General features: G+C 47.9%; 1 protein-coding gene and 1 long non-coding RNA gene across 2 annotated transcripts; both read left to right on the top strand.

Moving 5' to 3' along the window:
- Window positions 1–6,886: 6,886 nt before the first annotated feature.
- Window positions 6,887–49,500, top strand: TMEM71 (transmembrane protein 71). Its single transcript, XM_069732366.1, has 5 exons — window positions 6,887–7,204; window positions 25,085–25,154; window positions 43,839–43,899; window positions 47,450–47,659; window positions 49,341–49,500. Exons 2-5 carry the CDS (start codon window positions 25,088–25,090, stop codon window positions 49,498–49,500), a joined length of 498 nt encoding a protein of 165 aa, XP_069588467.1. The 5' UTR covers window positions 6,887–7,204; window positions 25,085–25,087.
- A 2,159-nt stretch (window positions 49,501–51,659) lies between these two features.
- On the top strand, window positions 51,660–79,952 carry LOC138641519 (uncharacterized). The gene is made up of 4 exons (XR_011313896.1): window positions 51,660–52,235; window positions 75,202–75,312; window positions 76,535–76,616; window positions 79,381–79,952. It is a non-coding gene; the product is annotated as an uncharacterized lncRNA (long non-coding RNA).
- Window positions 79,953–102,082: the final 22,130 nt, after the last annotated feature.

Below are 102,082 nucleotides of genomic sequence, written 5' to 3'. Positions count from 1 at the left end.
GCTGCTGTCCTGTTGAGTGCTCCTGGCTGTGGTTTTATAAAGAGTTTTGGATTCTCCTGTTACAGAGGCATATCCCCCTTATATAGTTCACAACTGTTGCTCTTGAAACAATCATCCAGAGTTCAAGGGGAAGGTGTGATGAGATTAACTCACATGGTTTGAGTAATTAATCTGCATAGTTCGTCCTTATCTGTTTTGCAGGTCAACAAGCTACAAGACCCACACAATGGTCAATCAACGTATTTAGCAAACATCCATTGTTCAGTTACCCTGTGTTAAAGGTTCATATGAACAATAATCTGTGTTTCTGGACCAACCAAAGAACAAACACATAAATTCAGAAGTCAACATAAACATCTGGATAATTAAGATTAAATGCTGTGTTGTCACAGTCACCTCTGAGGCGACTATGCAGAGTGCTGCACAGTCCAAAATTCTGCCACTGCAGCACCTCTTTTTGCTACTCATCACCTCCTTTGTATGTTGGACCATATTTGAAGGGCTATTTGTTTATTGGGGTCGTTGTATATAGGTAACATCTGGGCACTGCTCTTGTAAGCGCGGGAGAGAAACGGCTCAACAGGGAAAGTATGGACATCATTTTCCCTGTCTTTGACCGCCTGTCTCCGTGCTGAGGATCCTGTTTGGGGCCACCGGACACTTATTGGGTGAGATCGTGATTTTCTATGAGCTCTGGCACTCAAAGCACTTTATGATCATTGTTGTTGATGTTGAAGCTTATGAGCTATTTTTTAAGTGTCTCCATTAAAAGCTAGCTTTTATGCTCTTTGCTGCATATATCTAATCCTCAAGGAGTACAATCATACTGTCCAGATTGGATGGAGATTTGGCTCTTTAAATATCGCAAAAACGATCGAATGATTGTAGGTTCAAGTCCTCTATGGACAATTAAAAATAAAGTAATAGGTAAAAAAAAAAATTAAATTACGCCCTTTTTCCAGTGTAAAAATAAAAAGGCAAAAACAATTTTTAAAGAAGAAATATGTTTAGTACTAAAATGTTTATAAGAGTCAAATCTATCAAAATATTTAACCATAAATTAAACACACTCGCTCGCTTTTTGGCAGATCTCAGTAGTTAGAATGATCCTCCATCCAAAATAACTGTATCTCTTTTAAACCGTTTCCATATCTAAAGTTTTGAGACATTCGATATTCACACAAGCGTCTATTTCACGTTTCATGCGGGAAAACAAACGATACCTTAATTTAGTGCATGAATGGTGGATGTCTATTCTAAGGGTCTGCGAAGATCCATGAGTTTATAGGAGGGAATAAAACGGGGATTTTTACCATGACGGCTGCCTTTTCTACAAGTACATTGTTTAAATACTATCTTAAAGGGTGCGTTCATTACTGGATAATACCTTTTCAATACCTATAATGTGCCTAGTAATATTAAAAAAGTATGATCAACTACTGGACCGGCACCGTGTCTCCCAGCACTCTCGTCACATTGTTTATCTCACATAAGCGCTGCAGACCATCAATGGTGGCTGATCGGCTGCAGCCTTCATAGTTCCATTAAATGAAATAGTCTGGCGGAAAAAAAAGGACCAAAAAGGGTTGGACTGTTGTCATGGCCGCTGGACCTGGGTCCTATGACTCTTTTTGATTAACCCTAGTTGTTTTCTTTTACTTGTGCCTGGCTCCTCTATCTGGGGTATTATTCCTGAGGTTTCCATCACTTGATTGGAAGAATAACACAGCACACATCAAGCTTGAGCTACTTGGGTCACCAAAACTTTATAGACCACGCTGGCAACACTTACAATTGTGATAGCAGCATGTAAGAGGTTGGAAATGAAGCGCTGATGGCATTGAGTGAGTGTCCTACTGAAAACGTCTGCCATGTTTGAAGTGCAGTCATGGGCTGGTGGTGTGTAGTCATGGGCTGGTGTGGTGTGCATTTATGGGCTGGTGGACTGCTGTAATGGGCTGGTGGTATGCAATCTTGGGCTGGTGGTGTGCATTTATTGGCTCGTGGTGTGCCGTCATGGGCTGGTGGTGTGCCGTCATGGGCTGGTGGTGTGCACTCATGGGCTGGTGGTGTGCTGTCATGGGCTGGTGGTGTGCCACCATGGGCTGGTGGTATGCAGTTATGGGCTGGTGGTGTGCCGCCATTGGCTGGTAGTGTGCCGTCACTAGCTGGTGGTGTGCCATCATGGGCTGGTGGTGTGCAGTGATGGGCTGGTGGTGTGCAGTCATGAGCTGGTGGTGTGCAGTTATGGGCTGGTGGTGTGCCGTCATGGTCTGGTGGTGTTAAGTCATGAGCTGGTGGTGTGCAATCATGGGCTGGTGGTGTGCAGTCATGGGCTGGTGGTGTGCAGTCATGGGCTGGTGGTGTGCAGTCATGGGCTGGTGGTGTGCAGTCATGGGCTGGTGGTGTGCAGTCATGGGCTGGTGGTGTGCCGTCATGGGCTGGTGGTGTGCAATCATGGGCTGGTGGTGTGCAGTTATGGGCTGGTGGTGTGCCGTCATGGGCTGGTGGTGTGCAGTCATGGGCTGATGGTGTGCAGTCATGGGCTGGTGGTGTGCCGTCATGGGCTAGTGGTGTGCAATCATGGGCTGGTGGTGTGCAGTTATGGGCTGGTGGTGTGCCGTCATGGTCTGGTGGTGTTAAGTCATGAGCTGGTGGTGTGCAATCATGGGCTGGTGGTGTGCAGTCATGGGCTGGTGGTGTGCAGTCATGGGCTGGTGGTGTGCCGTCATGGGCTGGTGGTGTGCAGTCATGGGCTGGTGGTGTGCAATCATGGGCTGGTGGTGTGCAGTCATGGGCTGGTGGTGTGCAGTCATGGGCTGGGGGTGTGCAATCATGGGCTGGTGGTGTGCAGTCATGGGCTGGTGGTGTGCAGTCATGGGCTGGTGGTGTGCAATCATGGGCTGGTGGTGTGCAGTCATGGGCTGGTGGTGTGCCGTCATGGGCTGGTGGTGTGCAGTCATGGGCTGGTGGTGTGCAATCATAGTAACATAGTAACATAGTAACATAGTTAGTAAGGCCGAAAAAAGACATTTGTCCATCCAGTTCAGCCTATATTCCATCATAATAAATCCCCAGATCTACGTCCTTCTACAGAACCTAATAATTGTATGATACAATATTGTTCTGCTCCAGGAAGACATCCAGGCCTCTCTTGAACCCCTCGACTTGAGTTCGCCATCACCACCTCCTCAGGCAAGCAATTCCAGATTCTCACTGCCCTAACAGTAAAGAATCCTCTTCTATGTTGGTGGAAAAACCTTCTCTCCTCCAGACGCAAAGAATGCCCCCTTGTGCCCGTCACCTTCCTTGGTATAAACAGATCCTCAGCGAGATATTTGTATTGTCCCCTTATATACTTATACATGGTTATTAGATCGCCCCTCAGTCGTCTTTTTTCTAGACTAAATAATCCTAATTTCGCTAATCTATCTGGGTATTGTAGTTCTCCCATCCCCTTTATTAATTTTGTTGCCCTCCTTTGTACTCTCTCTAGTTCCATTATATCCTTCCTGAGCACCGGTGCCCAAAACTGGACACAGTACTCCATGTGCGGTCTAACTAGGGATTTGTACAGAGGCAGTATAATGCTCTCATCATGTGTATCCAGACCTCTTTTAATGCACCCCATGATCCTGTTTGCCTTGGCAGCTGCTGCCTGACACTGGCTGCTCCAGGTAAGTTTATCATTAACTAGGATCCCCATGGGCTGGTGGTGTGCCGTCATGGGCTGGTGGTGTGCAGTCATGGGCTGGTGGTGTGCAATCATGGGCTGGTGGTGTGCAGTCATGGGCTGGTGGTGTGCAGTCATGGGCTGGTGGTGTGCAGTCATGAAATCATAAAAAAGATACTTGGTATCGCCATGTGTTTAACTGTAATAAAATGTCATAAAATTATATCAAAATATACATTATTATAAAATATATTTATTGCAGGCGGTGGACATCAAGATGAAAAAAAATCTAAAAATCGCTGTATGTTGGTCATATTGCCTCTAAAAATAAAAAGAGATCAGAAAGTTATACGGACCCTGCAATAATAATAAGGAAAACTACAGCTTGTATTGCAAAATACGAGACCTGATTCAATTCTATCATCTGAAAAATAAAAGAAGAGGAAAAAACGGAAAAAAAAAGAAAAGATATGACACTATAGCTGAAGAGTCACATAAACCTGAAGCTGGAACTGATCACAGAACAACACACGGCTTCTGTGAGACTGTGGCAGAGTGGATATTAGTCCCGGTCGTAGTCATGACTCCTGTGTGTATAAAACTAAACAATGTTTTCCGCGTCTCCGTCCTTCAGTCCTTCGGAACCTGTGATGAGATAATCCAGTGACTTAAAAAAAAATATGACTTCACCTTGTAAGAATCATGTCATGGAGGATTGTAGAAAGTCAATAGGAAATATGCAAAAACTGTCTATATATAAAGGTATCTAGGACTTGACCAGTAAAAGAAAAGGCGACCCCACTCCCCTCCCTGGGGGATTTCAATCTAAAAGCTCTTTGATTGGAAAAGCTGGAGAAACCTTTTTTTTTTACGACAAAAATTGAAAAAAAAAATTGATGGTAAAAGTGGACACTGACCAAACTCTGATCACACACAGAAAACTCTGAGGACACTGACCAAACTCTGATCACATGGACCAAACACTGAAGACACACCAAACTCTGAGGACACTGACCAAACTCTGAGGACACTGACCAAACTCTGAGGACACTGACCAAACTCTGATCACACACACCAAACTCTAAGGACACGGACCAAACTCTGATAACACACACCAAACTCTGAGGACACTGACCAAACTCTAAGGAAACTGACCAATCACTGATGACACGGACAAAACTCTGAGGACACGGACCAAACTCTGAGGACACAGAAGAAAACTCTGATCACATGGACCAAACTCTGAGGACACTTACCAAACTCTGATGACACTCACCAAACTCTGAGGACACGGACCACACTCTGAGGACACTGACCAACTATGAGGACACTGACCATACTCTGAGGACACTGACCAAACTCTGAGGACACGGACCACACTCTGAGGACACTGACCAACTATGAGGACACTGACCATACTCTGAGGACACTGACCAAACTCTGAGGACACTGACCATACTCTGAGGACACTGACCATACTCTGAGGACACTGACCAAACTCTGAGGACACTGACCAAACTCTGAGAACACGGACTAAACTCTGAGGACACAGACCATACTCTGAGGACACGGACCAAACTCTGAGGACACGGACTAAACTCTGAGGACACGGACCAAACTCTGAGGACACAGACCAATCACTGAGGACACTGACCAAACTCTGAGAACACGGACTAAACTCGGAGGACACTGTCCAAACTCTGATGAACCTCAGGCTGTTTTTTAGTAATAAAAATATGACAAAAACTGACACGTGAATGAGGCCTTATGTACGGTATGTGATGAACGGCGATCTGTAGTAAGATTTGCCTATCAATGTATTTGGCGCCTCTATCAGCTGCCGTGTGTCAGCGTATTAGGCCATGTTTACATGTTCAGTATTTGGTCGGTATTTTAGATCAGTATTTGTAAGCAAAAACCAGGAGTGGGTGATAAATACAGAAGTGGTGCATATGTTTCTATTATACTTTTCCTGATTCTTCCACTCCTGATTTTGGCTACAAATACTGAAGGTGGCTTATAAATGTGCTCCAGTCAGGGACTTTTTTGCCATAAATTTTTCGCACAAGCTCAGTCAGGCCCCGTTCCTGCTATGCTACCGTGCATCCGCTTTTCACAACGTTGGCATAGCTGCCCCAGCATTGGCGTAAAGACTTCAAAAGTTGCATCATTTCTGCTCCACTATGAGTTGCAGAAATGTTTGAAACATTTTGAATAGTTTTATATGATAATTCTTGTGGAAACTGATCATTGGGGGCAATTCATCTAGAATGCTGATTCTCTCTTCAGGAAATGTTTTAGCGGACGCTCCTGGTTCATTAAGAGGCACACCTCTTAACGAATCAAGTGGGGCACTTAGTGGGTGCGCAAATGAGCCCCGGCTCCACACTCCCCCTTTTTTGTTCAGGTGCTGAAAGCGCCAGATGTTGCTTTTTTTAAACAACCTCGCGTTGATCAAAAATATCGCGACTTTTCAACGCTTTTTTTCATCAGAACTCTGGAGAAAAGCTTCGATGAATCGTCTGCTACGTGTTTACAGTCTTCACCAGGTCTCACGATCTCTGCCTGCTGCCTTTGAATGAAATGAATCCTGTATCTATGTGATCCTGCTCTCGGGAGAGTAGTGGTCGCCATTGTGTCCGCTGCAGGAAATCTTTTGCTAAAAAAACTCTTTTCTGTTTTGCTACAATGTATCAGTCAGGAGTCTTTTTAGCTCACAGAGCATTGTGCAGCCTGGATACAAACTTTACTATATACATTGAATATTGCCTCTGAATGTGACCTCTGACATCTTGTAAATGGGGCAGAATCCGTGCACAAGGTATATTACAAAGTTGTCAAAAAGTTTTAGAAAACTTTTTAGAACTTAAGCAAAAACTTTTTGAAAACACTTGTAATTTAACCCATTGGTTTATCATCTGGACAAGTTACAGTATGCTGCCTATTAGAGGCGGACATATCATTATTGCATCCGCACAGGGGCCCGAGAGGTAAAGGGGCCTCATTTTTATGTCTAAAGCAGGTGGAATTGTGCATTATGAGGAGCTATTGGACTATAAAGACCCCATATATTGTTCCTGCACAGAGACCCTCTTCTGCCTGCGTCCGCCCCTGCCGCCTAGCCCTCTCAGCTCTGCTGCATCTCTCCCTGTGAAAGCCTCTTAGCTGCAGCCTGACAGGAAGCGTGACCTCACTGACAGCCGCTGACGACTGTCGACACACTGGGTTCGAAAAGAAACAAGACAGTTGAGAAGTGATCTGGATGTCAGAGGCTGCACAGCCCCCCCAACGAGGTGGTCCAGATTGTGGGGGGCTTCTGCGGTGCTGGCGGTCCTGTTCTGTGGAATAGACTGAATGAGGCTCCAGATTCACCGGATGAATGCACAAGTCACTGACAGGTGACATTGGGAGATTCCTGGATTACGGATGCTGCAGAAATCCCCCCAAAACCATCAGGATCCATGAACCAGATCTACTAGATCATTTCCGATCCCTCCAAACATTGATATAAGACAGGAGCTGATCAGATCGGTAAGTAACGCCCCGTACTTCTCACATCAGTCCAGTTTGGTGCGCCTTTTCCAAAATATTGGACAATTGCTTAAAGTACAATCCCTCCAGAGGTGGAATATCATTGGTGCAACCTGTGCAGCTGCATAAGGGCTGAAGAGGTAAAGGGGGGCACTTCTATCTACAAAGCAGGTGGGATAGCACATCATGACGAGTTATTGGATTACAAAGGGCCCATATGTTGTTCCTCCCGTCTGTGTCCCTCCTTACACAACAACTCCCTGGTTCACAGTGGGATGAGATAGACAAGGAAGCTGCAGAACTTACTAATCCAAATGGATTTACCAGATGCCTCCTGCAGCTAACGAGAGCGGTCCCAGTAATAACCGAATGTTAGGGGACTGCTACTCAAGCGATTCCCCAATATCCTCTCTGAGGTTGCTGCGTTGAAGGATACACAGTATATTAGGTATCGTTTTTACTTGTCGGGATGTAGAACCATGGATCCTGGAAATACTCATGTAGCAGAGAAGAGTGTGTTATTTGCTACCATGTGCTGTCATGATGCAGGGAAACAACCGAGTTATGTAAGATTACAGCACAGCTAATTAGCAGAACAATGACAAACTGAGCTCTGCTGTACCTAAATGTATCTAAATCCAAAAACAAACTCAGCTCTGCTGTACCTAAATGTATTTAAATCCAAAAACAAACTCAGCTCTGCTGTACCTAAATCTATTTAAATCCAAAAACAAACTCAGCTCTGCTGTACCTAAATGTATCTAAATCCAAAAACAAACTCAGCTCTGCTGTACCTAAATCTATTTAAATCCAAAAACAAACTCAGCTCTGCTGTACCTAAATTGTTGTGAATTCTGTGGCTGAATTCACTCCTGTGGTCACAAGTGGTACTGCAGCTTCTGAGCTTCCTCCCTCAGGTGTTCTGGTGAGCTCGTTAACTGCTTCATTACTTAACTCCGCCTGATGCTGCTATCCTTGCTCCTTGTCAATGTTTCAGTGTTGGATCTGAGCTTCTCCTGATTGTTCCTGTGACCTGCTGCTCTGTATAGCTAAGTGCTTTTTGCTTCTTTGTTGCTTTTTTTCTGTCCAGCTTGTCTTTTGTTTTGCTGGAAGCTCTGAGACGCAAAGGGTGTACCGCCGTGCCGTTAGTTTGGCACGGTGGTTTTTTTTTGCCCCCTTTGCGTAGTTTTGCTTTAGGGTTTTTTGTAGACTGCAAAGTTCGCTTTACTGTCCTCGCTCTGTCCTAGAATATCGGGCCCCACTTTGCTGAATCTATTTCATCCCTACGTTTTGTCTTTTCATCTTACTCACGGTCATTATATGTGGGGGGCTGCCTTTTCCTTTGGGGAATTTCTCTGGGGCAAGTCAGGCCTATTTTTCTATCTTCAGGCTAGCTAGTTTCTTAGGCTGTGCCGAGTTGCCTAGGTAGTTGTTAGGCGCAATCCACAGCCACTTTTAGTTGTGTTTAGGATAGGATCAGGTGTGCAGTCTACAGAGTTTCCACGTCTCAGAGCTCGTTCTTGTATTTTTGGGTATTTGTCAGATCACTGTGTGCGCTCTAATCGCTAAGCACACTGTGTTTCTGGATTGCCTTCATAACACCTGTCATTAGCAAACATAACAGTACAAGGAGCCAAACTAATGATTCTCAATAGAGGGAAAGAAAAAGTTCTGACATCATTTTTTTTTTTTTTCTGCTCTGTGTTCACTTTTTTTTTTTCCCCTAGACATTTGGGTATTCTGGACACAGGTGTGGACATGGATATTCAGGGTATGTGCTGTTCAATTAATAATCTCGTTATAAATGTACAAAAAATTCAAGATACTATTGATCAGAAATCTATGTTAGAACCAAGAATTCCTATTCCTGATTTGTTTTTTGGAGATAGAACTAAGTTTCTAAGTTTCAAAAATAATTGTAAGCTATTTCTGGCCTTGAAACCTCATTCTTCTGGTAATCCTATTCAACAGGTTTTGATTATTATTTCTTTTTTGCACGGCGACCCTCAAGACTGGGCATTTTCTCTTGCGCCAGGAGACCCTGCATTGAGTAGTGTCGATGCGTTTTTCCTGGCGCTCGGATTGCTGTACGATGAGCCTAATTCAGTGGATCAGGCTGAGAAAAATTTGCTGGCTTTGTGCCAGGGTCAGGATGATATAGAAGTATATTGTCAGAAATTTAGGAAATGGTCAGTACTCACTCAGTGGAATGAATCTGCGCTGGCAGCTTTGTTCAGAAAAGGTCTCTCTGAGGCTCTTAAGGATGTCATGGTGGGATTTCCTATGCCTGCTGGTTTGAATGAGTCTTTGTCTTTGGCCATTCAGATCGGTCGACGCTTGCGCGAGCGTAAATCTGTGCACCATTTGGCGGTACTGCCTGAGGTTAAACCTGAGCCTATGCAGTGCGATAGGACTATGACTAGAGTTGAATGGCAGGAATACAGACGTCTGAATGGTCTGTGTTTCTACTGTGGTGATTCCACTCATGCTATTTCTGATTGTCCTAAGCGCACTAAGCGGTCCGCTAGGTCTGCCGTCATTGGTACTGTACAGTCCAAATTCCTTCTGTCCATTACCTTGATATGCTCTTTGTCGTCGTTTTCTGTCATGGCGTTTGTGGATTCGGGCGCTGCCCTGAATCTGATGGATTTGGATTATGCTAAACGTTGTGGGTTTTTCTTGGAGCCTTTGCGGTGTCCTATTCCATTGAGAGGAATTGATGCTACACCTTTGGCCAAGAATAAACCTCAATACTGGGCCCAGCTGACCATGTGCATGGCTCCTGCACATCAGGAAGTTATTCGCTTTCTGGTGTTGCATAATCTGCATGATGTGGTCGTGTTGGGGTTGCCATGGCTACAAACCCATAATCCAGTATTGGATTGGAATTCCATGTCGGTATCCAGCTGGGGTTGTCAGGGGGTACATGGTGATGTTCCATTTTTGTCGATTTCGTCATCCACCCCTTCTGAGGTCCCAGAGTTCTTGTCTGATTATCAGGATGTATTTGAAGAGCCCAAGTCCGATGCTCTACCTCCGCATAGGGATTGTGATTGTGCTATCAATTTGATTCCTGGTAGTAAATTCCCTAAAGGTCGATTATTTAATTTATCCGTGCCCGAACACGCCGCTATGCGCAGTTATGTGAAGGAATCCCTGGAGAAGGGACATATTCGCCCATCGTCATCACCACTGGGAGCAGGGTTCTTCTTTGTAGCCAAGAAGGATGGTTCGCTGAGACCGTGTATTGATTACCGCCTTCTTAATAAGATCACTGTTAAATTTCAGTATCCCTTGCCATTGTTATCTGACTTGTTTGCTCGGATTAAGGGGGCTAGTTGGTTCACTAAGATAGATCTTCGTGGTGCGTATAATCTGGTGAGAATCAGGCAAGGAGATGAATGGAAAACTGCATTCAATACGCCCGAGGGTCATTTTGAGTATCTAGTGATGCCGTTCGGACTTGCCAATGCTCCATCTGTGTTTCAGTCTTTTATGCATGACATCTTCCGAGAGTACCTGGATAAATTCCTGATTGTGTACTTAGATGACATTTTGATCTTCTCGGATGATTGGGAGTCTCATGTGAAGCAGGTCAGAATGGTTTTTCAGGTCCTGCGTGCTAACTCTTTGTTTGTGAAGGGATCAAAGTGTCTCTTCGGTGTGCAGAAAGTTTCAATTTTGGGGTTCATCTTTACCCCTTCTACTATCGAGATGGATCCAGTTAAGGTCCAAGCCATCCAGGATTGGATTCAGCCGACATCTCTGAAAAGTCTGCAAAAGTTCATCTGTAATTTTTCTAGCATTGCCAAACCATTGACCGATTTGACCAAGAAGGGTGCTGATTTGGTTAATTGGTCTTCTGCTGCTGTGGAAGCTTTTCAGGAGTTGAAGCGTCGTTTTTGTTCTGCCCCTGTGTTGTGTCAGCCAGATGTTTCTCTTCCGTTCCAGGTCGAGGTTGATGCTTCTGAGATTGGAGCAGGGGCGGTTTTGTCACAGAGAGGTTCTGATTGCTCAGTGATGAAACCATGTGCTTTCTTTTCCAGGAAGTTTTCGCCCGCTGAGCGTAATTATGATGTGGGCAACCGAGAGTTGCTGGCCATGAAGTGGGCATTCGAGGAGTGGCGTCATTGGCTCGAAGGAGCTAAGCATCGCGTGGTGGTATTGACTGATCATAAGAACTTGACTTATCTCGAGTCTGCCAAGCGCTTGAATCCTAGACAGGCCCGATGGTCGTTATTTTTTGCCCGCTTCGACTTTGTGATTTCGTACCTTCCGGGCTCTAAAAATGTGAAGGCGGATGCTCTGTCTAGGAGTTTTGTGCCCGACTCTCCGGGTTTATCTGAGCCAGCGGGTATCCTCAAGGAAGGAGTCATTGTGTCTGCCATCTCCCCTGATTTGCGGCGGGTGCTGCAAAAATTTCAGGCGAATAAACCTGATCGTTGTCCAGCAGAGAAACTGTTCGTCCCTGATAGGTGGACTAATAAACTTATCTCTGAACTTCATTGTTCGGTGTTGGCTGGTCATCCTGGAATCTTTGGTACCAGAGAGTTAGTGGCTAGATCCTTCTGGTGGCCATCTCTGTCACGGGATGTACGTACTTTTGTGCAGTCCTGTGGGATTTGTGCTAGGGCTAAGCCCTGCTGTTCTCGTGCCAGTGGGTTGCTTTTGCCCTTGCCGGTCCCAAAGAGGCCTTGGACACATATTTCGATGGATTTCATTTCTGACCTTCCCGTTTCTCAAAAGATGTCAGTCATTTGGGTGGTCTGTGATCGCTTTTCTAAAATGGTCCATCTGGTGCCCTTGGCTAAATTGCCTTCCTCCTCTGATTTGGTACCTTTGTTCTTTCAGCATGTGGTTCGGTTGCATGGCATTCCTGAGAATATTGTTTCTGACAGAGGTTCCCAGTTTGTTTCAAGGTTTTGGCGGGCCTTTTGTGGTAGGATGGGCATTGACCTATCCTTTTCCTCGGCTTTCCATCCTGAGACTAATGGCCAGACCGAACGAACCAATCAGACCTTGGAAACATATCTGAGATGCTTTGTTTCCGCTGACCAGGATGATTGGGTGTCCTTTTTGCCGTTGGCTGAGTTCGCCCTTAATAATCGGGCCAGCTCGGCTACCTTGGGCTCTCCATTTTTCTGCAATTCTGGGTTCCATCCTCGTTTCTCTTCAGGACAGGTTGAGTCTTCGGACTGTCCTGGTGTGGATTCTGTGGTGGACAGGTTGCAGCAGATCTGGACTCAGGTAGTGGACAATTTGATCTTGTCCCAGGAGAAAGCTCAACTTTTCGCTAATCGCAGACGCCGTGTGGGTCCCCGACTTTGTGTTGGGGATCTGGTTTGGTTATCTTCTCGTCATATTCCTATGAAGGTTTCCTCTCCTAAATTTAAACCTCGTTTTATTGGTCCGTATAGGATTTCTGAGGTTCTCAATCCTGTGTCTTTTCGTTTGACCCTCCCAGACTCCTTTTCCATACATAACGTATTCCATAGGTCATTGTTGCGGAGATACGTGGCACCTATGGTTCCATCTGTTGATCCTCCTGCCCCGGTTTTGGTGGAGGGGGAATTGGAGTATATTGTGGAGAAGATTTTGGATTCTCGTGTTTCTAGACGGAAACTCCAGTATCTGGTTAAATGGAAGGGTTATGCTCAGGAAGATAATTCCTGGGTTTTTGCCTCTGATGTTCATGCTTCCGATCTTGTTCGTGCCTTTCATGCGGCTCATCCTGGTCGGCCTGGGGGCTCTGGTGAGGGTTCGGTGACCCCTCCTCAAGGGGGGGGTACTGTTGTGAATTCTGTGGCTGAATTCACTCCTGTGGTCACAAGTGGTACTGCAGCTTCTGAGCTTCCTCCCTCAGGTGTTCTGGTGAGCTCGTTAACTGCTTCATTACTTAACTCCGCCTGATGCTGCTATCCTTGCTCCTTGTCAATGTTTCAGTGTTGGATCTGAGCTTCTCCTGATTGTTCCTGTGACCTGCTGCTCTGTATAGCTAAGTGCTTTTTGCTTTTTTGTTGCTTTTTTTCTGTCCAGCTTGTCTTTTGTTTTGCTGGAAGCTCTGAGACGCAAAGGGTGTACCGCCGTGCCTTTAGTTCGGCACGGTGGGTTTTTTTTGCCCCCTTTGCATGGTTTTGCTTTAGGGTTTTTTGTAGACTGCAAAGTTCGCTTTACTGTCCTCGCTCTGTCCTAGAATATCGGGCCCCACTTTGCTGAATCTATTTCATCCCTACGTTTTGTCTTTTCATCTTACTCACAGTCATTATATGTGGGGGGCTGCCTTTTCCTTTGGGGAATTTCTCTGGGGCAAGTCAGGCCTATTTTTCTATCTTCAGGCTAGCTAGTTTCTTAGGCTGTGCCGAGTTGCCTAGGTAGTTGTTAGGCGCAATCCACAGCCGCTTTTAGTTGTGTTTAGGATAGGACCAGGTGTGCAGTCTACAGAGTTTCCACGTCTCAGAGCTCGTTCTTGTATTTTTGGGTATTTGTCAGATCACTGTGTGCGCTCTGATCGCTAAGCACACTGTGTTTCTGGATTGCCTTCATAACACCTGTCATTAGCAAACATAACACTAAATGTATTTAAATCCAAAAACAAACTCAGCTCTGCTGTACCTAAATGTATCTAAATCCAAAAACAAACTCAGCTCTGCTGTACCTAAATGTATCTAAATCCAAAAACAAACTCAGCTCTGCTGTACCTAAATGTATCTAAATCCAAAAACAAACTCAGCTCTTCTGTACCTAAATGTATCTAATTCCAAAAACAAACTCAGCTCTGCTGTACCTAAATGTATCTAAATCCAAAAACAAACTCAGCTCCGCTGTACCTAAATGTATCTAAATCCAAAAACAAACTCAGCTCTGCTGTACCTAAACGTATCTAAATCCAAAAACAAACTCAGCTCTGCTGTACCTAAACGTATCTAAATCCAAAAACAAACTCAGCTCTGCTGTACCTAAATGTATCTAATTCCAAAAACAAACTCAGCTCTGCTGTACCTAAATGTATCTAAATCCAAAAACAAACTCAGCTCTGCTGTACCTAAATGTATCTAAATCCAAAAACAAACTCAGCTCTGCTGTACCTAAATGTATCTAAATCCAAAAACAAACTCAGCTCTGCTGTACCTAAATGTATCTAATTCCAAAAACAAACTCAGCTCTGCTGTACCTAAATGTATCTAAATCCAAAAACAAACTCAGCTCTGCTGTACCTAAACGTATCTAAATCCAAAAACAAACTCAGCTCTGATGTACCTAAACGTATCTAATTCCAAAAACAAACTCAGCTCTGCTGTACCTAAATGTATCTAAATCCAAAAACAAACTCAGCTCTGCTGTACCTAAATGTATCTAATTCCAAAAACAAACTCAGCTCTGCTGTACCTAAACGTATCTAAATCCAAAAACAAACTCAGCTCTGCTGTACCTAAATGTATCTAATTCCAAAAACAAACTCAGCTCTGCTGTACCTAAATGTATCTAAATCCAAAAACAAACTCAGCTCTGCTGTACCTAAATGTATCTAATTCCAAAAACAAACTCAGCTCTGCTGTACCTAAATGTATCTAAATCCAAAAACAAACTCAGCTCTGCTGTACCCAAATGTATCTAATTCCAAAAACAAACTCAGCTCTGCTGTACCTAAACGTATCTAAATCCAAAAACAAACTCAGCTCTGCTGTACCTAAATGTATCTAAATCCAAAAACAAACTCAGCTCTGCTGTACCTAAATGTATCTAATTCCAAAAACAAACTCAGCTCTGCTGTACCTAAATGTATCTAAATCCAAAAACAAACTCAGCTCTGCTGTACCTAAATGTATCTAATTCCAAAAACAAACTCAGCTCTGCTGTACCTAAACGTATCTAAATCCAAAAACAAACTCAGCTCTGCTGTACCTAAATGTATCTAATTCCAAAAACAAACTCAGCTCTGCTGTACCTAAATGTATCTAAATCCAAAAACAAACTCAGCTCTGCATTACAACCAGCCGTGATCTGCCGGCTTTATCGGTGATGGTGCAGACTCTGCAGATTCTCTGCAGCTATTTTTGCGTCATCTGTCACTGGTGGAGGCAGGAAGGTGACTGCGGGCTGCCCAGTGTCGGGCGCCTCCCTCCTACTGTCCTGGGCCTCTCCTTACCCCAATCTTCTTATAATCAAAGCAGAAACATTGCAGTTTAGTGACGAAGGTGAGAACAGAGCGCGGGTCAGGTGCAGTTATAGGGGCGGCATTCACAATGTAAGGGGGCGCCAGGCAGAGCGGCCAACCGCATGGAAACTCCAGGACAATCAGTAAAAATAAGACACATTATTCCAGGCTGTAAAAAGAGTCAGATTGCAGGGAAGGGGAAGCATAGGCTATAAACGGGGCAGCAGGCAGGGTACAGGGGCAGCATACACCATAAAAGGGGGCAGCATATATTATAAAAGGGGGCAGCATATATTATGCAATGGGCAGCATACACCATAAAAGGGGCAGCATATATTATGCAATGGGCAGTATACACCATAAAAGGAGGCAGCATATATAATAAAAGGGAGGCAGTATACACTATAAAAGGGGGTAGCAGGCAGAGTACAAGGGGCAGCATACACCATAAAAGGGGGCAGCATGTATTATAAAAGGGGGGCAGTACACACCATAAAAGGGGGCAGCATATATTATAAAAGGGGGGCAGTATACACCATAAAAGGAGGCAGAATATATTTGAAAAGGGGGGCAGTATACACCATAAAAGGAGGCAGAATATATTTGAAAAGGGGGCAGTATACACCATAAAAGGAGGCAGCATATATTATAAAAGGGGGGCAGTATACACTATAAAAGGGAGCAGCCGGCAGAGTACAAGGGGGCAACATATGTTTTAAAAGGGGATCAGCATACATTATAAAAGTGGGGCAGCAGGCAGAGTACAAGGGGCAGCATGCACCATAAAAAGGGGCAGCATATATTATTAAAGGGGGGCAGTATACACCATAAAAGGAGGCAGCATATATTATAAAACGGGGGCAGTATACACCATAAAAGGAGGCAGAATATATTATACAAGGGCTAGCAGGCAGAGTACAAGGGGCAGCATACACCATAAAAGGGGGCAGCATATATTATAAAAGGGAGGCAGTATACACCATAAAAGGGGTAGCATATATTATAAAAGGGGGGCAGTATACACTATAAAAGGAGGCAGCATATACTAGAAAAGGGGGCAGTATACACCATAAAAGGAGGCAGCATTTATTATAAAAGGGGGGCAGTATACACTATAAAAGGAGGCAGCATTTATTATAAAAGGGGGGCAGTATACACTATAAAAGGAGGCAGCATATATTAGAAAAGGGGGGTAGTATACATTATAAAAGGGGGCAGCCGGCAGAGTACAAGGGGGAACATATATTTTAAAAGGGGAGCAGCATACATTATAAAAGTGGGGCAGCATACACCATAGAAGGGGGTAACAGGCAGGGTACAAGGGGCTGCATAATGGTGTTAGAGAGCAGGTCTGAATAAATGCCTGTGTTTGTAGACAGTGGAGCTGGAGTCAGTATGGTGGATGCGGAGTTTGCTAGAACTCATGGCTTTGTCGGCTCTAACTTGGCTGAACCTATTCCTGTTTGCACCATTGACTCAGCACCACTTGTACAGAGAACACTGACACAGACTGTACATAACATAAGACTGACGGTGGGGTCTCTTCATTGTGAAATAATCCCTTGTTATGTCCTGGAGGGTCTCCACACTCCCATGGTTCTGGGTTTGCCCTGGTGGGAGATGGATAATCCAAGTGTGGATTGGCAATCCAGAGAGATTGTGAAGTTGGGAGATTACTGTCATGGTAACTGCCTAAACGTTTCCCCTTCTGCTGTATCCACAGGGTCCTTACCGGCATATTTATCTGACTTGGGGGACCCTGCCCCAATTTTGCAGACGGGGGTAGGCATTTCGGCCTTGTACAGTGACCTGGAGGGTAAGGTGTTGGAGGTGGTTATTTGTGCCGTCTAAATTGCTCTTCAAAGTAACTAGAGAATATCATGATTCTGTACTTGCTGGCCACCCAGGAGGTAAGGCAACCGCAGACCTCTTTTCTCATCATTTTTGGTGGCCGGGGTTCTACTGGGATGTGGCTGAGCAAGTGTCTACCTGCAATGTTTGTGCATACCCATCCATCTGGTCCTGTTTTGCCTCTACCTGTTCCTAACAGGGTCAGGGGAGACAGGTATAAAGGTTTGACTGTCAGTAAACGCGTGCTAGGTCCGGACATCAATGTGAATGACTTTGTGTGGTTGTTTACCAGTAAGTTCAGGTTGAGGGTTCCTTCCTACATTCATTGGTCCCTATAATATAACCGCCGTCATTGGTGCAGCAGCGTTTCGTCTTGAGATCAGGCTCTTAATGTCTACAACGTTTTTCACAGATCTTTGCTCAAGAGATAGATATGTGGAAGGCCTTGAGCCCTCACCCCTACCTCCTCCCCCAATAATGGTTGATGGTAACCTCGAGTTTATAATTTTGAGGATTGTAGATTCTTGCCTCCAACGTCGTTCCTTACAATACTTGGTGCATTGGAGGGTTTCTGCATCGGAGGTGAACGCCCCCAGGCTGGTTCATTCGTTCCACGCCACTTATCCTGAGAAAAACTGGTCTTGAGTGTCCGGAGGCCACTCGTAGAAGAGGGGCACTGTCACGGATGTATCAGAGGCTGCAGACCGTTGCACTGCAACTGTCTGCAGAAGGTCTCAGCAGTTTGCTTTGCAGACTTTTGCCTGGTCCTTCTGATGCTAGAACACAGTGGCCACCTCCCCTGGCTTTAATGGTCACACCTGGATCTGGGTGTTTATAACGCCCATCTTGTTGTTGGGAGTTGTGGGTGATATTTTCTATTTGCACTCCTTTGTTGAGGTTTGGGGCTGTAGCAGTCTGCTAGTGTCCTCTCTGTAGGTTGGAGGGCGTCAGTGTTTCTCTCTGAGTCTACTCAAGCTAAGTGTCTCTCTTGTTTCGTTTATCCTAGCTGTCTTTAGTGATAGTGGGGTTCGACCAGAGTTTACCCCTTCCTTCCCTAAGCAGGGCTTACTGCTAGGGTCTGGCAGGGATTAGGTATCCTACTATTTAGTGTCTTTTAGGATAGACAGGGTGACGTTAGATCTGCCTAGGGGTCTCTACTCTCTGCTTCCCAAGTGTTGGGCCCCCCTTCTCCTTATCCCTTTGTGTTGCACTTAGTCTGTCCTACACTGTGCGTGACATCTAGTTGGTGTACTACGGTACACTACTACTCTCCTCTTCCCTGGATGAGGCAAGGGTACAGACTGAGGGTGGATTCAGGAGCTAAGGCAAGGTATGTGGCTCCGGCATCTTCACCATCAGAAGTAATCTGGGGAACAGGGCTAGCAAGGGGGCCCCTAGCGTTAGGGACAGGGAAGGAGCCCCAAGTCCCGAGATAGCCGACAACAGAGTCGTATCAGATAAAATGGGATTTGGTCAGTGCAGTAGTAGTATCAAAGGGCAACGGGGACAGCACAGTGGGACAATTTTTGGGAGAGCAGTAAATTATTGTAGCTTGAAGAGCCATTGATGAAGTTCCTGGAAAATACAGTAGCGTAAAAGAAGAAAACTAGAATCAGAGAAGATATCATCATTTATTTATTGTTTTCATAGAAGAAAATCATGAATGACACTGACCGACGATGAAAAACGCACCGAGTATTTATGTGTGAAAAGTATGACTAATTTCTTAAGGAAGCCTAAACCAAAGTCATAGAGGGATCCTCTAGGTAAATGGTACATTACATATTGGCCGTTTTCATGGGTAGAAAAAGAACATTACAGTGAATTTCCCAAATTAAAGGGATAGTCAAAAATACTTAAAGGCGTTGTCCTCTTTCAGGAAATATTAGTCTCCAGGCTCAGTGTGGTATAAAAGAGCAAAACACTCACCATCCCAAGCATGGCAGCCAATCAGTGAGCTCAGCGACCTGCCCTGTCGTATTGATGTCAGCGCTGCAGCCAATGGCAGACATTGGGAGCAGCGGCAGAGCCTCAGCAGTGGACCTGGGGATTGTGAGAGTAGTGCGTTTTTTTTATGCCAAACTGTTCCCAGGGATCAATATTTCCTGAAAGGGAACAACCCCTTTAAATTAATTGTCCATCCTTAAGCATTAGTTATAAAAACATTTTCCTGGCTGATTAACATCATAACACTGAGCTTAATTTTTTGGCGCCAGATCTACTGCATAGACTCAGGGGACAAAAGTATTAGAGAAGTGCGTTCCTCCTAATGACTTTGGCAGATCTTACTGAGGCACACCCTTCATTAAGACTGACGTACAAAACATAACTTAAAGTGAATATGTCAGCAGGTTTATCCTATGTAATCCAAGAGCAACATGATGTAGCTGCAGAGACCCTGATTCCGGCAATGTGTCACTTACTGGGCTGCTTGCTGTCATTTTGATAGAATTCCTGTTTCCTCTGCTGTAGATCTAGCAGAGCTCGGAATGCTGAGCTGTGTATAGCCCCGCCCTCACCACTGATTGGCAGCCTCCTGTGTACACCGTCAGCCAGCTGCCAATCAGTGGTGGAGGGGCGGGGTTACACAGATTAGCTGGACTGCCTGGCATGTGACACCTAGTCCTGCAATGATAATCTCCTGCTGATAAAACACTGATTATATAGAAACTACAGCAAACTGCTGAGGAAGTGACACATCCCTGGAATTATTATTCTGCTCACAAAAAAAAAACCTGTGGACAGATTCCCTTTAATGACCGAGACTATAAAGTAAGATAACATTTTTGGATACCTGCAGCCGCCAATAATAAATCTGTATAATAATATTAACAATAATAATCAGAAGTTATGTCACATATTACAGGAGCTGTTTTTCATTTACAGAAGTTGCCAATAATAGATAAGTGCAGCAATAAGACATTTTGCAAGAATCTCAGTGACGCCGCCGAGCAGCTTGTTACAGAAGAACCAGCGGAACATTGTGTATATAAAGTATCAGGCGTTATTTGTCAACAGGATGCAGGATATGCAGCAAAAAATCTTGTTCTTTGTAGCAGCATTTATTAACCATTTCATCAATTTAGGGTTATCGCCTCCAACATTCGCTGCCAAAACAGCATGTAGTAAAATCCCAAACATTTGTACAATGATCGGGAGGGAGCATTTTGTAAGAAACTCCTTAAGAAAGATCGATCACCAATCCAAAGTGACCATTTTTTGTTCTTATTTTATTCCCGCCGCTCCCCTAAATATTAACATTTTTCACTAAGTAGCTCAACATTTGCACCAAAGTATCCAGCTCACATAACAGTACCCCAGTGGAAGGAGTTTCTACATCGGCACAAAAGTAATCAACTTGTTTTTTTTTTTAACAAATTACATTTGACGAATCAGTTAAAAACATTTGAAATTCCATTGAAAAAAAAAGACAAACACATAAAATAGACTATAAAAGGCGAAAATGAAAAGCAAGTGAAAAAAAACATGAGTAAGGCTACGTTCACATTTGCGTTGTGCGCCGCTGCATCGGCGACGCAACGCACAACGCAAATAAAAACGCACCAAAACGCACGCTAAAACGCTGCGTTTTGCGACGCATGCGTCCCTTTTTGCCGAATTTTGGACGCCAAAAAATGCATCTTGCTGCATCCTCTGCGACCTGACGCGTGCGGCAAAAAAAAACGCATGCATTGCAAAACGCAGCACAACGCATGTCCATGCGCCCCCATGTTAAATATAGGGGCGCATGACGCATGCGTCGCCGCGGCTGCGCCCGACGCAGCCCGGCGGAACGCAAATCTGAACGTTACTTAAGAAGACCCCAAAAAGTGCAAATGCAGTAATAAATCAGACCCTCTGTGCGCTAGGATCGTGTCTTCTGCGCCAGGTCATGTGACATGAGATGAAACAATGGATGACGTAGATTCTCTCGCTTCTCTCTTTATATACTGTATTTCATTATGTTGCCTTTATCTCTCCATTCACTTCCCTTGTTATTCTTAAAGGGGCGGTCACATTGCTGGAATTCCAGACAGTAATGAGGCTGCGGAGTGTAGGAGCTGGGACTGTTCTGTTGACACTGGCACTGTACTGGGACGCACTGGGAGTGTTAATGTCGGGGATTCGCTTATGTATCATTTCTAAAGACTGAGGCATCAGACAGTCAGACGTGATGATATATTCCTCTATATACAATGGGGAGAATAAGTATTTGATCCACGGCTGATTTTGTAAGTTTTCCCACCTACAAAGAATGGAGAGATTGTAATTTTTATCGTAGGTACACTTCACCTGTGAGAGACAGAATCTAAACATAAAATCCAGAAAATCACATTGCATGATTTATACAAACTTCATTTGCATTTTATTGCATGAAATAAGTGTTTGATACAGTAGAAAAACAGAACTCAATATTTAGTGCAGAAACCTTTGTTTGCAGTTACTGAGGTCAGACGTTTCCCGTAGTTCTTGACCAGGTTTGCACACACTGCAGCAGGGATTTTGGCCCCCTCCTCCACACAGATCGTCTCCAGATCTTTCAGGTTTCGGGGCTGTCGCTGGGTAACATTGAGTTTCACCTCCCTCCAAAGATTTTCTATTGGGGTCAGGTCTGGAGACTGACTAGGCCACTCCAGGACCTTGAAATGCTTCTTACGGAGCCACTCCTATGTTGCCCTGGCTGTGTGTTTCAGGTCATTGTCATGTTGAAAAACCCAGCCATGACCCATCTTCAGTGCTCTTACTGAGGGAAGGAGGTTGTTGGCTAAAATCTCACAATACATGACCCTATCCATTATCCCTTCAATAGAATGATGTTTCCTCCACCATGCTTCACGTTTGGGATGGTGTTATTGGGGTTGTACTCAACCTTATTCTTCTTCCAAACACGACCAGTGGAGTAAATACCAGAAAGCTCTATTTTAGTCTCATCTGACCACATGACCTTCTCTCATGCCTCCTCTGGATCATCTAGATGGTCATTAGCGAGCTTCAAATGGGCATGGCATGAGCAGGGGAACATGCAGGATTTTAATCCATGACGGCGTAGTGTGTTACTAACGGTAATGTTTGAGCCTGTGGTCCCAGCTCTCTTCAGGTCATTGACCAGGTCCTCCTATGTAGTTCTGGACTGATTCCTGACCTTTCTCAGAATCATCCTTACCCCACGATGCAAGATACTGCATGAAGCCCCAGACCGAGGAAGATTGACAGTCATCATGTGTTTTTTCCATTTTCTATTAGTTGCGCCTACAGTTGTTGCCTTCTCACAAAGCTGCTTGCCTATTATCCCTGTAGCCCATACCAGCCTTGTGCAGGTCTACAATTTTGTTTCTGGTGTCCTTAGACAGCTCTTTGGTCATGGCCATGGTGGAGAGGTTGGAGTGTGGTTGAGTATATGGACAGGTGTCTTTTATACAGGTAACGAGTTCAAAGAGGAGCAATTAATGCAGGTAAAGAGTGCAGAGTAGGAGGCTTCTTAAACATACTGATAAGGAATCTAGACTGTGAGCCCCATTCGGGACACTGATGACAATGTATGTAAAGCGCTGCAGAATTAGATAGCTCTATATAAGCAAAACATAATAAATAATAATGAAGAAAGACTAACAGGTCTGTGAGAGCCAGAATTCTTGCTGGTTGGTAGATGATCTAATACTTATTTCATGCAATAAAATGTAAATTAATTACGGTAAGTACAAATCCTACAATGTGATTTTCTGTCTCTCACAGGTGAAGTGTAGCTACGATAAAAATTACAGACCTCTCCATTCTTTGTAGGTAAGAAAAAGGGCAAAGTCGGCAGTGTATCAAATACTTATTTTACCAAATGCATCAGGGGTGGGCAGATGATTCTGGCATTGGTCACCTGTGTACTGGGTGCCACCTATGACACCCAGTGCCCACGCCGTCCCATAACGGTAACAGGCACAAATGCCACCATTGCACACTGGGCCAGTCACAGATTTTTTGTTACAGTTTTCAGCAACCAAAGATGCCCCATGTTACATCATGTGCCAGCAATGGATGCTCCATGTTATAGTCTGCCAGTCTTAGATTACCCATGTTACAGAATGTGCCAGTGTGGAGACACGGGGGTCAGTGGGAGCTCTCGTCCACTGACCTGGCTGTCTTTAGAAAGACCGCATGGACCAGGTCTCATCCCAATGAACGCCCGTACTCCTTCCCCATGGGCAGAATACTACTCAGACAACACAGGGTGAGAGTAACACAGTGTGGCAATACTTTATTGAACCACCAACAAACAATAACATATAGAACAGTCTGATCAGCAAATAGCCAAGATGGTGCAAATGACATTGTGTCACCCTTCCGCTGGCGCGCCGGGATTAGAACAGCTGCAACTCTAGAGCTTCCAGCGACAACTACACCCACCAGTGGCACCCTGCTTTTGGCGGGGAAACGACAAGCTCAGGAAGCTAACCGACCGCAGAGAGGTATGTGGCCAGGTGGCTTGATTGCCCCAACCTGGCTTCTCAAAATGTCTCCATGAGTTCAGCAATGGTCAGTAGAGCTGATCTGTATTCCTCCAGCATTGGCCGTGATACCTTGGCTACTGTCATGTAGAATCTCCATTAAAATTAGACGCATATCCCCCTTTTTATACTTCATAACTGTCCTTCAGGGCATCATCCACAGGTCAGGCGGAAGGTGGCATGAAGACATTGTTCAAATATTCAATCCATCTCCATAGTTTAGCTTTCAATGTTTGCAGGTCTACATGCTGCATGTACTGATAAAATGGGCAATCAACATATTACCAAACATCTATTGCTCATTTACTCTGCGTTCCTGTCATCCAAGGATAGCAACACAAAAATTGCAACAAACATCAGTTTAAGAGTCAGATTTCAGGCTCATTTGCATAATGGCTTATATCTTTTGACCACAGATGCCCCATGTTGCAGCCTGTGCCAGCCACAGATGCCCCATATTACAGCCTGTGCCAGCCATAGATGCCCCATGGTACAGCCTGTGCCGGCCATAGATGCCCATTGTTACAGCCTGTGCCAGCCTTAAATGCCCCATGTTACAGCCTGTGCCAGCCATAGATGCCCCATGTTGCAGCCTGTGCCAGCTATAGATGCCCCATTTTACACCCTGTGCCGGTCTTAGATGCCCCATGTTGCACCCTGTGCCGGCCTTAGATGCCCCATGTTACAGCCTGTGCCGGCCATAGATGCCCCATATTACAGCCTGTGCCAGCCATAGATGCCCCATGTTACAGCCTGTGTCGGCCATAGATGCCCCATGTTACAGCCTGTGCCGGCCATAGATGCCCCATGTTACAGCCTGTGCCGGCCATAGATGCCCCATGTTACACCCTGTGCCGGCCATAGATGCCCCATGTTACAGCCTGTGCCGGCCATAGATGCCCCATGTTACAGCCTGTGCCGGCCATAGATGCCCCATGTCACACCCTGTGCCGGCCATAGATGCCCCATGTCACACCCTGTGCCAGCCATAGATGCCCCATGTTACACCATGTGCCTACAGTTCCGAGCACCTTATATAAAGCCGGGGTTCCTCAAGTTCTCAATCTCTGGCTCCTCCGTCCTGTATTCCCGGCACATGGAAAGTTCTTGAGATAGGACAGGAATGTGAGTAAGTGGCGCCGGATACAAGACAGAAGACAAAAGTTGTGACCTTCAGACATTGGAATAGGTAGAAGCCAGGACGTGGTTAATACCCGCACCTGATTACGCCCAGGTACACTGTATATAGAAGAGAGGGCACTGCCGGACCCCCTTATTGACATCTGCCCCCAAACTGCTCACCCCATTCACATGCATGTGATGAGACTAATGGATACATTGTAATCCCAGTATTAACAGCAATGTTCTTCGTTACAGATTATGGAGTCGGATATTATCAAGATGGCAGCACAACCTCCGCTGATGTCAACGCCAATAAAGGGGAAATGTACGTGTCCTGGTGACGGGGTAAAGTGATGTCTTGTCTGATAAACACATGTGAAGGGGTTAATTGTAATTTATACCCCCAGCTGCCATATGCTGGTGGGCGCCCTGTGCCGTCATCAATATACACATAAGATGGCGCCAAATAACACATAACCGTGCCATACAGTGCCACCGCTATTATATTACAGTGCACCTATGTTGCAGCGCCATACAATGTTTAAAGGGGTTGTTCAGAACTGAGATATTAGGATAGGTAATCAATATGAGATTGGTGAGGGTCCAATACCCGGGAACCCCCCAATGTTCAGCTGAATCCCTGGCCCGAAAGGTACACAGATTTCAGAGCCAGAACAGCACTGCTCCATACACCGCATAGTGGCCGTTATCTGGTACTGCAGCTCACTTCATTAGTAGCTGAGCTGCAGTTCCCAGGAACGGCCACTATGCCTCATAGGGAGCACGTATATTTATGCCAAATTGTACATGTAATGGGTCTAACCGCGAGCATATAGTGCTGCAGAGAATGGCTGCTGTCTGATGTGATGGAGAAACTGTACATGCGCAGCACAAGGATTTACAAAGCGCACTCAAAATGTACAGTTTCCCTTTAAGAGGTCACTACCTGCATCTGTGATGTCGTAATTCTCTACTATGACATCATGGCTGCAGTGACAAGTGCAGCACACGGCCTTGGAATGTAGAACCACCCGACGACCCGAGTGACGCAGATCCCAGTATAAATCCAGTGTGGGGGTAAGATGTGGAAATTATCGCTGTGAATGGTGAATAAAATGTATCAGTGCCGGTGAGGGCAACTAGCCTGGGTCCAGGACAGCAGAGAAATGTGCATTGTTACTGGTCCAGGACAGCAGAGAAATGTGCATTGTTACTGGTCCAGGACAGCAGAGAAATGTGCATTGTTACTGGTCTGGGACAGCAGAGAAATGTGCATTATTACTGGTCCAGGACAACAGAGAAATGTGCATTGTTACTGGTCCGGGACAGTAGAGAAATGTGCATTGTTACTGGTCTGGGACAGCAGAGAAATGTGCATTGTTACTGGTCCAGGACAGCAGAGAAATGTGCATTGTTACTGGTCCAGGACAGCAGAGAAATGTGCATTGTTACTGGTCCGGGACAGTAGAGAAATGTGCATTGTTACTGGTCTGGGACAGCAGAGAAATGTGCATTGTTACTGGTCCAGGACAGCAGAGAAATGTGCATTGTTACTGGTCCAGGACAGCAGAGAAATGTGCATTGTTACTGGTCCAGGACAGCAGAGAAATGTGCATTGTTACTGGTCCAGGACAGCAGAGAAATGTGCATTGTTACTGGTCCAGGACAGCAGAGAAATGTGCATTGTTACTGGTCCAGGACAGCAGAGAAATGTGCATTGTTACTGGTCCAGGACAGCAGAGAAATGTGCATTGTTACTGGTCCAGGACAACAGAGAAATGTGCATTGTTACTGGTCCAGGACAGCAGAGAAATGTGCATTGTTACTAGTCCAGGACAGCAGAGAAATGTGCATTGTTACTGGTCCGGGACAGCAGAGAAATGTGCATTGTTACTGGTCCGGGACAACAGAGAAATGTGCATTGTTACTGGTCCGGGACAGCAGAGAAATGTGCATTGTTACTGGTCCAGGACAACAGAGAAATGTGCATTGTTACTGGTCCGGGACAACAGAGAAATGTGCATTGTTACTGGTCCAGGACAGCAGAGAAATGTGCATTGTTACTAGTCCAGGACAGCAGAGAAATGTGCATTGTTACTGGTCCAGGACAACAGAGAAATGTGCATTGTTACTGGTCCAGGACAGCAGAGAAATGTGCATTGTTACTGGTCCAGGACAGCAGAGAAATGTGCATTGTTACTAGTCCAGGACAGCAGAGAAATGTGCATTGTTACTGGTCCAGGACAGCAGAGAAATGTGCATTGTTACTGGTCCAGGACAGAAGAGAAATGTGCATTGTTACTGGTCCGGGACAACAGAGAAATGTGCATTGTTACTGGTCCAGGACAGTAGAGAAATGTGCATTGTTACTGGTCCAGGACAGCAGAGAAATGTGCATTATTACTGGTCCAGGACAGCAGAGAAATGTGCATTGTTACTGGTCCAGGACAGAAGAGAAATGTGCATTGTTACTGGTCCGGGACAGCAGAGAAATGTGCATTGTTACTGGTCCAGGACAGCAGAGAAATGTGCATTGTTACTAGTCCAGGACAGCAGAGAAATGTGCATTGTTACTGGTCCGGGACAGCAGAGAAATGTGCATTGTTACTGGTCCGGGACAACAGAGAAATGTGCATTGTTACTGGTCCGGGACAGCAGAGAAATGTGCATTGTTACTGGTCCAGGACAACAGAGAAATGTGCATTGTTACTGGTCCGGGACAACAGAGAAATGTGCATTGTTACTGGTCCGGGACAGCAGAGAAATGTGCATTGTTACTGGTCCAGGACAGCAGAGAAATGTGCATTGTTACTAGTCCAGGACAGCAGAGAAATGTGCATTGTTACTGGTCCGGGACAACAGAGAAATGTGCATTGTTACTGGTCCGGGACAGCAGAGAAATGTGCATTGTTACTGGTCCAGGACAACAGAGAAATGTGCATTGTTACTGGTCCAGGACAGTAGAGAAATGTGCATTGTTACTGGTCCAGGACAGCAGAGAAATGTGCATTATTACTGGTCCAGGACAGCAGAGAAATGTGCATTGTTACTAGTCCAGGACAGCAGAGAAATGTGCATTGTTACTGGTCCAGGACAGCAGAGAAATGTGCATTGTTACTGGTCCAGGACAGCAGAGAAATGTGCATTGTTACTGGTCCAGGACAGAAGAGAAATGTGCATTGTTACTGGTCCAGGACAGTAGAGAAATGTGCATTGTTACTGGTCCAGGACAGCAGAGAAATGTGCAGTGTTACTGGTCCAGGACAGCAGAGAAATGTGCATTGTTACTGGTCCAGGACAGTAGAGAAATGTGCATTGTTACTAGTCCAGGACAGCAGAGAAATGTGCATTGTTACTGGTCCAGGACAGTAGAGAAATGTGCATTGTTACTGGTCCAGGACAGCAGAGAAATGTGCATTGTTACTGGTCCAGGACAGTAGAGAAATGTGCATTGTTACTGGTCCAGGACAGCAGAGAAATGTGCATTATTACTGGTCCAGGACAGCAGAGAAATGTGCATTGTTACTGGTCCAGGACAGCAGAGAAATGTGCATTGTTACTGGTCCAAGACAGTAGAGAAATGTGCATTGTTACTGGTCCGGGACAGCAGAGAAATGTGCATTGTTACTGGTCTGGGACAACAGAGAAATGTGCATTGTTACTGGTCCAGGACAGTAGAGAAATGTGCATTGTTACTGGTCCAGGACAGCAGAGAAATGTGCATTATTACTGGTCCAAGACAGTAGAGAAATGTGCATTGTTACTGGTCCGGGACAGCAGAGAAATGTGCATTATTACTGGTCCAGGACAGCAGAGAAATGTGCATTGTTACTGGTCCAGGACAGCAGAGAAATGTGCATTGTTACTGGTCCAGGACAGCAGAGAAATGTGCATTGTTACTGGTCCGGGACAGCAGAGAAATGTGCATTGTTACTGGTCCGGGACAGCAGAGAAATGTGCATTGTTACTGGTCCAGGACAGCAGAGAAATGTGCATTGTTACTGGTCCAGGACAGCAGAGAAATGTGCATTGTTACTGGTCCAGGACAGCAGAGAAATGTGCATTGTTACTGGTCCGGGACAGCAGAGAAATGTGCATTGTTACTGGTCCGGGACAGCAGAGAAATGTGCATTGTTACTGGTCCAGGACAACAGAGAAATGTGCATTGTTACTGGTCCAGGACAGTAGAGAAATGTGCATTGTTACTGGTCCAGGACAGCAGAGAAATGTGCATTATTACTGGTCCAGGACAGCAGAGAAATGTGCATTGTTACTAGTCCAGGACAGCAGAGAAATGTGCATTGTTACTGGTCCAGGACAGCAGAGAAATGTGCATTGTTACTGGTCCAGGACAGCAGAGAAATGTGCATTGTTACTGGTCCAGGACAGCAGAGAAATGTGCATTGTTACTGGTCCAGGACAGTAGAGAAATGTGCATTGTTACTGGTCCAGGACAGCAGAGAAATGTGCATTATTACTGGTCCAGGACAGCAGAGAAATGTGCATTGTTACTAGTCCAGGACAGCAGAGAAATGAGCATTGTTACTGGTGTGGGACAGCAGAGAAATGTGCATTGTTACTGGTCCGGGACAGCAGAGAAATGTGCATTGTTACTGGTCCGGGACAGCAGAGAAATGTGCATTGTTACTGGTCCGGGACAGCAGAGAAATGTGCATTATTACTGGTCCAGGACAGCAGAGAAATGTGCATTGTTACTGGTCCAGGACAGCAGAGAAATGTGCATTATTACTGGTCCAGGACAGCAGAGAAATGTGCATTGTTACTGGTCCGGGACAGCAGAGAAATGTGCATTGTTACTGGTCCAGGACAGCAGAGAAATATGCATTGTTACTGGTCCGGGACAGCAGAGAAATGTGCATTGTTACTGGTCCGGGACAGCAGAGAAATGTGCATTGTTACTGGTCCAGGACAGCAGAGAAATGTGCATTATTACTGGTCCGGGACAGCAGAGAAATGTGCATTGTTACTGGTCCGGGACAGCAGAGAAATGTGCATTGTTACTGGTCCAGGACAGCAGAGAAATGTGCATTGTTACTAGTCCAGGACAGCAGAGAAATGTACATCGTTACTGGTCCGGGACAGCAGAGAAATGTGCATTGTTACTGGTCCGGGACAGCAGAGAAATGTGCATTGTTACTGGTCCGGGACAGCAGAGAAATGTGCATTGTTACTGGTCCGGGACAGCAGAGAAATGTGCATTGTTACTGGTCCGGGACAGCAGAGAAATGTGCATTATTACTGGTCCAGGACAACAGAGAAATGTGCATTGTTACTGGTCCGGGACAGCAGAGAAATGTGCATTGTTACTGGTCCAGGACAGCAGAGAAATGTGCATTGTTACTGGTCCAGGACAGCAGAGAAATGTGCATTGTTACTGGTCCAGGACAGCAGAGAAATGTGCATTGTTACTGGTCCGGGACAGCAGAGAAATGTGCATTGTTACTGGTCCGGGACAGTAGAGAAATGTGCATTGTTACTGGTCCAGGACAGTAGAGAAATGTGCATTGTTACTGGTCCAGGACAGCAGAGAAATGTGCATTGTTACTGGTCCAGGACAGCAGAGAAATGTGCATTGTTACTGGTCCGGGACAGCAGAGAAATGTGCATTGTTACTGGTCCAGGACAGCAGAGAAATGTGCATTGTTACTGGTCCAGGACAGTAGAGAAATGTGCATTATTACTGGTCCAGGACAGCAGAGAAATGTGCATTGTTACTGGTCCAGGACAGCAGAGAAATGTGCATTGTTACTGGTCCGGGACAGCAGAGAAATGTGCATTGTTACTGGTCCAGGACAGTAGAGAAATGTGCATTGTTACTGGTCCAGGACAGTAGAGAAATGTGCATTGTTACTGGTCCAGGACAGCAGAGAAATGTGCATTGTTACTAGTCCAGGACAGCAGAGAAATGTGCATTGTTACTGGTCCAGGACAGCAGAGAAATGTGCATTGTTACTGGTCCGGGACAGCAGAGAAATGTGCATTGTTACTGGTCCGGGACAGCAGAGAAATGTGCATTGTTACTGGTCCAGGACAGTAGAGAAATGTGCATTGTTACTGGTCCAGGACAGTAGAGAAATGTGCATTGTTACTGGTCCAGGACAGCAGAGAAATGTGCATTGTTACTGGTCCGGGACAGCAGAGAAATGTGCATTGTTACTGGTCCAGGACAGCAGAGAAATGTGCATTGTTACTGGTCCGGGACAGCAGAGAAATGTGCATTGTTACTGGTCCAGGACAGCAGAGAAATGTGCATTGTTACTGGTCCGGGACAGCAGAGAAATGTGCATTGTTACTGGTCCGGGACAGCAGAGAAATGTGCATTGTTACTGGTCCAGGACAGTAGAGAAATGTGCATTGTTACTGGTCCAGGACAGTAGAGAAATGTGCATTGTTACTGGTCCAGGACAGCAGAGAAATGTGCATTGTTACTAGTCCAGGACAGCAGAGAAATGTGCATTGTTACTGGTCCAGGACAGCAGAGAAATGTGCATTGTTACTGGTCCGGGACAGCAGAGAAATGTGCATTGTTACTGGTCCGGGACAGCAGAGAAATGTGCATTGTTACTGGTCCAGGACAGCAGAGAAATGTGCATTGTTACTGGTCCAGGACAGCAGAGAAATGTGCATTGTTACTGGTCCAGGACAGCAGAGAAATGTGCATTGTTACTGGTCCAGGACAGCAGAGAAATGTGCATTGTTACTGGTCCAGGACAGCAGAGAAATGTGCATTGTTACTGGTCCGGAACAGCAGAGAAATGTGCATTGTTACTGGTCCAGGACAGCAGAGAAATGTGCATTGTTACTGGTCCAGGACAGCAGAGAAATGTGCATTGTTACTGGTCCAGGACAGCAGAGAAATGTGCATTGTTACTGGTCCGGGACAGCAGAGAAATGTGCATTGTTACTGGTCCGGAACAGCAGAGAAATGTGCATTGTTACTGGTCCAGGACAGCAGAGAAATGTGCATTGTTACTGGTCCAGGACAGCAGAGAAATGTGCATTGTTACTGGTCCAGGACAGCAGAGAAATGTGCATTGTTACTGGTCCAGGACAGCAGAGAAATGTGCATTGTTACTGGTCCAGGACAGCAGAGAAATGTGCATTGTTACTGGTCCGGGACAGCAGAGAAATGTGCATTGTTACTGGTCCGGGACAGCAGAGAAATGTGCATTGTTACTGGTCCAGGACAGCAGAGAAATGTGCATTGTTACTGGTCCAGGACAGCAGAGAAATGTGCATTGTTACTAGTCCAGGACAGCAGAGAAATGTACATCGTTACTGGTCCGGGACAGCAGAGAAATGTGCATTGTTACTGGTCCAGGACAGCAGAGAAATGTGCATTGTTACTGGTCCAAGACAGTAGAGAAATGTGCATTGTTACTGGTCCAGGACAGCAGAGAAATGTGCATTGTTACTAGTCCAGGACAGCAGAGAAATGTACATCGTTACTGGTCCGGGACAGCAGAGAAATGTGCATTGTTACTGGTCCGGGACAGCAGAGAAATGTACATCGTTACTGGTCCGGGACAGCAGAGAAATGTGCATTGTTACTGGTCCGGGACAGCAGAGTAATGTGCATTGTTACTGGTCCAGGACAGCAGAGAAATGTGCATTGTTACTGGTCCAGGACAGCAGAGAAATGTGCATTGTTACTGGTCCAGGACAGCAGAGAAATGTGCATTGTTACTGGTCCAGGACAGCAGAGAAATGTGCATTGTTACTGGTCCGGGACAACAGAGAAATGTGCATTGTTACTGGTCCAGGACAGCAGAGAAATGTGCATTGTTACTGGTCCGGGACAGCAGAGAAATGTGCATTGTTACTGGTCCGGGACAGCAGAGATATGTGCATTGTTACTGGTCCGGGACAGTAGAGAAATGTGCATTGTTACTGGTCCAGGACAGCAGAGAAATGTGCATTGTTACTGGTCCAGGACAGCAGAGAAATGTGCATTGTTACTGGTCCAGGACAGCAGAGAAATGTGCATTGTTACTGGTCCAAGACAGCAGAGAAATGTGCATTGTTACTGGTCCGGGACAGCAGAGAAATGTGCATTGTTACTGGTCCAGGACAGCAGAGAAATGTGCATTGTTACTGGTCCGGGACAGCAGAGTAATGTGCATTGTTACTGGTCCAGGACAGCAGAGAAATGTGCATTGTTACTGGTCCAGGACAGCAGAGAAATGTGCATTGTTACTGGTCCAGGACAGCAGAGAAATGTGCATTGTTACTGGTCCGGGACAACAGAGAAATGTGCATTGTTACTGGTCCAGGACAGCAGAGAAATGTGCATTGTTACTGGTCCGGGACAGCAGAGAAATGTGCATTGTTACTGGTCCAGGACAACAGAGAAATGTGCATTGTTACTGGTCCGGGACAGCAGAGAAATGTGCATTGTTACTGGTCCGGGACAGCAGAGAAATGTGCATTGTTACTGGTCCGGGACAGCAGAGAAATGTGCATTGTTACTGGTCCAGGACAGCAGAGAAATGTGCATTGTTACTGGTCCGGGACAGCAGAGAAATGTGCATTGTTACTGGTCCAGGACAGTAGAGAAATGTGCATTGTTACTGGTCCAGGACAGTAGAGAAATGTGCATTGTTACTGGTCCAGGACAACAGAGAAATGTGCATTGTTACTGGTCCGGGACAGCAGAGAAATGTGCATTGTTACTGGTCCAGGACAGTAGAGAAATGTGCATTGTTACTGGTCCAGGACAGTAGAGAAATGTGCATTGTTACTGGTCCGGGACAGCAGAGAAATGTGCATTGTTACTGGTCCAGGACAGCAGAGAAATGTGCATTATTACTGGTCCAGGACAACAGAGAAATGTGCATTGTTACTGGTCCAGTACAGCAGAGAAATGTGCATTGTTACTGGTCCAGGACAGCAGAGAAATGTGCATTGTTACTGGTCCAAGACAGCAGAGAAATGTGCATTGTTACTGGTCCAGGACAGCAGAGAAATGTGCATTGTTACTGGTCCAGGACAGCAGAGAAATGTGCATTGTTACTGGTCCAGGACAGCAGAGAAATATGCATTGTTACTGGTCCAGGACAGCAGAGAAATGTGCATTGTTACTGGTCCAGGACAGCAGAGAAATGTGCATTATTACTGGTCCAGGACAACAGAGAAATGTGCATTGTTACTGGTCCAGGACAGCAGAGAAATGTGCATTGTTACTGGTCCAGGACAGCAGAGAAATGTGCATTATTACTGGTCCAGGACAACAGAGAAATGTGCATTGTTACTGGTCCAGGACAGCAGAGAAATGTGCATTGTTACTAGTCCAGGACAGCAGAGAAATGTGCATTGTTACTGGTCCAGGACAGCAGAGAAATGTGCATTGTTACTGGTCCAGGACAGTAGAGAAATGTGCATTGTTACTGGTCCAGGACAGCAGAGAAATGTGCATTATTACTGGTCCAGGACAGCAGAGAAATGTGCATTGTTACTGGTCCAGGACAGCAGAGAAATGTGCATTGTTACTGGTCCAAGACAGTAGAGAAATGTGCATTGTTACTGGTCCGGGACAGCAGAGAAATGTGCATTGTTACTGGTCTGGGACAGCAGAGAAATGTGCATTATTACTGGTCCAGGACAACAGAGAAATGTGCATTGTTACTGGTCCAGGACAGCAGAGAAATGTGCATTGTTACTGGTCCAGGACAGCAGAGAAATGTGCATTGTTACTGGTCCAGGACAGCAGAGAAATGTGCATTGTTACTGGTCCAGGACAGCAGAGAAATGTGCATTGTTACTGGTCCGGGACAGCAGAGAAATGTGCATTGTTACTGGTCCGGGACAGCAGAGAAATGTGCATTGTTACTGGTCCAGGACAACAGAGAAATGTGCATTGTTACTGGTCCAGGACAGTAGAGAAATGTGCATTGTTACTGGTCCAGGACAGCAGAGAAATGTGCATTATTACTGGTCCAGGACAGCAGAGAAATGTGCATTGTTACTAGTCCAGGACAGCAGAGAAATGTGCATTGTTACTGGTCCAGGACAGCAGAGAAATGTGCATTGTTACTGGTCCGGGACAGCAGAGAAATGTGCATTGTTACTGGTCCAGGACAGCAGAGAAATGTGCATTGTTACTGGTCCAGGACAGCAGAGAAATGTGCATTGTTACTGGTCCGGGACAGCAGAGAAATGTGCATTGTTACTGGTCCAGGACAGCAGAGAAATGTGCATTATTACTGGTCCAGGACAGTAGAGAAATGTGCATTGTTACTGGTCCAGGACAGCAGAGAAATGTGCATTATTACTGGTCCAGGACAGCAGAGAAATGTGCATTGTTACTGGTCCGGGACAGCAGAGAAATGTGCATTGTTACTGGTCCAGGACAGCAGAGAAATGTGCATTGTTACTGGTCCAGGACAGCAGAGAAATGTGCATTGTTACTGGTCCAGGACAGCAGAGAAATGTGCATTGTTACTGGTCCAGGACAGCAGAGAAATGTGCATTGTTACTGGTCCAGGACAGCAGAGAAATGTGCATTGTTACTGGTCCGGGACAGCAGAGAAATGTGCATTGTTACTGGTCCAGGACAGCAGAGAAATGTGCATTATTACTGGTCCAGGACAGTAGAGAAATGTGCATTGTTACTAGTCCAGGACAGCAGAGAAATGTGCATTGTTACTGGTCCAGGACAGCAGAGAAATGTGCATTATTACTGGTCCAGGACAGCAGAGAAATGTGCATTATTACTGGTCCAGGACAGCAGAGAAATGTGCATTGTTACTGGTCCAGGACAGCAGAGAAATGTGCATTATTACTGGTCCAGGACAGCAGAGAAATGTGCATTATTACTGGTCCAGGACAGTAGAGAAATGTGCATTGTTACTAGTCCAGGACAGCAGAGAAATGTGCATTGTTACTGGTCCAGGACAGCAGAGAAATGTGCATTATTACTGGTCCAGGACAGCAGAGAAATGTGCATTGTTACTGGTCCGGGACAGCAGAGAAATGTGCATTGTTACTGGTCCGGGACAGCAGAGAAATGTGCATTGTTACTGGTCCGGGACAGTAGAGAAATGTGCATTGTTACTGGTCCAGGACAGCAGAGAAATGTACATCGTTACTGGTCCGGGACAGCAGAGAAATGTGCATTGTTACTGGTCCGGGACAGCAGAGAAATGTGCATTGTTACTGGTCCAGGACAGCAGAGAAATGTGCATTGTTACTGGTCCAGGACAGCAGAGAAATGTGCATTGTTACTGGTCCAGGACAGCAGAGAAATGTGCATTGTTACTGGTCCGGGACAGCAGAGAAATGTGCATTGTTACTGGTCCAGGACAGCAGAGAAATGTGCATTGTTACTGGTCCGGGACAGCAGAGAAATGTGCATTGTTACTGGTCCAGGACAACAGAGAAATGTGCATTGTTACTGGTCCGGGACAGCAGAGAAATGTGCATTGTTACTGGTCCGGGACAGCAGAGAAATGTGCATTGTTACTGGTCCGGGACAGCAGAGAAATGTGCATTGTTACTGGTCCAGGACAGCAGAGAAATGTGCATTATTACTGGTCCAGGACAACAGAGAAATGTGCATTGTTACTGGTCCGGGACAGCAGAGAAATGTGCATTGTTACTGGTCCAGGACAGTAGAGAAATGTGCATTGTTACTGGTCCAGGACAGTAGAGAAATGTGCATTGTTACTGGTCCGGGACAGCAGAGAAATGTGCATTGTTACTGGTCCGGGACAGCAGAGAAATGTGCATTGTTACTGGTCCAGGACAGCAGAGAAATGTGCATTGTTACTGGTCCAGGACAGCAGAGAAATGTGCATTATTACTGGTCCAGGACAGCAGAGAAATGTGCATTGTTACTGGTCCAGGACAGCAGAGAAATGTGCATTATTACTGGTCCAGGACAGCAGAGAAATGTGCATTATTACTGGTCCAGGACAACAGAGAAATGTGCATTGTTACTGGTCCGGGACAGCAGAGAAATGTGCATTGTTACTGGTCCGGGACAGCAGAGAAATGTGCATTGTTACTGGTCCGGGACAACAGAGAAATGTGCATTGTTACTGGTCCAGGACAGCAGAGAAATGTGCATTGTTACTGGTCCAGGACAGCAGAGAAATGTGCATTGTTACTGGTCCAGGACAGCAGAGAAATGTGCATTATTACTGGTCCAGGACAACAGAGAAATGTGCATTGTTACTGGTCCGGGACAGCAGAGAAATGTGCATTGTTACTGGTCCGGGACAGCAGAGAAATGTGCATTGTTACTGGTCCGGGACAACAGAGAAATGTGCATTGTTACTGGTCCAGGACAGCAGAGAAATGTGCATTGTTACTGGTCCAAGACAGCAGAGAAATGTGCATTGTTACTGGTCCAGTACAGCAGAGAAATGTGCATTGTTACTGGTCCAGGACAGCAGAGAAATGTGCATTGTTACTGGTCCAAGACAGCAGAGAAATGTGCATTGTTACTGGTCCAGGACAGCAGAGAAATGTGCATTGTTACTGGTCCAGGACAGCAGAGAAATGTGCATTGTTACTGGTCCAGGACAGCAGAGAAATATGCATTGTTACTGGTCCAGGACAGCAGAGAAATGTGCATTATTACTGGTCCAGGACAACAGAGAAATGTGCATTGTTACTGGTCCAGGACAGCAGAGAAATGTGCATTATTACTGGTCCAGGACAACAGAGAAATGTGCATTGTTACTGGTCCAGGACAGCAGAGAAATGTGCATTGTTACTAGTCCAGGACAGCAGAGAAATGTGCATTGTTACTGGTCCAGGACAGCAGAGAAATGTGCATTGTTACTGGTCCAGGACAGTAGAGAAATGTGCATTGTTACTGGTCCAGGACAGCAGAGAAATGTGCATTATTACTGGTCCAGGACAGCAGAGAAATGTGCATTGTTACTGGTCCAGGACAGCAGAGAAATGTGCATTGTTACTGGTCCAAGACAGTAGAGAAATGTGCATTGTTACTGGTCCGGGACAGCAGAGAAATGTGCATTGTTACTGGTCTGGGACAGCAGAGAAATGTGCATTATTACTGGTCCAGGACAACAGAGAAATGTGCATTGTTACTGGTCCAGGACAGCAGAGAAATGTGCATTGTTACTGGTCCAGGACAGCAGAGAAATGTGCATTGTTACTGGTCCAGGACAGCAGAGAAATGTGCATTGTTACTGGTCCAGGACAGCAGAGAAATGTGCATTGTTACTGGTCCGGGACAGCAGAGAAATGTGCATTGTTACTGGTCCGGGACAGCAGAGAAATGTGCATTGTTACTGGTCCAGGACAACAGAGAAATGTGCATTGTTACTGGTCCAGGACAGTAGAGAAATGTGCATTGTTACTGGTCCAGGACAGCAGAGAAATGTGCATTATTACTGGTCCAGGACAGCAGAGAAATGTGCATTGTTACTAGTCCAGGACAGCAGAGAAATGTGCATTGTTACTGGTCCAGGACAGCAGAGAAATGTGCATTGTTACTGGTCCAGGACAGTAGAGAAATGTGCATTGTTACTGGTCCAGGACAGCAGAGAAATGTGCATTATTACTGGTCCAGGACAGCAGAGAAATGTGCATTGTTACTAGTCCAGGACAGCAGAGAAATGTGCATTGTTACTGGTGTGGGACAGCAGAGAAATGTGCATTGTTACTGGTCCGGGACAGCAGAGAAATGTGCATTGTTACTGGTCCAGGACAGCAGAGAAATGTGCATTGTTACTGGTCCAGGACAGCAGAGAAATGTGCATTGTTACTAGTCCAGGACAGCAGAGAAATGTACATCGTTACTGGTCCTGGACAGCAGAGAAATGTGCATTGTTACTGGTCCGGGACAGCAGAGAAATGTGCATTGTTACTGGTCCGGGACAGCAGAGAAATGTGCATTGTTACTGGTCCGGGACAGCAGAGAAATGTGCATTGTTACTGGTCCGGGACAGCAGAGAAATGTGCATTATTACTGGTCCAGGACAACAGAGAAATGTGCATTGTTACTGGTCCGGGACAGCAGAGAAATGTGCATTGTTACTGGTCCAGGACAGCAGAGAAATGTGCATTGTTACTGGTCCAGGACAGCAGAGAAATGTGCATTATTACTGGTCCAGGACAACAGAGAAATGTGCATTGTTACTGGTCCGGGACAGCAGAGAAATGTGCATTGTTACTGGTCCAGGACAGTAGAGAAATGTGCATTGTTACTGGTCCAGGACAGTAGAGAAATGTGCATTGTTACTGGTCCAGGACAGCAGAGAAATGTGCATTGTTACTAGTCCAGGACAGCAGAGAAATGTGCATTGTTACTGGTCCAGGACAGCAGAGAAATGTGCATTGTTACTGGTCCGGGACAGCAGAGAAATGTGCATTGTTACTGGTCCGGGACAGCAGAGAAATGTGCATTGTTACTGGTCCAGGACAGCAGAGAAATGTGCATTGTTACTGGTCCAGGACAGCAGAGAAATGTGCATTGTTACTAGTCCAGGACAGCAGAGAAATGTGCATTGTTACTGGTCCAGGACAGCAGAGAAATGTGCATTGTTACTGGTCCAGGACAGCAGAGAAATGTGCATTGTTACTGGTCCGGGACAGCAGAGAAATGTGCATTGTTACTGGTCCGGGACAGCAGAGAAATGTGCATTGTTACTGGTCCGGGACAGCAGAGAAATGTGCATTGTTACTGGTCCAGGACAGCAGAGAAATGTGCATTGTTACTGGTCCAGGACAGCAGAGAAATGTGCATTGTTACTGGTCCAGGACAACAGAGAAATGTGCATTGTTACTGGTCCAGGACAGCAGAGAAATGTACATCGTTACTGGTCCGGGACAGCAGAGAAATGTGCATTGTTACTGGTCCAGGACAGCAGAGAAATGTGCATTGTTACTGGTCCGGGACAGCAGAGAAATGTGCATTGTTACTGGTCCAGGACAGCAGAGAAATGTGCATTGTTACTGGTCCAGGACAGCAGAGAAATGTGCATTGTTACTGGTCCGGGACAGCAGAGAAATGTGCATTGTTACTGGTCCAGGACAACAGAGAAATGTGCATTGTTACTGGTCCGGGACAGCAGAGAAATGTGCATTGTTACTGGTCCGGGACAGCAGAGAAATGTGCATTGTTACTGGTCCGGGACAGCAGAGAAATGTGCATTGTTACTGGTCCAGGACAGCAGAGAAATGTGCATTATTACTGGTCCAGGACAACAGAGAAATGTGCATTGTTACTGGTCCGGGACAGCAGAGAAATGTGCATTGTTACTGGTCCAGGACAGTAGAGAAATGTGCATTGTTACTGGTCCAGGACAGTAGAGAAATGTGCATTGTTACTGGTCCAGGACAGCAGAGAAATGTGCATTGTTACTGGTCCGGGACAGCAGAGAAATGTGCATTGTTACTGGTCCAGGACAGCAGAGAAATGTGCATTATTACTGGTCCAGGACAACAGAGAAATGTGCATTGTTACTGGTCCGGGACAGCAGAGAAATGTGCATTGTTACTGGTCCGGGACAGCAGAGAAATGTGCATTGTTACTGGTCCGGGACAACAGAGAAATGTGCATTGTTACTGGTCCAGGACAGCAGAGAAATGTGCATTGTTACTGGTCCAAGACAGCAGAGAAATGTGCATTGTTACTGGTCCAGTACAGCAGAGAAATGTGCATTGTTACTGGTCCAGGACAGCAGAGAAATGTGCATTGTTACTGGTCCAAGACAGCAGAGAAATGTGCATTGTTACTGGTCCAGGACAGCAGAGAAATGTGCATTGTTACTGGTCCAGGACAGCAGAGAAATGTGCATTGTTACTGGTCCAGGACAGCAGAGAAATATGCATTGTTACTGGTCCAGGACAGCAGAGAAATGTGCATTATTACTGGTCCAGGACAACAGAGAAATGTGCATTGTTACTGGTCCAGGACAGCAGAGAAATGTGCATTGTTACTGGTCCAGGACAGCAGAGAAATGTGCATTATTACTGGTCCAGGACAACAGAGAAATGTGCATTGTTACTGGTCCAGGACAGCAGAGAAATGTGCATTGTTACTGGTCCAGGACAGCAGAGAAATGTGCATTATTACTGGTCCAGGACAACAGAGAAATGTGCATTGTTACTGGTCCGGGACAGCAGAGAAATGTGCATTATTACTGGTCCAGGACAGCAGAGAAATGTGCATTGTTACTGGTCCAGGACAGCAGAGAAATGTGCATTGTTACTGGTCCGGGACAGCAGAGAAATGTGCATTGTTACTGGTCCGGGACAGCAGAGAAATGTGCATTGTTACTGGTCCGGGACAGCAGAGAAATGTGCATTGTTACTGGTCCGGGACAGCAGAGAAATGTGCATTGTTACTGGTCCAGGACAGCAGAGAAATGTGCATTGTTACTGGTCCAGGACAGCAGAGAAATGTGCATTGTTACTGGTCCAGGACAGCAGAGAAATGTGCATTGTTACTGGTCCGGGACAGCAGAGAAATGTGCATTGTTACTGGTCCGGGACAGCAGAGAAATGTGCATTGTTACTGGTCCAGGACAGCAGAGAAATGTGCATTGTTACTGGTCCAGGACAGCAGAGAAATGTGCATTGTTACTGGTCCAGGACAGCAGAGAAATGTGCATTGTTACTGGTCCGGGACAGCAGAGAAATGTGCATTGTTACTGGTCCAGGACAGCAGAGAAATGTGCATTGTTACTGGTCCAGGACAGCAGAGAAATGTGCATTATTACTGGTCCAGGACAACAGAGAAATGTGCATTGTTACTGGTCCAGGACAGCAGAGAAATGTGCATTGTTACTAGTCCAGGACAGCAGAGAAATGTGCATTGTTACTGGTCCAGGACAGCAGAGAAATGTGCATTGTTACTGGTCCAGGACAGCAGAGAAATGTGCATTGTTACTGGTCCAGGACAGCAGAGAAATGTGCATTGTTACTGGTCCAGGACAGCAGAGAAATGTGCATTGTTACTGGTCCAGGACAGCAGAGAAATGTGCATTGTTACTGTGTTTAGCTCACATTGCTTCACCTGCACTGTTACACTGTAACAGACCCTCAGTTTTGTGTGGGAAGTCAAGTTATAGGGGTATATTTGAAAAATCACTAACTACAGAATGAAAACAACTCTTCGGGAACAAACACCAGCGTTTCCTGCAGCCAGCATTTCCTCATCAGGCTTGCCCACCTGAAAAACACGATGTGGGCACATACACTGGAAAAGAAAAAGTGGCGAGGTTTAGCACATGACGGTTGTCCACCAAAATCTGGTGCAGACATAATCGTCTGTTAGGTTCTCCTACGAGAACGCTGAAGAACGTGCACTGAATGTTCCATCTTCATCTCTAAACTCCTCGCACGCCTGGTCCACTCCCGTCTTACCCGCTATCTCTCAGATAACTCTCTTCTCGACCCTCTTCAATCTGGTTTCTGCTCTTTACACTCTACTGAAACTGCCCTCACTAAAGTCTCTAATGACCTACTAACAGCTGAATCTAATGGTCACTACTCCATGCTAATGCTCCTGGATCTCTCTGCAGCATTCGACACTGTGCATCATCAGCTCCTCCTCACTATGCTCCGCTCCATCAGCCTCAAGGACACCGTTCTCTCCTGGTTCTCCTCCTATCTCTCTGATCGCTCCTTCACTGGATCTTTTGCTGGTTCCTCCTCCTCTCATCTTCCCCTTAATGTTGGGGTTCCTCAAGGATCAGTCCTAGGTCCCCTCCTCTTCTCCTTATATACCGCCCCTATTGGACAGTCCATCAGCAGATTTGGTTTCCAGTACCATCTCTATGGCGATGACACCCGATTATGCACATCGTCTCCTGACATCACCTCTGCATTACTACAGATACCAGTGATTGTCTTTCTGCTGTCTCTAACATCATGTCATCCCTCTATCTGAAACAGAATCTTTCCAAAACGGAACTCCTTGTGTTTCCTCCCTCTACTAACCTACCTATGCCCGACATTGTAGCTCCACCATTACTGCCCAGGAGCACGCTCACTCTCTTGAAGTCATATTTCATTCAGATCTTTCCTTCGCTCCCCACATTCGATGACTCATGTCACCTGCACCTCAAAAACATCTAGAGAATTTGGCCTTTTCTTAAATTCTGCTCTGCAAAAACGTACTGTCGCTCTTATTCATTCTCGCCTGGACTATTGCAACTCTCTACTAATCAGTCTCCTCGTATTAAACTCTCCCCTCTCCAATCCGTCCTGAATGCAGAAGCCAGAATCATATTTCTGTCCAGCAGCTACACCGATGCCTCCACCCTGTGCCAGTCATTACACTAGTTACCAATTCTTCACAGAACACAATATAAACGTATCACTCTCACCCACAAAGCTCTTTTTTTACCCTACCTGTGTTCTCTGTTCCCCTAATGACCCATTGACAAACATCTTCCGTAATCTGAACCCTCCCCCCACACTTCTGCCTCCAAGATTTCTCTCATGCTGCACCAGTTCTGTGGAATGCACTACTCCTGAAAATCCAGTATCCACAGGGCCACAAAAACAAATCTCTTTAGACAGACCTATCACCTCACCTAAATAATACAACTATATGATGTTTTCCCTTTCTAACTTTTTCTAACAATCTGGTTATTTATTTCCATGCACTCAGTAGCACTTTGTATCTGTACGTGTACAAATACTGGTTGATGACTGGTTAGTGCAGTTTTATCTGAATGCCCCAGCACTTTTATTTTTAGCTTTTCTCTCCCCCCCTATTTCCTCATAGATTGTCAGCTCTTGTGCTTAGGACCCTTACTCCTCTTGTAACTTGTGCTGCAGAAAAAGTTGGTTCTGTAGAAATAAAATTATTATTATGCGCCAAATTTGGCACTGGTGCGATCGTTTATTAAGTTCTCTTAAAATATATGAGAAAGGTGAAGAACATTTGCTAAATTTCCCGAGGACCCCCTGATACTGTAGCGGATCATTCGGATCCTAGTAGAAATACCGTATATGTGCACTTCCGGTGTAATTGGTAATTAATCAGATCTTTTTCTTACAGATTCGTCCCTCTTCCAGGAGATTGCGCTTCTGCCATACAAGCTCTTTGGACGTTGCTCACGGTAAATTTTCGCTCTGCAGGGGTTAGGGACTTTGTGGTTTACACCTCAACAGTTCTGAAAAGGATTAAGAGAGAGAAGTGTTACTTACAGTCGTGTTCAAAAGTTTACATACCCCGGCAGAACTTTTGCTTTCTTGGCCTTTTTTCAGAGAATATGAATGATAACACCAAAACTTTTTCTCCACTCATGGTTAGTGGTTGAGTGAAGCCATTTATTGTCAAACTACTGTGTTTTCTCTTTTAAATCAGAATGACAACCCAAAACATCCAAATGACCCTGATCAAAAGTTCACATACCCTGGTGATTTTGGCCTGATAACATGCACAGAAGTTGTCATCAATGAGTTTGAATGGCTACTAAAGGTAACATCCTCACCTGTGACCTGTTTGCTTGTAATCAGTGTGTGTGCATAAAAGCTGAGTGAATTTCTGGGATCCAGACAGACTCTTGCATCTTTCATCCAGCCACTGACAATTCTGGATTGTGAGTCATGGGGAAAGCAAAAGAAATGTCAACGGATCTACGGGAAAAAGTAGTAGAACTGTATAAAACAGGAAAAGGGATACAAAGATATCCAAGGAATTGATAATGCCAGTCAGCAGCGTTCAAACTGTGATTAACAAATGGAAAATCAGGGGCTCTGTAAAAACAAAACCACGGTTAGGTAGACCAACAAAAATGCCATCCACAACTGCCAGGAAAATTGTTTGGGATGCAAAGAAAAATCCACTGAAATACAGGGCTCTCTGTAATCTAACGGTGTGGCTGTTTCAAGATGCACAATAAGGAGGCACTTGAAGAAAAATGGGCTGCATGGTCGAGTCGCCAGAAGAAAGCCATTACTGCGCAAATGCCACAAAGTATCTCACCTACAATACACAAAACAGCACAGAGACAAGCCTCAAAACTTCTGGAACAAGGTAATTTGGAGTAATTTTGGCCACAACTATAAACGTTACATTTGGAGAGAGGTCAACAAGGCCTATGATGAAAGGAACACCATTCCTACTGTAAAGCATGGTGGTGGATCGCTGATGTTTTTGGGATGTGTGAGATACAAAGGCACAGGAAACTTGGTCAAAGTTGAAGGAAAGATGTGTACAGCATGTTATCAGCAAATACTGGAGGCAAATTTGCACTCATCACCCTGGAAGCTGCGCATGGGACGTACTTGGATGTTCCAACAAGACAACGATTCAAAACACAAGGCCAAGTCGACCTGCCATTGGCTACAACAGAACAAAGTGAAGGTTCTGGAGTGGCCATCTCAGTCTCCTGACCTCACTATCATTGAGCCACTCTGGGGAGATCTCAAGCACACAGTTCATGCTAGACAGCCCAGGAATTTACAGGAACTAGAGGCTTTTTGCAAAGAAGAGTAGGCAGCTTTACCATCTGAAAAAATAAAGAACCTCATCCACAACTACCACAAAAGACTTCAAGCTGTCATTGATGTTAGAGGGGGAAACACACAATATTAAGAAATTGGGTATGTGAACTTTTGATCAGGGTCATTTGGATGTTTTGGGTTGTCATTATGATTTAAAAAGAGAAAACACAGTAGTTTGACAATAAATGGCTTCACCCAACCACTAACCATGAGTGGAGAAAAAGTTTTGGTGTTATCATTTATATTCTCTGAAAAATGGCAAAGAAAGCAAAAATTCTGCCGGGGTATGTAAATTTTTGAGCACAACTATAGATCAGTCATAAAATAACTCGTGCAATTGTCGGTGCAGACAGAAGGTGGAGTAAGGAAATGTGTCTAATATGTCAAGCATCATTAGAAATAGTTTATATTTATATTTTATATTATATTTTATCTTATTTTATATTATTTATATTTTATTTATTTTTTTGTTGTTTTCTTAAAACTTATGGCAATGATGATAAAACTGCCCCAATGTACAGTATGTATGTATGTAGTATAGACTATATACAAGGCAGGACTTGTCATTCATGCTGCCCTAGGCACGATAAGTGGTCATGCTCCTTATGGGCAAGTTAAATTAAAAGTGTTCGCATCATTTAGATAGTACTTAAGTCTACCATACATAAATTTGCCAAACTGGTCGATATTGATGTGTTTGGACAACAGACTAATGTGTATGGAGCTCCTGGCAGATAATTATCCGGGGAAGATAAGGATCTGGCATGTCCAATTTTGAACTTAAATTCCTTTTTGCTCTTTAATAAATAAGCCATGCCAGAGACGTCTCATACAGGACACAGGAGTACTCGGCAGAGCCAGCACTTCTGTTTATGGGACAGTCTGGAGAGAAGGCTGCCAGCTGAACTTGGCTGACATGTATGGCCTCGTTCAGACAGTTGTATTTTCTGTCTTTGAAATATCCATGGACAATGCACTGACCCTATTATGATCAAGTCTGACAAAGTAAGGATTACTACATCTACATTACTATGGGATCAGATCCACTATCAGTACATGAATACAACATCATAATCTCCATCAGTACATGAATAAAGTACCAGAACTATTATCAGTACATAAATACAGGGCCAGAATCACCATCAGCGCATGAATACAGAACCAAAACCACCACCAGTACAGGAATACATCACCAGAACTACCATCAGTACATGGACACAGCACAAGGACCACCAACAGTTCATGAATATAGCACCAGACTTAACATCAGTACATGAGTACAGCACCCAAACCGCCTTCTCAACATGCATACTGTACTGCATCTGAACTACCATCAACACAGGAACACAGCACCATAACCATCAACAGTACATGAATACAGCACCAGAACTATCATCAGTATAGATACAAATAACCAGAACCACATTCAATAGAATCATCATTAGTATATGAAAACAGCCCCTCACCCCCTGGTGTATAACATCCGGCCCCTTGCCCCAGTATATAAAATATGGCTCCTCACCCCCTGGTGTATAACTAACATCCGGCACCTCGCCCCCAGTGTATAACATCTGGCCACTTTTTTTTATAACATTGGACCCTCACTCCAGGTATATACTGTAGCCTCCGGCCCCTGCCAAGCAGCTGCGTGCAACCGTACATCACCAAGCACAATGTGTCAGATTGAGGTGTGTAAAGCAGCCATCACTGTACTTTGGAGCAGTATAAGCGTGTTCTATGGACTGATGGATCACACTTCTGTATCTGGCATCTGATGGTCGAGACCCCAAAAGACTTGCAAAAGTAATTGCAGTGAAAGGTGGTCCTACACAGTATTGACTCAGGGGGACTGAATATAAATGCACATCACAATTTCAAATGTATTTATTTTTTTTTAAATATTTACAAACCCAATGTATCATTTCTTTTACCCTTCACAAATACTTGCTACTTTGTGTTGGTATCTGAGTGTAACTTGAGAAAATGTGGAAAAGTTCACGGGGTATGAAGACTTTTCAAGGCACCGTATGTATTGTATTCGTATATTTACTGCATATATTGTTCAGGATGTAAAAACTGCACTGACCCCTATAGCAGAAGCGGATGGTGGTGATGAATCTATACGTATAGAATACAACATTCACCTTCTTTTTCCTACAGAGAGAATTCTGTGCCGCTGGAGATGGACTCCCCCAAGAGACGCTCCTCAATCCCACCCGGCATTAATACGAGTCCTTGCCGGCACAGCCCCCGCCTGCTCTCCAATGGATACTATACATGTGACGAAGACAGTTTGTGCTGGGATGATCAGGGCAATATATCATTCAGTCCGACACAATGCACCGTCTCTTACAAGGAGAACATGGTCAGGTGAGCTGGAATCAGGGTCTCTGCCCCTACATCATATTTAGTAAAAACTTGCTGACAAAGATATTTGCTCCTGTTTTCTGCCGGAAAAATGTAACAAAAGCTGTCAGTCATCAGTAGAACTACACTGGACCCCTGCGCTCACGGAGGGCTCGTTGCCCAGTGCACTGCAGAGATTAACCCCTTGACGACATATGACGTACAGTTAAGTCATTTGTCGGCTTCCTGTTTTTGATCCGGGCTCAGAAGCTGAATCCGCATCTTTGCCGGCAGATGATGGCTGTGTCATTCAGCCATCCTGTGTCTCTAGCAGCCGCGTGAGGGGCACCATTGGGTTGCCATGACGGGCAGGGGTCTGGTGGGAGTCATGACAGTACTCCTATGAAAGCCAGCCTCTGGCCGGTGACCATAAGAGACTGTGATTCTTCCTTTATACGGTAATATTACGGTATCGCTGATTCTAGGACAAGGGATCAGACGATTGCAGGTTCAAGTCCCCTAAGGGGACTAACAAGTACTGTGAAAAGTTAAAACAGGTATTAAAAACAAAGATTTTTTAAAAATATTCCTAAGTGGCATCTCCCTGTTCTGAAAATCGTGATTTATTAAAATATGAAAACAATTAACCTTATTGTTAAAGGAAGAAAAAAATCAAGAACGCAAAAATTGGGTTTTTTATTTGTAGTTCAATTTCACAAAAAATAATATTTAGAATTGAGAGTCCTCCAAAAATAATGTAACAAGCGACTAAAACGTCACAGCCATCCCCAAATGGTATCAATAAAGACGTTTTCTCGTTCCTCAAAAAATAAGACATCACAAAGCTCCGTCAACCGAAAAAATAAAAAAATGTGTAAAATGGTGACGCAACCCAAATAATTTTTTTTTCTTTTTTGCAAACTTCTGATTTTTTATTTACCACTAAAATAATTTAAAAAAACCTGGACATGTTCGGTATCGCCGTAATCGTACTGATGAGGAGAATCATACTGTAAGGTCATTTTTACCATAAAATGTTCACTGTAAAAACAATTCCCAAAAGACAATGTCAGAATTACATTTTTTTCACAATTTCTCCTCTCTTGGAATTTATTTCCCGTTTTCCAGCACACTATGTGGTAAAATGAATGGTGTCATTCAAAAGTACAACTCGTCCCGCCAATAAACAAGCCCTCATATGTCTATGTGGACAGAAAAATAAAAGGGAGGGAGGGGAGGAAAAAAAAACGACAACACCAAAACGGAACTTGGCCCTGTCAGGAAGGGGTTAAACGTCCTTGCAACTTTTTGACGAAAAATAGTTGTGAGAGATTTTGAGACTTTTTAAAAAGTTGTCGGCAAACATCTAGATGAAAAGAAAAATAACGGCGGCCACAATAGTGTACAGAGAAAATAACAAGTAGATGATTGACTTTGAAATATGCGCAGCTAAAAAAAAAAAAATAATTGCCCCCCCCCAAAAAAAATCTCAAAACAGGAAAAAAAACTAGAGAAAAAATTGGCGCAGCTGCAATAATGAAGCAGGCTCAGCAACTTTGATTTTGTGGAAAAAAGTCATCAAACTGAATGCGCCAATGAAAAAAAAAGTCACTGAAAATTAATGATGAATTGGAACATTGGATTTTATCTGGACAAATCCACAGAAAATCTTCAGCGTATGAATTTACTCCTATTGTCCTTTCAGGATTTTTAGGAAGCGACGAAGACCCTCGGTACAAAGACGTCTCGATCTCCCCAATCATGGACACTGCGACGACATGGAGGCTTCCTGTTCTGAAGACCAAAATGACATTGAACCTCTTGTGGTCGAGCAGCTCTACAGCACCGGTACTATACTTGGATGATTATTAATGACTATTATTATTTTATTACTATATTTATACGGGTAATGTTATTATTTTCATTATTTGTTATTATTAATTTAATGATGTATTATTCTTATTGTATTATTATTATTATATTTGTATTATTTTATACATTTTTTTTACAATTATTGTTGTTGCGGTTAATATTTTATTAATATAGTAATAATGATTATTTATGTATTGTATTTAAACTTTTAAATAATAATAATAGGACAGCCACTATCATATCTATCATATCTGAGCTCATTTTCCTCAGCAGTGTCCAGGGCGCTGACATTAGGGTCTAAAAAAAAAAAAGCTGTGAAAGTTTCTATTCCCTTGTTGTGATCATGTTCTTGGGTCACATTTGCTAATTTTTTTTACATGTTTTAATTTGTTCTACCGGATTCGGAGTCAGATACCGACCGAGCGTCATCTGGATATTCCCGGCTCATGGATGACGGTAGGAGATGGGAAGGCTCCGATTGTATAATCCATGTCCACCAAATAATAGGTTTTTGTTTGTATATATATATATATATATATATATATATATATATATATATATATATATATATATATATATATATATATATATATATATTGTAGCATGGCTAAAGGGTGTGTAGTCGACGGGAGTTATGTGCCACGTAGGTGGCTTGTCGCTGTGATGTAGCCCGGAATATTTCTTTATTGCACATAGCCATGTATATATGTGTGTTGTAGGACCTGTGGTGATGTCAGACCACATGTCTAATCATGTGATGGGATACTGGGTGGGGTTAGCTCTATATAAGACTGGCTAATGCTTTACACAGCAGATATGTGTAGAGGTGGAACCCTCCTGAGTGTGTTAAGGCTCCAGGACTGAGCCTGAAGGACTGGACACTTGTTTTCTTGCCTGAGCCAGAGGCTATTTGTTTTCTGTTATTTTTACCAAATGGTTTATGATGCAATAAACCTTTGTGAACTTTTAAAGGAACGTGCCTCCTGAGTGTCAGCCGTTGCACCTGAGTGAGTGAAATCCCTACAATATAAATATATGTATTTTTACAGCTCCCCTTTAGGGACTTGAACCTGTAATATTGCAGTGTTTTGTAAAATTACCGATTTCCTATGGAGCGCTGCCAAACATGGCCGACATGCGGACCTCCGGTTGGCCCCATAGCTGCCATGACAATACCATCATGTTTCGGAGTGGGAATGGGTTTGGAAGGGACCCTGGGTCCCAGCGCTTGCCTGGATTGCCAGGTGTTGTCATTGGCCCTGGACTTGAGACCATTCCTGTCTAGGACACATGGACATCACCATAGAGGGTCCCTTTCTATGCACAGGAGTGAGGAGCCCTATAATTAGCACCAACAATGGAGCTTCAGGTGTTCAACTAAATGGCTGCCATACAATACGACATTTATGGCCATCTGTTTTCTGGTGGCATGCGATGCCCCAAATGCCCCTCTCCACATACAAATGACGCCAGTATCATAAATAACACATTGTGGGTGGGGACCCTGGGACCGATTTTGCATTGGACATTCAAGTTATTCTTCTGGTCGAAGTCACCATGACAGAAGAGAATAGTAAACTTAAAAAAAAAGGTTTATCAAATTAAGTTTTGGTTGGACTGGAGGTGACAGGGGCAGAGCGGATACAAGCAGAGTCAGAAATATAGTTAATGGAAATTTAGAGGGGGAGAAAAAATTTGTAAGGAATGGGAGGAAGTGTGATGCTACAAAATAAGCAGGGGCGGGCTCCGACAACCTGATACTTATGGTTATTGAAGGAGGATGAACTATTGCAATTCATTTTGATATAAAATGTGTCTTTCTTTACATTGGGATGTGTCTTATAGCAGAAGTAACCAATGGTTCTTTAGAATAGTGTGTTCTGCCCCTGCCCCCGCAGTGCTTGACCATGCCCCCGCAGTCCTTGAGCCTGCCCCCGCAGTGCTTGACCATGCCCCCGCAGTGCTTGACCATGCCCCCGCAGTGCTTGACCATGCCCCCGCAGTGCTTGACCATGCCCCCGCAGTGCTTGACCATGCCCCCGCAGTGCTTGACCATGCCCCCGCAGTGCTTGACCATGCCCCCGCAGTGCTTGACCATGCCCCCGCAGTGCTTGACCATGCCCCCGCAGTGCTTGAGCCTGCCTCTGCAGTGCTTGACCATGCCCCCGCAGTGCTTGAGCCTGCCTCTGCAGTGCTTGACTCTGTAGATATGACGTGATGTGGATTTAGCAGCAGGTAAACCTAAGATGTATTGTGGTCCTTGGTTTCAGATATCACAATTGAAGGACTTAAAGGTTTATTCACAAGAAATTCAGCGTAGTTGTAGGACCCCCTTTGATCACTAATTTATCCCATATCATGTGGGTCCCGAGAACTTAGGCTCTGGAACCGACAGTCGCATGGACAATGAATGCAGCCGAGGCCGAGCATGCGCACATCTGCTCCATTTAGGATGGGGCTGCAGAGGTTTCAGAACTCTGATCTCAGGACCCCCAAAGATCAGCAAGTTATCCCCTATTCTATGGATAGATTGATTTTTTGGGGAATATATCTTTAATATGTTTGGATTTTAGATGTTTTAACCGCTTTTCACTCTCTGCAGAAAATGAGGCTCGGTGTCATTCAGGAAAATTGCCCAAGATTTTGCCTCAACCCAGCAATTCCTTGAAGAATGATGACAAGCCATCAACTCATATCTCGCCAGGAGCCCCCCATAAAGTGACTAATGGTAGGAACCTGCTTTTCATAATTCTGATATAGCATGTAGATTGGTGTAAGACTTGCCGTGATATTGGCCCCTTCCTTTCACAGCTGGTATTCGGTTTTGAACAATGTGGGTTGACATGGTGAAATATAAACGCAATTCCGAGGTTGTTTTTTGGGTTTTGCATTTATGGTGTTCAGTGTGTGATAAAAGTGACCCGGTGACATAATTCTCCAGGTCAGTGTGACTATGGGGGATGCCAAACTTATATATATATCGCTGATATTTTAGTAGTTAAAAAAATTCCAAACTTTAAAAAAAGGCTTCTGTTGGAATTCTTTGAGGACTGCAACTTTTTAATTTTGTAAATTGATTGACCTATACTTGTTTTTTTTGCGCAGTAAGCTGATTTTTTAGCAATTCATCAATACCAAATATGGTTAATTATATTATTTTTTCATTTTCTTTATTTTTCTATTGGGACATCCTACTTGCCTTCATCCTACTTACATGTGTGTCCTGTTTCTCTGTCTGATCAGGTCTGTGCCGCCGAGTCACGTTACCTGAACGGTGGAGTAGGGATCTGATGGTTCTCTGCTCCACCGTTGTGTTTAACTATGTCTGTGATAGTGTGACATACTCCCAGCCTCCCTGAGGCACTGGGACAGCTCCCCAAATTCAGGACTGGCTAGCTGGATCCAGGATGGTTGGGAGGTGTGCATCATTTACTGGCTATGTGACAGGGGCCCTGAACCCCGTTGTTAAAGGGATCATTGGGTTATATATATATATATATATATATATATATATATATATATATATATATATATATATATATATATATATATATATATATTCCCCTTGAAAAAGCGAATGCTGACAGCGGCAAAACGCGCGTCGGGGCACGTGCAGTGGGCTCCTCAGTCTTAGGTGAGACATACCCTCTTTTCATATTTACTCTTAGGAGCACCAGGCCAGGCACATACTGCGGCCTTATGTGTTAACACCGGTGGTCCTTTGCATTTACACACCCACAGGTCACCATAGGAGGTGGCTGGTGCCACAATGACCTGTACTGTTTATGTGGGTAGTGTTTGTTTGAGACATTATTAGGAGGGATTTTTCTTCACCTTATATATCATATATTTGTATTGATACAATGATATATGTATTACTATACTGAGGGCCACTTAGATCTGGTGTCTTTGTGTTTTAACACTTTCATCACTTTGCCTGTGTTTTTAATTGTTTGTATTTGTTTATAATAAAGTTGTTTGTTACTTTTATACAAAAACTCCTATTTTGTCTCCGGTGTTTCCATTTAGTCATTATGTGGAGGTATATGCATTGATAGTGACTAACTGTGGTCACAATATGAATCTGGAAAATGTTATATTAATTATACTGTGTGTGTGGGACTGCATTATACTATATGAGGGGGCTGTAATATACTCTATGAGGGGGCTTCAGTATACTCTGAGGGGGCTGCATTACACTACCAACGACCATGGGTGCATTATACTATACTGTATGTGGAGCGCCCCCAAGGGTCGTGGGGTACTCAGTACTGGGTCCTTCAGTTCTAGGTGGGGATGTCACGGTGGCTGACTCGGCCCGTGGCCCTCGGGATGTCCGTTGATGTAGTGGGGGAAAGGTTTTTAAAGGGATAATGTTCGTGACGCCACCTGTGGTATTCGGTCAGGGTGACCGACGCTGCTTAGGGGTCCGCTGGGGTGATGTTATGGCAGCTAGATGGTATACCTTCCCACAGGTGAAGTATGTCCCCAGGGCTTCCCAGAATGTAGATGGTGGATGGTGAGAGGCGCAGTGAATAACGACACAAGGTTGCAGTCTCTTTACCTTTACTGAAGGCTTCAGCATCCACAGTCCAGGGTAGGGACCACAGGGTAGGCAGAGTCCGGCCGGTCTGAAGGCAAATCCAGAGTCCCCTTATCCAGGTGGAATTCAATAGCCTTCCTCTAGCGCCTGGGCGTTGTAGTACCTCCATGCTGAGCAACTCGGTAAGGTCCTCACAACTATTGTAGATGTTAAGTCTCTTCCCTCTGTACCCCTGACGGATAGGACAAACCCGTATGACTGGTAGCCTGAGGGTTTTTATAGAGACCCTAGAGACGCCCCGGCCCCCACAAGTTGCCACCCTGCCTCCTGGGTATATGGTCGGACAGCCGACATGGAATCAACTGTCCTGCCAGTCTCTGAAGTAACGGCATAGAGATCCTTACTCCCTCGGTGTTCTGGCTACCGGTAGTGCGCTTCAGAAGGAGGCAGCCTGCTTCTAGCTGGTCTCCCACTGATGTTCCTCTCCTGTTGCTATGACTTCGTTGCTCACTCACTGCAACACAATTCCTTTTGTGTCCTTTCTTAGGATGCTGCCGCATGGGATGCAGGCGCAGCTCCGTGTACCTTCGTCTGGAGCTGGCTGGAACCCACTCCAACCAGCCTCTGCTAAACTCAGTCGGGACTCACTGACTACCTCCTACTCCTTCCAGTCAGCTTCTGTCTCACTTCCTAACCAACCCACCAGTTTTACCTAAGTGTGAGGAGTGCACTAATAGATAGAAGCATGGCTCCCCCTGGCGGACTGGAGTGTGAAGTGTGTTTTGTGGTTGTGATACCTGGACAGAAGATCTCCTTCATTGCCTTCAGACGTAACATCACTCCCCCTGGTGGAAGAATAACATTACTGCAATGAACCAGGACTCTGGGGCGCTGCACATGTACTATATGGGCCCTGCATTATACTGTATCGAGAACTTTCTGTACCAATCATTCTTCCTTAGCCAGAATAAGGGTAGGTGCACACAGTCAGTAAATGATGCAAGGTTGGACATTGCGTACTATTGCAGCAGCCAGATGTTACAGCATAGTGGATGGGATTTTAAGAAATCCCATGCCCACTATGCGTGTACAGATGCCCGCAGCTCACCCGTGGAGACGGACATGTGGCGCGTCTTTCCAAACCGCACCATGACAATTTATCTTTATTTGTCGCTACAAGATAATTATCACCTGTACAATATATTGGACTCAGTGAATCCGCACACTTCAAAGAACACATGCAGATTCACCTGCATCCAAAGCCCTGTTAATTACTGTGTACCTACCCTAAAGAGGCCAGGAAACAAGCGTCGACGACTTCAATATTCTCGTTTAGCAGCCTGAAGTTGGGTCTTGTAAATACAACAGAAATGGTTCTGTGTGATGGTGCTATATGGTAGCATTTGGGGCCCCTCTGTAAACTTTTGCCCAGGGCCCGAATTTGTCTAATACTGGCCCTGACCAAAGCAGATAGTAAGCAAATTAGGAGATGAACGTGGACATAAAACCTGTGCTGCCGAGGATCCAATATTCGATAGGAAACCAGATGTGGTATGGATGCGGTTTTATTTCGAGGTGTACATACCTCTTCATCAGGACAAACCACAATATATATGATCAATTAATTTTTAGACATGAGAACATACCAGACATGAGATATAACAATATACATATACCCTAACAAAGGAAACTCTCCAAAAATTGTAGAGAGTGAATGTGAAACATAGAAAGTTTAAATATCCTTGTAATGATACGGATTGACCTCTAAAAATATATATTAGAGATTTGTTATGTCAAAAAGTACAAAATTATTTTTTTAGACCATAAATACACATAATCAACACAATAATAATGTGAGCAAATCCATACGCCAAATTATATAATGTAAAGCAGCTGAACCATGGAGCAACAGAGGGCATAGAATATAAGAGAACAGGTAGGGAGACCCCAGAAACCCGGGTCAAAAATTTATGTCACAGTATATATTACTGAGCATAAAATGAGGTAACCCCACAAAAAATTCCTAAAATGGGAGAAGAGGTAGTGACTAGTGTTGAGCGATACCTTCCGATATCGGAAAGTATCGGTATCGGTTTGGATCGGCCGATATTCAAAAAATATCGGATATCGCCGATACCGATACCCGATCCCAATGCAAGTCAATGGGACCAAAATATCGGAATTAAAATAAACCCTTTCTTTCCTTGTAGGTTCATTCTACATGAAGGAAAACAACTAAGAATAATGCCGGATGTATTTGGGGAGGTGGCGGAGACATTAAAGTCATAGAGGTTTATCCCAATCAAATAGAATAGCATGTTTTTTGTTTTTTTTTAAGACGTTCGGAGTGACAAAGATATTGACTATGTAAATTTTTTTTTTATTTTGTCAGATATTGATGTTTCACTATTCCACGCCCTTCCCCTTCTTTTTTTTCTTTTTTTTTTTCTTTTCCCACACTTTCATCTTCATCATCATCAGCATCTTTGACATCAACTTCTTCACCTTATTCATCTTCTTCTTCATCTTCTACCTATTTTTTTTTTTTTATTACATTCTTCATATTCATTTTATTCAACTATTATTATTCTTCTTATTCTACATATTCTTTTTATTCCACTGTTATTATTCTTCCTATTCTACTTCTTCATCATATTCTCATTTGTGACAGGCATTCCCGTAGTTGTTATCTATAAAAGTTTGAAGATTACACCTTCCGTTCTGCCAGTCACAAAAGTTACATTTGTCCGCGTTCAGTTTGGCCTGCAGCATCAGGCTTTATCCAGGGGCACCACGAGGAGGAACGGACTCACCCCCATACACTGCTTAGTCTTCTTCTGCATATAATTTAGATAATATCTTTTGCTCTGATATTAAGTCTTATGCTTAATGTTCTTCTGCTCTTTGTTCTGCAGCCTCTTGTTCTTCTGCTTCTCGGTCTTCCATGTTGTCGTCTCCAGGGTCGTCGTCTCCAGTGTCGTCATCTCCGCCGTCGTCGTCTCCGCCGTCGTCGTCGTCGTCATCGGGGTGGTCTTCCGTGTCGTCGTCATCGTGGTGGTCTTCCGGGTCGTCGACGTTAGGGTCTTCAACTTGGAAATGTAGCAGAAGGTACAAGAAGGCTGAGAAAATGCCAAGAACCAGCTGATGGAACTGGAACTCGGATGGCTACCCGAAGGTTCAAGAGCCTATGGAACTACCGAGGACCAGCTGACGTTACTGGAACCCGGTTACTAAGCAGGAGGTACCCGTGCTAAAAAGCACTACCAAGGACCGCCTGACGTTGACGGAACTCGGATACCCAGAAGGAGGCACCTAAGCCAAAGGCTCTGCCCGGAACCAGCTGACGTTACTGGAACCAGGATGGGGAGCAGAAGGTACAAGAGCAAAAGACACTGCCGAGAACCAGCTGACGGTACTGGAACCCGGATGGGTAGCCGAAGGTCCAAGAGCCAATGGAACTACCGAGGACCAGCTGACGTTACTGGAACCCGGTTACTAAGCAGGAGGTACCCGTGCCTGAAAGCACTACCAAGGACCACCTGACGTTGGTGGAACTTGGATACCCAGAAGGAGGCACCTAAGCCAAAGGCTCTGCCCGGAACCAGCTGACGGTACTGGAACCAGGATGGGGAGCAGAAGGTACAAGAGCAAAAGACACTGCCGAGAACCAGCTGACGGTGCTGGAACCAGGTGGTGGACCCGAAGGCCCACAGGAGAGGAGAGAACAGCTAGGCCGCGAGGCAGCCGCAGTTACCGAACCCCAACAGTCCTACAGGGGGAGCTGGGCCTACTGGCACTACATAACCAGCCTTGACTACCAGTTCACGCAGCCCACATAGGAAGCTCCTAAACTGGAGGCACCCTGGAGTTGGCTAACTCGACCGCACCACGACGGGGCAAGCATAGGCGTCTCAGTGAAGTTGACACAACCCGGAAACAGCTGACGGTGCTGAAACCAGGCTTGGCACGAGGGAGTACCTGTGACAAAAACACTGCCGAGAACCAGCTGGCGGTGCTGGAACCCGGATGCGTTGCCCCAGTGTGCAAGAGCCAATGGCACGACCGAGGACCAGCTGACGGTGCTGGAACCCGGTTACTAAGCTGTAGGTGCCCGCGCTTAAAAGCACTACCAAGGACCGCCTGGCGTTGGCGGAACTCGGATACCCAGGAGGAGGCACCTAAGCCAAAGGCTCGGCCCGGAACCAGCTGACGGTGCTGGAACCAGGTGGTGGACCCGAAGGTCCACAGGAGAGGAGAGAACAGCTAGGCCGCGAGGCAGCCGCAGTTACCGAACCCCAACAGTCCTACAGGGGGAGCTGGGCCTACTGGCACTACAGAACCAGCCTTGACTACCAGTTCACGCAGCCCACATAGGAAGCTCCTAAACTGGAGGCACCCTGGAGTTGGCTAACCCGACCGCACCACGACGAGGCAAGCATAGGTGTCTCAGTGAGCTTGACACAACCCGGAAACAGCTGACGGTGCTGAAACCAGGCTTGGCACGAGGGAGTACCTGTGACAAAAACACTGCCGAGAACCAGCTGGCGGTGCTGGAACCCGGATGCGTTGCCCCAGTGTGCAAGAGCCAATGGCACGACCGAGGACCAGCTGACGGTGCTGGAACCCGGTTACTAAGCTGTAGGTGCCCGCGCTTAAAAGCACTACCAAGGACCGCCTGGCGTTGGCGGAACTCGGATACCCAGGAGGAGGCACCTAAGCCAAAGGCTCGGCCCGGAACCAGCTGACGGTGCTGGAACCAGGTGGTGGACCCGAAGGTCCACAGGAGAGGAGAGAACAGCTAGGCCGCGAGGCAGCCGCAGTTACCGAACCCCAACAGTCCTACAGGGGGAGCTGGGCCTACTGGCACTACAGAACCAGCCTTGACTACCAGTTCACGCAGCCCACATAGGAAGCTCCTAAACTGGAGGCACCCTGGAGTTGGCTAACCCGACCGCACCACGACGAGGCAAGCATAGGTGTCTCAGTGAGCTTGACACAACCCGGAAACAGCTGACGGTGCTGAAACCAGGCTTGGCACGAGGGAGTACCTGTGACAAAAACACTGCCGAGAACCAGCTGGCGGTGCTGGAACCCGGATGCGTTGCCCCAGTGTGCAAGAGCCAATGGCACGACCGAGGACCAGCTGACGGTGCTGGAACCCGGTTACTAAGCTGTAGGTGCCCGCGCTTAAAAGCACTACCAAGGACCGCCTGGCGTTGGCGGAACTCGGATACCCAGGAGGAGGCACCTAAGCCAAAGGCTCGGCCCGGAACCAGCTGACGGTGCTGGAACCAGGTGGTGGACCCGAAGGTCCACAGGAGAGGAGAGAACAGCTAGGCCGCGAGGCAGCCGCAGTTACCGAACCCCAACAGTCCTACAGGGGGAGCTGGGCCTACTGGCACTACAGAACCAGCCTTGACTACCAGTTCACGCAGCCCACATAGGAAGCTCCTAAACTGGAGGCACCCTGGAGTTGGCTAACTCGACCGCACCACGACGGGGCAAGCATAGGCGTCTCAGTGAAGTTGACACAACCCGGAAACAGCTGACGGTGCTGAAACCAGGCTTGGCACGAGGGAGTACCTGTGACAAGAACACTGCCGAGAACCAGCTGGCGGTGCTGGAACCCGGATGCGTTGCCTTGCCTATTAAAGATTGTCTTCCTAGAGCCCCAACTAGCGGTGTTGGAGTAAAGGGTAAGCAGGGGGAGATGAGTGTAGGCCGAAGCCTGCACTGGAGGCAGCTTTGTGTCTGCGTTGCGTTTGCAGGACACTTTGCCGGCTACACACTGGGGGAACAGCTGGCGTTGCTGAACCCCACTAACACAATGGCGTGTGTTTTTCTCTGTGCAGCTAGCACTTGCGGGCAAAAACTAGCGATGTTAGAGCCCGTGTTGAAGCAGGAGGAGGAGGAGAGGAGCAGAGTGTAGGCCGAAGCTTAGTTGAACCAATTTCAAAGGAAACCTTTAACCCCCCCCTCAGGTGTTACAAAGTACAAGAGACACACCTTGTGCAGTATTAATGCTGCACAAGTGAAAGGTTGCTCTATTAATTTGTCTACTTGCACACGCTGAATGAAAGACATACACAATTTACCCCATTCTACAGTCAAACTGTAGTGGATGCGTGACTTGGTTTTTTGATGAGACGCAGCACAGGTGTCCAAAATAACGCCTTGGTGCTTGGAGCAGCTTCCTGAGCGTTGTTATTTGCTGTACAGGAGTCTGCGCTCTTGTGTTATCCCTTGGCAATGCCCTGTTAGCGCTGCCCATCTTATGACATCATTTCATGTTGGCCGGTGCGGTTAACGATGGCCATAAATCCCAGACCCACAGTGTCTTTTCATAAAGCCACACTGCGGTGCTGGGATTCGTGGCCTTGAGCAGTAAATATTTTGGCCGCTCACACACGTCCTTACACCTGCTTCAGACTGGGCGGCCTCTGCTGATCCCTTCTCGCATGCCGCGGCCATGAGGCTGCACAGTCTGAAGAAGGCTGAAGGAGATGAGTTAAGACAGGCGAAGATATGCACTGCTCGTGCCCATCAATCACACCCTCGCAGTCAAAATAATTAAGACAACGAGGAGCATTTTATTCAGGCAGGGCGGACGAACAGGCGCAAGTAGCCAACCAATGATGTCAGAAGACGGGAAGCGCTACCAAGGGGGGTGCTGCGTATCATTAGAAAGGAAAGTCACACCTCAGGGACAGTGGAATGGTCTCAAAGAGACACATTTTGTACGTGTTGAGTTCCACGTGGGCAAGGAGAAAACATCAGCCACCTTGTACAAATGCAGCAGTACTGCTGTACAAGGTGGCTGTTATACATAGAAACACCTGGGGGTGGGGGCCAGGCTCCCTTCAATTTCAGTTCATGTGCCTGCGTGGCGTTTGCAGGTCACGTTGCAAGCTGCACAGCAGGGGAACAGCTGGCGGTGCTGAACCCCACTAACACATTGGCTGGTGTTTTTCTCTGTGCAGCTAGCATTTCCGGGCAAAAACTAGCGGTGTTTGAGCCCAGGGTCAGCAGGAGGAGGAGGAGAGGAGCAAAGTGTAGGCCGAAGCCTGCACTGGTGGCAGCTTTTGGTCGGTTGTGCCAGCGTGGCTTGTGCTGGACACGATGCCGGCTACACAGCGGGGGAACAGCTGGCGTTGCTGAACCCCACTAACACATTGGCTGGTGTTTTTCTCTGTGCAGCTAGCATTTCCGGGCAAAAACTAGCGGTGTTTGAGCCCAGGGTCAGCAGGAGGAGGAGGAGAGGAGCAAAGTGTAGGCCGAAGCCTGCACTGGTGGCAGCTTTTGGTCGGTTGTGCCAGCGTGGCTTGTGCTGGACACGATGCCGGCTACACAGCGGGGGAACAGCTGGCGTTGCTGAACCCCACTAACACATTGGCTGGTGTTTTTCTCTGTGCAGCTAGCATTTCCGGGCAAAAACTAGCGGTGTTTGAGCCCAGGGTCAGCAGGAGGAGGAGGAGAGGAGCAAAGTGTAGGCCGAAGCCTGCACTGGTGGCAGCTTTTGGTCGGTTGTGCCAGCGTGGCTTGTGCTGGACACGATGCCGGCTACACAGCGGGGGAACAGCTGGCGTTGCTGAACCCCACTAACACATTGGCTGGTGTTTTTCTCTGTGCAGCTAGCATTTCCGGGCAAAAACTAGCGTTGTTAGAGCCCAGGGTCAGCAGGAGGAGGAGAGGAGCAGAGTGTAGGCCGAAGCCTAGTTGAACCAATTTCAAAGGTTACCTTTAACCCCCCCTCAGGTGTTACAAAGAACAAGAGCCACTCCTTCTGCAGCATTAATGCTGCACAAGTAAAAGGTTGCTCTATTAATTTGTCTACTTGCACAAGCTGAATGCAACACGTAGACTATTTAGCCCATTATACTGTTTAACAGTAGTGGAGGCGTGACTTGTCTTTTTAAAGAAAAGCAGCACAGGTGTCGAAAACAACACCTTTTTGCATGGGCGCAGCTTCCTGAGCGTTGTTAGTTGCTGTACAGGAGTCTGCGCTCTTGTGATCCTTTGGCCATGCGCTGTGAGCGCTTCCTGTCTTATGACCTCATTTCATGTTGGCCGTTGCGGTTAGCGATGGACATGAATCCCAGACCCACAGTGTGTTTTTAAAAAATCACACTGCGGTGCTGGAATTCGTGCCCTGGTGCAGTAAATATGTTTGCCGCTCACACATGTCCTTACACCTGCTTCACACTGGGCGGCCTCATCTGATCCCTTATCGCATGCCGCGGCCATGAGGCCACCTAGTCTGAAGAAGGCGGAAGGAGATGAGTAAACACAGGCAAACATATGCACTGCACATGCCCATCAATCACACCCTCGCTGTCCAAAAAAATAAGACACCGAGGGGCGTTGTTTCGAGCAGGGGAGATGCACAGGCGCAGCCAGCTAACCAATGATGTCAAAAGACGGGCAGCGCTAACAAGGGTGGTGCTGCGTGTCATTACAAAGGAAAGTCACACCTCAGGGACATTGTAATGGTCTCTAATGAGACACATTTTGTACGTGTTGAGTTCCACGTGGGCAAGGAGAAAAAGTCAGCCACCTCGTACAAATGCAGCAGTACTGCTGTACAAGGTGGCTGTTATACATAGAAACACCTGTGGGTGGGGGGCAGGCTCCCTTCAATTTCAGTTCATGTGCCTGCGTGGCGTTTGCAGGTCACGTTGCAAGCTACACAGCAGGGGAACAGCTGGCGTTGCTGAACCCCACTGACACATTGACTGGTGTTTTTCTCTGTGCAGATTGCATGTCCGGGCAAAAACTAGCGGTGTTAGAGCCCAGGGTCAGCAGGAGGAGGAGGAGAGGAGCAAAGTGTAGGCCGAAGCCTGCACTGGTGGCAGCTTTTGGTCGGTTGTGCCAGCGTGGCTTGTGCTGGACACGATGCCGGCTACACAGCGGGGGAACAGCTGGCGGTGCTGAACCACACTAACACATTGGCTGGTGTTTTTCTCTGTGCAGCTAGCATGTCCGGGCAGAAACTGGCGTTGTTTGAGCCCAGGGTCAGCAGGAGGAGGAGAGGAGCAAAGTGTAGGCCGAAGCCTGCACTGGTGGCAGCTTTTGTTCTGTTGTGCCAGCGTGGCTTGTGCTGGACACGTTGCCGACTACACAGCAGGGGAACAGCTGGCGGTGCTGAACCCCACTAACACATTGGCTGGTGTTTTTCTCTGTGCAGCTAGCATTTCCGGGCAAAAACTAGCGGTGTTTGAGCCCAGGGTCAGCAGGAGGAGTAGAGGAGCAGAGTGTAGGCCGAAGCCTAGTTGAACCAATTTCAAAGGTTACCTTTAACCCCCCCCTCAGGTGTTGCAAGGTACAAGAGCCACACCTTGAACAGCATTAATGATGCACAAGTCAAAGGTTGCTCTATTTAATTTTGCTCCTTGCACACGCTGAATTAAACACGTACACTATTTAGCCCATTATACTGTCAAACAGTTGTGGAGGCGTGACTTGTCTTTTTAACGAGACGCAGCACAGGTGTCAAAATTTGCACCTAGGTACTGGGCGCAGATTCCTGAGCGTTGTTATTTGCTGTACAGGAGTCTGCGCTCTTGTGTTATCCCTTGGCAATACCCTGTTAGTGCAGGCCGTCTCATGACCTCATTTCATGTTGGCCGGTGCGGTTAACGATGGCCATAAATCCCAGACCCACAGTGGCTTTTCCTAAAGTCACACTGCGGTGCTGGGATTCGTGGCCTTGTGCAGTAAATATGTTCGCCGCTCACACATGTCCTTACACCTGCTTCAGACTGGGCGGCCTCAGCTGATCCCTTATCGCATGCCGCGGCCATGAGGCCGCACAGTCAGAAGAAGGCGGAAGGAGGGGAGTGAAAACAGGGGAACATATGCACTGCTCGTGCCCATCAATCACACCCTCGCAGTCAAAATATATGAGACAACGGGGGGCGTTGTGTCGGGCAGGGGGGACGCACAGGCACAGCCAGCCAACCAATGATGTCAGGAGACGGGCAGCGCTAACAATGGGGGTGCTGCGTGTCATTACAAAGGAAAGTCACACCTCAGGGACATTGTAATGGTCTCTAATGAGACACATTTTGTACGTGTTGAGTTCCACGTGGGCAAGGAGAAAAAGTCAGCCACCTCGTACAAATGCAGCAGTACTGCTGTACAAGGTGGCTGATATACATAGAAACACCTGTGGGTGGGGGGCAGGCTCCCTTCAATTTCAGTTCATGTGCCTGCGTGGCGTTTGCAGGTCACGTTGCAAGCTACACAGCAGGGGAACAGCTGGCGTTGCTGAACCCCACTAACACATTGGCTGGTGTTTTTCTCTGTGCAGCTAGCATGTCCGGGCAGAAACTGGCGTTGTTTGAGCCCAGGGTCAGCAGGAGGAGGAGAGGAGCAAAGTGTAGGCCGAAGCCTGCACTGGTGGCAGCTTTTGGTCGGTTGTGCCAGCGTGGCTTGTGCTGGACACGATGCCGGCTACACAGCGGGGGAACAGCAGGCGGTGCTGAACCCCACTAACACATTGGCTGGTGTTTTTCTCTGTGCAGCTAGCATGTCCGGGCAGAAACTGGCGTTGTTTGAGCCCAGGGTCAGCAGGAGGAGGAGAGGAGCAAAGTGTAGGCCGAAGCCTGCACTGGTGGCAGCTTTTGGTCGGTTGTGCCAGCGTGGCTTGTGCTGGACACGTTGCCGACTACACAGCAGGGGAACAGCTGGCGGTGCTGAACCCCACTAACACATTGGCTGGTGTTTTTCTCTGTGCAGCTAGCATTTCCGGGCAAAAACTAGCGGTGTTTGAGCCCAGGGTCAGCAGGAGGAGTAGAGGAGCAGAGTGTAGGCCGAAGCCTAGTTGAACCAATTTCAAAGGTTACCTTTAACCCCCCCCTCAGGTGTTGCAAGGTACAAGAGCCACACCTTGTGCAGCATTAATGCTGCACAAGTAAAAGGTTGCTCTATTTGTTTTGCTCCTTGCACACGCTGACTAAAACACGTACACTATTTAGCCCATTATACTGTCAAACAGTTGTGGAGGCGTGACTTGTCTTTTTAACGAGACGCAGCACAGGTGTCAAAATTTGCACCTAGGTACTGGGCGCAGATTCCTGAGCGTTGTTATTTGCTGTACAGGAGTCTGCGCTATTGTGATCCCTTGGCCATGCGCTGTGAGCGCTTCCTGTCTTCTGACCTCATTTCATGTCGGCCGTTGCGGTTAGCGATGGACATGAATCCCAGACCCACAGTGTGTTTTCAAAAAATCACACTGCGTGGCTGGGATTCGTGGCCTTGTGCAGTAAATAGGTTTGCCGCTTACACATGTCCTTACACCTGCTCCAGACTGGGCGGCCTCAGCTGATCCCTTATCGCCTACCACGGCCAGGAGGCCGCACAGTCTGAAGAAGGCGGAAGGAGATGAGTTAAGACAGGCGAACATATGCACTGCTCGTGCCCATAAACCACACCCTCGCTGACAAAATAAATATGACAACGAGGGGCGTTGTTTCTAGCAGGGCGGATGCACAGGCGCAGCCAGCTAACCATGATGACAAAAGACGGGAAACGCTACCAAGGGGGGTGCTGCGTATCATTACAAAGGAAAGTCACACCTCAGGGACAGTGGAATGGTCTCAATGAGACACATTTTGTACGTGTTGAGTTCCACGTGGGCAAGGAGAAAAAGTCAGCCACCTTGTACAAATGCAGCAGTACTGCTGTACTAGGTGGCTGTTATACATAGAAACACCTGGGGGGGTGGGGCCAGGTTCCCTTTTAATTTCAGTTCCTGTGCCTGCATGGCGTTTGCAGGTCACGTTGCCGGCTACACAGCAGGGGAACAGCTGGCGTTGCTGAACCCCACTAACACATTGGCTGGTGTTTTTCTCTGTGCAGCTAGCACTTCCGGGCAAAAACTAGCGGTGTTTGAGCCCAGGGTCAGCAGGAGGAGGAGAGGAGCAGAGTGTAGGCCGAAGCCTGCACTGGTGGCAGCTTTTGTTCTGTTGTGCCAGCGTGGCTTGTGCTGGACACGTTGCCGACTACACAGCAGGGGAACAGCTGGCGGTGCTGAACCCCACTGACACATCACCTAGTGTTTTTTTCTGTGTAGACAACACTTCCAGGTGGCAACTGACAGTGTTGAAACCCAGGGAATCAAAGAGGAGCAGAGTGTAGGCCGAAGCCTGCAGTGGAGCAAGTTGAAAGGGAACCTTTAACCCCCCCCCCCCAGGCATTTGTTGCTGAAAGAGCCATCTTGTACAGCAGTAATACTGCACATGGAAAATGGTGGCTCCGAAAATTATGCTCCTTGCAAACGCTGAAGTACACACTCATATAATGTGTCCCCTCACACCGTCAAACCATCCCGGAAGTGGGACTTTCCTTTGTAATGTGACACAGCACAGCCGTCATTCCAACCCCCTTGGTGCCGGGCACCACCTCCTCAACGTTGTTTGGTTCTGTCACGGAGCCCGCACTGTAATGTTATCCCTTGGCCATGCACAGTTAGCGGTGCCCGTCTTCTGACATCATGTAGGTGTCAGGCTGGCAGTGCCTGTGCGTCCAAGCTGCCCGAGATCCAACCTTGCAGTGTCATCTAATGTAGTCCCACTGCGGGCCAGGGATCCATGGGCATGCGCAGTGCATATCATCGCCTCTCACTCACCTCCTTCCTGCTTCTTCAGACTGTGCGGCGTCACGGCCGTGGCATGCTATTAGGGATCAGCTGACGCCGCCTAGTCTGAAGAAGCGTGAAGAAGGGGAGTGAGAGGCTAGTATATGCACTGCGCATGGCCATGGATACCAGGCCCACTGTGGGATCACATTAGACGACACTGCGAGGTGTGATTTCGGGCAGCGTGGACGCACAGGCGCAGCCAGGACGACAACAAATGATGTCAGAGGACGGGCAGCGCAAACTGTGCATGGCCAAGGGATAACATAACAGCGCAGGGTCCATGACGGAATCAAACAACGCTAAGGAGGCAGCGCACGGTGCCAAGGGGGTAGCAATGACGGCTGTGCTGTGTCACATTACAAAGGAAAGTCCCACCTCCGGGACGGTTGGACGGTGTGAGGGGACACATTACATGAGTGTGTAGTTCAGCGTTTGCAAGGAGCATAATTTCAAGAGCGACCTTTCCCTTGTGCAGTATTAGTGCTGCACATGGTGGCTCTTTCAGTAACAAACGCCTAGGGGGGGGGGGGGGACAGGTCCCCTTACATTTTAGTTGTGCCAGCGTGGCGGTCGCATGACACGTTGCCGGATACACAGCTGGGGATCAGCTGACGTTACTGAACCCCAATAACAGAGGAGCGACTGTTGACTGTGCACACAGCACTTCCAGGCACCAACTGGCGGTGTTAGAGCCCAGGGACAGCAGGAGGAGCAGATTGGAGGTATTGCCGCACACACAGCTGGGGATCAGCTGACGTTACTGAACCCCAATAACAGAGGAGCGACTGTTGACTGTGCACACAGCACTTCCAGGCACCAACTGGCGGTGTTAGAGCCCAGGGACAGCAGGAGGAGCAGAGGAACAGAGTGTAGGCCGAAGCCTGATTGGAGCAAGTTGAAAGGAAACCTTTAACCCCCCCCCCCAAGACGTTTGTAGCTGAAAGAGCCATGTTGTGCAGCACTAAGGATGCAAAAGGAAAAGGTTGCTCTTTTAATTATGCTCCTTGCAAACACCGAAGTAAACACTAAAAATGTGTCCCTTTATACCGTTAAACCGTTCCGGAGGTGCGAATTTCCTTCGTAATGGGACACAGCACAGCTGTCATTCCTATCCCCTTGATGCCGTGCGCTGCCTCCTCAGCGTTGTTTTAAGCTGCCACGGAGCCTGCGCTGTTCTGTTAGCCCTTGGCCATGCCCAATTAGCGCTGCCTGTCTTCTGACATAATTTGGTGTCAGGCTGTCAGTGCCTGTGCGTCCACGCTGCTCCAGATCCCACCTCGCAGTCTCATCTAACGTAATCCCACTGCGGGCCTTGGAACCATGGGCATGCACAGTGCATAACCTCGACTCTCACTCCCCTCCTTCCCTCTTCTTCAGACTGTGCGGTGTCACGGCCGTGGCATGCTAGGGATCAGCTGACGGCGCACAGTCTAAAGAAGGCGGAGGGAAATGAGCGAGAGCCCGAGGGGAAGATATGCACTGCGCATGCCCATGGATCCCAGGCCCGCAGTGTGACTCAATCAGAAGACACTGCGAGGCGGGATCTCGGGCACCGCGGCCGCACAGGCGCAGCCAGCCTGACACCAAATTATGTCAGAAGACAGGCAGCGCAAATAGGGCATGCCCAAGGGATAACAGAACAGCACAGGCTCCGTGACAGCTTAAAACAACGCTGAGGAGGCAGCGCATGGCACCAAGGGGGTAGGAATGACGGCTGTGCTGCGTCACATTACGAAGGAAAGTCCCAGCTCCGGGACGGTATAACGGTATCAGTGAACACATTTTATAAGTGTTAAGTTCTGCGTGTGCAAAGAGCTAAAAAAAAAGAGCTACCTTTTCCTTGTGCAGCATTACTGCTGCACAAGATGGCTCTTTCAGTAACAAACGACGGGGGGGGGGGGGGGGACAGGTTCCCTTACATTTAGGTTGTTGTGCCAGCGTGGCGGTCGCAGGACACATTGCCGGCTACACAGCTGGGGATCAGCTGACGTTACTGAAACCCAATAACACTGGGTCGTATGTTTTTACTGTGCAGCCTGCACTTCTGAGCCGCAACTGGCGGTGTTGGAGCCCAGGAATAGCAGTTCAGGTGGTAGAAAGATGAACACAGCAGGAGACCTGGATGACACCCAATTACTTAATCAGGCAGAGGAGTGGCAAATTCCTGCGAGATCCAGGCCTGGTTCATTTTCAGGAAAGTAAGCCGGTCAACGTTATCGGAGGATAGTCGCATGCGACGGTCTGTTAGTACACCACCTGCGGCACTAAAGACACGTTCCGATAAGACACTAGCCGCAGGGCAAGCCAGCACCTCCAATGCATACTGGCTTAGCTCTGGCCATGTATCCAGCTTAGAGACCCAAAACTTGAACGGGGAAGAGCCGTCTGGGAGTACAGTAAGAGGGCAAGCCATGTAGTCTGTCACCATCTGACGGAACCGTTGCCTCCTGCTGACTGGAGCCGCCGGTGATGGTGTAGACATTTGGGGCGGGCACACAAAAGTGTGCCAGAGTTGTGCCATACTGGGCTTGCCTTGGGCAGAGGCACTGCTTCTGCTCCCTCTTTGGGCAGAGCCTCCCCCACTGCCTCGACGCACTGAGCTGCTTTGTAAAGCACTAGCAGCACTCCTCTCAGTTGGACAGGAGAAGATGATGGAATTCACCAGTGTGTCGTGGTACTCCCGCAATTTACGCTCCCGGGTCAACGCAGGGATGAGGTTTTGGACGTTGTCCCGGTAGCGAGGATCGAGGAGGGTGAACACCCAATAATCAGGCATGTTGAGAATGTGGTCGATGCGGCGGTCGTTTCTCAGGCACTGCAGCATGAAATCCACCATGTGCTGCAGAGTGCCAACCGGCCCAGAAACGCTGTCCCCTGCTTGAGACATGATCTCTGCCCGCTCGTCATCACCCCACCCTCGCTGTACACACTGACCACTGGACAATTGTGTCGCTCCCTCCTCTGGACGGAGCTCTTCCTCCTCCATTGACTCCTCCTCATCCTCCTCACAAATTGGCCCCTGCGTACCCCTTTGTGAGGAACCACGTGGCGCTGACTCTCCAGAAGCTGATGGAAAAGGTGACTCCTCATCCTCCACCTCTTCCACCACATCATCCCTTAACCCTTGCAAAGTTTGCTGAAGCAGGCAGATAAGGGGGACAGTCATGCTGACTAGTGCATCATCTGCACTTGCCATCCGCGTGGAATAATCAAAAGGACGCAAAACCTGGCAGACGTCCTTCATAGTGGCCCACTCTGTGGTTGTGAAGTCTGATCGGCGCTGACTGCGACTTCTTTGCGCCTGATGCAGCTGGTACTCCATAACTGCTTGCTGCTGCTCACACAACCGCTCCAACATATGTAACGTGGAATTCCACCGGGTAGGTAGGTCACATATGATGCGGTGTTCCGGAAGGCGGAATCGGCGCTGCAGAGCAGCAATGCGGGATCTGGCCAAGCTGGAACGCCGCAAGTGAGCACACTCTAGGCGGACCTTGTGCAGCAGGGCATCAAGATCCGGATAGTCCCTCAGAAAACTCTGCACAACCAAATTGAGCACATGTGCCAGACATGGGATGTGAGTGAGGTTGCCAAGGGCCAAAGCTGCCACCAGATTTCGGCCATTGTCACACACTACCATGCCTGGCTGGAGATTCGCTGGCAGTAACCACACATCGCTCTCCTGCTTTATGGCATTCCAGAGCTCCTGCGCTGTGTGGCTTCGATGCCCCAATGAAACTAGTTTCAAGACGGCCTGCTGACGTTTGGCCACGGCTGTGCTCATGTCGGTCATAGGTAAACGTTCACGGGTCCATGTGGGGGTGGACTGTGACGGATCCTGCAGAGAGGAATCAGAGGAACTGGTGTAAGAGGAGGAGTCGATGCGTACAGACTGGATTCCTGCAATCCTTGGAGTGGGCAGGACACGTCCTGCGCCACTCGCACGATCTGTACCTGGCTCAACAACATTAACCCAATGGGCAGTGAGGGAAACATATCGCCCCTGTCCATGCTGACTGGTCCACGCATCGGTGGTGAGGTGGACCTTGCTACTGACGGCGTTCAGTAGCGCATGTTTTATGTTTGCCTCAACATGCCTGTGCAGGGCAGGGACAGCCTGCCTGCTGAAGTAAAAGCGGCTGGGCACCTTGTACTGTGGGACTGCCAATGCCATCAAGTCACGGAAGCTGTCAGTCTCCACCAGCCTGAACGAGAGCATTTCCAGGGACAACAGTTTGGCAATGCCTGCATTCAGAGCCTGTGCTCGGGGGTGGTTGGCCGAGAATGCCCGCCTTTTCTCCCATGCCTGTACTACCGATGGCTGTAGAGTAGACTGGGAGTGTGAGGATGACTGGGAAGGTGGTGCTGTGGGTGGAATTACACAAGGTCTCTGGGAGGAAGCCAAACCAGCTGTGCGTGAGCTGGAGGAAGAGGCAACACGAGCTGAAGAGGTGGTAGCTGCCGCTGTTGGTTGGCCTACATCTTCAGTGTGTTTCTGTAACTCCACCGCGTGCCTGGTCCGCACATGTTTCCACATATTTGTGGTATTGAGGTTGCTGACATTTTTCCCTCTTTTTACTTTATGATGACACAGCTTGCATTTGACAAAACAAATGTCATCTGCAACTGTGTCAAAAAAGGACCAGGCACTGCAAGTCTTGGGAGCGCCCTTTTTGGCTTTGGAAAGAGACAGGCTCCTAACGGGTGCCAAAGTGGAGGCTACAGGCTCCGCAGTCTTCCCCCTCCCTCTCCCTCTTTGGCCCGTAAGAGGAAGCTCTTCCTCTGAGCTGCTCCCACCACCTTCCTGTTCCTAACGCCACGATGGGTCAAGGACCTCATCATCTCCACTACCCTCTGCCACCAACTGCTCCTCCTGGGTAGTCTCAGCAGCACAGTACGCACGAGAAAGCGGCACCTGAGTTTCATCATCAGATGCGTACTGCGCTGTGGTCACCGGAGGCACTGGCCCACCTGCCTCTTCAGAGTCAGAGAGAAAAAGGTGTTGGGCATCACTGCACACTGCCTCTTCTTCCATTTCTCCAATGCTGCTTGGCTGGCCCCCTGTTTCCAAGCCAAGAGATTCAGAGAACAGAAGTAGAGACGGCTCCTGTCCTGGGCTCTCTGACTGCCTGGCCAATTTGGCAGGTGGTGAAGAGACAGATGGCTGCTCTCCAGTGCTCTGTGCCTGAGAGGATGTGGCACTAACTGAAGTCGATGCCGAGGCGTTAGCTGCCATCCACCCGACAACGGCTTCAATTTGGTCTTCACGCAGCAGCGGTGCACGGCGCTCTCCGACAAAGCTGCGCATGAAGGACTGTTCCCTGCTGAAACTGAGTGACGACGAGTCACCGGCGCCCGCAGCAGGCACAGAATCACCACGTCCTCTCCCTGCTCCTCTCCCTGCTCCGCGCCCACGCCCACGTGCCTTACTCCCTGCCCTCTTCATCTTGGTTGACAGATAAAGATAAGCAGAAAAGTACTAAGGCCTTAGTGTGCTTATTCCTGTAATGCTCCTCCTAACAGGTGTAAGAAACACTAATGTTGTAAATTGTGGACTAAACTTTATTATTTTTCAAATGTGGCCTACACAAGTGTAAGTTGTGTTTGGTGAACTTAACCTTTTTTTTGGTGCAGATCGGGCTACAGAGCTAGTTTAAATCACACGGAGACCGTGCAGACAGCCGTAAACGGCGCTACAAGGCCAAGAAACCCTCCTCTAGGTTATCCTATATAGTGTTTTTCCACTATTTAGCTGGATACAAGTGGAAAGACACTAATAGGAATTTTTTTTTTCAAATTTTAAACTGGCTGCACTATTTGAAAAAAAGGAAATTGTTTTTCAAGGTATGAGGCAGTAACGCACCCTGAGCTGAATCCAACCGGCTATGGCTGCACACAGACTACAGGGCGAGCTGGGCTCACACGGAGACCGTGCAGACAGCCGTAAACGGCGCTGCAAGGCCAAAAAACCCTCCTCTAGGTTATCCTATATAGTGTTTTTCCACTATTTAGCTGGATACGAGTGGAAAGACACTAATAGGAATTTTTTTTTTCAAATTTTAAACAGGCTGCACTATTTGAAAAAAAGGAAAATTTTTCTCAAGGTATGAGCCAGTAACGAACCCTGAGCTGAATCCAACCGGCTATGGCTGCACACAGACTACAGGGCGAGCTGGGCTCACACGGAGACCGTGCAGACAGCCGTAAACGGCGCTGCAAGGCCAAAAAACCCTCCTCTAGGTTATCCTATATAGTGTTTTTCCACTATTTAGCTGGATACGAGTGGAAAGACACTAATAGGAATTTTTTTTTTCAAATTTTAAACAGGCTGCACTATTTGAAAAAAAGGAAAATTTTTCTCAAGGTATGAGCCAGTAACGAACCCTGAGCTGAATCCAACCGGCTATGGCTGCACACAGACTACAGGGCGAGCTGGGCTCACACGGAGACCGTGCAGACAGCCGTAAACGGCGCTGCAAGGCCCAAAAACCCCCCTCTAGGTTATCCTATGTAGTGTTTTTCCACAATAGAGCTGGAGACTGGTGGAAAAACACTAATAGGAAATTTGAGAAAAAATGTGCAGCAGGCTGCACTAAGAGCAAAAAAGAACAACTGTGTGAGGCAGTGTGAACCCCCCCTGAGCTGAATACAACCGGGTATATGGCTGCACACAGACTACAGAGTGAGCTGCACACACACACACACAGAGACCTTGCAGAACGCTGTTAAAACAGCGCTGCAAGGCAAGAGCAAGGTGAACAGTGAAGAACACACAACGTTTTGCTAAATTAGCCTTTGGAAAGGAAAATAAAGCAATTAGCTAGCTCAACTGGCCCTCAGTTAGAACACAGCGTCCTGTCCCTAACTGAAATCACAGCAGAGTGAGCGCAAAATGGCGGCAGCGCTTTTTTATAGTGCAGAGTGACATCATTTCAGCAGCCAATCCAAGCCTTGCCAGTACTTACATGCCCACCATGCTAAACAGGATGTGCCCACACTTTCATTCATTCCTCATTGGCTGCTGCGTTCAATTTGAATTCTGGGAACTTCCGATTCCGGTATCCGATACGCGGGAAGTATCGGAATTCAGTATCGGAATTCCGATACCGCAAATATCGGCCGATACCCGATACTTGCGGTATCGGAATGCTCAACACTAGTAGTGACATGTGGTTTGGCAGTTTCCAATCCATTTACTCATAGCCTAATCGGTATATAGGCATGGGAGTGTATCATTTTCCTTTTCTCGCCTTCTGCCACGTCTGTGGAGTCGCCATTGGTTGTGCGCATGCGCGCTGGCCTGATCCCTTCTAACTTCCTGGAGTGCGAGATCAGGTGACAGATATGCATTCCAGCACGCTGTCCACCGCGCACTAACCGTTTGCAACAAGGGACAGAGTACACGCGCCATCTAAACCAAATACGCGGCTTACCACTATATGACGCGGCAACACCCTGTTGGTGGATTAATTATATATGTACTACCGGGTCCCTCTCTAGTTAGACACCACCCCGGAAGAAGCGTAGGCGATACGGCGTCGGGTGTGGGGAGGATACAGCATCTGCCTTTTCCTCTGGTGGTCTCAAAGATCTAGATAGTTTACTGTTTACTGCTGGCTTATTTGATTATTTGCTACCAGAGATGGGTTTTGCAGAATCCAGGTATAACTTATATTTAGTGACGATGGTATATACAATTATCCTTCCATTATAACAGTCATGTCCTTGTAGCATCTACAGTCTATATGCTTATATGTATTTTTCTCCTTATGGGTCTTTCATACAAGCATTTGCATATTGTCGACAGGATATTGCATATCACTAACTTTGCACTTGCACTTTATCTATAATAGCCATATTATTGTGGCATTAATCTTGTACTTGCACTTTATCTATAATAGCGATATTATTGTAGCATTAATCTTGCACTTGATCTATAATAGCCATATTATTGTGACATTAATATTGCACTTGCACTTTATAATAGCCATATTATTGTGACATTAATATTGCACTTGCACTTTATCTATAATAGCTATATTATTGTGGCATTAATCTTGTACTTGCACTTTATCTATACTAGCCGTATTATTGTAGCATTAATCTTGTACTTGCACTTTATATATAATAGCCATGTTATTGTGGCAATAATCTTGCACTTTATCTATACTAGCCATATAATTGTAGCATTAATCTTGTACTTGCACTTTATCTATACTAGCCATATTATTGTGGCAATAATCTTGCACTTGATCTATAATTGCCATATTATTGTGAAATCTGATAAGATCCACTTCTAGGATGTAGGAACAGATGCTGCAGAGCTGAATTTGTAATTTCAACATCTCTCTTCTACATTATGAAGACAGATCATGCAGCTCAGCTGTCCCTCATTGTGATTCTCTTTATCTATGGATTGTACGGCATGACGACTTCATCTGCTATAATCTTTCCAATCTTCGCTCCTTTGTTCGCCATTTTCATACAATGCAAACTTTTTTTTTCTTATAGCTGAAAACTCTTGTGGAATTTTTCATGAGAGGCACGTCGTAAGGAATTCGTCTACTGATTCCATCGCTACAACTCTCACACCAGCTAAAGGAAGCGACTCGACTGATGCGGGTAAGTCACCATCTGCTTCTTAGGCTGCAATCCCATGAAACGTATTTACTGCAGACCCCCCGTCAGTGGAGACCTCACAGCGATACCCACAGAGGTATTTACTGCTGCAGATATCACTGCCAAAGAGGTGCAAAGAGGCTCATTTTACATTTTGCACAAAAAACCCGCACCTATATCCACAGCTTAAATTGATACTTTGTGGAAATTAAACCCGCAGATGAAAAACACGTTTTTAGTGCATTTCTGATTTTTTTTAAAGTGATTTATTAAAGTTTTGCTCACGTTTTATTAGTCCTCTTAGGAAGCTTGAACATATCTGATTATAATATACACTGCAATATTACATAAAGATCTACTATGGGATCTTTATGGGCTGGGCTTCATAACATTAGAAACATGGGGGGGCCTTCACTAGACTCAACAGCATCATCTAAGAGGTTCAAATGTTGCAATCAGAAACAGCAGCAATAACTGTAGGGTGACAGGTTTTAGTTTGCTGCAGACAGCGCAGTGGGGGGAGGTTCCTGCTGCAGCCAGGTGTCTTAGAAAGAGTAGGGAGGACATAGCTGCTACACAAAGAGATTAATTTTTATATATATACGTTTCTGAGTTTTTATTTTAATACGAGAGAAAATTGGAGCATCTAAGAGGTTAAAATATTGCAATCAGAAACAGCAGCAATTACTATAGGGTGACAGATTTTAGTTTGCTGCAGACAGCGCAGTGGGGGGAGGTTCCTGCTGCAACCACGTGACTTAGGAGGAGTAGGGAGGACATAGCTGCTACACAAAGAGAATAATTTTTTTATATATATGTTTCTGAGCTTTTATTTTAATATGAGAGAAAATTAGATACAAGAAAAAGTGGTTGTCACCTTCCAAATGGCTGATTCTAGCGGGAAAAGCCACCACCATTCAGGCGTTTTCACCATAGCAGCGGCAGCATACAGTATTAGACTGTGTGTGGCAGCCGTTCAGATGAATATCCCCCTCCCTGTAACACAGGAACAGGAGCTTCTTGTATAGAGTGGTTCCATTGGGGGTCCTTAGCAGGTGACCTCTCTCTTTATATTGTCCATGTGGCGTAACGGGACATATGGAGAGGGACTGCCTTCGTGGAATAACCCATTACATTTTATTATATAAAAATGGAAAATCCCTTTAAATGTGTCTTCGTCTGCTTGTAATTAATGTATCAGACATGTATTGTTTTTCTCTTGTAGATGACAGCATACAGAGCAGTGTAATGATCCTGTTAATCTTCATTACTCTTTTAATACTCTGCCTGATTTTATGGTGGGGCAGGTAAGTCATTATCTGTTTGACTTGTATATCCTCTACATAAATGATTGTACTGATTACTAGAGGAGACAGGTGATCACTGCCATCAGCCGACTACAGGGCAGAGCAGAGTAAGGCTATAGGAGTTCCAGGACCTGAATAGTCAGTCGGGGTGGAGGTGCCGGCTTAGAGGACAACAGACATGTTCATTTATTTGTCATCTTAAGATCTCCTGAAATCCAAGAAAAGCAGGCAATAAACCTCAGTGATATATCCTCTGTAAAATGTGCTCACATCATCCAATTTCTTGTCTGGTTTGGGGGCTGTTTTTAAAGTTTCAATCAAAATTACGTATCCCTTATTGAAAATTTGATTTATCTAAAAAATTCCCAAACTCTGTTTGTTCTCATCTCATTGGTTTATTGCAATGTAAACCACCATCCACCATCATGCTTCACTGTAGACATCACTGAGCCACCACCATGCTTCACTGTAGGCATCTCTCTCTGAAGTACCACCACGCTTCACTGTAGGCATCGCCAAGCCTCCACCATGCTTCACTGTAGGCATCACTGAGCTACCACGCTTTACTGTAGGGATCACCAAGCCACCGCCATGCTCTACTGTGGACATCGCTGGAACACCGCAATACTTCACTGTAGGCATCAAACCACCACAATGCTTCACTGTAGGCAGGGTGTTTTTTCAGCAGATGCTTCCTTCTTCATCCCCCCAAACTTACGGTGATCCATAGTCCCGAGAGTTCTAGTTTTGTATCATCATTCCACAGAACAAAATCCCAAAACTTCTAAAGCTTATTTGTATAGTTTTGAGCATATTGGAGCCAACTCCTCGTGCTTTTGGGTCAGAAGAAGGGAAGTCTTAGAGACCAAACATGGAGACCTTCAGAGTTTAGTATAAACCTTACTGTGCAAATGAAACCTCATTATCTGTGCCAGCCTAATCTTGCTGCAGGTTTTATGCAATCACTCGAGGACTTTTGACCACCGCATCCTCAGAACTCAGGTAGCAGACGGTGACAGCTTTCTTTCTCTCCCACATCCGGAAAGTGTAGTCAGTGTACCTGTACGATAGATCTTGTGACCGCCGCTTCCAACTGTATCTCCAGGAACAGTCAAAGCCTTTATATAATTATGCATTCTTGTCCTTTAATGTATCCTTGCATTAAATAAGTATTTGATGCAATTCGCAATATCATTTTCCCACTGTATAGTCTAGGATCTGTATTAGTTTAGGGGTCTGGTCTGTGGTCCACTTATAAGTCATGTAAATTAATATAACCTGTGGGCCAAGAAGCTCGGGTCCTCCAATAGATGAACAAGTCTATAGGAAGCGTTAGACCTCAGCAGTATGGGTAGTCCACCCTACTGTGCCGCCACATCTACCATAGACTGATAGGGGTTCTTACTAGTGATGAGCGAGTGTACTCATTGCTCTGGATTTCCACAGCACGCTCAGGTGGTCTTCAAGCATTTATGACTGCTCGGAGATTTAGTTTTCATCAGGGCAGCTGAATGATTTACAGCTACTAGCCAGGCTGAGTACATGTGGGGGTTGCCTGGTTGGTAGGGAATCCCCACATGATGGTCACCCGAGCGTGCTCAGGAAAACCCGAGCACCGAGTACACTCGCTCATCCCTAGTTCTTACCAGTCCTGTCCATTACATCAAACACAAATAAGTGGCAGCGTGAGCACCTGGCACCTGTTTGGCCCATAAATATTGAAATAACATAAGCTCTTTTATGTCAGTCTCTGCCGTCCAGTTCAGTCTCTACCGTTCAGTTCTGTCTCTGCCGTCATCTAGGATAGTGTCTGTTGTCTAGGACAGTCTCTGCCATCTAGGAGAGCCTTTGCCGTCTAGGAGTGTCGGTTGACTAGGAGAGTGTTTGTTGTCTGAGAGGGTCTGTTGTCTAGGATAGAGTCTGCCGTCTAGGATAGTGTCTGTTGTTTAGGAGAGCATCTGCCATCTAGGATAAAGTCTGCTGTCTAGGTCAGTCTTTGCTGTCTAGGCTAGTGTCTGTTGTCTAGGACAGTCTCTGCAATATAGGTCAGTCTCTGCCGTCTAGGAGTGTCTGTTGCCTAAGAGAGTGTCTGTTGTCTAGGAGAGCCTCTGCTGTCTAGGATAGAGTCTGTTGTCTAGGTCAGCCTCTCCCCTCTAGGAGAGTGTATATTTTCTAGGAGAGCCTCTGCCGTCTAGGATAGAGTTTGCTGTCTAGGTCAGTCTTTGCTGTCTAGGATAGTGTCTGTTATCTAAGTAAGTCTCTGCCATCTAGGTCAGCCTCTCCCATCTAGGATAGTGTCTGTTGTCTAGGCCAGTCTCTGCCATCTAGGATAGTGTCTGTTGTCTAGGCCAGTCTCTGCTGTCTAGGTCAGTCTCTGCCATCTTGGAGAGCCTTTGCTGTCTAGGAGAGCGTCTGTTGTCTAGAAAAGCCTCTGCCATCTAGGAGTGTCTGCCATCTAGGTAAGTCTCTGCAGTCTAGGATAGTGTCTGTTGTCTAGGAGTCTCTACCATCTAGGTCGGTCTCTACAATCTAGGACTGTCTCTGCCGTGTAGGAGAGCCTCTGCCATCTAGGCCAGTCTCTGCTGTCTAGGATAGTGTCTGCCATCTAGGACAGTCTTCTTTCTAGGTCAGTCTCTGTTGTCTTGTTCCTCACTATGGCTGGTGGTAAAGCGAGAGGGACTTCTTATGGGCCCCATAGCAGTTGTATCATGGATGGCCTCTCTAATCCGCTTTCTAACATTTTACTTTTTTACACTTTCTATAGGTCACTTGACAACTTCTGCATCCGGACCCGGACCCAGCCAGGAATCTGAGCTCTGTGTTCAGGCTGCTTCACTATGATGCAATTATTACAATATTTGCACCAATTTGTCTTGCACATTATTTATATTGTTTTTGGAAAAAGATGTTATTTTATGCCAAGTACTGGAAATTGGCTAGAGGTACTAAAAGTGTTCTCCACATTCGACATTCTCTAATTTTTGCCAGGGTTCCTTGACAATAAGCTGATCATCCTACCCAGAGCATAAATGTAATGTGTGGGAAACCTGGAACAACTGTAAGTGTATAATTTCCCTACAGCGCCACCATAGGAGAAAAGAAGGATTACACAGTGTCCATTTTTATCAATGGGTTATCTGTGTAATATAGGACATGACTGATCCTCCAGAGCAAGTAAAGCTCTTTGTACCTGATCTCCTCTCCAAGTGGTGAGCATCCTGAACAGAGGTTACCCTTCTATTAAAAATGACCAAAAATGGTGTATGACAATGGGTTTTCTAAACTGGACATCCCTTTAAAAAAGAACTGTCACTTGAATACTTTCCGTACCCACTGTAAATAATAAATAATAAATTTATTATTTACAGTGGGTACGGAAAGTATTCAGACCCCTTTAAATTTTTCACTCTTTGTTTCATTGCTGATTAATCATGGGAGAAGAGCCTTGGTGAGAGAGGTAAAGAAGAACCCCAAGATCACTGTGGCTGATCTCCAGAGATGCAGTAGAGAGATGGGAGAAAGTTCCACAAAGTCAACTATTACTGCAGCCTCCACCAGTCAGGCCTTTATGGCAGAGTGGCCCAACAGAAGCCTCTCCTCAGTGCAAGACATATGAAAGCCGCATAGAGTTTGCTAAAAAACACATGAAGGACTCCCAGACTATGAGAAATAAGATTCTCTGGTCTGATGAGACGAAGATAGACCTCTTTGGTGATAATTCTAAGTGGCATGTGTGGAGAAAACCAGGAACTGCTCATCACCTGCCCAATACAATCCCAACAGTGAAACATGGTGGAGGCAGCATCATGCTATGGGGGTGTTTTTCCGCTGTAGGGACAGGAGGACTGGTTGCCATTGAAGGAAACATGAATGCGGCCAAGTACAGAAATATCCTGGATGACAACCTCTTCCAGAGTGCTCTGGACCTCAGACTTGGCCGAAGGTTCACCCTCCAACAAGACAATGACCCTAAGCACACAGCTAAAATAACAAAGGAGCGGCTTCAGAACAACTCTGTGACCATTCCAAACTGGCCCAGCCAGAGCCCTGACCTAAACCCAATGGAGCCAGAAAAAAAGAAAAAGGTCAATGCATGGATATGGTGCACTCCAGAAAATAAATATTTTTTTGCAAAAAGGTATAACCTTATTAACTCATTGACATACAGAAACACCCAAAAACAATTAAAAACAATACAAAAACAGCACAACCACATCCTTGGGTTTAATCCATAGAAAAGTCAATAAAGACTATAATATACAGTAAGTGGACAATAAATGGGACTGTCCCCGTTTATACAACTCTGGCAAGAGAAGGTAAACAAGCACACCTCTCCCTGGTCCCAGGACGGCGTTCCCCTCATTATGGACATTCTTGACTTTTTGGCTTCATCCTCCGACTGCTTGACATAGGTGATATACATTAATTCCCTACAGCTCTTATTGGTGCTTTCACCTTAATGACTCTTCAGTTACCTTATTACAATTTTGCCTATAGGCCATCACCCCTTCATTCACAGGCTATCATACCTGGGGCTGTTTACCACCTTGCCCTCATATACATACGCAACTTATATACATATATTGTATGCATGTCTCTATGTCCTAACAGTTTATGGGGATTTTGTTGGGCCCAACTATTTACATGTCCTTGTTTACTGTCTTTGGAGACGCCCACTTTCGGTCTTATATGCTATTTTTTTCTTTGCAAATTATGCGGTTTTCAAATTTTGATTCCACTACAAAATTTTGCATATTGCTTATTGTCTATGGATATCTGCCTTGTACTGCCAGAGTTGTATAAACAGGGACAGTCCCATTTATTTGTGGTTGTGCTGTTTTTGTATTGTTTTTAATCATTTTTGGGTGTTTCTGTGTGTCACTAAGTTAATAAATTTATACCTTTTTGCACCATTTCCATGCATTGACCTTTTTCTTTTTTTTTCTGGCACATTTCCCTTAATGCATGGTGCTGCACCCGTCTATAGGTCATTTACGCCTGTTTGTGTAGTGCACCCTTTGCCTTTTGTAGTCCCCCTAAACCCAATTGAGCATCTCTGGAGAGACCTGAAAATGGCGTCCACCAACGTTCACCATCCAACCTGACGGAACTGGAGAGGATCTGCAAGGAAGAATGGCCGAGGATCCCCAAATCCAGGTGTGAGAAACTTGTGGCATCATTCCCAAGAAGACTCGTGGCTGTACTGGCTCAAAAGGGGCTTCTACTCAATACCGAGCAAAGGGGCTGAGGACTTATGACCATGTGAGATTTCAGTTTTTCTTTTTTTATTAAATGTGCAAAAATGTCTACATATCTGTTTTTTTCAGTCAAGATGGGGTGCAGAGTGCACATTAATGAGAAAAAAAATGAACTTTTTTGAATTTACTAACTGGCTGCAATGAAACTAAGAGTGAAAAATTTAAAGGGGTCTGAATACTTTCCGTACCTACTGTACCTGGTATAAATGCCGCTGTTCTCCTGAATTCGGCAGTGTTTTTCTTTCGTTCCTGCACCTTTCCATTCCTAAGATATGGCCTCTTCTTCCCTGCATGTAAGTCTAGTCTTGCATAGCCAAGTGGGTGTGGTCATCAGGGAAAGTTCCTGGAGAAGAGATGATGACCACGCCCCCTTGTTAAGAAGAATAAGGTATATTTCAGGAACGGAGAGGCGCAGGAAGAAAAGAAAAACAGCGCCAGATTCAGGAGATCAGGGGCATTTAGTCCAAGTAAAAAAAAGAAACATTTATGACAAGTGACAGTTTCCCTTTAAGAATCAACAATGCAGTGACAATCCCTCGGGTGCACATATATGTGGTTGTAATAGTAAAAATATTGAAAACTGAATTATCTGCTTCTCCTGAGACCAAGGAGAAAGCTCTGGAATGGGCTTTCATTATTTCATTGAGTGCCCTGGTTACTTACATTTTGTTTCATTAAAAAAAAACACAAGCACTGTTATGGGACCCCTACACTCAGCTGGTCTGAGGGGGCTTTGTGCTCTAAAAAAAAAACAAAACAAAAAAAAAAAACTTTGCAGTTTAACTGAGCTGACTGGAATGATATCAGCAGCACAGAGTATTTCAGGTGGTGATTACAGGAAGCAATGACAGGTCCTGCTATGGAACTGTGTAAGTCAGGACTGGGCTGCGATAAACAATAGACATTGTTTATTTCTTCATCGGGGGCATACACTTTTACTAGTTATGGCTAAAAACACAAAGCGAGCGTTAAAGTAACATCTATTTTTTTGCTGTTGCATCTCCCGTCAACTAAAAAAAAAATGCAATAAAATAACATATACGGTACCCCAAAATAGTAGCAACAAAAACTACAGGTCAGCGTGAAAAAAAAGTCCTCACACCGCTCCATCTAGGGAAAAATAAAAGTTTGTTATCGCTGTACTGGTAATGACCCGGGTTGTCTTTGCTACACAATGAATACTGTAAAAACAAGAGTGTTTTTTCACTATTTTACTGCTTTTGTATTTTTGCACACACTTATTAAAGAGAAATATTTCAGACAGATGTTTGGTGCTTTTTTGGGGTATTGTCTTCATGATTCTTCTCTATTTGGCCAATATTTTCCCAATGTGTTGACATATATGTGACAAAAATCACAGAAAATACAGACACCGTGAGCCTCACACGTCGATCAAAAAGTCTTGTTTTATTTTTCTGTGAACATTTAGTCCTCAAAGAAACATGGATGTGTGAACAGCACCAGGCGATACTTTGTGAAAAACATGGAAATATCTTATATGTGACAAACGAACGTCTGAATGAGGCAAAAGGGTGCAGGTTTTTTTTTTTTAGGAGTTTTTGAAGCTAAATGGAAATTAAAAACTATGATCATGATCTGCTCCAAAACTGCAAAAAAATTTTGACGCGGTCAAAACCTATGGGGGCGATGCATCAATTTTTGCCATATTTCTGGTGTGGAAGCTTTGAACATTTGCAATTTTTTTTGTGCACAGAAAAAAATAGCTACTTTTTGAGTTTAATTTTTTTGCCATGGGGGTGTGATGGGGCGTAGAGATTCCGGCTCGTCAAGTTCATGATGAGTGGCGCTATTAGCTAAGTCACAAATCCCACTCCAGCAGCCAGGAGTCCTGCTAATTTGAGTTGAGATACAAATGATCTCCAATCTGCCATTATTGGTTCACATTAAATAATTACGATGCATCAGAGGCAAGAAAATAACACCGTCAGTGTACAATTCTTGTCTGGATCTCAGAAGCCCAGTCACAAGTCTTTATTACAACCACATAGATAAAGTAAGTGGGAAAGGCTTCTTACATTACATTATCCAAGTGAGAAAGTATTTTAGTTGGGAAAAACAAGGTAGTAAATTATGGAATCTGCAAAAATTCCTTTCAAACTAGTCGTACCCAGCTTTCTATGCCTTCTGTAACAAAGACACCTCTATATTAGAGACAACTCCCTGTGCTATTGCTTTTTTTGAATAACACTAATAAAGCTAATGCTAAAATACAAAATTATCAAAGGTATATTTAATTGTCTAAAAAGCAAAGTATAAATATTTACCATAAGAATATCCAACAAGTATTGTTTCTCCTTGCAGAGAGTGACATGCTAAGCATGACGAGATGAGGAGACATAAAGCCGCAATGCTCCTCTGGGAAATATGCAAAATGTCTCTTCAGAGAGGAAGAGGACTAGAAATCTGGTGCCACCTATTGGAAGGAAGTAGCAATCCTAACAGTCAATGTCGACCCTTTAACAAGTCTTGTCAATTTGCAGGCACTGTGTTTCGGGGTACTGCCCCTAGTCAGTGTGCCCCATTCTACTGATCAGCTGGTGGACACCGATCACCTGGGATAGTACCCCGAAACACAGTGTCTCCAAATTGAGATTCTGGTTTGGCTATTATCCTAGGTCATGTGACAAGGCTCGTTAAAGGGTCGACCTTGACTTTTAGGATTGCTACTTCCAATAGGTGGCACTAGAGTTCTAGTTCTCTTCCTCTCTGAAGAGACAATTTACCATAACAATAGAAACACGTCACCACTTCTGTATTTATCACCCACTACTGGTTTTGGCTTACAAATACTGATGTAAAATACTGACTGTCAAGACACAGCATTGTATCTTAATTAACCAGATGATTATTTTTAGCAAATAAAGAATAAGCTGTTATCATGATCCACCCCCGGCTATTAACCCATTAATTTAACAAGCGCTTTCAGCCATCGGACCAGAAATACGCCCACCGGTGACCCGCGTCATGTGATCACGGGTCACCAGTTCATTGGCATAACAATCACAGGTCTCCTGGAAACCTCTATGGTTGTCACTGCCGGATTGCTGTGAGCACCAGCCAGTGGTCGGCGCTCATAGCAAGTGAGTAATTCTACTACATAGAGGCGATCTGAACATTGCCTCTATGTAGCAGAGCCGATCGGGCTATGGCAGCTTCTTGTCTCCCATGGAAACTATTGAAGCATGCCAAAAGTAAAAAAAAAAGTTTTTAAAAATATAAAAAAATAAATAAAAGTTCAAATCAACTTCACCCTCTTCAAAATAAAACAATAAAAAAAAAAATCAAAGCTACACATGCAGCGCCCCAGAGTCCTGGGGAGTGATGTTACGTCTGATGGCACCAAAGGAGTTCACCCTGCCAGGTATCACAAAACACACATCACACTTCACACTCCAGCCACCAGGGGGAGCAAAAGGTTCTATCTATTAGGCCACTCCTCACATTTAGGTAAAACTGGTAGTTGGATAGGAAGTTAGAGGAGTTCCTTGCTGGAGACAGAGAGAAAGGTCTCCAGGTCGAGCTGGCTGGAGTGATCTCCAGTCAGATCCAGACTGAGGTCTGAGGAGGACGAGGGTACACGGAGCTGCGCCTGCAACCCATGCGGCAGCATCCTAAGAAAGGATGCATCCTAAGAAAGGACACGAAAGGAAGTGTGTTGTAGAGAGTGAGCCACGAAGTCACGGTACAAGGAGAATAGAAAACCAGGAGTCCTGTCTAAAGAGAGACTGCCTCCTTCTGGAGCGCGGGCCGGTGGCCGGAACACTGAGGGAGTAATAGACTCAACGCTTTACTTCAGAGACCGGCAGGGCAGTCAATTCCAAATTGACTGTCCGACTTAAATACCTAAGCAGACAAGGTGGCAACGCGGAGGAGGGGCGTCTCTAGGGTCCCTATAAAAAAGCCTCAGGCCACCACCATCATACGGGTTTGTCCTATCCATCTGGGGGACAGAGAGAGAAGAGATAACATCCACAAAAGTTGTGAGGACCTCACCGAGTTGCTCAGCAGGGGGGTACTACAACGCACGAGCGCTAGCAGGAAGGCTACTGATTTTCACCTGGATAAGGGGAACTCCGGAATTGCCATCAGACCGGCCGGACTCTGCTTACCCTGTCGTCTTGCACTCTGGACTGTGGATGCTGAAGCCTTCAGTAAAGGTAAAGAGACTGCAACCTTGTGTCCTCGTTATTCACCGCGCCTTGCACCATCCACCATCACCATCTACACTTCTGGGAAGCCCTGGGGAAACACTTCACCTGTGGGAAGGTATACCATCTAGCTGCCATTACATCACCCCAGCGGACCCCTGAGCAGCGTCGGTCACTCTGACCGAATACCACAGGTGGCGTCACAAACACTACCGTTAACTACGAACTCTGCCTATTATTGGGCGCCCCTCATAGGGCCACGGTCCGGGTCGGGCCACCGTGACATCCTCGCTGAGGGAACTGAAGGACCCGGTACCGAGTACCCCATTGCCCTTACGTGGGAGCGATCCACACATATTTGGTATTGCTGCGTTCAGAATCACTCGATCTATAAAAAAAAAAAGAATTGCTTTTTTTGATCGCCACGATATTGCATTAAAATGCAATAACGGGCGATCAAAAGCATCTGCATCAAACTGGTATCATTAAAAACGTCAGTTCGGCACACAAAAAACAAGCCATCACCCAACCCGAGATCACGAAAAATGGAGATGCTACGAGTATCGGAAAATGGCGCAATTATTTTTTTCGAAACAAAGTTGGAAACATTTTTTCACCACTTACGGTAGATAAAAAAAGAACCTACACATGTTTGGTGTCTATGAACTCGTAATGACCTGGAGAATCATAAAGGCAGCTCAGTTTTAGCAGTTTTGGCAGTTAGTGAACATAGTAAAAAAACCAAACAAAAAACAAGTGTGGGAATGTGCTTTATTTGCAATTTCCCTGCATTTGGAATTTTTTTTCCAGTTTTCTAGTACAAGACATGGTAAAATCAATGGTGTCGATCAACTTGTCTCGCAAAAAAATAAGCCCTCACATGGCCATATTGACGGAAAAATAAAAATGTTATGGCTCTGGGAAGGAGGGGAGTGAAAAATGAAAAACGAAAATACCTCCAGGGGTTAAGGGTTTAAAAATCTGATGCCATACTGGTGGTCCGTATGTCGGTGGTCCGTATGGCATCTCATTTTTTTCTCACACCCATCAGATTTCAGAGTGAAATCGTAGCATGCCGAATACAGCTGAGGAAAAAAATACGCAGATATGCACGGCTTCATTGAATAACATTGGTCCGGGATTTTTTTTTATCGAATTGTACTCATCCGAGTTATATGTCAGTGTGAGTGCGGCATTACAGAGATACGTGTGCCCCATTCTGCCGATCAGTGCAGGTCCAGCTGTAAAGATGAAAAGTTCTCTTAATTCATGTGTGGAAGCTTCATTATAAGATCCATTTCCCCTCATAGTGAGATTTTCGCATTCTGTATACCAGCGGTGGCCAATTTATTTTCCTGAGCGACCACGAGAGTCTGTGACTGTTCTGGAGGCCGAACCAATAGGCTGAAATTCTGCTTAATATTAATATAATTATTACTATTTTATATTATTTGTATCACTTAAAGGGAACCTGTCACCCCCAAAATCGAAGCTGAGCTAAGCCCACCGGTATCAGGGGCATTCTGGAATGCTGTAGATAAGCCCCCGATATATCCTGAAAGATGAGAAAAAGAGGTTAGGCAAGGGTCACATTGCGTTAGGGCAGTCCGTTTAGCGCATAGTGCTACGGACTGCGCTAACGCAATGTCCCAAAAGGGACCGCGTTAGCCGATGCCGCTAGCGCAGATCCCCGATCTGCGCTAGCGAGGGACAGACCGCAAATGCTGCAGGCAGCGTTCGTGGCCCGTCACTCAAATGACGGCACATCGCTAGCGCACGCCCAATGTGGGCGTGCGCTAGCAATGCGTTCGCCATTACAGGCAATGGCGGCGTTAACGGACTACGTTACACCGCGTTATGCTGCGGTGTAACGTAGTCCGTTAAACGCGGTCACATAACGCAATGTGACCCTAGCCTTATATTATACTCACCCAGGGGCGGTCCGATCCGATGGGCATCGCGGTCCGGGGCCTCTCATCTTCTTACGATGACGTCCTCTTCTTCTCTTCACGCTGCAGCTCCGGCGCAGGCGTACTTTGTCTTCCCTGTTGAGGGCAGAGCAAAGTACTGCAGTGCGCAGGCGCTGGGCCTCTCTGACCTTTCCCGGCACCTGCGCACTGCAGTACTTTCCTCAACAGGGCAGACAAAGTACGCCTGCGCCGGAGCCGCATCGTGAAGACAAGAAGAGGACGTCATCGTAAGAAGATGGGAGGCGCTGGACCGGACCGCCCACCCAGGTGAGTATAATCTAACCTCTTTTTCTCATCTTTCAGGATACATCAGGGGCTTATCTACAGCATTACAGAATGCTGTAGACAAGCCCGATGTCGGTGGGCTTAGCTCACCCTCGATTTTGGGGGTGACAGCTTCGCTTTAATACTGAGCAGAATTCCACTGACTCGCTGCTGCGAGAGATTATTGTCGCTTGTGGCCTTACTTGTAGCAGAGAATCAGCGCTGGATAATTCACTGCTTTTTATAAAATCTATAAATCATTTTCTCCTGTTATTCAGCCATTGTACCTTGATAAACTGCTACACACAGTAAGATATCTCCACAGCCCTCCCACACAGTGCAATGCCCCCACAACATACGATACCCCCCAGTTTCAGCCACACACAGTACAATGCCACAACATACGATGCCCCCACAAGCAACACACTGTACAATGCCCCCACAACATACGATGCCCCCACAACATACGATGCCCCCACAGTACAATGCCACCACAACATGCGATGCCCCCAGTCTCAGCCACATACTGTACAGTGCCCCCACACACAGTACAATGCCCTCACAGCTCCTCAACATAATTTGATGGGCCCACACAGACAGTATGATGGCCTCACAGCATGATGGATCTCACAGCACCCCCACACATGGTTTGATGGTCATCACAGCCCTGAATACAAGAGTGATGGCCTCCATATACCCCCACAGACAGTAATAATGGTCCTCACAGCCCTCTCCACACACAGAACGGTCCTGACAGGCAACCGTACACGGTATGACTGTCCTCATAGTGGACCACACACGGTATAATGGTTCTCATGGGCCCCTATACACAGTATAATCAACACCCCAGAAACAATTACGATCCCCACAGCCCCCCCATATAGCATGAGCCTCCACACACAGCCACTTATATACACTCATAGCCCCCCTATATACCGATGAGACCCCACACATCTGCACACACACAAAAAAATACCTTGTTCCCATTCTCCTGGTGCTCTGCGCCTGTCTTTCCTGTGTGCATGCACGTTGTGCACAGCAGACGCAATGTAGTGACACCATCGTGTCTGCTGTCCAGGGCTGCCACTAGAAATTTTGGGGCCCCATACTGGCAAAATTTTCGGGGCCCCCTTGAGACTCCACCCAGGCTCCACCCCAGCCCCGCCTCCACCCTTCGAACTGCCCACAGTCCCACCGCTCTCTCTTGGAAAAACTCCACTTCTCACCTATCACACATTAACAGTTCCCATCACCAGATCACACATATAGCCGACAGCTTTTGTTTTGGCCAAAAGATTTTTTAAGCCGCCACCATAATACGGTAGACACTTTTGGCCGGGCCCTACTCTACTGTAACCTATTAAATATTTGTTAAAATATGCAATACAATTTAGGTATATTTTTATTTATTTTTCAATTTTTAAAATGACCAATAATATCACATACAAAGAACAAATACCGCTACACCATGACCAGATGACATATTACCACCACAGTGATCGAATAATATCACATACAAGGAACAAATACCGCAACACTATGTCCAGACCACATATTACCACCACAGTGATCGAATAATATCACATACAAAGAACAAATACCGCTACACCATGACCAGACCACATATTACCACCACATAGTGACTGAATACTACAATTCTGATCAGTAATAAAAAAAAAAAGCACCATACTATCACCATAAGTGCCATTATACACAGGAGATCTGTACTTAGTATGCAGTGTCTGTGTACAGATAATACATTGATCACTAGTGAAATTATACACAGGAGCTCTGTATACAGTATACAGTGTATAGTGTCAGTGTATAGGTAACACACTGACTCACCAGTGACGTCTATAGGTGAAGTCCTTCATCTTTCATCCAGCACAGACCGCCATCATTTCTTCCAGCCAGGACTCGTCTCTGCAGGAAATAACACAGTTATCTCGAGCTCTGCTTGTAGAATACATTACTTAATTTTTCCCAACTTCTACATTACACCACATGAAGAAAAAGAGGCGACATAGTATCACTCTACACAGTAACAGGACCGCCCCCTCATTTAAAACAGTATACTCAAAAAATAAAATAAATACATCACTGCAGTAATAATATCCCTAAATTACCATAGTAATAATATTCCCCATCCTGGCCACCATGTGTCTCATTCCTGGCGTCAGCCATCCTGCCCTCATGAGTATCTATTCTGCCCCATATGATCTCCCATCCTGCCCCATGTGATCTCTCCATCCTGCCCCATCTGTCTCCATCACATCCTGCCCCATGATCCTGCACGATCTGTCTCCAATTCTGCCCCCAGTGTCTCCAATCATGCCCCCTGTGTCTCCATTCTGCCCCATCTGTCTCCAATCCTCCCCCATCTGTCTCCAGTCATGCCCCCATGTCTTTCATCCTGCCCCGTATGTCCAATCATGCGCCGTATCTCGCATTCTGCCCCAATGTCCAGCATTCTGCCCCCGGATCTCACACTCTGCCCCTGTGTCCAGCATACTACCCCTGTCACTGTGTCTAACATTCTGCCCCACTGTCAGTCCAGCATTCTGCCCCACTGTGTCAGTCCAGCATTCTGCCCCACTGTGTCCGGCCAGCATTCTGCCCCACTGTGTCCGGCCAGCATTCTGCCCCACTGTGTCCGGCCAGCATTCTGCCCCACTGTGTCCGGCCAGCATTCTGCCCCACTGTGTCCGGCCAGCATTCTGCCCCACTGTGTCCGGCCAGCATTCTGCCCCACTGTGTCCGGCCAGCATTCTGCCCCAGTATGTCCGGCCAGCATTCTGCCCCAGTGTGTCCGGCCAGCATTCTGCCCCAGTGTGTCCGGCCAGCATTCTGCCCCAGTGTGTCCGGCCAGCATTTTGCCCCAGTGTGTCCGGCCAGCATTCTGCCCCAGTGTTTCCGGCCAGCATTCCTGCCCCAGTGTGTCCGGCCAGCATTCTGCCCCAGTGTGTCAGTCCAGCATTCTGCCCCAGTGTGTCCGTCCAGCATTCTGCCCTGGGCCCCCATGGATCACCGCTCTCAAAGAAAAAAAAAAAGTTCTTACTTGGCCGTGCTTCTGCACCGGGCGAAGCTCCCTCTAAGCTCCACGCAGGTGAAGACGCACTCGCCGGGCCCGGCGGCCGACAATGACGTCAGACGCCGGCGAGTGCGCACTGCGGCCCTACTCAGCTGCCAGCCTCCGACTGGCTGGCGGCTGTTAACTATTGACGTGCGGGCACGGGCCCGCATGTCAATAGCATGCCGCACTGCCGCAGCGCCTGCAGGGGGGGCCCGGTGAGCAGATGAGACGGGGCCCAATGCGGGCCCCCTCTGCCCACCGGGCCCCATACGCCAGTCACGGCTGTAATGCCCTGATGGCGGCCCTGCCTCCTCCACCGTATATATTGGGACGACGGTAGGATTGCCTCCCCCACCGTATATTTGGACGTCGGTAGGGTTGCCTCCACCGTATATTGGGACGTCGGTAGGGTTGCTTCCTCAACCATATATTGGGACATCGGTAAGATTGCTTCCTCCACCGTATATTGGGACGTCGGTAGGGTTGCCTCCTCCACCATATATTGGGACGTCGGTAGGGTTGCCTCCTCCACCGTATATTGGGATTTCGGTAGGGTTGCCTCCTCCACCGTATATTGGACGTCGGGAGGGTTGCCTCCTCCACCGTATATTGGGACGTCGGTAGAGTTGCTTCCTCCACCATATATTGGGACGTCGGTAGGGTTGCTTCCTCCACCATATATTGGGACGTCTGCAGAGTTGCCTCCTCCACCGTATATTGGGACAATGGTAGGATTGCATCCTCCACCATATATTGGGACGTCGGTAGGGTTCCCTCCTCCACCGTATATTGGGACGTCGGTAGGGTTGCCACCTCCACCGTATATTGGGACGTCGGTAGGGTTGCCTCCTCCACCATATATTGGGACGGTAGGATTGCCTCCTCCACCGAATATTGGGACATCGGTAGGGTTGCTTCCTCCACCATATATTGGGACATCGGTAGGGTTGCCTCCTCCACCTATATTGGGATGTTGGTAGGGTTGCCTCCTCCACCGTATATTGGGACGTCGGTAGGGTTGCTTCCTCCACCATATATTGGGACGTGGGTAGGGTTGCCTCCTCCACCTATATTGGGATGCCGGTAGGATTGCCTCCTCCACCATATATTGGGACGTCGGTAGGGTTGCCTCCTCCACCATATATTAGGATGCCTGTAGGGTTGCCTCCTCCACCATATATTGGGACGTCGGTAGGGTTGCTTCCTCCACCATATATTGGGACGTCGGTAGGGTTGCTTCCTCCACCGTATATCGGGACGTCGATAGGGTTGCCTCCTCCACCGTATATTGGGACATCGGTAGGGTTGCCTCCTCCACCATATATTAGGATGCCTGTAGGGTTGCCTGCTCCACTATATATTGGGACACCGTAAGGGTTGCCAACCTTATTTTTTTCTGGACAGCTAATTAAAAAAAATAAGACAGGCAAAAAAATGTTATGGATACACTGAAAACTCATAATAAATCATTGTGGCTGTAAATGGTACATATCTACAGTCCATTATTCTGATATGCAGATATTAGCTGCATTCACTGTGAAATTATGAGAATTAGCTGCACGAAATCGGCGGCAGTGGGTCGATGATGCAGGCCCTGGGTGGGAGGAGGGGGTGTCCCAGCGCTGCAAGGCTGCGGGGTCCTGGGCTTGAAGAAGGGTGTCAGCAGTGAAGCAGAGCGGAGAGCATTGATTTCCCGGTAGTGGGCTTCAATAAGATGGCAACCTCCAACGGCCCATGCGCAGTTTGTCATCTCGGCTGAGGTCCTGCAGCGTCGCCCCACTGCTGCCGCTGGCATCCTGCAGCAGGGATCCTGCCTCCTGTGACCCGGCTCAACAACTGCCAACCCCGAATAAGCTATATTCAGACTATAAGACACACCCCAATTTTCCTACAAAGTTTCAGGGCAAAATTGCTTCTTCTTGTCTTAAAAATATGATAAATGCTGCTGAGGACAGGAAATTGTCAGCGACATCTAAACGATTTAGTGCGGGTCTACGGTTCACACATTGCAATGTGTGAACATACCTCAAGCATTAGAAATATAGAAATGAAAATTTAACCCATAGTTCTCAAACTGTTTTATTAAAAACACAAATAAATAAGTAACAAAAAGGAGACAGATACAATTATATATATATATATATATATATATATATATATATATATATGTCACGGAAATCCTGCGTCGCTAATTGGTCGCGGCTGCCAAACCGCGACCAATCAGCGACAGCCACAGTCCGGCCTCCCTCTCTACTTCCGTCCAGTCAGTGCCCAACGCCCACTCCATACTCCCCTCCAGTCAGCGCTGACACAGGGTTAATGGTAGCGTTAACGGACTGAGTTATGCCGCGGGTAACACACTCCGTTAACGCTATTAACTCTGTGTGACCAAACTTTTTACTATTGATGCTGCCTATGGCAGTCCTGAGGGTAGTAGTGCTCTACCCTGCTGTACCATATACTCCGAGATTTCTCTAGGAGCAGAGAGACAGAGTACTAACATTTACTAGAGATACTGACTATCTGGATATCTGTTGTGAATTCTGTTGTCGAACTCCCTCCTGTGGTCGTGAATGGTACTTCGGCGAGTTCTGTCCATGGACTCCCTCTGGTGGCTGTGAGTGAAGCTGCTGCTTCTGAGGTTGCTTACACAGGTGACGTGGTTTATCCTTTGGTTGGCTGCTCTATTTAACTCCACTCAGATCGTTACTCCAGGCCAGCTGTCAATGTTCCTGTGCTGGTTCAGTCGCTCTTGGATTTTTCTGGAGACCTGTCTCTTCCTGCAAGAAGCTAAGTCCCCGTTTGTTATTTTCTGTTCTTGGTTTTCTAGTCCAGCTTGCTTTCATGATTTTGTCTTGCTAGCTGCAAGCTCTGGGATGCAGGGTGGCGCCTCCGCACCGTGAGTCAGTGCAGGGGTCTTTTTGCACACTCTGCGTGGTCTTTTGTAGTTTTGTGCTGACCGCAAAGATACCTTTCCTATCCTCTGTCTATTTAGTTAGTCTGGCCTCCCCTTTGCTAAAACCTGTTTCATTTACTCACAGTTAATATTTATGGGGGGCTGCCTTTTCCTTTGGGGAAATTTCTCTGAGGCAAGGTAGGCTTTATTTTCTATCTCTAGGGCTAGCTAGTTCTTAGGCTGTGTCCGAGGCGTCTAGGCCTGTTAGGTACGCCCCACGGCTATTTCTAGTGTGTGTGATAGGATTAGGGATTGCGGTCAGCAAAGTTCCCACTTCCCAGAGCTTGTCCTGTGAGTTTAACAATCAGGTCATTCCGGGTGCTCCTAACCACCAGGTCATAACAGCAGCCCCTCTGTCCTCTCCTCACACGACTCCATGTTGCAGCCCCTCCCTCGGTCCTCTCCTCACACGGCTCCATAGTGCAGCCCCTCGGTCCTCTCCTCACACCCTCCATAGTGCAGCCCCCGGTCCTCTCCTCACACGGTTCCATGGCGCAGCCCCCCGGTCCTCTCCTCACACGGTTCCATGGTGCAGCCCCTCGGTCCTCTCCTCACACCCTCCATGGTGCAGCCCCTCGGTCCTCTCCTCACACCCTCCATGGTGCAGCCCCTCGGTCCTCTCCTCACACCCTCCATGGTGCAGCCCCTCGGTCCTCTCCACACCCTCCATGGTGCAGCCCCTCGGTCCTCTCCTCACACCCTCCATGGTGCGGCCCCTCGGTCCTCTCCTCACACCCTCCATGGTGCGGCCCCTCGGTCCTCTCCTCACACCCTCCATGGTGCAGCCCCTCGGTCCTCTCCTCACATGGCTCCATGGTGCAGCCCCTCGGTCCTCTCCTCACACCCTCCATGGTGCAGCCCCTCGGTCCTCTCCTCACACCCTCCATGGTGCAGCCCCTCGGTCCTCTCCTCACACCCTCCATGGTGCAGCCCCTCGGTCCTCTCCTCACACCCTCCATGGTGCAGCCCCTCGGTCCTCTCCTCACACCCTCCATGGTGCGGCCCCACAGTCCTCTCCTCACACCCTCCATGGTGCGGCCCCTCGGTCCTCTCCTCACACCCTCCATGGTGCGGCCCCTCGGTCCTCTCCTCACACCCTCCATGGTGCAGCCCCTCGGTCCTCTCCTCACACCCACCATGGTGCAGCCCCTCGGTCCTCTCCTCACACCCTTCATGGTGCAGCCCCTCGGTCCTCTCCTCACACCCTCCATGGTGCAGCCCCTCGGTCCTCTCCTCACACGGCTCCATGGTGCAGCCCCTCGGTCCTCTCCTCACACCCTCCATGGTGCAGCCCCTCGGTCCTTTCCTCACACCCTCCATGGTGCAGCCCCTCGGTCCTCTCCTCACATGGCTCCATGGTGCAGCCCCTCGGTCCTCTCCTCACACCCTCCATGGTGCAGCCCCTCGGTCCTCTCCTCACACCCTCCATGGTGCAGCCCCTCGGTCCTCTCCTCACACCTACCATGGTGCAGTCCCTCGGTCCTCTCCTCACACCCTCCATGGTGCAGCCCCTCGGTCCTCTCCTCACACCCTCCATGGTGCAGCCCCTCGGTCCTCTCCTCACACCCTCCATGGTGCAGCCCCTCGGTCCTCTCCTCACACGGCTCCATGGTGCAGCCCCTCGGTCCCCTCCTCACACGGCTCCATGGTGCAGCCCCTCGGTCCTCTCCTCACACTCTCCATGGTGCAGCCCCTCGGTCCTCTCCTCACACCCTCCATGGTGCAGCCCCTCGGTCCTCTCCTCACATGGCTCCATGGTGCAGCCCCTCGGTCCTCTCCTCACACCCTCCATGGTGCAGCCCCTCGGTCCTCTCCTCACACCCTCCATGGTGCAGCCCCTCGGTCCTCTCCTCACACCCTCCATGGTGCAGCCCCTCGGTCCTCTCCTCACACCCTCCATGGTGCGGCCCCTCGGTCCTCTCCTCACACCCTCCATGGTGCGGCCCCTCGGTCCTCTCCTCACACCCTCCATGGTGCGGCCCCTCGGTCCTCTCCTCACACCCTCCATGGTGCAGCCCCTCGGTCCTCTCCTCACATGGCTCCATGGTGCAGCCCCTCGGTCCTCTCCTCACACCCTCCATGGTGCAGCCCCTCGGTCCTCTCCTCACACCCTCCATGGTGCAGCCCCTCGGTCCTCTCCTCACACCTACCATGGTGCAGCCCCTCGGTCCTCTCCTCACACCCTCCATGGTGCAGCCCCTCGGTCCTCTCCTCACACCCTCCATGGTGCAGCCCCTCGGTCCTCTCCTCACACGGCTCCATGGTGCAGCCCCTCGGTCCCCTCCTCACACGGCTCCATGGTGCAGCCCCTCGGTCCTCTCCTCACACCCTCCATGGTGCAGCCCCTCGGTCCTCTCCTCACACCCTCCATGGTGCGGCCCCCTCGGTCCTCTCCTCACACCCTCCATGGTGCGGCCCCTCGGTCCTCTCCTCACACCCTCCATGGTGCGGCCCCTCGGTCCTCTCCTCACACGGCTCCATAGCGCAGCCCCTCGGTCCTCTCCTCACACCCTCCATGGTGCGGCCCCTCGGTCCTCTCCTCACACGGCTCCATAGCGCAGCCCCTCGGTCCTCTCCTCACACCCTCCATGGTGCGGCCCCTCGGTCCTCTCCTCACACCCTCCATGGTGCAGCCCCTCGGTCCTCTCCTCACACCCTCCATGGTGCGGCCCCTCGGTCCTCTCCTCACACGGCTCCATGGTGCGGCCCCTCGGTCCTCTCCTCACACCCTCCATGGTGCAGCCCCTCGGTCCTCTCCTCACACCCTCCATGGTGCGGCCCCTCGGTCCTCTCCTCACATGGCTCCATGGTGCGGCCCCTCGGTCCTCTCCTCACATGGCTCCATGGTGCGGCCCCTCGGTCCTCTCCTCACACCCTCCATGGTGCAGCCCCTCGGTCCTCTCCTCACACCCTCCATGGTGCGGCCCCTCGGTCCTCTCCTCACACCCTCCATGGTGCGGCCCCTCGGTCCTCTCCTCACACCCTCCATGGTGCGGCCCCTCGGTCCTCTCCTCACACCCTCCATGGTGCGGCCCCTCGGTCCTCTCCTCACATGGCTCCATGGTGCAGCCCCTCGGTCCTCTCCTCACACCCTCCATGGTGCAGCCCCTCGGTCCTCTCCTCACACTCTCCATGGTGCGGCCCCTCGGTCCTCTCCTCACACCCTCCATGGTGCGGGTCCTCTCCTCACATGGCTCCATAGCGCAGCCCCTCGGTCCTCTCCTCACACTCTCCATGGTGCAGCCCCTCGGTCCTCTCCTCACACGGCTCCATAGCGCAGCCCCTCGGTCCTCTCCTCACACCCTCCATGGTGCGGCCCCTCGGTCCTCTCCTCACATGGCTCCATGGTGCAGCCCCTCGGTCCTCTCCTCACACCCTCCATGGCGCGGCCCCTCGGTCCTCTCCTCACACCCTCCATGGTGCGGCCCCTCGGTCCTCTCCTCACATGGCTCCATGGTGCAGCCCCTCGGTCCTCTCCTCACACCCTCCATGGTGCGGCCCCTCGGTCCTCTCCTCACATGGCTCCATGGTGCAGCCCCTCGGTCCTCTCCTCACACCCTCCATGGTGCGGCCCCTCGGTCCTCTCCTCACACCCTCCATGGTGCGGCCCCTCGGTCCTCTCCTCACACGGCTCCATGGTGCAGCCCCTCGGTCCTCTCCTCACACGGCTCCATGGTGCAGCCCCTCGGTCCTCTCCTCACACGGCTCCATGGTGCAGCCCCTCGGTCCTCTCCTCACATGGCTCCATGGTGCAGCCCCTCGGTCCTCTCCTCACACCCTCCATGGTGCAGCCCCTCGGTCCTCTCCTCACACCCTCCATGGTGCAGCCCCTCGGTCCTCTCCTCACATGGCTCCATGGTGCAGCCCCTCGGTCCTCTCCTCACACCCTCCATGGTGCAGCCCCTCGGTCCTCTCCTCACATGGCTCCATGGTGCAGCCCCTCGGTCCTCTCCTCACACCCTCCATGGTGCAGCCCCTCGGTCCTCTCCTCACACCCTCCATGGTGCGGCCCCTCGGTCCTCTCCTCACATGGCTCCATGGTGCAGCCCCTCGGTCCTCTCCTCACACCCTCCATGGTGCGGCCCCTCGGTCCTCTCCTCACATGGCTCCATGGTGCAGCCCCTCGGTCCTCTCCTCACATGGCTCCATGGTGCAGCCCCTCGGTCCTCTCCTCACACCCTCCATGGTGCGGCCCCTCGGTCCTCTCCTCACACCCTCCATGGTGCGGCCCCTCGGTCCTCTCCTCACACGGCTCCATGGTGCAGCCCCTCGGTCCTCTCCTCACACGGCTCCATGGTGCAGCCCCTCGGTCCTCTCCTCACACGGCTCCATGGTGCAGCCCCTCGGTCCTCTCCTCACATGGCTCCATGGTGCAGCCCCTCGGTCCTCTCCTCACACCCTCCATGGTGCAGCCCCTCGGTCCTCTCCTCACACCCTCCATGGTGCAGCCCCTCGGTCCTCTCCTCACATGGCTCCATGGTGCGGCCCCTCGGTCCTCTCCTCACACCCTCCATGGTGCAGCCCCTCGGTCCTCTCCTCACATGGCTCCATGGTGCAGCCCCTCGGTCCTCTCCTCACACCCTCCATGGTGCAGCCCCTCGGTCCTCTCCTCACATGGCTCAGCCCCTCGGTCCTCTCCTCACACCCTCCATGGTGCAGCCCCTCGGTCCTCTCCTCACACCCTCCATGGTGCAGCCCCTCGGTCCTCTCCTCACACACTCCATGGTGCAGCCCCTCGGTCCTCTCCTCACACCCTCCATGGTGCAGCCCCTCGGTCCTCTCCTCACACGGCTCCATGGTGCAGCCCCTCGGTCCTCTCCTCACACGGCTCCATGGTGCAGCCCCTCGGTCCTCTCCTCACACGGCTCCATGGTGCAGCCCCTCGGTCCTCTCCTCACACGGCTCCATGGTGCAGCCCCTCGGTCCTCTCCTCACATGGCTCCATGGTGCAGCCCCTCGGTCCTCTCCTCACATGGCTCCATGGTGCAGCCCCTCGGTCCTCTCCTCACACCCTCCATGGTGCAGCCCCTCGGTCCTCTCCTCACACGGCTCCATGGTGCAGCCCCTCGGTCCTCTCCTCACATGGCTCCATGGTGCGGCCCCTCGGTCCTCTCCTCACATGGCTCCATGGTGCGGCCCCTCGGTCCTCTCCTCACACGGCTCCATGGTGCAGCCCCTCGGTCCTCTCCTCACACCCTCCATGGTGCAGCCCCTCGGTCCTCTCCTCACATGGCTCCATGGTGCAGCCCCTCGGTCCTCTCCTCACATGGCTCCATGGTGCAGCCCCTCGGTCCTCTCCTCACACACTCCATGGTGCAGCCCCTCGGTCCTCTCCTCACATGGCTCCATGGTGCAGCCCCTCGGTCCTCTCCTCACATGGCTCCATGGTGCAGCCCCTCGGTCCTCTCCTCACACCCTCCATGGTGCAGCCCCTCGGTCCTCTCCTCACACCCTCCATGGTGCGGCCCCTCGGTCCTCTCCTCACACCCTCCATGGTGCGGCCCCTCGGTCCTCTCCTCACACCCTCCATGATGCAGCCCCTCGGTCCTCTCCTCACACTGCTCCATGGTGCAGCCCCTCGGTCCTCTCCTCACACCCTCCATGGTGCGGCCCCTCGGTCCTCTCCTCACACCCTCCATGGTGCAGCCCCTCGGTCCTCTCCTCACACGGCTCCATGGTGCAGCCCCTCGGTCCTCTCCTCACACGGCTCCATGGTGCAGCCCCTCGGTCCTCTCCTCACATGGCTCCATGGTGCAGCCCCTCGGTCCTCTCCTCACACCCTCCATGGTGCAGCCCCTCGGTCCTCTCCTCACACCCTCCATGGTGCAGCCCCTCGGTCCTCTCCTCACATGGCTCCATGGTGCGGCCCCTCGGTCCTCTCCTCACACCCTCCATGGTGCAGCCCCTCGGTCCTCTCCTCACATGGCTCCATGGTGCAGCCCCTCGGTCCTCTCCTCACACCCTCCATGGTGCAGCCCCTCGGTCCTCTCCTCACATGGCTCAGCCCCTCGGTCCTCTCCTCACACCCTCCATGGTGCAGCCCCTCGGTCCTCTCCTCACACCCTCCATGGTGCAGCCCCTCGGTCCTCTCCTCACACACTCCATGGTGCAGCCCCTCGGTCCTCTCCTCACACCCTCCATGGTGCAGCCCCTCGGTCCTCTCCTCACACGGCTCCATGGTGCAGCCCCTCGGTCCTCTCCTCACACGGCTCCATGGTGCAGCCCCTCGGTCCTCTCCTCACACGGCTCCATGGTGCAGCCCCTCGGTCCTCTCCTCACACGGCTCCATGGTGCAGCCCCTCGGTCCTCTCCTCACATGGCTCCATGGTGCAGCCCCTCGGTCCTCTCCTCACATGGCTCCATGGTGCAGCCCCTCGGTCCTCTCCTCACACCCTCCATGGTGCAGCCCCTCGGTCCTCTCCTCACACGGCTCCATGGTGCAGCCCCTCGGTCCTCTCCTCACATGGCTCCATGGTGCGGCCCCTCGGTCCTCTCCTCACATGGCTCCATGGTGCGGCCCCTCGGTCCTCTCCTCACACGGCTCCATGGTGCAGCCCCTCGGTCCTCTCCTCACACCCTCCATGGTGCAGCCCCTCGGTCCTCTCCTCACATGGCTCCATGGTGCAGCCCCTCGGTCCTCTCCTCACATGGCTCCATGGTGCAGCCCCTCGGTCCTCTCCTCACACCCTCCATGGTGCAGCCCCTCGGTCCTCTCCTCACATGGCTCCATGGTGCAGCCCCTCGGTCCTCTCCTCACATGGCTCCATGGTGCAGCCCCTCGGTCCTCTCCTCACACCCTCCATGGTGCAGCCCCTCGGTCCTCTCCTCACACCCTCCATGGTGCGGCCCCTCGGTCCTCTCCTCACACCCTCCATGGTGCGGCCCCTCGGTCCTCTCCTCACACCCTCCATGATGCAGCCCCTCGGTCCTCTCCTCACACTGCTCCATGGTGCAGCCCCTCGGTCCTCTCCTCACACCCTCCATGGTGCGGCCCCTCGGTCCTCTCCTCACACCCTCCATGGTGCGGCCCCTCGGTCCTCTCCTCACACGGCTCCATGGTGCGGCCCCTCGGTCCCCTCCTCACACGGCTCCATGGTGCGGCCCCTCGGTCCTCTCCTCACACCCTCCATGGTGCAGCCCCTCGGTCCTCTCCTCACACGGCTCCATGGTGCGGCCCCTCGGTCCTCTCCTCACACCCTCCATGGTGCAGCCCCTCGGTCCTCTCCTCACACCCTCCATGGTGCAGCCCCTCGGTCCTCTCCTCACACGGCTCCATGGTGCAGCCCCTCGGTCCTCTCCTCACACCCTCCATGGTGCAGCCCCTCGGTCCTCTCCTCACACCCTCCATGGTGCAGCCCCTCGGTCCTCTCCTCACACGGCTCCATGGTGCGGCCCCTCGGTCCTCTCCTCACACCCTCCATGGTGCAGCCCCTCGGTCCTCTCCTCACACCCTCCATGGTGCAGCCCCTCGGTCCTCTCCTCACACGGCTCCATGGTGCAGCCCCTCGGTCCTCTCCTCACACCCTCCATGGTGCAGCCCCTCGGTCCTCTCCTCACACCCTCCATGGTGCAGCCCCTCGGTCCTCTCCTCACACCCTCCATGGTGCGGCCCCTCGGTCCTCTCCTCACACCCTCCATGGTGCAGCCCCTCGGTCCTCTCCTCACATGGCTCCATGGTGCGGCCCCTCGGTCCTCTCCTCACACCCTCCATAGTGCGGCCCCTCGGTCCTCTCCTCACACGGCTCCATAGCGCAGCAGCTCCTCATTTCCCTCCTT

The sequence above is a fragment of the Ranitomeya imitator genome, chromosome 6 (genome assembly GCF_032444005.1).
Source record: "Ranitomeya imitator isolate aRanImi1 chromosome 6, aRanImi1.pri, whole genome shotgun sequence".
NCBI classification, from domain to species: Eukaryota; Metazoa; Chordata; class Amphibia; order Anura; family Dendrobatidae; genus Ranitomeya; species Ranitomeya imitator.
This window is presented reverse-complemented; position numbering and strand designations above follow the sequence as displayed.

What these genes read in the sequence shown, in the direction of transcription:
- TMEM71 (XM_069732366.1), top strand. Translation starts at nt 25,088, where the DNA reads ATGGAGTCGGATATTATCAAGATGGCAGCACAACCTCCGCTGATGTCA. An exon ending in CTCTTTGGACGTTGCTCACG is followed by an intron (nt 43,900 to 47,449) that starts GTAAATTTTCGC and finishes TTTTTCCTACAG; the next exon opens with AGAGAATTCTGTGCCGCTGG. An exon ending in TACAAGGAGAACATGGTCAG is followed by an intron (nt 47,660 to 49,340) that starts GTGAGCTGGAAT and finishes TTGTCCTTTCAG; the next exon opens with GATTTTTAGGAAGCGACGAA.